Source organism: Bicyclus anynana, chromosome 4 (genome assembly GCF_947172395.1).
Source record: "Bicyclus anynana chromosome 4, ilBicAnyn1.1, whole genome shotgun sequence".
Lineage (NCBI taxonomy): Eukaryota > Metazoa > Arthropoda > Insecta > Lepidoptera > Nymphalidae > Bicyclus > Bicyclus anynana.
In genome coordinates this window covers 812,883-957,061 of record NC_069086.1, presented here as the reverse complement: position 1 = coordinate 957,061, position 144,179 = coordinate 812,883, and the positions used below count along the sequence as shown (strand labels likewise).

Sequence of the window (144,179 nt, the reverse complement as noted above, 5' to 3'; positions counted from 1 at the left end):
CTTATGTACGTTCGTGAGTATATTGGTATCTTTTAGAAGATTCTTTACCGCATCCTTTATAGTAATATGTAGTGAATAAGTAAATAATTGGAAACCTATTAAATCTAGGTACATCTGTCATCCTTGTAGTGTAAGCCATTATAGTATAAAAAAATACTTAATTAGCTACTAGCAGATTGTAGCTGAAACCAGGGGTCAGGCAGCAGACCCCTGGTTTTCAGTCGCGTTGTTACCGTCGCCGTAGGAGTACGGAGATAATAAAATACAGTTGTAAGCAATCTATTGGAAAAATTATTTTCGAATTCGCTTTAGTAGACTAATCCAAAAAAATATCCTCTACAACCTCACTTGTTCAAACTTTAGTTACCTCTGTACTAATAAGGATAGTCGAAAAAATAGTAGTATCTCAAACCTCAACTAGATGGCGCTGCAAGAAATAAGAAACAGGTTTTAAATAACTACGTTCAAAACCACGTTTCCAGTTTAAGTTTTATATATTTTCAACACCTACTATAACAAATAGCTTTGATGTATGTTTAGTACGTATTTTGGAGTTAAAGCGAATTCACCGATTTTGGCTTTACCGATAAAGCCTTTGAGCCCGATGACACAGTTAGAGCGGCGACACCAGAGTCGCGGTTTTGTTAAACTTCAGAATCTAATTCCAAAATTCGGTAAGTGCCAGTTACCAAGTTTAACCAAACTGCTCATAAAACACTATTTTATAATGTAAAGCGTTGGTTACGGAATTAACTTGAGCAGAGTTTTCCAAACAGTTCGCCTTTTAGCTCTAAGCTAATTTACTAGCTTTTCAAAATGGATTTTGTACCATCATAATTGGTTTGTAAAACTAGCTTATTAATAAATTAGATTTAGCAGTGTCTAAGTTAATATTCTAAAGAGGTACGAGTAAGATTTGATTTCTCGTTTGTTTGTTACGTTTAGGCTCCAAACAGGACCGATTCAAAAAATACTATAACTGTTTAAAGCAACATTATCAGCGAAAGTAACATTGACTATATTTTATCTTCATATTCCCACAGATATTGTAACTACGCGGGTGAAATCGCGGGGGTACTGCTAAAAAAAGAGATTAATTGACTTTTATAAGAAGACTAGCTGACGCCGCGCGGTTTTACCCGCGTGGTTTTCGTTCCCGTAGGAAAACGGGGATAATGATAAATGGGCTATCTAACACTGAAGAGAGAAGAGAATTTTTCAAATCGGAGTAGTAGTTCCTGAGATTAGCGCGTTCAATCAAACAAACAAACAAACTCTTCAGCTTTATATATAAGTATAGATATAGATATAGATTTAGAGATACGTGAGTTTTTAAGGCAAGATAAATCCACGATAGTTTCCAAGTACCATTCCTCTATTTATTTTAATCCATTACACTATTTAATTTAATCATGCAGTAGGTGACAACAATTTTTTAGAGAAAAATATCAGATTTAAGTACGGCTCTTTAACGTAGACATCCACATATACTCATCGTAAGTATCGGACGCATCGCATCAAACAGATTTTTAATTCTACGGTAGATAAAAACCCTTTGATGTGATCCGTACGATGTGGATCAGTTGTCGCATTTCTATGACTTTCTATATAAATAATACTCGATCCGATACGTACGATGCTGATCTGTGGACGTCTACCATTAATTACAACTTCTAAGGCATCATCTTTCTTCTGAGCCGTTTTCACACTTGACCATGTGATTGGCCGTGAACTTCTAAAGCATTTAAATTTAATAAATTTTGTCAGATGATTCACGTTATTTTTTTTTCATCATTCAACTGTAGCGGTTTGAGAAACACTGACCTGTAGTCTATTCCGCCTGCCCGCTAATCCTCGGTCAGGCTAAACTTGCATAATATATGAGCTCACTGTGGAGGAGCCTTAAGTAGATTTTATAATATAATGAGAGATAGGCGGAGCCGCGTCCTCGCCAGAAGTTTTATTGCGGAGGAAAATGAGCAGCTCTGGAAATGGTTAGCCTAAGAGCTGACGGAAAATTACCTATAATACTTTTCCGAATTTTAATGACCTCTCTGGTGCAGTTGTTGTGCTTTTTTTTATTTTCTACAAGTTAGCCCTTGACTACAATCTCACCTGATAATATGTGACAGTGGCTAGCTTAAGGTTTTTGACTGGGGTATGCACTATAAGTAAAAATTGGAAAATTTCTAGTCCACTTATGTATTCTGTGGTCTAGTGTGTGGTTGTGTGTTTGTATTGAGTCCTTAGGGTAGGCAAAGCATTTTTGCATCTATGAAGTGCACGCCACTGGTAAATGATGATGCAATCTAAGATGGAAGCGGGCTAACTTGTTAGAAGTAGGGTGAAATCCACATTCTTTTCAGTTTCTACATGACATCGCATCGTAAAGCTAAATCGTTTGGCGGTACGGCTTTGTCGGTAGAGTGCTAACTAGGCACGGCCGAAGCCTCCCACCAGCCAGACCTGGGCCAATTAAGAAACCTCAATCGGCCCAGCTGGGGACCAAACCCAGGACCTCCGTCTTGTAAAGCCACCACGCATAACAATGCGCCACCGAGGCCCTCAAAAACATTACACATAGTCGGGCGATATAGTTCAATGACCCGATGTATTTTGGGGTTCTAAGGTGATGGAATGGCCATCAGCAAAAATCAAATAGTTGATTATGAAACAGTTAAATAATTTATCACAATAATTATTATGTACAAACATCGATCTATGTTTTTTCGAGACACGTTATTAGTTATTATGTTGCGAACTAGATGGCGCCACACCGGAAAAATTACACGCTAGCGATGTATTCTCACGAACAGTATAGGTACGCGGCATTATTAGTTGCCAACGTGGTTAGACCGAAAAAAGGTCCCTACAAGAGGCCTATGATATTTTTGAAGTGGTATAAACTTATATAAGTTCAACCACAAATCAAACTAACATTAATAATTAATAATAATTAAATGTTATTAATTTATTGTTATTAATAAATAAAGTATTACATACATACTACATAGTATAATTATCAAAAATTTTAAATTTATAGATATAGCCAATAGATGTCAGCACTTCAGCAGTCAAGTTACTGGAACTTTAGTTTGTAAGACTTTATCTGCCACAGACCTGCAGAAGAGTAGACTGAATTGATTTCAAAAATTATTTTACCAGTAGGAAGCCACGTTATTTGTGAGTTTTATAGGCTTTTATTTTGTTTTCCTTTTAAAAAACGGTACCCTTTGGAAACTTTTTGTATTTTTACCAAGATTTATTTCACATTGAATAGTAATTGATACAGAAATTTGTAAATAATATACATGCTAAGTTTCCACATTATATTATTATTAGCAACTGTCTCTTGGAGTGCTCTATGAAAACGATAACCGACTTTTTCCTTTTCTCTAATTTTAGGCATTAATTTAGAAGTAAGAGATTACGGCTAAGTAATGATTTGGGACCTTCAGGGGATACCTTAAAAAATAAACTAATTTTCGAGGTCGATTAGCTTGATTTTTTTATTGATAAGGAAACCTACCTAATCGACTAAACCTTGGGAAACTTTTTGTGATATTGATTAAAATTCATTAACTTTCAGTATTTTTAAATTTTATAAATAGGTTTATAAATAGGTTTTATAATAAACAGCAGCAAAGGGCATTTGTTGTTTTAAAACTATTATTTATTTATTTATACTTTATTGCACAAAAAAGTCAGTTACAAACAAAATAATAGAACACATAATATTTGCACGTGCAAAGGCGGTCTTATTTCTTTTAAAAATTCTGCCATACAATTTAAAATATTGGAAGGATTAATGTATTAAAATGTGGGACAGTGCAAAAAATTATAGTTAGAAAAAAATAATATGATGAAAATGATATCAATGCTGACATTAAAAAAAAGTAAAAACACCACCAAGTAATTCTTACTTAACTAATTAATCTCTTTGTGCATGTTTCCGGGGATGTAAAAAGGAAATAGGGTAAGTAGGTAAGTAAGAAAAATAACTTCTACGAATGCATTTAGCATTCAATTATTTACAAAATCTAGGTATATTGATGCAATCAAAGCCGCGGCTAAGTATGTAGTCGTACTAAAATATACCTTTAATTCTGAAAAATAAAAACATTTTGGGCCAGTTTAAACTCTCCTCTTGCCTTCCACTTTAATTTGGGTCATTATTCCGGAAATGAGAGATTATACCGTGAGTAATCGATACGTGAATTAGACTGACGTTTAGCAATCATACAGACATACAATTGAGAAACTTTTCGGACTATACATACATAGGAATTACTAAGAATATAGGATGGGCCATACTTTTTAACCGACCAAAAGGAGGGAATATTATATGATCGGCTGAATGTATATTTTTTATTAGTAATAACAGAATAATAGTACTTACATTTAAATCCTGGGATCAATTTCACACCTATCATCATATTAGGTATAGTAGCTGATAAGAGATAGACTTAAATATTGAGTACTTAATGAGTTTGCTTTTATTTTTCAATTCGTCGATGTCGATAATGCGTTGTTTTTATTACCGTTTTTCGAGAAAAACTCTCAATTTATTATGCAATTATGGATTTCTTAGCAATTTAAATTTCGATAACAATTTATTTTATATTTAAATCACCCCTTAAAATAAACCTAAAAGTGTAATATTTTGGAATCGATTAAGCTATTCACTAGTTTTAGTGAAAAATAAAACTTTCTTAACTCTCAAGTTACACTAAACTGCACAAAGTATAAATAAAATGGCACGATGGCATACTCGTAAGTTGGGATTAAGTAAGCCCGTAATAAGTGTTAAATATTTCATTACTGTATGATTAGCAAACGCTTCCTAAACAGTGACTTGTGACACGGTGACAAATTCAGGTTTAAGTGGAGGCTTCGCAGCGGAATAGTTGAAGAAGGATTTGTGTAAGCTCGATTGATGGCGGCTTATCAGCAATCGACAAGTATTAATTCTACACGGAACAACAACTTGCTTCGCCGTAATCTGCCTGCTAGCTGTCTTCGAGAAGCATGATAGCTCAGGTCACGTCGGCCGTATCTATCTTGATGAAATGAACTGTTTCGACTGCATACCTATTACTATATAACTGCATATATTTATTGACAATAATATTTTCATTTATTTTCAAGTTAAAAATAAATGAAAAAATAAAGTAAAGCGTGATGGTAACGCATTCTCTAAAGGGACAGACAGACGGACAGTAAAGTAATCTTATAATGGTTCCGTTATTTTCTTTTGAAGTTTTTTTCTCCTTCGTTACTATATACACTTGACAAAGTGATCGTGGTTGTGATTTTAGAGGTGGTGGCAAGCTTTACGACCCGTTGCCATTCCTCCCATGGATTAAGTAACCATGGAGAGCGGTTTTGATCTGGTCAGTCCAGCGCATTGGTGACCTGCCACGCGCTCTTGTTCAATTTGTTATTGTTTATCCTTTAGAGGTACGCAACTCTAAAACTTATATAGTTTCACTGTGGTAATACATCATTATCAACCCATTTTCAGCTCACTGCTAAGCACGAATCTCCTCTCAGAATGAGAGAAGTTAGGCCAATAAGAAGTTATTCCAATGCGGATTGGCAGACTTCACATACGCAGAAAATTAAGAAATCTCTTAGTTATGCAGGTTTCCTCACAATATTTTTCCTTCATCGTTTGAGACACGCTGATAATAATTTATAGTACACACGTGAACAGGTTGAGTATGTAAAGAGTTCATGAAGCAAGGTGTGAGCATGAAACGGGGACAAACGTCGAGGTGTGTGGAGTGAGCTTATTACGAAGCTAATGTAGGCGACCATTTTGCGACGTCACGGATTCTCTATCCTAGCGTGCTCCATACTTTATCCATTTTTTTATTCCTAGACCCCACCTACCTACTGTCTATTATAATTTATTAAGTAGTGTTACCCAAGAGAAAACTGTGGCTTTTTAACCGACTTCAAAAAAATGAGGTTCTCAAGTCGACGCGTATGTTTTTTTTTATGTTTGTTACATTATAACTTTGACATTTCTTAACCGATTTTGAAAATTCTTTTTTGCTTGAAAAATTATAGTTCTGGATTGGTCCCATTTAACTTATATGAAAATGGGTTTCGTATTATTGTGTTAAAATGAAAATAACGAAATAAAAACAGAAAAAAAAATGTTTTAACAAAAACTTTCAACCAACTTTAAAACAACAATATAAACAAAAGGCGAAAAATATTATCGTATGTGCTACCTTCTGATCACTTTAAAGGCGGTGCCACGGTATTCTCCTGCAATATTTTTTACAGTATACGTCTTAACAAAAGCATATAGGTAAGTATTGCATACAAATACTGCAAAAACATACTTTAATACTGTGAAAAAATGTGGGCGTGTAAATACGCAGGTAGATGCTAGTTCTGTAGGCGTAATTTGAACGTTTGTATCAAAACAACTGGCCCTAAACAAATCAAAAGTTCGCAAAAGCTGTTCACTAACTCGCTACCACGCAGCCATTCGCTTTTATTGCTGTTGAAATTTTGTAAATTGCACTCGATACAACTTTATTTTATAATTCAGTTTTACCTTGAGTTTATTTTCATTGTGAGTTAATTTATAACTCGAAGAAGATATATATACATAATGATTATTCTTGGAATTTCTTCTCTTTTGTTTGTTAATTATTTTTGTTCTTAAATATTGTATTATGTAATAATAACCAGTGCACAGTAAAACCAATTGTGGTTTGTGTTGACTATGGATAGGCTTAATTGAAATGTGTTTTTTGTTGAATAATAAATAAATAAAGAAGGGATTTTAATTTACAATTTTATTTGTGTTAGGATTTCTTGTCGAGTCAGGGAATTAAAGTTTTCTGAAAAACCAAATTGGTTTGTACCTACTTTCAATGGTTCTTATAATTATACAGCTGTTGTAGTAATTTTTTTTTATAAATAAGGTTGCAACTTAACGATAAGGCTGACTTTTGTACAGGATTTTTATCCGTTAGTGTAATATAACAAGTATTTTTTGTACATTTCTATACTAATATTAAAATTCTATACGTGACTAGAGCCGTGATAGCCCAGTGGATATGACCTATAGGTGTATATCATATCAGCCGATGGACTTTCAAACACCACGATCCCGAGCCGCCTGCATCACGAGGCTCAGGGTGTCGTCAGTCTACCTGGGAAAGCGTCGACCAACACAGACTTTCCAGTCCCCATTTCAGCACCTCGTACTCAGCACAAAATACAATGATAAGTCAGTCATTTATCAAGTAATATTTTTAAAAAGAAAAACGATTTTATTAAAAACACGACGTGTTACAAGAATTTTGACGATTTCATACCTCCGAATTGAAATCCTCCTTATCCAAATCGCTTTAATTAAACGTTCCAAAATGCATCATCAACAATTAATCGTAATCTTTTACACAACAAAACAAAACCTCTGTGTTTACAAAGTAAATCATATCGCCACCGGCGCATGAAATTAAACCCCGTCGCACTGAAATTGGGTCGAGGGTTGCAAATAATAACCCATTTACGTCTACGTACTAACATACGAACGTTTGCGTCGCATGACGGTTGGTTTTGTGGAATTAAAGCTACACAAATCTTGATTTCATACTTTTTTCAGAACTTTTCACAGGAAATAATTCAATCATAGATACCTATTTTATCAGCGCATACATTGGGGGCTCGATTTATTCGTTTTGCTAGACACACACGGTGGTCGCGTCAAATCAAATTTTCCCAAATTATCCTTTCATAAAACCCTTTTAAAAAGGCAAAGGGATTACACCGTACAGCCATGTGTTTAGTGTATTCATATAAATACTGACGACATCAGCTATCAGTCGGTCCTAGTCAAGTCATGTCAAGCTTTTTGTGATTTTTTATCAAATAATATTGTCACTGAATGTAAAAGTAGGTATAGCCTCCTTTTTAGAAGTTGGTTAATGAAACCCTTTAGAAACTTAGATGTACTTAATTATATTGAGTCCAAGAGCTTGTGTAAGCTACTATAGAAGATATTATATTAATTAAGGTGGTAGCGTACTTAAAACTTCAATACTAATGGCGTTACAAAAAAACTTAGCTAATAACACGTCATGCTTTAATTGTGAGATGAAATATTCCCATTATTAAGGCATGTTTTGTTAATGTCTAAAAATAATCATAAATCAAAATTTAAGATAAATAATTTAAAATTAATTGATTATTTAGATACACACCTCCATTACCTTTATTCGTGTAATGGAAAACATTATCAAATTACTTGAAAGAGCTATTTCTCTCCTCTATTAGAGTAACCAATTCTGGTAAACTTTTCAACAGGATGTCCGTTAAGAGTTTTTCCATACTGCACAGAAAAAAAATACTGTCATAAGCGGTGGCGTTTTGTAGGAATGTATCTATCCTAAAACCCGAACGGGCGGATATCTATTTCATCTAATCATCGGTTCCAATTTGCCTCGAGATAGCGATGCAAGGTCAGACTATCGCTCCAGCGATCGCCTCTCCGCGCTACTTGTGGACAGGTGTGACGTGGCATAAAAGTTTCGCTGACTAAAGCCAAAGCAAAGACAGCTGCTTCATCAAATCAATCAAATCAAATCAAAATGTATTCATTGCGAATTCAGGTTACAGTCAGATCTTATTGAAATAAACACCAAATTCCGCCTTACAGCTTGCAATATCATTATAAAAAACATTGGTATTTACAATAATCAATTCACACACTTATTTGTACACTTCATAATAAAAGAACAGTTATTATTATTAAAGTGATCGAAAATATTTGGAAATAGTTTAACTACATACGTAATTATACAATTCGTCAACAGTGACAGTGACCGTGCTTGAATATAAATATATTTCTCATCAAAAAAATCGAAATAGTAGAGTTTGTTGTGGGCTCTTTTCGGACCGAGGCGCGTTTAGAAGCCTTGTAAAAATTTCAAGTTTTTAACTTTAATTACCACCATTAAATCATGACATAACTTGACGTTTCAAGTGCTTGTAAACTAAGGTTCGAGTTCACCGACATTCGTTTAAACATAATCCACCTTTTATAATAATAATAATAATAATAATTTCTTTATTTATGGCAACAAAGGCCTATTGGTTAGTTACATTAAGATAACTTATAAACTATGTTAGAAGATGCACAATTATATTTAAGAGGATAGAATAAATACATTAACAATCTCCTCACCGCACCAAAACAGAAATAAATTTCTGCAGGATTGGCGAGTCAGTCTTGCTTGCTAACATGTTCAAGATACTGTTGGGACTCGCCCGCAGTCTTGCCAGGAGGGATGACTTCCGTTTTCTAATAATAGTCTTAATCTTTTATATACGTTAAACGCCCAAGTCCAAATTTCGTGTTCACCACAGCCCATAAGTCAGTTTAGGATCAGGCGGTTATCTTAACCGAGCTTGCATACCCCGGTTAGTCTTCAGTTAAAACGTCTTTGACAGTATTTGCAGGCAATGTTTTTGTAACGCTCGCAAGTTTTGTGAAGTTTACTCTCTCAAGTACTCGAAGAGCAAGCTGTAGTTTTGCGGAGTGTGTCTAACTTCATGAGCCGAGTGCGTGGTGCGTGTCGATGCAAAATGGGTCTCCATATCATTAGCTGGCTCCATAATAGGGTAGTTGACTTATATATCAAATCTATACTAATATTATGAAGAGTCTGTTTATTTGTTTGCTTGAACGCGCTAATCTCAGGAACTATGAGTCCGATTTGAAGAATTCTTTCAGTGTTAGATAATAGCCCATTTACTAACGTCTCATAACTTGTAATTTTACTAACGTCAAAAACGCTTTCGTCCATTTTGTTACGTCACAGTGTTACTTGACATACTAAACGTCAAACTTATATTTTTGTCAAACGCTCGCTATGTAAGGGATTTGTTATAGTGACGTCATTAAGACCATTAAAAAAAGTGTCAACTAGCCTATTGACTAACGTAAGTAGGTAATTACGTTTCATCAGCCAAAATAAAATGTGGTAATATCTAGTAATCGGAGACTCGTATATACCCTTATAATCAACTCGTACGAAACAATTCGCTTCGATGTTTCCACGTTTGATCTAATCAGCATCAAAACGTACGAGTAGGTGTCGCAGGCTCCAATTCTAATATAAAGGTACTATCTCTAAAATGGCATGCTAAAAACGTGCTATTAATTATGCTCCATACGAGAATGCATAACATCAGTTTACATTTGCTAGCAATAAGCATGCTGTTTTTAAGTATGCTCCTGAATAAGCATGCTCAAAGCAAACATTTCAATTACACATGCTAATTGTAAAAACAGAATTGTATCTGTTTTGTAAAAACAAAATTGTATGTGTTAGACAGGGAGAAATGGATCGACTAGCATACTCAATAAGCAAACCTGTTCAGATGCGCTAAAAGCACCCCCCTTCCACCCGCGCATCAAGTAGTGAGCTCATAGATCGCACGACTGTTGATTCTGAAGCAAACTCGAAATAAGCATGCTCAATACTAGCATTTTTGCGATACACATGCTAATAAGTAGCAACTGCTCAATAGTAGCATACTTTCGTGCTTGAAATGAGCATGTGTAACAATAGCTTATGGACGCCCGTGATTTCGTCTGTGTGAAGCTAAGTTTTTTACAAATACCGCAGGAAACACATGACTTAAGCGAACGCTTTGCGGGAACCGTGAATTGAACCCAATGAACTATTCGACCAGGCAGACAAAACATTTGATAAGTTTGTTTGTCTTTTGTAACGTAACGTCACAGAAAACATATGTACAAGGTATCGTGTAAATGATTATTTTATCATTTTTTTTACCAAGAAGTAGGTAGGTATATTACAGGACTCAAAGGTGATTACAAAAATAAGAAAACTAATGTCGAACAAAGATTATGATTCACAACACTTGTCAGGACAACTTAATTAACAAATCAATCTGTAACTAAAATAAGACCCTAGAATGGCAGAGAATGACCTTGAGTGGAGTCACGCACTTGTGAACAATGTGTGTAGGGTTAAAGGATCCTTTGACTGTATACAAACATTCCCCTTTTCCACTCAAGTCACTCTCCCCGCCTATCCCAAGTAACACATAAAGAATTACACAACAAGAGATGAGGATGGCTCAAACGCCACGAGCACACTGAAGCCAACACGAGATCGAGCGGAGCGACGTCATATCTGTCACAGACTACTATTTTCTACACTATTTATTAAAATTTAAAAGCGGCCAACGCGACGGTAACATGTCATTCTCACTACTTAATAAACACCCCTCGTACTTTAGAAAACAGTTATTTTTAAATCACAGACCGACATGATATGATATTATATGTACATTTTATAGATCTTACTTAAAGTAGGTACATCTTAAACTTGGTAGCGATAATTCAAATTAACGAGAAAAATCACCGCCTAACCGGTAAATTAACACTCAAAACTTTTTCAGCCTTCCGTAAGCTGAATGGGGGAGAACAAAATAAAAAGCCGGCTAAAAATATGAAATAGCCCTCGAAACCGTTCGTTGTACGGATTCCAATTCGTGTTTGAATTTGCACAATTTACTTGACGTACAGTAGGTACCTACCTAACAAGTGCCTCCCTTAGACAACAAACTGTTGCGAAATTTGGAACAGTTGGCAGTATCGTGTTCCAATTTCAAAGCAGTGATAGTCTAATGGGTTCAGACTTCGACTTTCAAATTAAATTCTACGTTTATTCAGTGAGAACTATTGTTCATTTTGAAATTATATTTCACACGAACGGAGTTACGGGCGTCTGTTATAAGGTATACTAGCGGACGCCCGCGACTTCGTCCGCGTGGAATTTAGTTATTCACAAATCCCTTGGGAACCACCGGGATAAAAAGTAGCCTATGTGTTTATCCATGCTATAATATATATCAATACCAAATTTCAGCTAATTCAGTTCAGTAGTCGAGGCGTGAAAGAATAACAAACATTCATATCATCAAAATCATTTTCGCATATCTCGGGAGACCATGAATTTTTGCGGGATAAAAAGTACCCTATGTGTTAATCCAGAGTAAAATCTATTTCCATTTCAAATTTCAGCCAACTCGAATCAATCAATCGATCAAGAAAATTCGTCATATTATATTTTTAAAAATAAAAATCCCCCGTCCGATTAATCCTTTAAATAAGTCTAAAGGATAGAGATTAAACTCGCCGCTGTTAAGTCTGGATCCTTAAGCATCCACCCTTTCGGATTTATTCAGGTATTAAGGCAGCATGATGAGCTTAAGCTCCAAATGTCTCTTGCAGTTCAAACCTGTGATCTCTTGGTATTAATTCCAGCGCATAAAGTGTGAAGCCATTGAGACATACTAGCAGCATAGTCGGTAATAATCAAATCTATACTAACGTATAAAGCTGAAGAGTTTGTTTGTTTGATTGAACGCACTAATCTCAGGAACTACTAGTCCGATTTGAAAAATTCTTTCAGTGTTAGATAGCCCTTTTATCGAGGAAGGCTATATATTATCTCCGATTTCTTACGGGAACGTGAACCGGGAACCAGAACCGGGCGTCAGCTAGTATCATATAAAAGAAGAAACGCCTGTGCTCATCACAGAATCAGCGATTGAACCCAATACCCTTAGAATTAGATTTAGCGTCTTAACCGTGGAACTATTAAGGTTTTAACTTCATTTGTAGCATTCCTAACGCCAAATCCAACACGCAAAAACTTTCCATACAACATAAACACATGTGGCCAACAAAAAGCCTCCGTTTCACGGTCGGGCGTCATCCGTCATTGTCGGCCGACCAGGAAAAACTACTCAACTGGCAAGTAGTTTTTATAAGTGCTGCTTACTTGAATAAAGATTACGTATTCTCACTCAGTTTGTTATTCATTTGATTACATTTCTAGTTCCAATGGTCTATCATACATAGACTATCATACATTTTTTTCATTCATTCACTGTTAACCTAGCCTATTTTATTGACCCACTACATGACCAGGTATCTTATAATAAAACAGGTCGAATTTTATACATTTGTCCGCAATTTGAGTTTTACTAATACCATTTATAACAACAAACGTTAGCGTAGCATAAAGGACGCCAGCGCCATCTAGAATCTATACTTATAATACGAATTCTGTACATTTTGTACGTTCTGTATATTGAAGATATTTTGTAAATTTTTGTTGGTGGGCATTATATAATCGATACTGAAGCTAGAAATATTTTTTTTTTATTTTTTGTGTGTCTGTCTGTCTGTCCGTGTTTTTTGTTATTTGGATATCATGTTGAAACTACTGAATGAATTCAAATGAAACTTGGCACGATTCAAGGCTATAATACGGAAAAGGTATTATGGTCTTTTTATTGCAAAAATAAAATGAAAAGGGGGTGAAATAGGGTTTGAAAGTTTGTATGGAAAGTCCTTCACTTTTAGAGTTACAGTTTTAAAAATTTGTCCATAAATCATAAAAAGTTACGATATATAATGTGATTCAAAAATTTTTAAAATTCAACCCTTAAAGTGGTGAAATAGGGCTTGAAAGTTTACATTTATTTCCACGTGGAAGAAGTCGCGGGCGTCCACTAGTTTCATAAATAAGAGGGGAATTAAGTTGTGTCTTACTAACCTGTTCAAATGTGGGTTGGCGATGTATTTCTTCTCATGATGGCGATCAGTTTCTAATGATTACAGGGACTATCTATCTGCTAGCTACACATGCTTTGAAGTTGCTTGAATGCAACTTCCTATCTCCGGGGGTGTCACTGAGAATTTCATAGCAAAAGAAAAATCAGTATTTTATAGCTATGACTCCAATTTTAGCCCTATGATGTAAAGCCTATAGACCCCTTGGTCAAGTGGCAATTATAGCGTGTACATATTCAATTTAAAATTCGTTTATTTCAAGTAGATTTAGCTTACAAGCACTTTTGGAATGTTAATTAATTTGGTATTTGACAATTATTTAATTTAAAAAAATACTTAATTATTACTAGAAGTAGGTAACTGTGTATCTGCAGCACTGGTGTGGATCGCTTAAAAACGCCCTATACATAATTACGCCCTATACATGACGTGACGTCACGCTATTGTTAGATCATTATTGTATGGACGGTCAAACAAAGTTACAAACATCTTTGTTGTTTGTGCGTTAATGTTTATACTTCTTTTTATCTAAAAACCACATTCGACATGTTAACTCGCTACAATCTTATTAAGTGAGAATATCACAACCACTAACTTGACAAATAAAAAAAAAGTTGTTCAGGAAAACAGCCTATACATACTAATATAATATACATACAGTGCTTAATAAAAAGCTCTCACAAAGCGTTGCCGGGTCGGATGCAATCCATCATTGTCACATACGTCCAGGAAAAAACTACTATATGACTCGACGCGAAGATTTTGTAAGTAGTCCTTACGGCTAGCTGGAATTAATGTGCTGAGGTTTTGTGTTAAATGGTAGTCACGTAAACAGAACGTATAACGCACGAACTGGCTTCACTGTAATAGATTTGGGGAGTATTAACACTATACTCTCTGGTCTCAGACCAATAACATGATGACTTGTATTGCTTTCAAATTCACCAACAAACATTGTTTTGAGGGGGACGAGGTAAACTTACACTTCAAGAATATTTAACACCAATAAATATATTTCATACTACACACTAACAAACACATCGCGTGGAATCGTTACACAGAATATTCGATTAGTTGATCAATGTTTTGCTGTTCCGGCTGGAATCGATTCTTTTTATAAAAAAGTGTGTGTCAGCTCCGACGCACGAAGTACCCCGCAGCATACAGTACGTCTTAATACTAACGCCTGAAAAATGAAAGGTGCGCAGAATAGGTTGCGCACAAAAACGTTTACTGTCCATACTTTTTTCATACCGGTATATATGAAAAATCGATTCTTAAGGAGTAAACTCCAAAAATACTTGCAAATAAAACGTAACTTTGTCTTTTAGTAAATTATAAGTGGTTGACCGTCTTTAATGCCATTCAACTATACAAACTGGCATTTTAGGGAGCTCTTTATACTTCAACAACGATTACAACAATGAAACATCGATTTTATAGACAGTTTTATAAACGCGTTTGATCATTGATCTTATACTCTGACAGAGTGGTAGCTATCTAGCGAGTCTATATAATTCGTCTGAGTCTCTGGTAAAGGTTGCAGTAGTAGGTTTCGGTCGTGTTACCACCCAGCCGACGAAGTTCCTATAATAGGGGAGCACCTATCCCCGTATTTCCACGGAAACGGAAATTACGCTAAAAAAACAGCGGGACATCTGCTAGTTGTATAATTAAATAAGACTCTTAACTATAAAGATTGTAATTACCGAGATTTTAGAAAATTAGTCTTTATAAAATACAGGAAAATAATCTGTTATTAGCAAGTTGCAGATGCAAAGGATTAGTATTTAAACGTCTTGCTTCATATTCAGGCGCTTATTACAGCAAACTGGCAACTATTTGATTTCTCTGTATAGCCATGGTGTAGTCGTCCTCGGGTACCTATACAAACAAAGTGTATACTCCGAGGATTATAACGCTAACGTAAAGCTTTGTAGTCGATTAAAAAAAATATTTTTATTTTCTCTACAGTGTTTGTATGCAAACATCACAGTTCTGCAATTCAGCCATAACAAAGAGGCTGTAGCAGGGCAGTATCAGAATCGAAGACTTGCATCTTAAAAAATACTACGTTTGACGTTTTCATAGTATTTTAACAAGGTAATGTTATGTTAAAATATATTATTATTTTAAAAATATATTTAAATAAATAATTTGTAATCTATTTAATTTCTTTAGTTGACAATTATTTATCGTAGATTTCATTTCCTCTATATCATTTACTATATACATATATTCAACAAGATAATATTTTCTCAAAGATTTGCATACTAGATGGTTGTCAATTGCACTATAAGATTTTGTACTTACAATCGTATAGTGCAATTCAATACCAAGCTTTTTAGCTTTCTAAATAATCTTTAACACTATATTAAAATTTTTCTATAATGCGTTTAATAAAATCTTTGTACTTATTGAGAGACATGCCCGTGGCAGTTTGTAAAAACGTATGCTACCTATAAGAATAACTAATTTTGATTGACGACACTAAGAGATGGTGTGACAAAACCTTTTTATTCGTTAAAAGTAGGATAATGTATTCCATCATTTATTTATTTAATTTCAGTAAAAACAATAAAAACACAGTTCAAAATTCTATTTATTTTATTTTAGTAGTACTATTATGATAACATTACGGCTAGTATTACGGCAATAACATGCAATTTTATAGCCCGACTGTGTACTAAATCAGATTTACAATAATTCCACCCAACGCGTCCAGTGTTTAGCAGGCGAGCACTCTCAGGAGGTCTCAAGCAATTAATCGCCTTTTGTCTTTAGAGACCGTTTCTGAGAGGTGTTTAATTTGAACTAAGAAATTATGATTAAACGTGTATATGACTTTATTTAACTACTGGAGATTTAGTTTGCTTAAATCCAGATTTTTTCTAATAAATAGCATTGCAGCAGCGTGGTGGGTCTAAGCTCAATTTCTCCTCACGAGGTAGGTCTGGTCTTGTAATGCGCTGTTAAAATAGTCTGATAGTGAATGAATTAAAGTACTTTTTTTTACTTTAGGAAGACGTTTCGTCTTTGTTTACATCACCAACACAGACAAAGAATGTCACAGTTAAGGGTTTTCATGCGGACGAAGATACTGGCGTCCGCTAGTCAATACATATAAATAAAACTAAAGTGTCAGTCTTGATTTTTAACCGACTTAAAAAAAGGAGGAGGTACTCAATTCGACGCGTATGTTGTTTTTTTTTTTTAATGTTAGTTAGTAATCTCTTTTTTGTTTGAATGTGTATACTCCTGATTTACTCCTGATGTTTAAAGGCGGTGCTAAACTGGTGTTGTGGTTATTTAAGCCGTTTCTGAAAGAACACTGGCCGAAAAAAAATCCCAAATCTTTTCACCCGACTGCTATATATACAAAATATGATAATATATAGAACTTAGAATGATATTATTTTTTGCTTTTTAGTTTAACCACTAGTCAGTATGTTTTATGTTTTGAAGTCGGTTGAATTTTTTTTATATAATAACTCTTCTCAATTAGTCTTCAAGTTATTTACGCGATACTAAATACAAGCAGGCTTGTCCGGGCTTCTTTGGAAAAGCTGACCCGATTTTACTTGAACTTTCACTGGTGGATAGAGAAAGCTAATAAGCTATTGAGCAACATATAGGCAACATAGTGTACTTTTGTCCCGAAAAAAACAATGGCACCCGCGGGATTTATGAAAACTGAATAGAAATATAAGTAGAGTTTCTTTGTCTTGAACGACATTATCAGATCCCATACGCATAAAATAAAGTTTAGGGCAGCTAAGACTCCCCCAGGGTGGGTTCCGCGTCCCATTCCCGTGAAATATGTTCTTTTTCAATGTATGTGCACAAAAACATGTATATTTTGTGTTTAGACGGAACTGGGTCACCGGGACATAGTATTGCTTCTTGATGTAGGTTATTCTGCTAATGTTTTAAATGAATAAGTTTGTTAATACGTTCGGATGATTGTTGATTTAACAATTAACTAATAAATTTTGGCACGCGTGTATTCGCTTACATGAATCTATTATATAGTATTTTTTTTAAGTAGGTAATCGTAAAAAGTACAATCGTAAACTTAGTCATCATCAACTTTATATTATTTATTTTTATCAACCCACTACAGGGCCAGCAGATTTATTCAATAACTCTGACGTATATTAATTAGTTGACATATAAATAAAACAACAATGTAACAGCAGGCACCTGATGACTATTGTAGAAGGTAGATGACATTATTCTCAATTGATTTGATGTTTATTTTAATAGGTTGTTAATAAATACAAAATAGTGAAAGGCCAGTTGGGCCTTCATATAAAAATCCTTTGTTTATAAGATGTGGGATATGGAACAATGTTTAAAATGCGGTTTTCCAGGCTCAGGGTGATGACATTTGATTTTGTATCGCTCACTATCATTATGTCAATAATAATACCGGGCGGAATTATATTTGTCTGGCGTGTCGTGTCCTGACGTATCAGAACATTTTGTATGGCAACCTTTACACTTAATTATGTGTGTGACATGTCCTGATGTATAGCATCAGACCCGCAGCCGAAACGACGCCATCACGATTAAAGGCGGAATTATATTTATCTGACGTCCCGTGTCGTGACGCACCGATTTAGAATCGATATCATACATTTTGTATGGCAACTTTTACACTTATGTGTGGTGACATGTCGTGATGGCTTCTGATGTGTCGCATGCAAAATGTATGCTACCGATTCTTTTTAGATGCGACGAGACGTCAGACAAACATAAATGCTTGCCAGTTAAACTCACAATGATGCTTGTAAGCTTAGGTACTTACATGTACAGTAAATAAGACTAGGTATTTACCTCCATTAGGTGCAAACATTTTGAATATGTGCATTACAAGCGTTGCACCTAATTGCAAGCGAAAATGACTCGGAAACACTCTGAATGGTATGTAATGACCACTTAGACGATGCTTTGATCTTGCCCGCACAGCGCAGCCGGCTTGTTTCAGCCGAGGGCATTAAACGATACGTGAATAAGATCCATTCGGAGAGCCAAATACGAGAAACTATTTGTGACTCTAGAATTGAATAGTTATGCAATTTACGTTAAACTTGGGAGTAATAAATACTAATCCATACTTATTCATCTACACTTAAGTTATAAAGAGGAATGATTTGTATTTTTAACCGACTTCAAAAAAAGGAGGAGGTTCTCAATTCGAGTGTACGTTTTTTTTTGTATGTATTACCTGATTACTCGAAGACGCCTGAACCGATTTGAATAATTCTTTTATGTTCTGCCTCCGATTCCGGATGATTGTGGTTTAGTGGTTTCAAATCCAGTCCAGGGCATGCACCTCCAATTTTTCAGTTGTGAGCATTTTATAAAAATTTATTTAATCTCACGTGTCTCAAACGGTGAAGGAAAAATATTGTGAGGAAACCTGCATACCAGAGAATTTTCTTAATTCTCTGCGTGTGTAAAGTCTGCTAATCCGGATTGGGCCAGCGTGGTGGACTATTTGGTCTAACTCCTCTCATTCTGAGAAGAGACTTGATCTCACCAGTGAGCCGAATATGGGTTGATAATATATGTTACTAATACACTCAATAACTACTAGACCGATTTGGAAAATTCTTTCACCACTAGATAGCTACGTTATCAGGGAGTAACACAGGATTTTATCCTCATATTCTTATTCCCGTAACTACGCTGGTGAAACAGAGAGGTTCTGATGGTATATTATAAATGCGTGTATAAATATTTGTTACGCTTCCACGTCTACACAGCTAAACCAATTTTAAAATTCGTCTACCAATAGAAAGCTACTTTATTAGCAAGTAACCTGGGCTATATTTTATTCCGTATTCTCATGGAAACAGAAAACAGGTAAAATCGTTATCGAGCACGACCATACAAAAACATAGAAACTTCTCCTTTTTCGAAGTCTGTTAATAAATGTACATTCCGCGTAATGCCTGCAAAAAACGGTCAGTGACAACAAAATATCGTTATAGATTTAATTTTTTTTTTAGTTTTTGCTGCCTACACGCGCTGCAGACTTGATGGTAGACCTGAACGTGTGTGGTTGGGGTAAAGTTCGCTCGCAGTTCGCCACTGGTGCAGCGAACACGCGAACGGAGACGTAAATCGTTAATTCTTCGGCCCTCGACCCAATTTCTTCCCAGCGTTTGAGTTTCTATGCGCCGCCGACTCACTGATTTGCTTTGTGAGTTGTACTTCTATTGTTTTGTTACTTTTAAGTAAGAATACATCTTTAACTCGGTGGTCCAGTTGCTAGTCTATGCGTTTTTTTTTTATTATAATGGCCTCGGTTCGATTCCAGAGTCGAATATCAAAATTATAAGCTTTTCTTTGTTTTGAGAAATTCTCGGCAGCAGCCTTCTATATTTTATTTATAGACGTATGTATACATATTATGTTAGTCTGTTTTCTCTAATGTCCAAAACTATTGAATAGCCCTGTCATTTAATTTTACAGGTAATTACAGGTATAATAACAAATATAAGATACATTTTTGTCATTTATCTTGTGTAAAATCATTGTCTCGTTCCTGAAGTAATAATTAATTTCCTTTGTGCCGTGGACAACGAAGTTTTTCATCCTCGCAAACTTCTGTAAAGCGGTCCCCTTTGTCTAGCGTATTAAATAATTAAAAGAAAATTAATTTTCTAACAGGTTATGAGATAACTTAAAACTGAAAATTTTCTTTAGACTTTTAAAGGCACTTTCGCTTAAGCGTCTTAAGGTTGTTCTTTTCGTTATGAATCTATTCTGTATAAAGAAGTAAAGTTTGTGATGGGGTAGGAATGTTTGGATCTACTCAATCGATTTTGAAAATTCTTTCACCATTAGATAACTTTCACATCTTTACCGAGTCATACCTATGGACTATGATGTATTTTCCTGTATTCCCACGCCAAGGGAAACTACGCGGGATCAGTGAGCATGTTTACAGAAGTAGTAGATCTTTGTTCTGGAGCTCGTCTCGAGAAGTACTAGTATTAGGCTAATTTCTGCCGTCACTTGTCTTCTAGACACTCGATTTCCACAGTTATATTTTTCTAGCGGACCCAGACAGTCTCCTCTTTGACAGTTTCGCAGCCAACTAATCGTCAGAAAGCTATTGACGAAAAACAGTTTTCACTCGTTTAAATGTAACATTATGTTCTTAACTAGGTCTTACGAAAAATCTGTAGCACGATAATTAATATTATTGTTATACTCCCGTGTTGATATATCCGAGCATTTGGTTCTAGTCGCATGAGGAAGTGTGGTTATTCCCATGTTTTTGTAACATTCCAACAAAACACCGATTTGATTACGAGGAACATACATAAGGAAGAAAAATTCCATATATTTCCATGTCTAACTTCAAAAAGATACTATCCAAATAATACAAGAGTAAATGTACACACATGTTTTATTTCTTTACTCAAAGAAAGATGGCCGGAAAAAATGCCGAAAAGGCTACCACGGGCCGATTCTTTGCAAACACATGACAAAATGTTTATTGTAAATTCAACTTTAAATTTAAGGAACTTAAGGTTCAAATTTGTGTGCATATGATTTTGCAGGGGTACAAAACCTTGGCAGTAAAAATTGGGCTTCGTTTGTAGTCACACGAATATGACCGAAGTTGGCCGAATGTATCCGAAACGTTTGCGTATAATCAACGGCTTTCCACTATAGAAACTCGCAGTGGAGATCAGAGGTTGAGAACTTATTTATCGACTCGCAAAACCCCTTTTGAACAAAAATACAGCGTTCGCATGTTAACGTTCCTACATATGAATAGAGAAAGTTTTTATTTTGCCCGATTTCAATTCTTCTTTTTGGTTTACGACTGTGTACCATATAAGTTGACATGGATTTATAGAATAACTTTTAAAAAGGGAAAATCAATTTAGTTTTATTTTATTACGTATATTCACATACAATATTAGTATATGTCATGTCCTTAACATTATCAAGAATCCCTAGTACCATTTACACCACAGTTCTGCGCTAGGATCAAACCTTACTCCTTATGGATTGAGTCCTCCCCTTAATTGTGCAGCAATTCGGGGTTTCAATATACTTTTTTCATACTTGTACATAATTTCTATAATAGATGTACCCTAAAAAACTTCTTTGGTCTACATTTAGTTTCATAAACCACAACTATTATGTGTTAGAAGTTCTCCATTTCACACAGAACGCGAAATATAATTGCAACATCAGAGTTATCGTACCATCTTAAAATTTAACATATACAGCAAAAAAGTAGATATCGATTAAAAAAAATTAAAAAAATGATGCTAAACTCCCTTTTCCTCCAATCCTTCCCAAAGATTGTAAAAGATAGAGTACTTTAAGTACTTCTCTTCGAAAGCTCTATATTCATCAAACTATTAGGTACTTTTGACCAAGACTTCATAATTACATACCATCAGGTAAAATAGCAGTGAAGCGCTAAATTGTCAATAAAACACAGCATATCAATCACAGACTAAATCAACCAAAAGAAGCATGTCTCAGGAATCAAAAGACGGAACATTCTTATAATAACTGTTAACAATAACAGAATTAGCACCGATTTATTATCACGCGACGTTCGGTCGAACCGTTAACGAGCCCTGCCATTCGTCAGCGTTCGCCGCCCATCGTGAAAACTCGTGCATCTCGGGAACCGCATAGAGCAACGGATTTCGTAGAAGGAATCTTAAAGCCTTGGATTGCAAAATTATTCTTAAATTATCCCGATTAAAGTAGGCGACGGCCTCTTTGGCGCAGTGGTATGGCTGGTGGGAGGCTTCGGCAGTGACTAATTACCACTTTACTGGCAAAGTCGTAGGTACCGCCAAGCGATTTAGTGTTCCGGTACAATGTCGATTGCATCATCACTTACCATCAGGTAAGATTGTAGTCAAGGGCTAACTTGTAAAGAATAAAAAAGGGAAATGTTTGCTAATACATCAGCCGCTTAGGGCGAAAACTAATAAAAAACACTTAACATTATTACATTTTCTATAATATTTGAACAGACATAACTCAGGCTTGAGACATCCATTTTGAAGAACTAACCAAACCAACAATGTTGTCGTTACTGACCTTATTTTAATTCAGACAAAACCTTTATAATATTTTAAATATTAAAAATATATAAATAAAATTTATGATTCCAATAAAATTGTGCATGTAAAGTACTTAATCTTGAAATCTACACCGATTTACATTGATTGTCCGTGTAAACGATATATCGAAAAAAAACTAAATTCATTTATTTCAAACACTTTTGATCAAATCAAGTTTGATCATTTGTATAGACTACCACTGGTTCATAAGGCAGGGACCTCTTCTAAGAGGAGCCGACGACATTGTTCCGTCTATAACATTAATTGCTCCGAGGTCGAGGTTGCGCGGCAAGACATGCGCACAAGCGGCAATCCCTCAAACGGCATCAGTGGGGTGTACTGACGTGTTGTACCGCGACCGCGCCCGGGTTACCCCGACGAATACAAATTCGAAATTCGAATACAGTGTGTTTTTTTTGTTATGTGACACAGTGTCTGTGCTTGTGTGTGCAGTGCAATGGAGTATTCGTTTTGTGTGTGTGCAGGACTTTGGGAATCAGCGTCCGATGTCGTGATGGTGAGTTGTGTATGTCATACGTTATACGTGTGTGTTATTGTAGATATAGCATAGAAGTCGAGTTTCACCCTTGACTATTTATGTAATTAACTGTTTTTGTCTACCCTTTTTACCTACATTTATTCGAATTTAATTTTTTTAGCGACAATGCGAAGTAGGTATGTTTAATTACATCCCATTATTGCGTTGCGTTTGTAACCCATGTAATATCATTTTTAGGTTAACAAAGACAATACGTATGTATACATATACACTATACCCTACAAAAATGGAAAAAATGACTGTAAAATAAGACTCATGTAAAAATTATAGAATTTAGTGTTAAGAAGCACTTAATCATTGATATAAAAAAACTCGTTAACGTAACCATAACGTTAACTCGACCTCGTATATATTTTTTGTAACTAGTATTTAAACTAAAAATACGCGAAGCTCAATTTAAGCTAGACTGAACATCAATTTGCGATTAAAATACACTGTTATTATTTGCGCGTTTGGAACCCTCGTAACTTTAATTTTAAGTTTTCGACTATTTTTACCACCATTAGAAATTAAATTTTGACATATACCTGACCTTTCAAAAGTGCTTGTAAACTAAGCCTAATTGAAATAAATGAATATTGAATATAATATTGAATACGCACTACCCACATTTTACGATATTATTTTAAACGATTAAAATCTCGCTACGATCTAAATTTTGAACTTGATGTAACATATAAGATCGTCTTTAAATTACATATTTAGCATTGTTTATTTCCAAAGAAAAAGTGCACTAACATCTCTTCACATATTCAACTTTAAGATAAAGTAGCTACAAAAGCCTCAATAGCTCAACGGTAAGAGCGGTTAGACCTATCACCGAGGGGTGGTGGTTCAATTCTCACCCCGTTGGTCTATTGTCGTACTTACTCCTAGTACAATCTTTGGGAGCACGAGGTCCTCGGTTCGAGTCCTGGCTGTGAATTACATGCTGAGCCTTTCTTTCTTCCAAGAAATTTTCAGTATAATTTCTCAGCCTAGAGTTATGAAGTTGGCATTGTTGCACCACCATGCCTCAAAGAAAACTTTAATGTACCTGCCGTTATCACTGACATCTGATAATGATCGTCAAAGGACTTAAAGGTAAAACATCATCTATGGAGAACCACTTTTTCCTCACACTTTCAACAGTTTTCCCACTTTTTGTATATAAGCATATTACATACTTATTCCTTTCTCATAAACTATTATCTAATATGAAAAACGCATGAAAATCTGTTAAGTAGTTTCTGAATTTATCGCAAACAAAGAGACAGACTTAGCTTTATACTTAGTTTCGATAGAATTGATTCATTTATAGAGAATAAAATAGTACAACAAAACCCATGTTTTAGGTAATAAGTTACCCAAACAAAATATTATAGTTATAGTTTGATTCAGGAAATAAGTTCACTGGTATATAAATAATATTAGAGGGAGTTCACCCCTAATGATTTCATCCCCGCGGGGATGTAGAGTGGATTAACTACGTAACACGTACAAGCAGGTACTACCGTGTATTAATTACTAGTTGTTATTCGTTATTCCATCCCTAGGGTGATATAATATCTTGTTCACGGGATACTGGATAAGGTCAACACAAAAAGTTTTCTATTTCTTTCCTTTCAAGTACAAAGTGCACACGTTTGACTTTATTCATCTTTCACGTAGATGGCTAAGTGACCTTTCCATTAAAAGTAGGGGAAAGATAGTGCACATGTGAGTCTTATTACACTTGTGCACTATGTAGATAGCTAGTTAAATAAGTTAACGCGGGTGAAAATAGATTGGGAGAATTTTGACAGTCATTTTTTTATGTAATTTTTTTCAAAGATAGCTTTACCGAATGAAAGTAAAGTATATTACTAAGTTTCGTGTTATAATGTTGTTAGTTTATCTACAGCGGAATACATCAATGCTACTTGGCTGCAGAAAGCATGACGGAAGTACATCTCTAGACAAGACTTTTCTCTATCACAAAAACCACTTTGTTATCCTTATCAGGCTAAAAGCCCGATATCCGAGGGAGAAAAAGTCCGGGTTGAGATTTATACTGAAAATTTTTAAGAAGAAAGAAAAGCTCAGTGTAATTTAGTCCGACCCAAGAATCGAACCTCGGACCTCGTGATCTGAATATTCATAAACTAAGCACTGAATCATCAAGGTAAAAAGGTCTCTTCATTAATTAACAACCCATATTCGGCTCACTTTTGAGCACAAGTTTCCTCTCTGAATTAGAGGGATTAAACCAATAGTCCACCACGCTGGGCCAATGCGGATTAGCAGAGTTCACACACGCAGATAATTAAAAAAATTCTCAAATATATTCAGATTTCCTCACAATGTTTTTCCTTCACCGTTTGAGACACGAGACATTTATTTTTTTCAAATGTATGTAACTGAAAAGTTTAAGCTGCGTGCACTGGGCTATCATGGCTCAAAAAGCTCTACTTAAAAATAATAAATACTAGCTGACGCCGCGCGGTTTCACCCGCGTGGTTCCCGTTCCCGTAAGAATACAGGGATAATATAGCCTATAGCCTTCCTCGATAAATGGGCTATCTAACACTGAAAGAACTTTTCAAATCGGACCAGTAGTTCCTGAGATTAGCGCGTTCAATCAAACAAACAAACAAAAAAACTCCGTAGCTTTATTATATTAGTATAGATTATCCATCTATCCATATTATAATAATAAATGTTATATTTATAAATCTATTATTTTGTTTTAGCACAAAATGCACTCAATAACTTTTACAATACTGTTTCTAAAACATTATCGTGTTTTGAAGACAATAAAGCATTACTCAAGTAGTGGTCGCTCTTATTAGAATCCTCTTATTAGAAAAGGGTCTGAACACTTTAGCGAGAGGCTTTTCCCGCTTTTATAAAGCTCGGGAGTGCTTACCTCCAATTTTGCTTAATAAAGACCCAAGCATTTTCTTATTACAACGCCCTAAAGGCTTAGGGTTTGTACGGAGGAAAATTAACTACAATTTAACAAGTAATGATATTAAGACTCCGTTCGTGGCCGTTAACTAAATTGGAAATATGAAAGCCTTAGAGTAGCAAGACGGCTTCCGTGGCGCAGTGGTATGCGCGGTGGATTTATAAAACGGAGGTCCTGAGTTCGAACCCCGGCTGGGCAGATTGAGATTTTCTTAATCGGTCCAGGTCTGGCTGGTGGGAGGCTTCGGCCATGGCTAGTTACCACTCTACCGACAAAGACGTACCGCCAAGCGATTTAGCGTTCCGGTACGATGTCGAGTAGAAACCGAAAGGAGTGTGTATTTTCATCCTCCGCCTATGAAGTTAGCCCGCTTCTATCTTAGACTACATCATCACTTACCATCAGGTGAGATTATAGTCAAGGGCTAACCTGTGAAGAATAAAAAAAAACAAAAGATTAATTTGTAGGTATTACCAGATAACATTATAATATTTTTTCACTATAATTAATGGCATGCGACGTTTAATCTATTACTAAAGATTGATCGAAAAAAACTCAAAATTAAAAAAAAATGTAGATTTTGAGCAAAACATTTAAATTAATTTTAATATACCTATTCGTTTAATAAACATCGTTATGACTGATAACTTTAAAATTAATTTGTTTATTTAGTAATAATAAATTTTTGAATAGCCTGAGCTAGAAATTGAACCTAGATGAGAAAAAAACACATAGCATAGGCAAAGCTTAATCTTAATATATTTAAAAAAAATATTTATAACTTTTTTGTAGTGAGTTTATAATACGTCAAAATTACAATATATTGTACTGGTATCTCTCATGAAAAACTTGTGTCTGAACATAAAAGGAAGTAGATATATTCATCGCTATACCTCTTCAAAACTATTTGATATACGTACATATTATATATATAGATTTTTTTTATGGCAGAAATCTATGTTTTCTAAAAAAACGCCGATCAAAGATCGATCTCATAGATCTATAAATAACTTCCTGAAATGAAACTTGACTGGCCTCAACGATGGAAATAGATGTTATAATTGTAGACTGATCGGCCCGACCTACTGTGAACGAAGTATTTCAGATATGCTATTAATTATTCAGCAGAGGTATTTCAACCGTTCCAAAGATGAAGAAACTTGAAAGTTTTAAATGCCTAGTTTACGGGAATGGAAAATTTAAAGGAACTGCCAGTAATTCCTTAAACTGAAACACAGTGTAAGACTGGAAGGAAAAATAAAAAAATTGCATTTCTTGAGAAATAATGCAAAATATTTTTTTAATAATTTACTTGGAAACGCCCGCAGATATCCTTCCGCTCCAAGGTCACTTTCTACAAGACCTGCATCCGTCCAATAATGACCTACGCTAGTGTAGTGTTTGCCCAGCACCCAAAGACGACTCTAAAACCTCTTCAGGTTTTTCAGAACCGATTCATGCGTCAGGCCACGGGCGATCCGTGGTTTGTGCGCAATAACGATTTACATAGATACCTAGATCTCCCTACAATAGCCCAATATATGAAACAGCTCTCGAAAACTTATTTTGAGAGAGCCGCCACCCACCCCAACTAACTATTGGGTAAGGATTGCAGCTCCACCCCCCGAATCCAACGCTGATTGTAGATCTTGACGCCCAAAACACGTCCTGACGATAACATAACGAACAACCAATGCTTAATTCATGTTCTCGGGGGCGCGTGGACTAATACACTCAGACCAAAAGACCCTAGCCCGAACGGCTCTCTAACTCCGAGTCTCAGAGGAGACGCCCTTAGAGAGTCGTTCCGCCCATCTACTCTGCATCAGGCGATGGGGGACTAGCCCAAACCCCCCGGTGACGCCGCTGTTGCCCTAAACACTACGCTAATGCTATGGACTAAGGAGCCTACCGCACTTATACTATCAGAAAAAAAATAATAAGTTCACGTGAAATTGTGTTTTTTTAAGTTAGCCTTTTTTTCAATCAATGACGTATATGTCATATATAATAGACGTAGTGTCTATGATTTATCAGCAATTCGAGGAACAAGGCAAGGCCGTAACTTCTTTAATTAAAGCCATTCCGGCGATTTTCGAATCTCGGTAAGGCTGAAGGCACACGATGCGTTGCGGCACCGCATCGCAAAGATTTCACCGCACCAGCGGGCACACGAGCGGTGCGGCGCCGCAACGCTGTTATGTCGCATACTTTGACTAATGTTATGAGGTAGACCATATCAATAACAACTCGAAAAAAAATCGAAACGTGAGCGTGTGTCATTCCTTGTGACGCATAACAACGGAGCGGTGCAGCTCCAACGTCACAACGCATTCACCGCCTTGGGATTGCGAGTCCGGTGCGGCACCGAAAAGCATCGTGTGACATGCTACAGATGCTATGAAAGACGACGCAGCGACACCGCTCCGACGCCGCACCGTCGCCGCAACGCATCGTGTGCCCCCGCTCTTACTACAAAATGAATAAACCTAATTTTTAAATATCAAAATTATATTCGTCGGAGCAAAATGTAAAAAAATACGCTGTCTTCTTTGCAAAATGTAAAAAAATACGCTGACATGCTGCCCGGGTAATATAGCTTTGCTGTTACAAACAAGCTTTGTTTTTTCAACGAAGCCTTTCGAAATTAATTAAAAATATATAATTTCAAGAGCCGTGATAGCCCTGTGGATATAACCTCTGCCTCCGATTCCGGAGGGTGTGGGTTCGAATCCGGTCCGGTGCATGCACCTCCAATTTTTTAGTTGTGTGCATTTTAAGAAATTAAATATTACGTGTCTCAAACGGTGAAGGAAAACATCCTGAGGAAACATCTTAATTCTCTGCGTGTGTAAAGTCTGCCAATCCGCATTGGGCCAGCGTGGTGGACTATTTGGTCTAACCCCTCTCATTCTGAGACGAGGCTCGAACTCAGCAGTGAGCCGAATATGGGTTGATAATGATGATGATGATATAATGTCTGATTAACTTTTTCCTTTCTACATAAATTAAGCAAAATCATAGCTTAGAAGTGATTACAGCAAAAGTCTAGTAAATTTAATCTTTCGGGTTTGAGTTAGATCTCTGATCCGTGGGATAGTTGAGGCCTAAATCAATTGATCTGGTGTTAAATACATGTGATGCAGTAAATCCCGATGGAGTGGGAACCGGATGTTCCGTAGTGGTTTTCCATTATTTATGCTACTCCTAACAGACTACAGACCTCTTACACGCTGTGCATAAAACATTACTACGTTCTACTCGCTCGTGTTTATTTTGATTGGGAATTCCAATCAATACAGACCAGAGCAGCAAGTAAGTAAGCCATCTTCATTTTAGTTTGTCAATAATAATTTTATTATTCATATTATTAACTCTAAAATATTATATCTTTCTAAAAAAAATATGATAAGAGTCGTGATGAGTCCAGTAAATATTATCTTTTCCGTCAACTAGAAGGACTTTATGAAATTAAAAAAAGAAAAAATAAAAGAAGAATTTATGCGAATTCAGGTTACAGTCAGATCTTATTGACATAAACATCAAATTCCGCCTTCCAGCTTGCAATATCATTAACACCTAACATTATAATTTATAATAATCAATTCACACGTAATATTAATAGAGAAATGAGTTTGGTAGCCATTTATGCAATTTAAGGTAGCCATTTTACAGCCATCATAAAAAAATGTGTATGTCAGCTCCGATGCACGTTACAGATCGATTGTCGAAATAAGTATATGTTGCTCCGCAGCCACGCCATGTCATACCTGGGGTTATAGATGAAAAAACGATTCATAAGGAGTAAACTGCAATAAGGTAGGTCTGACTATAGCAGGCTCTTGGTCCATGTTGAAATTCGTCAACAGTAAACACGATGATTAAATTTCAATGTATTTATAGCGACCGAAGTCAAAATAGTACTCTGCATACAATATAATAGTGTCGACAAAGTTAGCATTGTTATAGAGTTAGTGCAAGTACTTGCAATGCAAACTTGTTAATATTATGTTGCAAACCTGGGAACTCGATTTAACATCACTTCAACATGTCGGCCAGAGTAAAATTAGAGCATTTTAATCGTATTACAGTGTCGCCTAGACTGAGTAAATATAGTAATATTGGTACTTTTGGACAGAACGAATTCAGGAAGTACGAGTATCTACCATGCTTAGTTAGAGCCATATCATGTTTATTTCTTCCTGTACCTACCGAAGATTCTGCAGCAAACACTAACCTCTATTATTCCACAGTGTATCGTAGGCCAGGCCTGACTCGTTTCATCGAATGTCGAATCATCTTATTAATATTTTGAACAAAGTTAAGGTATAATGATGTTTGCAAATTGGAACGCGGTATCAACGCGCGACACCGCGTGACTACTGAACTACGGTCCCGTGATTCAGTGATTATTATCGTCCAGTAACCATTAAACTAACAGAAAACCAATGACGAACAAAGGTTATGATTCACAGCATTTGTCAGGACAGCTTAATTAACAAATGAAACTGTAACCAAATACTGACCCTAGAATATCTGAGAATGACCTTGAGTGGAGTCACGCACTTGTGAACGTTGTGTGTAGGGTTAAATACGTCTTTGACAGTTAATTAACACTCCCCTTTTTCACTCAAGTTACGCTCCTCGCCTATCCCAAGTAACCCATAAAGAAATACACAACAATAAATGTGGACGACTCGAACGTCATAAGCATACTGAAGCCGTTATATTGCATACTGCAAGTCGTTCCCGCCAACCGATTGCTACCCCTCTCGAACTCCCCACTATTTACGTAAACAAGTCGCGCCACCTGACGTCATATCCGTCTCAGACTACCATTTCCTACAATATGTATATTTGGTAAACTCTTCCTCCAGGTTGGTTGTACGTTGTAGGTACTTTGTTTTCATTGGGTTTAATTGTTTCGGTTTAAACTAAAGTCTCTATGACCGCCAATCCGCATTGAAGCTGCGTGTTTGGTCTGATCTCTATATCCCGTTACCTATAATGTGATGCGTTGCCTGTATTGGCCTGGTCGTTAAATAGGCTAATTTATGACATCTCTAAACCATACGAAAATTAATATAAAACTACCTACTACGTCAAAGACGGTAACCTTTTTAATCTGGCTAATTTATTACACTAGTGGAGGGGTGGGGAAGTAGGGGGGGGGGGGATGTGGTGACATGCCCAACCGCTAATGGAAGCAGGCGAGCCCATATAGCTTTTATGCAAACATCCAGCCACATTTACTGCTACGGAAAGGGCGTGCACTTGGTAGGTGCCTTTTATAAACCTTTATATCACCATTTGCCACATAAAGGGTCTTTATAACACTACGAGTATGTGACATATAACTTATGACAAAGAGCCTCATAAGCTCAACGATAAAGGGCCCGGACTTGTTACCGATAGATGAATAGGATAGATAGATAGGATAGGTGGTTTGATGCCCACCCGCTTGACTATTTGTCGTACATACTTCTAACACACTTTCTTTGAAATTCCCTTTCTGGGCTGAAAATTTAAAGTAAAAATTTCTGGAAGAAAGAAATGCTCAAATATATTTTAATTTCAAAGCTTGACCCAGGATCTCGTGGTCTTAAGCCACAAAGGCTTAATTTCAGACCAACGACGCAGTTGTTTTTAATATTTTTAATTTTATAAAGCTACATCCTACTATCCTACTAATATTATAAACGCGAAAGTTTGTATGGATGTTTGGATGTTTGTTACTCTTTTACGCCGCTACTACTGAAGCGATTTGGCTGAAACTTGGAATAGAAATAGATTTTACTCTGCAATAACATATAGGCTACTTTTTATCCCCAAAAAATCCATGGTTTCCCAAGATTTGCGAAAACTGGTGATTTTAATGATATGAATGTTTGTTACTCTTTCACGCCTTGACTACTAAACGGAATTAGCTGAAATTTGGTATTGAGATATATTATAGCCCGGATTAACACAAAGGCTTCTTTTTATCCTGGAAAAATCCGTGATTCCCGAGGGATTTGTGAAAACTAAATACCACGCGGACGAAGTCGCGGGCGTCCGCTAGTTATCAAAAAGTATCAATCATTATAAGCTATACTTTTTCACTGTACCACTACGGAAATGAGAAATAAGTGGGTAAAACGTGGCGTCGGCTAGTATGATATAAAGATATTAGATACCGCATTGTTCTAACTATGGATTAAAATTTTTATCGTCCAGTTTGCCTTAATAAACTGCTTTATAGTTCAGACAACGTTGACGCAAGAGTAGATTTACGAGGGAATATAATATTTAAAAGCAACTTTATAACACTAGGGTATAAAGTAATACCATTTCACTGCACAGCTTATGGACCGTTACGCCAGTCGTAACTATAATGCGGTCCATACACGTTACAGCGAATGCATTTCTACTATAGGCTATCTATTTTGATGTCTATATTGAACTAATGTACTTTGTGGGTATTTGTATTTTTGTATTCAATGTTAGAACAGTAATTTATTGTATCGTGTTTCCATGATATTACAACACTTGTAATAAAAATGTAAGAATTTATGACTGTGTTTTAGGCTAGGTAAATTTTTTTTTTTAAAGAAAGCACCTTCTATGCATTAATTATTATAATGTATGCTTTTAAATTCTGAAAACTCTATTATACTTTACTAGCGGACGCCCGCGACTTCGTCTACGTGGAATTCAGTTTTTCACAAATCCCCCGGGAACCGTGGATTTTTCCCGGATGAAAAGTATGTGCCTATGTGTTAATTCAGAGTAAAATCTATTTCCATTACAAATTTCAGCCAAATCGCTTCAGTAGTAGCTCCGTTAAAGAGTAACAAACATCCATACAAACTTTCGCGTTTACAATATTAGTAGGATGAAACACACAAACTTACAGAAAAACCTTTTTTCTAACACGGATAAGAAATTTTAAATTTCGATGTGTGAGTTTTATCAAGCCATTATCAAAAAATATAATAGTACGTTGCTAAATTTAGAACTGTATTTTCGTACAAAATAATAAAAGTCAAGTAGCACATAAAATAAACGGCAAGGCATTTTGGCCTATCCGGCTAGAAAGTTCCATTCCGGATAGAGTAGCATTGTCGAAATGTGAGCACACGATCCATATAGGCTGCATAGAAAGACATCTTTTATGCTGAAAGAAACTGGAGCGGCCCCCTGAGCTACATAGTCTTCCTAAAAATGCAAAAAGTACCTGATTTTCCATCTAAGAGGCCTATTTCTTACGTAAATATGAATTAATTTGAATTTAAAACATTTTTTTTGTACTTCGAAGCACCGACCGTCGTTAGAGGAAAACGGAAAATCATTTTTGCAATAAAGTATTTTTGTTTCCGGGATAAAAAACATCGTTCAGAAAGGTTTCTTCTAGTTAGAATTGCGTTTTCAATTTGAAGTAAATGATTTATTTTGTAATAAAATATATTGCGTCCAGTACCTATCATTAAAAGGTTCAAATATAAAAAAGAAGAACACTTCATTTCATTCAAGATAATCTTTTTAACATAAAATGGAACCCACTTCAAAGACGTATTTCAGTTGATTTAACACAAAATTACAAAACTGATTTTCATGAAAATGACATTTGACCAATCTGGAAGAACGTACTTATTCCAACAAAAAAAGAATTTTCAAAGTTGGTTAATAAAGGACGAAGTTATGAGGTGACAAACATAAAAAAGAATTATACGCGTCGAATAGAGAACCTCCTCCTCCTTAAGTCGGTTATAAATATTAAATGGAAGATTGAAAATGAATAGTAGAAAAATTATCACGCAGAGGCTAACTTCTCTTACATTCAACCCTTGACAACACGCAGAGGAGCGGATCAAAACGGGAGAGAAATGCCATAAATGTAAGTTCATCTCTAAGTTAAGTAAACTCGAGCGTATGACACATTACGTTTACATAGGTATCAAATCTGTGACCCCTTTGTGCAGTTCATTCCCCATTAGATCCTCGTAGCAGCGGCAACACCGTCCCCGGGACAAAATACTATTAACCCGGTTTGGAAGATCCGGGGAAAGGGGGACACTTTGAGTCGCTAATGGAAGCGCGGATGTACCGCTTTTAACACAAACACAGCCTTCAATTTATTGCTAGAACACCGTGTGAAGTGACGGGTTGAGATTTTAAAAATATTTCACAGCCATTTATTTTTTAATAGGATAAACATGAAAATTATCAAGAGCGCTGCATATGGAAATTCATGACGTTCATAATTTTATTTCGCAATTTTCCGCGAGTACCTTCTTGATAAATTCGTGCGGGACCGCTATAAAAATATGACAAAACTCTACTACGTTTCACCTCTTTATACGAGCATCATCAAATTTACTCGATTATATTAATTTACAAATTGAAAAAAAAAAAAAATTTAACCTAAAATTAAAACAGAATAAGCCCTTGTGGTCTAGTAAAAATAAAATATTACTTTTATACTTTTTCGTTTGAATTTTGTAATCAAAAAAAGATCAACTTCATGCCAAGCGGTCGTCTGAAAATTGTTATTGCACCCCTCTAGAATAATACGTTTTGTCCTTTTCTACCCGGTTAGTATATACATTTTCTGATCATAAAGTAAACATATACATAATTTTTGATCTGTTTTTTACCTTGGTAATTACCTTAGGTTTATAATTATGTAAGGGTTGACATTATTATCAAACTAAGTTTTTTGTTATTTTTCTGTGAAAATGACACTTTAATTTGACTCGTAACTACTTCATGGTAAGTGGTTAATTAAGCTTATTTAACTCAGACCTCTTACAGCTCATCTAAACACACAGGAGAGAGTTAATTACTTCAGTAGGACAATTTTATGACAATTCCGTGTAGTGTTTGCCCGCGATGGACTCAGTGCCATAATGAACTTATTTTATAAAAGTGTGCTCTTAATTTGACACTTAAATTTATGGTAGGTATGGAATATTTTTAGATAAAATTCCGCAATATCTAGATAGGTATACAAAAATTCAAGATCCAAAGCGATTACGTCGTACAAAATTCTTCGACACCTGACCCAACATTGTTAGTGACAAAGGAAGGAAAATTGGAAACAAACATTCTCCTAACAACCTGTTACATGATAATACAACCTTTTTTCCGGTCACTGCGCGTATAAACACCGGTCGTTATCGGCTTCCTTAACCAACTTAGCAAAAAAGATTATTTATATAATATCACTTATCTATACTTATAATAAAAATGGTCGAATTCTAAACATTTATTAGCAATTTGAGATTTTACTTATACCATTTGTAACAACAAACATTACCGTGGCGTGGCATAGAGTACTACTGGCGCCATCTAGAATCTATACTAATTATAATACGAATTCTGTACATTTTGTACATTCTGTATATTGAAGATATTTTGAAAATTTTTGTTGGGGGGCATTATATAATCGATACTGAAGCAAGAATTTTTTTTTTTGAAATTTTGTCTATCTGTCTGTCTGTCCGTGCTTATTTGTTATTCGGGCATCACGCTGTAACTACTGAATGAATTCAAATGAAACTTGACAAGGTTAAGACCATAAGACGGAAAAGGTTATGGTATACTTTTTATTGCAAAAATAAAATAAGAAGGGGGTGAAATAGGGGTTGAAAGTATGGAAAGTCCTTCATTTTTTGAGTTACAGTTTTAAAAATTTAGTCAATAATCATAAAAAAAATACGAAATCTAAAGAAATTCAAAAATTTTTAATATTTAAACTCCAAAGTGGTGAAATAGAGCTTGAAAGTTTACATTGATTTCCAGGCGGATGAAGTCGCGGGCGTCCGCTAGTCACTAATATTATAAAGGCGAAAGTTTGTGTGGAAGTGTGTGTGTAAGTTTGTATGTTTGTTCCGCCTTTGCGCGGCGGCTACTGAAGTGATCTGGCTCAATTTTGAAATGGTAAAAGATTTTACCCTGGACAAACATCTAGGCAAATTTTCATCCGAAAAAATCCATACTTTCCGCGGGATTTGTGAAAAACTGAATTTAATTAAACATTATCACATTGTTCATCAATCAATAGCACATAAAATATGCTAATCATTAGGTCTAGAAATTGTGAATCGTCAAGCGATTTACCAGTCTACTACAACACAGTTGTCATCGAATAAAGAAACCACCATCTAACTTAATATATCACCCACGGCTTACCCAGACGTTTATTAAGTGGAAATATTCGTGGAAAAACTCGCGCACCTCTCGCTGGGTAGTGATTTGGAGTGATCCCGACGTAGATAGAGATATAAACGGTCTACGTTACGTTCACCTGAATAAGAGCCGAGTCTGTGTTTTTATATAACAATGGAGAATGGTTCCTTATTTCGTGACTCCATCTTGAATCGTGATTCGAATTCATGATGTGAATTTTGAAGGGTTTTATTTTGGAGATGAAATTTAACTTTATCTTTGACACGCTCGCTGTGGAGGCTTGCGACAACTTGTAATACTGGTCATATTTTGTGGATGTGTGTTTGTATGTGTTAATTTTGGCATCATCTATGTATATAAATAGTATAAGCAAAAAATATCAATGTTAATAAGCGATCTCTCTTAAGAAAACTATCAGAAATTGAACACACTAAAGTTATCGATTCTATGTCAGATCTCCGTCCTATCGTCAGAAAGAGAGATAAATGGTAATTTTATAAAATAGCATGGTAAATATTATTTTTTTCCTTAGTCCAAACATTTTAACCGACCTTTTAAAAGTCGACTAAAAAGATACTTACAGAGATTGAAGTTGAAGTTACTTAAAACAATCTTCAGTTCAGAGGCAAAAAGTGCTGGCTACTTATAACAATAAAAACAGCCAAGCAAAAAGCGCAAACTGAGGAAAACTCAAGGAGGAAACAAATGCTGGCACACTCAGCAAAAACTAATAATAAAGAAGGAGTAGACAAAGACAAAGGAAAGCGCCAGTGCCGTGCAATGTGTAAGAAGGGTATTTGACTTTAAAACTTTTCTGTAGAGTCGAAATGCGCTAGAAAAGTTTCCACAGCCTTCATTTCCATATAATTGTACGGAGCAGTGAGACTACGGTGGGTTGAATTAAAAAATTCTAGGCTAGGTAAGTGAGCTAACAGTTGCTTTGTGGAATTAAAAAGAAAAAGTTTATAAAGACGCTTAGAACAAGTTGGCTTAATTACTCTTATCTGGTGCAACTTGGGAGGGAAATCAGAGCTTAAAGTGCAACTAAAATAGCTGTTTGGTAACTTGATAACCGCCGGGGGCTGATACTATCACCGCTTTGGAGAGTACTGCTCGCTACAGCTGTCATCTCTACTGCTAACACGAGGTCACGAACTTCCGATGACGGTTTTTATTGCAGTTGCCTCACTTTATTCTCGATTTGATTCCCATCTCGTGTTAACATTTTCCCCTATATTATTCAATTAATCAAAAAGTTTAGATTGTGTATGACAGTAGTCCAACGGGTGTATAATCAAAAACTTTTGACTATGAGCTCCATGAATTAACAATGAGCACTTTTATGACTTGAATTTAACATTTTAATTTTTTTTTAATTTGATCAACTCAGGCCTAGTAACATGAGTAGGTTGCGATATCTTTACTAGCAAAGACGTATCGCGATGCTTATCTAAGGTAACGCCACACAGTGCCGGTAACATACTCTTTTAGTACTTTGGTCAGTCAGTTGGTCAGGATTAACACATTTATGTGGTACTTATTCTTTCAAACAAAACATATGAAATTATCGAAATTTTCTAAGTTGGTCCACACTCTACATTATTGACGGAGATCTCGGAGAACATAGTAAAAAATTAAACACAGGTACAGCCGTACATGGACACTAATCTTTTTTAAAGTCTTCCTCCTCCTCCGTGAAAATTAATTTCACAAAAGATAATAACTGTGCTTGTATACCTATTTACTGGAGATAACAAATTCAGTTAGGTGGTGCAAACTGGAGTAATTACTCAGTTTCAGGCAACCTAATGGAATGATTGCTATCATGCATAACATCTTCGTGCCTAGCCTTAGCTGTATCGTGTGTAATATCTTAGCCATTAGAAGTAATAACTGCGTTTAGATAGATAACGTTTAGCTATATGAGCTTTACGACCCGGTGCTTAATTAATTTCGCAGACATGCAAGCAACGTTAGCGTAGCAAAATGGCCTCGTTCGACTAATGATAGACTTTAGTTTATGGAACCACAATTTGAATAACGGGTCAGCTCAAATATTAATAAAATTGAACAGAAAAAAATGTTTTTGGTAATAGGAGGTACATCGCTGTTTGAAAGCTACTATGGGGAAGTGCTGTACCGCCTCGTTCATGTCGGTTCATCATTCATCATCACTATCAGCTGATGGACATCCACTGCTGGACATAGTACTTCCAAATATAATGGTCTCAAGCCGCTAGCATCCAGCGGCTCCCTGCGACCAAGCAACATAGACTAACTCCAAATCCTTTTTCATATAACGAAAGAGGCCTAACTGTACAGTAATATTAAAATAGGCTGACAATAATGATAGAAAATAAAAAACAAAAATGTAAATTTATATTAACCCTTCAAAGTCACAACGGTGTTTTTACACCCAAGTGACTTACTTTTTGTGTCTATATCTTTTTCGTTTTTAACGCAGCGCCTTGAGATTTCGTGTAAGTCGACAGCACAGAAAAGATATTACAACCAGTAGTTGGACTTCATACTAGAGGTCGAAACGCGAGCTATACCTACGCTCCTTGAACATGGGGTGATCGTAGGGTGAAGACAGTCGCGACTGTGCCGCGGTGACGAACGAACGCACGGTGTATTAACAGAGTAAAGTGTATTAATAGTATTAGATTTTTTTAATTATGACCAGTAGGAAATACTGTGCCGTTTTTGGATGCATGAATTCAAAATTATCCCATCCAGAGATAACTTTTTTTAAGTTACCTGGAAACTCTGAAAGGTTAACTTTAAAATAAATTTACTTATTAGTAGGTAGGTACATAATCTTGTATTTTTTAATGGATAAGGTATTTCCTTTTATCTCCAGAATAAAGGTAGGTATCTGGATTAGTAAATAAAGTGAATAGAGTAAAGGAAAGTGATTGACACGATTGAAATATGTAGCTATACGCGGTTCATGAATCACGATACAGTAGGTACGATAAGCTTGTATTAAAACCTCGACTGCTTGTACAATGTATTGTGTGACTGTGCTCGGATCATTTGTGTTTTGTTACCCGACTGCGGCGAAGCCCAAAGGAGGAGTATGTGTTTGAATGTTATGACTTGTTGTTGTATGCGGGCGACGGGAGGAAAGGACTGCGCGGGTGTGAAGTCGTACGCGCTGGGCATCGTTACCCCCCTCCCGGACCGCGCCGACCTTCGGGAGTGTTACGAACAAATTTGCCAAGCACACATACTGATAAATGATATGTCATTAGACTCGTCTAGATAGGCCGAGTGTCACTGGGTAACTTAGTTTTTAAAAAATCAAAATGGCGGATTTTATGCACTTTAATGTGCAAGCTCATAAAACTTTTGCTCAGCTTGGCATTGGTGACAAGAATTTTAACCGACTTCCAAAAAGAATCGTATCGTATTTACAGCGATATTTCCGTCATTTGTAAACCGTTTCTTTTTTGTTTGGATGAATATTCTTTCAGGTTAGTCCCATTTTTTTCATGTCAGGATCTGATAATGGCATCCTAGAGAAATCTAGGGGAACTATCGTATCGTAGGGACAATTAGTGCGTTTGTTCATTGTTTCATTATCTATTTTAAATCACTACAATTTCATGAAGGTATTTATCTTTTTTTTTATTTGTTCACGTAGTGTGGAGGTAATACCTAGATGGCATCACCGAAATAAATATGTTTAAGAATACGACCAATCCTTCAAGATCATTGACGTAGTATCAGCCTTAATTAAATCAACCAATCAAAAAACACGCATTTTTATTTATCACTTCCCATTTTACTACAATTTACAAAGTATTTTATTTGTTTATATTAAAAAAGTTTATTTACAATCACAAAACTAAGTGGAAACACAAAGTTAGCAAATGTAATTAAATTGCTGCATGCGGGCAGCCCTATGACATGTTTACGTACCGCGCGGCTGTAGGTATTTATTTCAAAAATACGGCCGAGTTATTATACTGCTTGTAATATCTTTACTGTGTCGACAGTGAACACGCAGGGAAAGAAGGTTTGCGCGAGCCCTGGTTTCGAGATATACTTGTAACCCGGTTTATTTAACCCATTGTAGTAATACTAGGATAGTACTTAGAGTAGGTAGGTATGTAAAATAATTGTAGCCTCCAATCGAACCCAGCACTTATATTATAGCCGATCTAGTTTACCACTGTCATTATCAATTATTATTCATTACTGATGAGTAGTTTATTAGAATTGAATTAGCAAGCTCTTGAAATACAACCAACCTCCAAAACCACAAATCCATTGAAATTAACACATAATAATAATATAATCAAAGATAAATAATAAATCAATTCATCTCATCAAACGCCATTGTTGTGAGCTCAATCATACTGAGCAATAATGTGAAAGCAAACCGTTTTAACACCAACGACAATACAACAAAAGGGCTTTGTTGTCGACAATAGGGAGGGAATAAATGAATACTTTTTACAGACAACAAATATAATATGACTGCACCTAAAATTTCCTCAATAAAAGAAACGTAATTGAATTAAAGTATATTGATATATGTACTAATAATATGTTGAACGGTGAAGGAAAACATCGTGAGGAAACCTGCATACCAGAGAATTTTCTTCATTCTCTGCGTGTGTGAAGTCTGCCAATCCGTATTGGCCCAGTGTGGTGGACTATTGGCCTAACCTCTCTCATTCTGAGAGGAGACTCGAGCTCAGCAGTGAGCCGAATATTGGTTGATAACGAACTAATATGTTATTCAATTGACTTTATTTATTTACTTTATTACTTGCAAACAATATTTTTTTTATAAAAAGTCGGACAAGTGAGAGCTGGACTAGTTTACCAAGGGTTATGTACGTACAGTTATTATAAATAATTAAGGAATCGAAGGACTTGCGCAGTTTTTGTCGAGCTATTCCTGCTTAAAAACACTTAACCCTTTAACTACTTACATTTTAAGATTTAAAATTGGCTAATATACTATAGTTTTTAGAGTTATTCTTGTACGTAGTTGTGGCGAATAACGATGTTACTTGCATAATTGCATACTTTGTAGTTCATGAGGCAGTAGACGTGAGTAAATGGCTTAAATTTGAACTTCATACATCCACTAATTCCCAAAATAAAGGGCAGACATCCAAATAGACAGACAAGTGGACAACAAGGTGATGTTATATGGATTCCATTTTTTCTTTTTGAGGGACAGAACTCTAAAAATCATCAGGCCCGATTATTATATTTATAATAATAATAGACTTAAAATGCTCCCCGAGGAATAATGCAGTTTTATTAACTTTCTAACTCCAAGGTGTTACTAAAAAGTTTCATGGAGGAAAGACAAACCCAATATTATTAGCTGGGACTCAAATCCAGGTACTCGAGATACGAAGCTGCAAAAGCTTACCAGAGGACCATCGACGGACAGTCTATTCTAATACATAACGACATTATTTTGTTTTTTTGTTACTAAGCTTCTTAAACTAAACCGCCTTAAAGAAAAAAAGAAACGAAAACACTTTACGGAATCCACTAACGTTTTTATGAAAAGTATAAGAACATTTTGTTCACTTGAGTTAAGTCACGACCGATATCTTTCCTCATGAAATATTTAGGGACTCAAAAGACTTTCAAAGTGTATTATACGGGGCCTAATAAGTTTGGGGTACGATGTAGTAAAAGAAAAACGGTTTCGTACGAGTGTGTATACCTACTAAACACGCGATAAAGTTATGAAAAATGATATGGTAGCAAACTTGAACAACTCTATTTCGACACCTATGCAATAGGTTATAGGCGTATCAAGCAATTATGACTTTATAGGCTAAGTTATACAACGGAATCAAGAAGAACGGAATCACTAAGGGAAAAAGAAGGAAACCAACGTTTACGGCATTTGAATGAATGAAATGAAAATGAAAACAAGTCAGAAATTATCTTAAAAATTAACGTACAAGGCGGCCTAATTGCTAATGTTACACTTTCGTTGTTGTGTGGCAGAAAGGAAACACTACTAAACTGTGCAGTGTGCGCCAATCTTTATACAATACAGCGTTATATAACCACATAGTGGATACACTATACGGCTTAAAATAACCATTTATTTCTCCGAAATAAAGAAGACAGCGGACAATTAGATTGTATTTATTCTCGTGGCTCGGTGTTTGTTCGCGAGCACGCCGGGGAGTGTTCATCTCGAGATAAAATAAAACTGGAGACAACGGCCGAGTGCAAGCAAATTACGGCTTTATCAAACAACAAACGGATACTGCTTTTGTTATTTTGAGGCAATTTCAGAAGTGCTAATAAAACGCTGTATTGCTACTCAGTCGCAGCAAATGACGACTTTTTACGCAGTTAAAACGCAATAGTTGCGTTTAAAACGAGCATTATCCGCATTATTACACCTTTGCGTTTTCTTTAAAACGCGACAGTCGCATCTGAATATTTTATGTTAAAATTAAAGTAACTTTGAAATTACTACTATTTTTTGGTGTTTTGAGACAAAAAGTTCTATTATAATTCAGTATTGCATATCAAACACTTTTATTTATTTTGCTATCATCCGCGAAAATCCGACGAACTTGCACGTTGTAGAGTCAACATCTCCTAAGGATGCTCCGGTTTCGGGGTGAACCGTACGTAGAGAGTGTTTTGTCGGACCTGGGTGACGTTGTCGCATGGATTCGTCGGATTTTCGCGTATGATTGCAAAATAAATAAATTATTATCTATTCATGATGAACATCTGCAAAGTAACGCCTGCTTCTATCCATTACATATGGTAAGTTTTTAAGCAGCTAAATACGACAGTTGCGTCTGAAATTTCTATAGTGCGTTTCCAGTAAATTGCGTTATTAACATAATTGCACACTATTTTGCTCTTTTAATCTTATCCTAAATGAATTCCTTTATTTCAAATAAAAACTATTACAAAGATCAATTTAATTAGGACTTATGTAAATTATTTTCTGTAAACTTTCGACGAAATTTACAAATAAAATTACAGTTTTATGTAACAACTGGTTTAGCAAGTAACAAGTGACCTTTGTTGTTTTGAAACAGTTTCAAAAGTGCTAATGAAACGTTGTAATGCTTGTCAGAACATTTACAAATAACGTGAAGCTTAGTCTTTGGTTAAGTTTAAAGCAGGTCTTAACATTATCATACCTAATATTATTTGCTTTAATTTTCAAGTTACTATTTCTTAGAACACCTACCTACAATTACTATACTTATTTTATCTACTCTCTTATCGTATAACTTCAAAAAATCATGACAGAATTTCTTGTTATTTAATATGAGTAGCCAATTCTTTGCAGAAGCTCATCATTATAAACCCATATTCGGCTCCCTGCTGAGCTTGAGTCTCCTCTCAGAATGAGAGGAGTTATTCCAATAGTCCACTACTAAAGGTAGAGGTCAAATCCACTGATTGGGTTATCACGGCTGATAAACGGTGACTAATTTATTTATTTTGTTATCTGTTATCTGCGAAAAACCGACGAATCCAAGCAACAACGTTACCCCGATCCGTCAGAAAATCCTTACGTACGTTTTACCCCGAAACTGAAGCATCCTCAGATGCTCTGTAATATTCTGATGCAATGACTACGTTTGACGTTGTCGCATGGATTCGTCGGATTTTTCGAATAATAGCAAAAAATAAATAAATGAGTCACTATTTATAATTTTTCACCAGCAGTGGGAAAATGTTTATTATTTGAAAAACTAAACATAATTATAATTAAAAATTATTGTAATTATTATTGTAATCGTACACTTAATACGCTTAGCTAGTTCCAGTTCAAAGTTGAAATCTTTAAATCATTCATTATTTGTACCATTTCACAAACTGCCTTATTCAATAACCCAGACCTTAGCCACCTCACACCGTCCGATCTTAATCCACAATTTATACCAAATTACAAGGTTTCCATTCTACGTACAAAACCTTTTTTGGTCGGGCACTCTCGTTTTATTACTCTGTGGCCACGTGAACAGAATATTTCTGACACCAATTCAGTGGGTTAAGCTCGGTACGCACTATATTCATACATTGTACATTTCAGACAACTTTTGAAGTACAACCAATGAAATGCCAGCTTAGCTTATAGGATATGACTTCTGTCTTCGATTCGGAGGGTGTAGGTCGGGGGCATGCACCTCCAACTTTTCATTTTAAGAAATTAAATATCACTTGTCTCAAACAGTGTAGGAATTACATCGTGAGTAAACCTGCTTAGCTGAAAATTTTCTTAATACTCTTCGTGTGTGAAATCTGCCAATCCGCATTAGGGCCAGTTGTGTACTATACCTAACCTAGAGATTTTGCAGACACGTTATCAAGAGTAGGTACATAAAATAATAATCAGTAACTTTAATCCAGATAAAAGTAGTGTTATTTGAGATAAGAACAAATCTTTCACACTAATTCGGAACTGTAGGCAATAGCTAGTTAATGTAATTGGAGAATAAAAAATATCTTAGGCTATTATTAGGTAATTTATTCATTTACTAAATTAAGCACTCAAAAGTATTCTTATAACAAAGCCCGTTGTTTGTCTAATCTAAAATGTGTACATAATTGTAGCGGCTTCGAAAGCAATTTAGTTTAAAAACCCCCTGTTCGAGGTAAATCCCCGGGAATCGGCGCAGATGGTCTCCCTACTGCGGGGCATAAAATATTACTCAAGGTGAAAAGGATAGAGGCCAAGTATTGCGTGATGGGAATCAAATCTGAGACTTTGTTCACATCGGGCGGGCACTTGAGGACATGTGACATGTTTTATGTTCCTCTTGTTTTACCTATTGAAACTACAACCGCATTTTCGGATTCCTTTTTAGGGTTCCGTAACTTGAAAATGAGAAACTAAAACATTAGATGATCACTTTTGTCTGTCTGTCAATATTATACTTGACCTTAAATTCGATCTCTAATCACGAGGTCTTGAATTCGAATCCTTGGCTGGGTTAACAAATAAGCCATTTTCGGTAAAAAATCTTTACTGTTTTATTACGAGATGGGAACTTAGTGGTGTTACACCCCATTGTAGAACACTTTTAGCCGTCGGTCCTGGTCTTTATTATTCATAGCATCGGATTTTTTAAATAATTTATAGTTAATCGAGAGAAAAATATATTTTGAGGTTTTTTATAAAAAAAAACTACAAAGTTATTGTGTAACAATAAATAGGACATCGTTTGTCGTGTCTACTGGTACTCTGTAATTAATACAACCGAATTTATAATGGTTACGTAATTAGCTTCAAACCTAATTTCGCTTGACAGCCCTCGCTTAAAAGTAAATCCGAGGGAACTCGTCCAGACGGTGGCAGCTTACGATGTGCCATAAAATATTCTTAAAGGTAAAAAAGACCTAAGAATTTCGGAGAGAAAATTTTATTTTAAATACAAATTATATTAGGTAATCTTACGCAAGTGATTAAATTATTTACTAAAGTAAATCTACTCTGTTAGTTCTCAGAACAAAGTTTAGAAATTTATTCATAACCATACTCAATAAGTCATACTGATGAAGCTTTGTGTATAGGTACTCGTACTTATGACAATGATGAAATTAGGGAACCATGGTAGTGGTATTCTAGTTTTCGGAATATCCGAGAACAAACATGCCCCTGAAAATTTTCTGACAAAATTATCACTTGATTTTTAAATATTTATGTGTTCTGTAAAAAAATCTCTTAGGTTGTAATTTTTTTAGTAAGCAACCATATTATAGAATAATTACAAACTTTGGTTTTAAGTTATAGAGATTATGTAAAATCTATGCTAATATAATAAAGCTGAAGAGTTTGTTTGTTTGTTTGTTTGATTCAACGCGCTAATCTCAGGAACTACTGGTCCGATTTGAAAAATTCTTTCAGTGTTAGATAGCCCATTTATCGAGGAAGGCTATTCCCACGGGAACGGGAACCACGCGGGTGAAACCGCGCGGCATCAGCTAGTAAATAATTTGTGTTAAAAAATCCCAACGCCTTTTTTTGACGATTTTTTTTCTATTTGTTATTTAAACTTATAATAACAAGTGATTTACTTTTTATACTATTAACAGGTAAACAATAAATTAAATAACATAATACATTAAAAATTTTATTGAATGCGATATACTTAAAAGGGTGTAAGTACAAATTTTCCGTTCACGCGTACTATTGATTCTATATTGGCATTAATACAAGATGGTAACCCTGAAATTGCGAATAAAATATTCTCTAAGGTGAAAGGGACGAAGGCTATAGAATTGCGTGCGATGTGAATCAAATAGGGTGAGGGGTAACGTGAGGTAGAAGGCGGCCGGGGACGGGACAATGGCTATTGAGCCCTTTATCTATTTGCTGTTTCACGCTGAATATTGCCTATCAATAAAACGATAATATTTTCCCATAAGCTTTAAGAGTTGTGTGCTTTAATAATAGCTTTATTTAAGTCACGGTGCGTTGCGATATTTTATTTAATCATCATTATTATCAGCATATTTAACGGCCACATACACACAGCACGTGCTAACCGAGGCACGGATGTAAGATCACGTATATGATTATGAGGATCAAGAACAAAATAAAGGCATCATAATTATATTAGCCTTAGTATTTCTTAGCCCCTGGTAGGACTTAAATTCAGGGCCTCGCGAGTCAATGCTTCATCTCAGCTAAGTGTGAGTGTCAATGCACTAGTGGACTCGCGCGTGGAAGGCGAAGGACGCCTTATCTGGAAAGGCATTAATGCTAAAATAAAATATAGTTTTATTTTTTGTAATTTTATGTGATTTCGTGTCAAACTTGGCTGACAATCTGCCGGGTAACTAGAACTATAACATCATTCATGTGTGAGATGCATACGAGTACCTAGGTACTTATTAAAACGAGACATCATTAAGTCAACAAAAATGGATTAATTCCGATTCAATACGGAATTAATGCTTCATAGTGACGTGGCATCGAGTTATGACGTCACAATGCTGCACTGACCCAGTTACGACTGACTGCTTCAATTTCGATTATGATGATTGTTTTTAATCAAGCTGTGATTGTTTGTCAACCATTGCGGGCTTGCGTAATGGTGTACTGAGAGCAAACGTTATGCGTCGTGCACAGTATTCCAGTCGTGATTCAATAGAGCTTTCATCTGTTTAAGTACGATAGCTGCACGGTTTGTTGCTGGAGTGTGTCAGAAACGAGGCAGACTTTATTACAGCAGTGGGCGGCTGTAATAGTGCCTTGGCCCATCCTCAATCAGAGGAGGCCTAGGGTTGGTACAGATTTACAAAAAATGTATGAAGAAAATTACTTCAATAAATCAAATTTAATTAAGTGAAGTCACAAATGCAAAGGAAGGCTGCCTTACGGAACGACATAGGCCAAAATGGATACAGCTCCTAAAAATAAGGATTAAAAAAAAGACTGCACGGTTGATGACAAAGAAGAAATAAGTGAAAGGCATGGAAGAAATTGGCTCTGCAATCTTCTACGCTGTATATCATATAATTTAATATATTACATAATAGCACTTATATTAGCATCGCATTATAAAGGCGAAAGTTTGTATGTAAGAGTGTTTGTAAGTGTGTATGTTTGTTCCTCCTTTAAGATGCGACTATTGAAATTTGGGATGCATAATTATGTTTTTATTACTTTGGATCACTCTGTCACAGGCTACTTTTTAACCCGGAAAAATTCATGGTTCCCGCGGGATTTGTGAAAAGCTGACTTCCACGCGGATGAAGTCACGAGCGTCCGCTATTAATGTTATAAAGAGGAAAAATCTTTATTTTATATGTAAGGAATGGACGCAAAAACTACTAGACTGATTCGAAAAATACTTTCATCAAATGAAATCCATTTTATTATACACAATATGCTATATTTTTCTCACGGGAACGGAAGCTACGCGTATGAAACCGCGAGGTTTTGCTATTCTACAATAAGATAGGATTCCTCTGGACAATTATTAATCACATAAATTGAAACGCTATCTTAAAAGAGGCACATATTTATTTTACACAAAGCTCTGACTGACTTTAACTTTCTATGCAAATTTTAAACAAGGCTTTTCAATAAGAAGTCTACCAGATTAGAATTGAAGTTGGACATACGAAAAGTTTTGGTTCCTACATCCTGGTTTCGCTACAAAGGTTATAATAATTAAGGAATGCCGTTCCAACTTTGATTTTACATGCTTCTTTGCTTATCATCCATCAGGCGTGATTGCAGCCAAGTGCTTAACTAAAAAAAACATGAATGCAATCACTCTCCGAGGTACGGATTTAATTATTTAAAACAAGGCATTCATGTATGTATAAAAATTTATCTCTACAAGTATTTATCAATTTGTACAAACATCAACCAAGCCCAAAACCTCGAGAGCTTTGATTGTAAACATTGAACGAAGGGGTCGAGGAATAGCCACCTTAACAAAATCTTTTACTTGACCTAATCTCAAAACGTGCTTGACTTCCCTCGACTCCCATCAATAAGGGTTAATTCCCTTTTTAATATCGGGCGGTAGTCAGCGCATAACTACGTAATGGCCCTCGTCACTCTCCCAACGGTAATCAGGATGGAAAACGAGAGATGATATTTCACGAGAGCTCGTTATTAACAATCTTGGTTACTGATCGGGGATGCTGCGCGGATGTTTTTATCATTTTCAGGCCACATTGCGGTTTTGCGACCGCGTAATGAAATTGTTTTAAAATAATTTAATTTTGGAAATTTCAATGTTAATTTACGAATATTGATTGTTTTAATAATTTGGACTTTAGAATTACTTAGTGAATAAGTTCCGAAGAATCTGAGTAATAACTTTTGAAATGACCTATAAAAAAAATTTCGAAAATTCAAATTTCAAAATTCATTTGTTTCAATTTGGCTTAGTTTACAAGCACTTTTGAAAGGTTAGGATTATGTCATAATTTAATCTAATGGTGGTAATGATAGTTGAAAACTTAAAATTAAAGTTACGAGGGTTCCAAATGCGTCTTGGGCCGAGAAGAGCCCACAACAAACTCAGCCAAGGTTTATTTTTTTTGTTTACCACCATATATAATAACTTTGATACGGTTGCCTTATTTAAGGCGAGTGAAGCCGTGTACAAAAGATAGTTAAATAAAATATAGCAAAATGTGATTGCATTATCTAGCAATTGCAATCGCTTGTCTAACTTAGCGAAGAAATCCAATTTGTTTCTTCTATTACTGTACGGAATAAGCCAGTTACGTGCAGTAAGCTTCCTCGTTATTGCAACATTTTGCAAATCAAAATGTAAGTACGTATTTGAACTAATTTAGTTAGGCATAGAATAATCTATACTTATAATAACCTTTTGGTCAATAAAAATAAATCTTTTAAAATGATATTTATGAATGATAATAATTTTTGACTTTGACGGCCTCCGTGGCGCAGTGGTATGCGCGATGGATTTACAAGACCGAGGTCCTGGGTTCGATCCCCGGCTGAGCAGATTGAGATTTTCTTAATTTGTCCAGGTCTGGCTGGTGGGAGGCTTCGGCCGTGGCTAGTTACCACCCTACCGGCAAAGACGTACCGCCAAGCGATTTAGCGTTCCGGTACGATGCCGTGTAGAAACCGAAAGGGGTGTGGATTTTCATCCTCCTCCTAACAAGTTAGCCCGCTTCCATCTTAGACTGCATCATCACACTTACCATCAGGTGAGATTGTAGTCAAGGGCTAACTTGTAAAGAATAAAAAAAAAAAATTATGTTACTTCCAACCTACTACTTATTACTACCTATATTATAAATGTAACTCGTCTCTGATTTCAACTCAGCCTAAAGCCTCTTAGCTCTAATCTAAGTAGCTTTGTTTTTATTATTGTCTTTGTTAATTAGGGCATGATGACAAAAAAAAATGCTGAGAGTCAACGATGATTTAGTATTTTTTTTTTTAATCATTAGAATCGATTCCATAGTCGAATGCCTATCCAAGAGATTAAGCCTAAAATATGCAATTATATGACATAAACACACTCCACACACTCCACATACAACATCAGTCTGGATAAACGGTAAAAGCTCTTCAATCTTGTCAACGCATCGGCTATAAATAGCCATCTAACGACAGCAATACAGATGCTAAAACTGCAACTAGAATTTCCTAATCACACAGTTCCGCGCAACACGCTACTAAACTCCGTTTAATTAAACCGCTAGTTTCTGAACTGGCGGAACAGTTGCGAACATTCCGCAACGGATACATTGGATTCAATCGTTACTGCGCAGATGGTGACAGCTGGTCACACTGGATGGATAGTTGAACAACTATCTGTTGGAATTAGAACTCATTTCTACACTTTCAGTCATTGAAATACGTTGCCCACGTAACTACGTCACTCACACTTATCTAGCTGCTCCTAGTAGGCCGATGAGCATCACGGCATACCAGAATCTCGTGACGAGAAAAAGACAAATGTAGACCAGTGCACGATATAGTCTTTCTCTGTTCACAAGATACGAGTATATCGTTGAAGATAATGAACAATTGTCACTTGCCAAATATGACAGACTTGATGCTTTTACTACTTGAGTTTTAATATTTAATTCTCCAGGTGGTCAAGGCATCAGACACTACAATAGTGCTTACTGCTCAGGATTTGTGATGTGTGGGTCAATTTTAAAATAAACGCTTTTCTCTTTCTTTTTTCACATTTACACTTATAACAGGCCTTTTTAAACCTATACCTACCTAACTAACCTTCGTGGTTTATCGACGACATAAGCACAGATGACAGAATGAAATAGCCACAGATGACGAACTTACATGAGATTAAATCACATGGATACCAGTATCTAGAGAGATATCTTTCAGTCCACAAACCCCATCAGCCGTTGTTTTATTGCAAAGTTAAGTCTCCCAAGATACTCTTTTAAGCCTCAATTCACCGGCTTTTTTCTTGCCTTCAGGTTTGATTCTGGCAGAACTGTTGTGCTTCCCCAAGCCCTCGGTAATAATATGATAGAAGCCTACAGCAAATATACAATAGTAAAAAATATAAGAGTAATAGCAGGTGTTTATATTCAATTCAAGGGGAAGAATGGCTAACAATGGCATTATGTGCACAGATAATGAAATCCAGTCAACGTTACCCTCGCATATGGCCCGTGTATGCGCAATATAGCACTCGTCTCACAGTCAGAGACGTCATTTGTCAGTTGCACTCAATGGGTGCGTGATTTGAATACTGTCGACTACGACGCGATATTGCGAGATGTCACTGGTATAAAGAATCGATACCTATTATATTCCAACGAGCAATTCAGGCATTATTTTGCCTTTTCTTATACGAATGACTACTCGTTTGATCTGAAATTTCCTTCCGAATGGATCTTTTAGTTTACCGACACAATCGGTAGCATTTTTTAACGGATTTCAGCGACTCGGTGAAATCTGTCGGTTTCTGTGTGAAATTCCGTTTGTCCCAAATATCACAGCAACCGTGTATTTTTTCGGAATAAAGAGTAGCTTGTTTCTTATGTTAAAACTCTATTGCCATTTTTAATTTCAACCAAATCAGTTCAACAGTTGCGGTTGATAAAATAACAATCATAAGTACATAATTACACACTTTCAGTCTTACATTATTAGAGTGATATATAAACAAAATCTGCACTTCAAACACCTTTTGGTAGACTTGGGCTGGAATATAGTTACTTTAACATTTTCTTATTTTGTTTTTGTACAACCATCGTACAGAATATAATAGAAGGATTGGTTTCTATTGTGTTTATTTCTTTCAAGCTTGCTGTAAACTTCGTCTCATTTTGCGATTGTAGTTAAATAAAAAATCGGTTGTCTGTAAAGTCGGTTTACTGACGATAGTTGAACGTGACAACATCATAAGAAAATACTGATGGAATGGTTGTATTTTTAAAAAGTAAAAGGTTCGTTTTTCTAAAATACTGTTTAATAATCTTCATAAACCAGAAAATACTTCTTGTAAAAAAAGTTGGTAACCCTAGAGTGAAGGAATGACGCATGACGTCATCATTTTTAGACCGTGCAGCCGGCTCCATCGAATCCTTAAGACGTTGTCACGTCAAAAACCAAATTAAATGCAGACAAAATAGCAGTCATCTACCAATATTGTTTGATTGAAAAATAAGTTTTCCGGATGTTAGTTAAATATCGTACGATATGTCGTAAAGTGTAAATTATCATATCTGCAACAGTGAATAACGTCTGGCAGGAAATTGCAGGCTCATGCTTTACTCAGCGAGTTACCAACAATATACACGTTATACACAACAATTGTTAATTCTATTTACTATTCACATTAGAAAGGGTAAATTGTTAAAAGGTAATTAATGGTTTTGCGATAGTTAAAGCGGGCAAATAGAAAAGTTCCTTAGATCAATATATTCAATGGTGTTAATATTAGAGTCTAGACAGCGTAATGGCCTTTTTTATAATAATAATAATTTATTTACTAAAACATAAGTAACAACAGATACAATTTTGATAGTTACGCTTAGTATCTTTATGGTTCAGGAACTAGAAGTAATACCAAGAGGTAATGGTTTTGATTTTTGCTTTTTTCATTACGTATTACAGAGGCTTCTTACTTTAATTAATCAAATAAAAAACTTTTGTTGTGCGCATTCGAAACGTCGGGTAAAAATATTATTAGATAATGGTGTCATTAATTAATCGTAAACTTTAAATTTAAGTGACGAGGGCTGAGTACATCAAAATTGTAATGTTGTCATCAATTGTAATTATAATATTACTGTATGATTTTTTTTTTAAAGAGCAACTGTTGAGTTTCTTGATTCTTCTCTGCAGAATCTGCCTTCCAAACCGGTGGTAGAATCTTTACAAATAGTCGACTAACGTATCAAAGGTGCTTGTATACTGAGCCTACTTGAAATAAATGAATTTTTGATTTTGATTTTGATACAGTTATTCAATGTGACTCGAAGCTTAACCCGCCATCACTCGCGCGGGGTGGTGCATGCACCCTGCGGAATTTCGAAGTGAAAAGTTAATATCAATATGTTAATCATGAACTTGTCTTCCACACTTGATATTCATCATCATCATTAACCCATACCCATACCACACCACAACCATAAACCCATATTCTTTCTTTCAGGCTCACTGTTTCCTCGCTATGTTTTCCCTTCACCGCTTGAGGCACGTGATATTTTATTTCTTAAAATGCACACAACTGAAAGTTGGTGGTGCATGCCCCGGACCGGATTCCAACCTACGACCTCCAAATCAAAAGCAGAAGTCATATCCACTGGGCTACTTAATATTATAAATGCGAAAAAGAGTTTGTTTGTTATGTTTTTACGCCTAAATGACTAAATCGATTTTAAAATATCTAGTAATAGTAACAGGAGCTAGATTTTATCGCCGCATTATCGTTGGAACAGAAACTACATTGATGAAACCCAGGGCCTCCGCTAGTAATAAATAAAAGTTCGTTTTTACAACCACTACGTATGAATCGCACTGCTAGTTCTTCACCTATATATTTACTGAACAAGTAAGTAAACTTTGATTTTACGAGCGACTGCTGTGCTTTATTCGAGTTTCAAGGAACTACAGTATTTATTGCAGTTAGTGTTTCCAACAACCTACTTCGTTGGTTTTCAGCTACCGAGGTGTTAAACGGTAATTCGCACTTTAAGTTTCACTGTCTTCAAAAAAGAAGGTTCTGGTATCAATGTTCCTATGTATGTTTTTGTCGACCTCCGTGGCGCAGTGGTATGCGCGGTGGAAATGACGGAGGTCCTGGTTTCGATCCCCGGCTGGGCTGATTGAGGTTTTCTTAATTGGTCCAGGTCTAGCTGGAGGCTTCGGCCGTGGCTAGTTACCTTTGTCGGTAGGGTTACCGACAAAGACGTACCGCCAAGCGATTTAGCGTTTCGGTATGATGTCGTGTAGAAACCGAAAGGAGTGTGGATTTTTATCCTCCTCCTAACAAGTTAGCCCGCTACCATCTTAGATTACATCATCACTTACCATCAGGTGAGGTTGTAGTCAAGGGCTGACTTGTAAAGAATAAAAAAAAAAGTTTGTATGTGTTTGATATTCTCAAAATAGTGTTATCTGCAGCAGCGCTATTCTGTGACGACTTTTAGTCACTGGATAGTGTAAGTTTTAAATTTGTCTATATATACCTACTCGGCCTAATACTATCTCTATTACTACAAAAATAACAATAGTAATAAATTCAAAAACTCACACGTAGGAGTTAATAAAACATCGTCACTAATATTTCTATTCTAGATTTTGGGTAATATTTTTACTGGACATGGCATAGAAATTAAAAAATGAGTACGTAAAATTTTCTGTGTTTTCTAATGGACTCAAAAAGGGGTTTATGTTTTTAACCCTTTTATAAGTATGTAAACATTAACACCTATTTGAATTCTGATTTTTTAGGCTGTATACAGTACTTTGAAGAGCATTTATTTTTCCTAAATAAAATTATAATATTTCTGATGTAGATAATCAACCGTTTAGGAGCTACGTAGCCATAGAGAGATTAAAAAATACATATACGTTAAACTAATAACACTCCTCTTTTTAATACTAGTGATAAAAATAAGTAAATAAAAAATACCAGCTAATATAAAAACGTATTTGATTCATTCCATATTTATTACGCAGTCACAAAATATGATAATCAAATGCCCATACGAAATCGTAAGCAAACAAAACTGTATGAACGAGAACGAAGCCGATACAATCTCAATAACGTTTCATATAAAATATTCAGTAATAAAAACAGCGCGCGATGGACGCAAGGCGCAAAAGCCGTAAAAGAGTTGCCGCTATAAAACCCGCTTCAGACGTAGCATGAATAATAACGACTAATGTGTCAGCGCCTTATGTGTTACGCATGGACTTATGTATAGCTAGATGCCGCTCTTTCATAATAAAGCATAGAACTAGAGCATCAAAGACACCTTATTTTATGAAGTCAGAAATGTTTTCAGTATTTAAGTTCATTGTACTTCATGGGTAAGTCACGGTAGCCAAATATGGAGATTGGTCCAGATCCTCAATTGCCCGACTGGCGAAATGCGACATTTTTCCAATTAAAATGTTAAAAATATCTTCCTTGAGTCTTCTAAAGCCACCACAATCCGAAATCTATTATTGCCTCTGTATTACGTAACGCTAGGCAAGCTGACAAAATTTCAGTCTTCCTATAATGAGATTCTTACAATTTTATGGAAATATCACATACTTTGATTTTATTAGACCTGTGAAAGTTGTTCATGTTTCTTTTTAGTGAGAAGTGGGAGTGAGTGAACCTTCAAGATAATTTCGAAATAATAAAAAAATCTTTATTTATCATAGCTAAAACATTTTCGTACAAAACTTTTCGATACAAAAATATAGATATCCTACTAATAAATTATAAGCGCGAAAGTTTGTATGGATGTTTGGATGTAAGTTTGGATGTTTGTTTTGATGTTTCTTACTCTATAACGCCACAACTACTAAATCAATTTGGCTGTAATTTAGAATAGTAATAGATTTTACTCTGGATTAACACATAGGCTGCTTTTCATCCCGGAAAAATCCATGGTTCCCGAGAAATTTGTGAAAAACTAAATTTCACGCGGACGAAGTCGCTGGCGTCCGCTGGTCTGGTATAAAGTCAGAACTTTACAATTTAATGTTGTTGAGTTCTCTCTGATCTCTTGAGGATGCTGGTATCGAAGTGAAACGTGTATTTGTTTTCTATGAGTAGTTTTTTCTCGTGATATTTCAAATATTCTGAAAACTAGCAAAGTAAAAATACACTGTACATTATAAATTCCCACAAAACAACTGGTAGTAAATATTTCTATTTACACAATATACGTAATATTATAATAAACAGTGAAGTTTTATGAGCTGAGGTTGAAATATTTTTTATCATCTATACGTATAATAAAACTGGTCGAATTCTTGGCAATTTGAGATTTTACTTATACCATTTGTAACACCAAACGTTACCGTGACATAATTGACGCCAGCGCCATCTAGAACCTATACTTACACTACGAATTCTGCAAACTTTGTACATTCTGTACATTGAAGATTTTTTGAAAATTTTTGTTGGCAGGCATTATATAATCGATACTGAAGCTAAATGTATTTTTTTTTTAAATTTTTTGTCTGTCGGTCTGACGAAGTCGCGGGTATCCGCTAGTTTTTTATAAAGTAATATAACGTGAAAGAAAGTAAAGAATTTGGTGACAGATCGTCAAGACAGGTAGGTACTATCACCATATTTATTCTTGATGCCAATTAGCATTGCTGTGTTCATCTGATGCATCTCCTTCTGATTGGACACATAATGCTGCTGGTGGCATAAATGAGCACGAAAATAGCACATTTCCAAACGAGTTATTTTACAAAAACTTTACCACTACTTTAACATTTTACCTACTTACTAGAGGACGCCCGCGACTTTGTCCACCCTGTCGCAAAATCTATACTTAGCGGACGTTTACTATAAACTATAAGCCCCAGGTGATTTTCGATATTCGGTGATACCTTTCGCTTTAAAACCTTTTGCAGTGGCATATAAAACGAAATAGTTATATTCAGTGTATGAAGACAATTTTGTGAATTTGAGGTCAGTGAGTCAAAATCCACAAATGGATAATAACTATTTTATAGCCACAGTTTCCATAGTTGGCCCCAACCCAGTTGTTTTTAAATTAAAACGGCGACTTATTGTCCATTCCAACAGGAACCGCCTCGGGCTCCCCAGGAAATTGCAACCACAGTTCATACGGTCGGCGACAAAGCTACGAAATTCCGTTAACAAGGTGAACCTTATTCATGTATTCATAAGAAATGTTTCGGGGTCCAAACATTTTGGGTGGACTGTATTTCACTTGCGACGAGATGAACTAATTTAAAGCGTGCAGAAATTTCGTTATTTACTCTTTGATAAGCTTTGCACTGTTGGTTTTTACGGACGGGTGAGTTTTAACGATGCTCCAAAATTTTAAGATGGAAGAACTCTTTTTTAATTTCAGGAGTTTCAGCTGTTTTTTGATACCAAAACTCTTTTGTTTCATTGTTTAGATTTTTGGAGAATATTATTATTTATAATTAATTTCTAACAGATAGTTTATAAGATATAAAATTCTATATAAAAAAAACCTCCATACTCAAGATTTGTGTAGTACGAAACCTTAATAACTAGAAAATTCTATTAATAATAATTGTAGATCAGCAACTTATACAAACTATACGTTTTCCTTTTATTTATTTTTTTTTCTTTACAAGTTAGCCCTTGACTACACTCTCACCCGATGGTAAGTGACGATGCAGTCCAAGATGGAAGCGGGCCAACTTGTTAGGAGGAGGATGAAAATCGGTTTCTACACGGCATCATACCGGAACTACTAGGGTGGTAACTAGCCACGAAAACTCCAGAAACCTCCCACCAGCCAGACCTGGACCAATTAAGAAAATATCAATCGGCCCAGCCGGGGATCGAACCCAGGACCTTTTTGTAAATCCACCGCGCATACCACTGCGCCACGGAGGCCGTCAAAATCCACCGCGCATACAACTTCTCGCTTAGTAATACGTAAAATAAAATAGATAGGTACAACTAAAGCGATGCAAAAAAACCACGCTATCAAAATGCAACAATATTTTACTATTCCTATTGCTGCGGAGTCATTACATTGTATCTAAAGCCGCAATGACCCAGATCCATAACTCATGCGATGCAGAAATAAACTTTACATTCCCATTTCATTTCTATTTTTTTTTCTCTTCTTTTTCTAAATTACACGAAATGTTTGCATGGAAACATTTTTAGAGCCATAAGCCATGCGGCTTTTATTATTTTTGATCGAGATTCAAAATGGAGGAAGCTCGCAGTCCAATGTGTAATTTTAACTAGTGAAAGTTTAATTTGTTTGTTTACTTCGAGTTAATTCTTTCTTATAAAACTAAAATTTAGAAGAGTATTCGTATACTAATTAATAATAATCGTTTTGAAAAACTGACACTTAAAAATTGTTTCAGAATGAAACATAACTTATCAATTATATATCGGTAAAACCAATACAAAATAACCTAATTCCTGTCCATATTTTTAGGCACAACGATAAACATTGAACATACATACAAACATGAAAAAATGACTCAAATACTTAACCTACTGGAGAAATGCTGATAAGTTTATTCTAAATTACATATATATTCATGTTTTTTTATACCTGTGCAGGAAAAAATTTCTTATACTAATGTTTACTTTTTAAGTAGAATTAAATCGTTGTCAGGAAATTTAATAATTGTGGTGATTTAACTAACTTTTGGGGACTTTAAAAAAATATATTTCAACTTGTTTTTATTTAATGATTAATCAGAAAAATATTTGTATATCTTTACAGAGTACGACAGTTTGAATACTACAATGACTAAAGACAAGATATACTATTACATAGTTATAACGGTAAACCACTTTTTTGTGATGGGGGGTTAAAATAAACTACGAACAAACAACCTGCGTAAATCATAAACTTTCGTAAATACTAAAAACAAAGACTGGACTTGTATGAAAGTTTAACCGTCCACCCGAAGGGCAGCCTACATCCATTATTAATGGAGCAAGACAAAAAAATAGTAAAAACATTTCCAAGTTCCACTGATTTAATAATATATCTTGTGGAATCCTTTTGTAGCGATCGCTAGTTTATTTAAAGGTTTACCTTACCTTACCTTACCTTACCTTATCAGCCGATAGACGTCCACTGCTGGACATAGGCCTCTTGCATGGACCTCCAAGCACAACGATCTCGAGCCGCCAGCATCCAGCGGCTCCCTGCAACCCGCTTAATATCCTCGGTCCACCTAGTGGGGGGTCGCCCAACACTGCGCTTTCCGGTGCGGGGTCGCCATTCCAGCACCTTGGGGCCCCAACGTCCATCGGCTCTTCGAACTATGTGGCCCGCCCATTGCCACTTCAGCTTCGCGACTCGCTGAGCTATGTCAGTGACTTTGGTTCGTCTGCGGATCTCCTCATTCCTGATTCGATCACGCAGAGAAACTCCAAGCATAGCTCGCTCCATCGCCCGCTGAGTGACTTTGAGCCTTCTAATAAGGCCCATAGTCAGCGACCAAGTCTCGGATCCGTATGTCATCACTGGCAACACGCACTGATCGAAGACTTTAAAGGTTTACAAAAACAAAAAAGGTTCTATTACTTTTGTTCTATTTTTATTTTACAATTATTTTTATTAGCGTGGTTTATAACTCAAACAATTATTCGCTTTTTTTCGAGTAGATTATTTGATATATCCCAATTACGGTTGACTTTCTCCAATCTGCTTATTAGATAAACATTATATTTTATCAAAATATCGATGTAAATAAATAAATAAACATACCTACACATACAGCCGAACGTAGAACCTCCTCCTTTTTTGGAAGTGGGTTAAAATTATAAAATGACTTGTATTTTGACTTATTATTATATTATTGACCTTAGACTTGCCAATAATCTTCAATAAGTATGGTCAGAGCTATAAAAAGCCGGGAAATATTTATGAGCAGAGTTCCACGGGCAACTGTTACTGTTTTCGCAATAAAAATTGCCTAAATTTTCATATTTAATTTCAAGGGATAACCACATCGAAATCATTACAGCCCGAAAATAAATGGGGTTGTATTCTTAGTTAAACTGTAGCGTAAGAAAGACTTAGCTAGTGAAGTCTTTCGGTTCTAATCTTGGTCACATACAGGATCCACACATACGAGTACATAGTACAGAATACACGGACGTCCACAACAGAAATTTTTAAAATATTTTTTTAATTAGTCCTACTAATATTATAAACGCGAAAGTTTATATGGATGTATGTTTGTTTGGATGTTTGTTACTCTTTAACGCTGCTACTACTGAAGCGATTTGGCTGAAATTTGGAATGGAAATAGATTTTACTCTGGATTAACACATAGGTTTTATAACCCGAAAACATCTATGGATCCTCGAGATTTGTGAAAACCTGATGATTTTGATGGTATGAATGTTTGTTACTCTTTCACGCCTCGGCTACTGAACCGAATCACCTGAAATTTTAAGTTAAAGTAGAGATATATTATAGTATGGATTACTACATAGACTACTTTTTATCCCTAAAAAATCCATGGTTCTCGAGGAATTTGTGATAAACTAAATTCCAGGCAGATGAAGTCGAACGTTATTAAAAATATCATGAGTATTAAAAAAGGATTTTTCCCAATATGAGTGTGTATAAATAGAGATTATTACTAGTTTTGCATGCAGCGAAAGCTTAACCCACCTCGATGTTTCACTTATAAGGTAATTTTCTTGATACTATGACAAACTAACTCATGAGACAAGTGACAGTATACCTGGATAGATAATAAAATTATGGCGTTCAAACAAAAATGTAAAACTCCTGATTCTGATACCGGATATTAAAACGGTATACCGTGAATATTATATTTAATATCTCTATACTTTAAATTATACTTCAAATTCCACTGCCAAGTTTTTAATTTAATCTTTGCCAGTTTGCCACGGTTCGCACATTTCATGTACTATGGAACTTTTTTGTAGTAGATACATTAGTAGGGTTATTTCAAATTCAAGTTCTATTATTTATACAGGATAAGCCAGTTATCGTTGGCTCGATGGTTAGCCTATATACTCGTAGATTGCGTTCCGGTTCGATGTCGTGTAGAAACCGAAAGGATTGTGGATTTTCATCCTCCCCCTAAAAAGTTAGATTGCGATATCACTTACCATCAGGTGAGATTGTAATCAAGGGCTAACTTGTATAGAATAAAAAAAAATCAAATCAAGAGGTTCTAGGTTCGGGACCACTTTGAGCAATCGGTTCCGATCATTATCATTAATATTTGACGGGCTTAGGTGACTAATAACCCCGAGCCCGTAGTCCCTCATTGGAGCATCGTGGTAGGTTTAAAAAAACGAAACGTCATGTTAGGTTATGGTGATAAATAAAGTGGAAAACTAGAAGACCGTTATAACAAACAGAGATGCAGTGCAAATATTGAGTAAATCAACAGAAATACGAGTAGCTACGTTAGATTTGCTTTTAGATTCGTTTCAGAAACATCCCGCAACCGTTATCAGTGGCCATTCGCACGCGATTTGATCCCGACTCCATTACTCAGTATCGAGTCATTAACGGAGTCTCGATTAACGAATACATCGTTAATCAAAGCGTATTCGATTCAGAATCGATACCGTCATTACTAAGCGAATACGAATGAATGGATATTGGCTTACGGTTGGTAGCTTTTTACGTTTTGGTGATCACTTTTTGTTTGTTTATTTTTTCTGCGCGATACAAATGGCGTTGTATAAGCCAAGTTCGGAAAAGGACTGTTTATTTACCATTGATTGACACAAACGTTTGATGGCCGATACAGTAAAATCTTTGAGATTCGGCGCCGCAACGCATCGTGTGCCTTCAAACCTGTATCGTCACTTATTATGATAATAATCAGTTGTATTACAGTTAAGTACCTCTATCGTTGAAAAAGAAGGCAATGGAAAACACAATATTTCCTACACTTTTATATGGGTGTTAAACGTGGACTTTGACCAAACGTATTATTGATAGAATACAAAAATTCCAAAGAGCGACGGAGCGCAGCATGTTAGGCCTTAAACTCAGCGACCGTCAAAGGAACGTTGACATAAGGAAAAAGACAAAGCTGATCGATGCTGCAGAACTGGCGTGCAAACTAAAATGGCGATGGGCAGGTCACGTGGCGCGCACTAGAGATGGTCGGTGGAGCGAGAGAGTGTTACATTGGTGGCCGCGTGATCACATCCGGCCGCGAGGCAGACCGCACGCTCGTTGGAGAGACGATATCGAAGAGATCGCAGGTCATACATGGACGAGGATTGCTGCAGATAGAGCACATTGGAGTATGATGGAGGAGGCCTTTACCCGAAAATGGGTACCCAAATAAACAACAACAATTAATTAATAATATTAACCTACAATAATTATTCATTATCTTAAAATTAAGTTCAGTTAATTTAAGTTAGTTTTAAGTTTTTTTTTATCCTTTTAATTGTTTGTATTGTATAATTTTATGTGATCTGTGTGATTTGGGAATAAACGGCTTATTATTATTATTATTATTATTATTACAGTTAAGTGGTAAATTGTCTTTGAATAAGAAACACTATAAACTCTTAAGTGGTAATATTATAAAACATTTGCTACTAATTACATTTATATTCTCGCAAACACTCTAAAACAAGAGAATAATGGAATAATTAATTTGCAGTTGTTCATAAAGAAAATAATTAATAAGGCTATTTGATTATTCTTTCTCACTCGGACTAAACAAGACAGCGGTGTTGTGTAAGTTGATTAAGATTAATAATCTAGTCTTCGTTTCTTTTGGCAAAGCTCAAATGGAGGCTTCTCTGTGATATAAAGAATTTACAATTAATGTATTAAATATACACACGACTGAAAATTTGTTGCCTCGGAGCTCTATGAGAAGAAAATAGCAACCAAACCTGGAGCGAGTCCAATAAAACTGCAAGCTTTACTTTTGTGATAAGAGTTTTATGAGGGAATATTATTTTTTTTTTCATTTTCAATTGACGTCCCTATGTCACTGGTAAAGACGAACTCGAGACTCATCGAAAAGCATTCACAAGCAGCTTTTTGGCTGAGGACTTTTTGTTATCCTTTGTTTAAAATGATTTCGTCAACAACGATCGAATAATTTAAACAAATGCAATACTTACTTTACGAGGAATACTTTTGGAAATCATAATTATTAGGTATGCATGTAAATAAAATATGTTGTGCAGCATCGGTAACCGGACCATAAATACGAACAAAAAATAGTCATTTCACTCCCAATTTCCTGTAGAAAAAGCCTTAATATAGCATCCGCAAAAACGGATTCCACAAAATTTATTATTAAACCCAGGGCGGCCGTCGAAACGTTTTTACGATTTCTGCCCGTATATCTCATTAATAATGTATGTATTTCTGCCCTACCGCTGGACGATGAAAATTTAATAGGCTTTCAGGATGGATTTGAAATTAATAACGCGGTATTAATATCGGAAAACGCGGCGTTTTTCCCCATTTTAATGACGTTTTCTCAATGATGTATGTTAATGATGTAACCCTCCCATCAGTACCTTTGGGTATCAATCGCGTAACGCGGTCGTAGTCCCAATTAGTCACAATCCGGATTGGAATTTGATTGTGAAATGATATCGCTTTTACAATTTCAAATTGATGACCGTATACCATAATATTGATATGTCTTCTGTGTAGGTAACTTTGTATTTTCACATTATGTTTAAAAATAAAATAAAATTACTTTACGTATACAAGGATTAGATAAATTAAATTTTATTAAACAAAAATAACCAGTTTTGATAAAGAATAACCTATAATTTAATAACTGTAGGTTAAAATAATAATCATCAAATATAATATTTTATTTGACGCCACCCCGTCAAGTGCAGTGGGTACTGAAACTGTCAACTACATCCAAGGCAGTAAGTTCGATTCCCATAACTGAAAATACTGCCTGGAGGTCAAAATAAGCAAGTTAGTAGTACCTCTCCGCACAAGCTTTATCACAAAGAGATTAACTACTATTAAAATTCTTTTGAGGTTTAATACACTATTCAAATCTCGTATCTCGTTGAAAAGCAAATAAACAAATTGCTTCGCTAAATAGGTCGTCCAAATTCCATTCAACTTGGCAACGTTAATTAAAAATATTTCAAATTCAATCCAGCAATGAACGGGGTCAATAGCTACGCATTATTGCCAGCTATCGCTATCATGCATGCGGCTGTTTCAACTGTACGAACGTCTATCGCATAACTTAATTAATGACGCATTTTAGCGTTATATCACAAGATAAGGCTTAGTTATGATAAGAGAAATCAAACTTTTACGTTTAATGTTCAGAGTATTTTAGCATTGGCGGATTTATAAATGAGATGCCCGAAAATGGACTCACTTTTCATAACGATACAGAAATGAAAGATGTACTAAAAATCTTGTATATTTTTCCTAAATTACTACAAATCTTAGCCGAAATATTATTAGCCAACAGGGAACATAAGCTGATTTCATTATTTTCACAGATAGCCCATATGACCCCTGCCTCCGATTCCAGAGGGTGTGGGTTGGGTGGGAATCTGGGAAAGCTGGGTGGGAATCCGGTCCGAGGCATGCACCTCTAACTTTTCAATTGTGTGCATTTTAAGAAATTAAATGTCACGTGTCTCAAACGGTGAAGGAAAACATCGTGAGGAAACCTGCATATTAGAGAATTTTCTTAATTCTCTGCGTGTCTGCCAGTCCGCATGGGCCAGCGTGGTGGAGTATTGGCCTAACCTCTCTCATTCTGAGAGGAGACTTAAGCTCAGTAGTGAGCCAAATAAGGGTTGATAACGACGACAGTGTTCACTGATAGACAGTTGTCTTTGCAAACGCGGCTGTCAAAGTCAAGCAATGAGTGAGATGTCACTGTCAAATATCATTATTGTCATAATTTGATTAGATGTGTCAAGTAAGTGTCAATTCTTTATTCAAACTGTCGGTTGCTAGTTAGACACAGGTAATGCATTGAATTTTATATCAAAGGTCTACGAATTCTTGTCCACATGTAACTTAACTGATAGTAATTTAACTGACTAGGCAAATATAGATTTCTTTGAAAACAGGCCTCCTTAATTGTCCTAATATATAGTTAATTTAGAGATCTGTATAATTTGGGCCCGAGCTTGTTTGGAGACGGGGTTTCTCCTTTGCGGCCAATAAACTGTTAAATTATTGCCGCCCCTAGTGACATCCATCATAATAATTAGATGTAATCTGTCAATAAAATTGCAACATAATGATTTACCAGTCCTGTCTACTTACTACTTACTAGTCCTGCTCCTTATTCCGCCACTGTACAATGTACAGAGATGTCAAATTAAAACTAGATTCCAATTGGCCTATTTACTTAATTAACAACATATTAAAATGATATCCACGAAGGGTTGTCTGTAGGCACCGGATGACATTCGTTACATAGAATCTCAATTTCTTTTATGTCAAATAACATACATCAAATAACGAATAATAAATAATAATAAGTGAATTAGCCTTCAACTCAGTAAAATAGGACACCAATACTAAAGTATCTATAACTACGCTCTGGTTTTTTGAAGTCTGTTATTGAGCGTATCTAGCCTTATTAGAACGACCGAATTAATCAATTACGTTGGTAGAGCAACACTGACCCAGACTACGAATATGTGAAATTCAATCCAGCACTAAACGGGGTCAGTGGCTATGTAGGATTGCGAGCTATCGCTTTAATGCAAGCAAGTGTTTTAAGTCTACAGTAAATCTATAATTCTGTTGTAATCAAAATACACTTCTTTTCTTCTCTGTAATTATAGTGTCATCAATAACAACCCATACTCGACTCACTGTTGAGCACAAGTCACCTCTCAGAATGAGAGGTATTAGGCTAATAGTCCACCACGATGGCCCAATGCCCAATCAAAGTCAAAATTCATACAAAATTGAAACGTCAGGTAATGTGATACTTAGTCGAAAACTTGAAATTAAAGTTACAAGGGTTCCAAATGGGTAAATGATTATTTTTAACCTATAATAAATTGACAGTACAAGCAAATGGCTCACCCGACGGTAAGTGGAATACCATTGGCCTTACACAGAGTAAGACTTGGCCATGTAAGTTTGCAGCAGCCCAACAAAATACTGCCCTGGGCCCGTCAACTTGATGCATAGTTGTAGTAGTTGCCTCATGTACCGTAATCATACCGGAGACCACGTCCTTTAGGCTGGAACACAGTAATGCTGCTTTAGGGCAGAAATAAGCATGGGATTGGTGATAGTACTTCACCAGATGAGCTCTATTACAAAAAGCTCTGGCTACTAGTAATCGATTTTGAACATTATTTGTTTTACCATTAATCTACTTCTACTAATATTACAAAGAGGAAAGATTTGATTGTTTGTTTGCATTGAATACACTCTGAAACTACTGAACCGATTTTGTTGGGAAGTTATACCATCCCCGAGTGCTAAGAGATATTTTTTATCCCCGTTATTCTACGGAAACGGGAACCAAACGGGTAAAACAGCGTGGTGTCTGCTAGTCTTTCTAATAAACAAACACGGCACGGTTACAAAAACACATTCGCACAATATCGTCTCACAAGGCCACGTTAAATCGCTCGATAATATCCTAACAAAGATACTAACCGAGAATACTAGCCCGTAGCGCCCCGTGTTATTGGCGCAATAAATTTAGCTCAGATAAACATACAATGTCGTAAAACGTCGCGACAAAGGACTCTTGTATCCCAATGTGGGGTATAAACTCGGAGATAGCATATTGATCGGGCTTGCGTTGGGAGAAACAAATGAAATGCTTGAGGTAATTATTGTGCTGAGCTTGCTTATCACGATTTCTTTTTCTGGCTGCGTATTTGTTGTATAATCGTTAGGAACATGTGTCACTAGGCTTAGGCGAACGCAGAAGCAAAGTTTCAAAGGAATATGCCACTATTTAAGTGCGTCTCATTTCAGACTTTCGTTTTGAGCCAAAATACCCATGGCACCTAACGCCCCTGTGACTAACAATTACAGGAGATGTAGGAAATTGCAGACCGATTATTATCTTTACGAGTTTTAAAGAAAGTTACACTACTACTACTACTTACTCTGTAAACTATTAAATATTGAGTAGTCTTTTAGAAAACTCTGTTGTGATTTTTGGAAAGAAGGTAACTATAACTTTGTGCGTTGAAAATGAATCTGTTGCTAAGCGAAGAAATTATTACAATTATTTGCCATTCTTAAAAAAGTGATTTCTGTCATAAAGTTTTTTTTTCTTTTAAATTATTGACCGTTGGGGGGAAATGGGGGTATTTTATAACAATATTTGTAATTTAACTTAACTAGTATTTATAGTATTGCAGTTTATTTTTAAACTGTACCTACAGTAACAACAGTATGACGATATCAGTTTTGCGACCGGCAGCGATGTCGCGAGATACAACCGTTGGACTGAAAATTTATGTTACTACCCTCAAATATTCGTTTATTTTTACTTTGAATTTACATTTAGTTTTAACTAATATCAACTTGTAACTAATGGCACTTGGGCCTTGATCATGATCATAGTGTTGGAGTCGGAGAAAAGATGGGGAATGCGAATCATGTTAGTAGGGAATTTTCCTTCCAAGCCATCTTCCAGACTTGGGTAGGTAATTTTAATAACAAATATCCCATAAAATTGTTCTATGAAGTTACCACACGATTTAAATATTTTTTTTACTCCATAAAAATCGGAAAAGATAAACCAATTACAGATTTTATAGTATAACATATGGAAATCGAACCCGTGACCTTTGGGTTTTGATGCCAGCCCCGTTACCATGGCTAATGTACGTATATACTTATTTGTTTAGCGTTGTACGGTAACTTTGAATAAATCGATCCATCTACATCAATGTCAATGTCAAGTATGAACCCTTAATTTTTGGAATTCGGTAAAAACTAAATTCTACTTTTACTTTATAATGTATATCATCATCGTTAACAACCCACATTCAGCTCACTGTTGAATACGAGTCTCCTCTCAGAATGAGAAGGGTTAGGCCTTATTCCACCCCGCTGGTCTAACGTTGATTGGCAGACTTTACACACGTAGATAATTAAAAAAAATCTCAGGTTTCCGTTTGAGTCACGTGATGTTTTTTTTAATACACTTAACCCGGCTCGGATCGGATTCGAACCTGCGCCCTCCGAATCGAGCAGAGGTCATATCCACTGGGCTATCACGTAACTATTATCTTATTATATGAAACAAAATTGACTCTCATTCCTTTATTAGTTCTTTTTTTTTTTTTAATTTTTAACAGTATAAAATAAAAAACACTATTAAAAATTTATGAAAAAAAATCAACCCTTAAACATCGTCATCAACCCATATTCGGCTCACTACTGAGCTTAAGTCTCCTCTCCTCTGGGCTATCACGTCATATTTTCCCCTTCGCCCTTAAACATAATATTATTAAAACATGTAATATTTTCAAAAGAAACTTAACTGGCTCGTATTTTGAATTTGTTTTACTTGGTTGATCAGCAAGCAACAGTTGAGTTGACTTAGCTCTCTCTAGTGTAACTTGGCTGCTAACTTTAGTATGACGTAGATGCACGTTATATTGGACGGTGGCCGGTGTGACGTCACGGCTGACCGACTTTGCCTGAATTCGATTAAATTCTCGCTATAAATAACTTGCATCAGGAAGGACGAGTTAAATGGCGTAATGGTATTTAGCATACTCTAACTACTCAGATTTCCGTTGCAAATATCATCTAAACTAGTTAGATATTGAAAAGTTTTGTTTGTAGGTCGGTAGGTAGGTAGGTAAATACTGGACTGACTTTGAAAATTATATTACCAATGGAAAGCTAATTTGTCAGCGAGTATTACAGACTGTACATATATTTTGTCTCCGTATTTCTATGGGAGTGGGAAATATACGGGTAAAAAGCAAGTCTCGAAGTTCGTTATCACACTAATATTATAAAGGCGAAAGTTTGTGTGTAAGTCTGTTTGTTCCTCTTTTACGCTGCAGCTACTGAAGCAATGAAGGATGAAGTTGCGGGCGTTCGCTAGTAAAGTAATAAAACCCTAAAATAGCCTGCATCTTTGAATACTTATTCGTCGAGTACCTTCTCATTTCAGTAATTATTTTTAGCAGCTACTTTCGCACATACGTACACAAAGCGGTACAAAAAATACATATAGGTACCTTATACCTATCGTTAAAAGAAAAAGTAGGGCAAGATCTTGCGTACGTGCCTTATAAGATGAAACTGTATTTCAGAATAATGGTTACATAACACCTTATCACCCAAGTCGAAGAACATAGCACGTACCTTGAGCAATTACAATATTAGAACATTGTATCTACACTTAACATTTAGAATCTATAACAATTGATTATTATTTATTTAAATGCAAAAGATTGGACGTAATGAATGTTTATTATCTCAATCATAGCATAACGGCTTTACTGATCTGGATGAAAATTATCACAAAGATTAAAGTTTGGAGTATCTCTTAAACTACTTTTATTTAGACAATAGCTTAGTGTATATCTGTACATAAACATTATCCGTTTTTGTCTATTTTTGTATTAATGATCCGCTTCCATTGAGCATTATGTTATGTTTACGTTACGGTATGTTATATAACACGTTACCTCTCTCGTTTAAACAAAATTTTCAATTTAAACAACTAGTTCCCTAGGTTCAAACAAACAAAAAATCCCGAAAATCTTTTTAATTTTACAATACTCTTATCAGTGTAGAGTCTTACTGAAACAGGACGTATGCGTTTGATATCACCAGTTTATACAAAAACTCATTCTGAAATCAATACAGATAAAATTGACTGAATATTTCTCACCCCAAAAATCGCAGGTTTTCCAAAAAAGGCATCGGGCGATAAGCCGTTCAGCACCGCAGATGCTTTTAAAATTCCCGCGCGAGTATTTTGGAGCCAAAAACGCTTAGCCATCTTTCACGGTGTTACGTTACCGATGATAAACAGTGCATATATTTAGCGTAACGGGAGACAGCGCCGACCGAGTGTGAATAATACATGGCCCCAGTATGACCCGGATAATGCATAATCTCCTACGCTGGAAAATTGTTTGAGCTTCCGAACTTGTTTTGGTCGCAAAATAAAATCCAGCTCGAAATATATACACGAATATTTTCAAACCGACGTTGTACCAACAGTGACATCTCTCTCATGTTATTAAAACTATATTTTTTTGAGTATATTTTATAAAATTATATTGCTGAAGAGTTTGTTTGGTTGAACGCATCTACTGGTTCGATTTGAAAAGTTATTTCAGTGTCAGAGAGGCCATTTATCGTATTCCTACGGGAATGGGAACCACGCGGGTGAAACCAGCTGACGCCGTCAGCTGGTTTTTCATAAAACTATAGTCCAATTTTGCTACTTAGCTGGTCCAGTGTTTAGCGAAGCTTCGGATCATGCTGTGCCCTTCAAGCCTAAGAAATTATTAGTAGAAGCCTAGTATTTTTTTGGTATAACGCCTCCGAAACTTGAGTAAGTCCAAGTTTGTTTTCTTTTTTTGAGAGAACGAATGTCGCTAATGCGTCTCTTACTTGCTCTGTCTACGGGCCTGACCCTGTCAAAGGCCTATTTTTTTTTAAATCTTTTTTTTAAGGAGCTGAGTCCATTTTGGACTATGTCGCTCTGTAAGGTCGCCTTTACAATAGCCTAAGTTATTAGGCTACAAACAATATTAGGATACAGCTACGCGTTTGCTACGAATGTTGCTACGAATTACTACGACTAGCTACAGTTTATATAGATGAGACAAAGTGGTAAAGGTTAGGCTTCATCACGACAACTACGTCCGTCTGTCACCAGCAGGCTAATTCACTATTTTTGATGTATGCCAGTTGACATATACGAAATTGAGATTCTTTGTAAAAATGTCTACCGGTTCTTACTGGTGCATATCACACAGTAGGTAAATGATATTTTGTCAATTGATTTGATGTTTATTATAATAGGTTGCTAAAGACCAAAATAATAAATAGGCCAGCTGGCTGTATTTCAATAACCTTGATAGTTAGTCAGCTGATATTTTTCTCAACTGACGTATTTATATTGCCGCTATAATGACAAATAGATACTAAAAAAGAGAATAAAATAAATATTTAATAAGAAGGCTCCCATATAATAAACGTGTTTATTGCTCTTTTTATTGATAATGGTACGGAACCCTTACGCGAGTCCGACTCGCACTTGGCTGGTTTTGTTTTGAATATGCGCAACATAAATTGCATGTTAAAATCTCAACCCTTTCTAATTTGGGTAAAAATTAAGGCCGAAAACGTTTCCGTCAACACAAACAGCGGTACAGCGAAGTTAAATAAAACATCACCCAAACATCACCCAAACACGCCGCACCCCAGCAGCGCTGCGATCTCTTGACAGTTTTATGTAATTCCAAATTCCACGTTTACGTTACGGGGTCGCAACCCGGAAACAAACCCTACATACGTCACGCCAAGAGCTGGTGGGATATATTTAAGTAATGCAATGTTAGTTTTTATTTAATAAAAAAATATTTTATTTAATAAAAAATAACATTACAAAAATTATTATCCAAAATCGCAGTATTTTGTAACTATTTGGGACCAGTAATAATACTAATTACACTTTACAAAACTTCACAGTGCGTGCTTGAACAGATGCATGATACAGAGAGACAGAGATTAAATCGTAAAAACATACATACAGCCGAACGTAGAACCTCCTCCTTTTTGGAATGACAAGCATTCACAAAAATGTGACAAGCATTCAATACACACAAACACAACAGGACTTTAAGCAATTGAGTAAAAAAATAAGAGAAATATATATATATAAAGAAATGCATGTTGTTGAATGAATAAGCGTCTAATTAAATATAAGTCCGTGGTAATTTCCACTAGGGAATCATAAAAAGATGGTAACTTGAAATCTTCCATCAGCTCTTTAGCTACATGAGAGCGAGTTTCGAAAGCAGTTTGTCACAAAAATGGGTCAAAACGTAATGGTTGAAACGTTTTAGAAATGCAAAAGAGATGAATACCCTAAAGTATTTTTAATACGTTTTTTGGGGGTTGACCTTTCTATTCTAGCATTACGGTTGTAGGTCAGACTAAGAGTTGAAGATTTAAGCCTAAAATTGCCATATTTAACTGCAAAATTATACTTTTGACTTCGTCAAAGTTTCAGGTTGATACTGAAAACAAAAATAATAAATGTAAAATGAATTTTCAGCTTAACCGCTGAACCGATCTTTGTGAAACTATCACACACATATCTCAATGTGCCGGATGAAAAAAATAAATCGGTTTTAGTATAATTGTTTTTATGTCTCGATAAACAAAAGTTTGAGGGCATTTTGTAATAGTTGTAATAACTCAGCTGGTCCAAAATGCGGTCTAAAAAATATTGTATTAAAAATAAACCTATATTTTACGCTAAGCTCTAAACAACATACGATGAATTTCAACAGCGATTTGTTATAAAAGTGGGTCAAAACACGATGGTTTGAAATATTACAGAAAATGTAAAAGAGGAATATTCTTTTCATGGCTAAAACATTTTAAAACCTACTCAATATACTGTGCGACGTTTCTTTTTCATCTTACATTGCAGCGACCCAGTTAATGTGTGCGTTGACCAGTATAGCTGGTGTAAAAATTAACTTGAGATTACTTCAATCATCAAATTCATAATTTTTATAATGTTCTGTCTCGTGGAAAAAAATTACCCTTTAAATCAAACTTTTTTAATGGATTGACGACTTAGGTATATAAAGATAAACCCTTTTATAAAAGTTGACAATCCATTATTTCTTGCAATCAAATCGCATTGTTATATCCACAAAATAGTCTCATTTTTAAATAAAAATACCCATATAATTCATTATTACGACACAAACTGTTAAGTTACGTAAAATCAGTTTATTTGTACGGAATAAATTTGAAGAGACTCAAAAACGGCAATAACCCCCTCAATAAGCAATACCATTAATTCAACGGCATTAAGATTTCCATTTTGTTACAGATAACCCGGTGAACGGTCCGACGGCGAGTTTATATAAACAAAATGGCCGAATTATAGCATCGAGACCAGCGAAACACCCCGACCGTTGGTTCTGGAAAGATGTTAATGCTGATCATACTCCACTTCGTAACGCTGCCTGCACTCACTTCGAGGACTGTAAAAGGAGATACCATGGAAGACAAAAATATACCTTTAATAAGCTCTCGTGTAGTTCGGACTAAGTACGGTGATATTAGAGGTTTTATTGTGACACCAGAATCGAGATTTTTAGAGCCAGTAGAAGTTTTCCGTGGTATACCTTACGCTTCACCACCGGTCGGGACCTTGAGGTTCATGCCCCCGGTGTCAGGGGCGCAGTGGTCAGGAGTCAAAATCGCGGAGGAGTTCAGTCCGGTGTGTCCGCAAGTACTACCTGACATTAGGAATGAGACAGCAGTGCTGAAAAGGATATCAAAAGGGAGATTAGAATACCTGAAGAGAATATTGCCTTTCCTGACGAACCAGTCGGAGGATTGTCTGTATTTGAACATTTACGCACCTGCCCAAGGTAACTAATACTTCTTAATTGTATAGATTGATATTATATAATATGCAGACGCCTGACTTTGTCCGCATCTAATTCGTTTTAATCGATAGAAAAAGAAATAAGCGAGTAAAATAAAAAAAGTACTAATTTGAATCTTTCGTTAATATATAAGTTTTTTTTTTCACAGCTTCAAGTGGCTCTAACTGTTTCAAAACCTCTTTTAGAGTTAAGGTTAAAGTCTTGACAGCCAGACAAACAGATAGATGTACAACAAAGTAATCTTTTAGGACCACTTAGTTCCGTTCCGTTTTTTTGAGGTACAAAAAATGTTTAGAGGACACACATTCGTCCTCTAAATATTAATATGAATGGTATCCTCAAATAAGTTACAAATGTTTGTAGTCGTTACACAAGGATTATCTTTTGATCCGGATTCCACTAGACCTTTAGCAACGATAACGAATACCAAAGACATATCGAACTTTGCTAAGGTTCACGTCCACAGTTTACCAATCAAACAGTTTGAAAGTCGCCCAACCGATAACACATGCGTGATACAGCCATTCGTGATGCTGCCGATAATAATTTAATAACTGAAATGATTTTAAACACATTTTTTTTTTAAATTTTTACTAAAATACTTTTAATAAAAATTGTATTTTATTAAATTTTTATTAAAATACAAAGCCCTATTATTAAAATTTTGCCGCACCAAAACGGAGATTGAATAAAATAAAAAAAATATATTTTATTAGCAGTTTTTTTTATAATAATTATTGCAGTTATATTAATCCTTTGAAGCCTTGCCATACAAATAATTAATGGCGCCAGCATGTTGGGTGGTTACAAATGAATATTAGATGGCGTATTAATATATTTTTTTATTTTTCTTTAACTATTGTCTTGTAAAAATGTATAGCCAAATATACGTATTTAAGCTGGTAAATAATAATATTGCAAATTTGATTTGGACCCTTTCAAAGAAAAAATATCATTGAATGTTTTGAATTTTGTGTGATTTCTAATCTGTGACATGAACAACCGTAAAGGTAACAAAGAGGACCAAAAAAATTCGCTCTCCCGTCGATATTACGAAATGCTTCGAAAAAGGTATTTTTTGTATTTTGCCCGCTTTTTTGTTAGGCTTTTGTTACTGCGTGTTACGATCCACGTTTGCTGTGCTTGTTTTTTGGGAATGGTACAAGTAATATAATGATGGCGAGAACCAAGTATATAAAAACCCCCATCTGATTTGATTTTTAAATAGCCTGACCCATTCCAGCCGCTTCTTATATTACGTTTGAAATAACAATTTTTAGGAACAAAAAAAGGCATTTTCTGTCTACAATAACTATTATGTCTAGACTTTTATTTTTGCTATTACCAACGAAATAACTCTTGATTATTAAAGAGGAATAATCCTCTTTAATAATCAAGAGTTATTTCGTTGGTTTGATAAATTTTGGAATGTTATTTTTAATATTCAATGTTCATGTAGGTAAATGAACAAGATAAAAAAATCTAAATGCATTATATTTGTACAGCGTACTGGTATTTTCAACATAATCCTCATTTTATTTTTGGAAAACGTTTGTATGGTAATTAAGAATTTAAAGAGTCATAAAAATCTAAACTTTCAAATCAAAAGTGTTACCGTAGCTTCATTTGCTTCAATATATTGAAAAGTTAATTTTTTCAATTTAAATCAGAAACAAAAAAAAAAATTAAATATCGTTTTAATGAGTATTAGCGGACGCCCGCGACATCAAAAGTGATTTCGGCATAAAAAACGATATAAAGATATAATAGTTCCCCAAATTACCAATAATTACCACTGCTCTAAACAGCCCGGCAAAAAGAAATGTTATCATGAAAGTGATACGTCTCCGTCGTTTGTCACAACATCTAATTACGTGTCCGCGGGTCGAGAGCAAATACATCCATTCCTATTTAATTCCCCCAAAGTCCAGAACGCTGTTCTATAAGCTACAAAATGGTTTTACTAAAGTACTGGACCGCATGGTCTATTATTTAGTACACAATCACACGGATTTTTGATTATTGTGATATCTGAAACATCAATTATTATTAGTTCAACTATAATCGAATGAATAAATGACGAGATCTATAAAACCCTGCAGTTTCCAAATACGACCTCATAGGGTCTCAGTGATGGTATGTACCTATTATAAAATTATAATAGATCGTCCATCGGCTGATAATTAAATATGTAGAACTATTCAGATAGTAAACAATAGACTTGGTTTACATTTTGACCTTTATAGAATTACATATTAATGAATAAATTATAAAATATACATTATTATAAAAATAAAAAACCTAACTGCTTAAGCATAAAGAACTAAAAAAGAAAAATAAGTATCACAATATTTAACTATATAACTTTCTAACTAAATACTTTATGTTGCCACGTCATGCGGTGACAAAGATTTGATAGATTTTGCCCGTAAGTAAGAATTAAGAATAAATAAGAATTGTTTGTCCCCACATGCAAGCATCATAAAGTATTTATTTAGAATGTTATATATTACGAGTATTTACGACGCTTAAGAAATTGAGCATATTCAGCAGCTGTGTCAGGCGTTTAGGTATACGTATATACGCAGGTTACGGTCATACTAAATCATACCCCAAAGACCACGGTAGGTACTATTGATAAACAATTTTATTGAAGTAAAATTTTGAACGTAGTGAGAACCGAATATGTCTTCTCTTACTCGCATCACTCATCGCTGTTCACACTTCGTATAAATGTAATTTCCTCCCAAGGACAGAATTCCTTCCAAAAATTTGCGCTTGCCGAATGATTTCGCCCTTTCCAATTACAGACCACTCGCAAAATGTTGGCTTCATAAAATATTGTCTGTTTGATTGTTAATTGCGTGTTACGTATTTTAATGCTTTATAACTAAAAAGTATTCTAAATTAGGTCCTATTCCGGGAATGAATAACGTGGTTCGTACAAATAGTAAACCACTTACTACGATAGTGTTCCAAAATTTTTCATTTGAGTTCTTTAAAAGCCGTCTCCCCAAATAAAAATAACATTGATTTCATTTAATTTTGAAAGGCTAGGAAAAATGTAACTAAAACAAAGTGTAATATGGTATATTTTCGGCACATTTCAAAACAATGCTCTATTTCAAAACTTAATTATAACAAACAATTTATAAACCGTGAATAAATTAGTCAAAAATTCAATATTTTTTATTCATTAATTTCTGAAATACCTCGGGGTTTTGAAGACCGTCATAAATTTAAGAAAAATGAATCGGTCCGTATTATATTTTGAAAGGTTTTTGGACATAAATTCATTCACCCCTTCCTTTAGACCCCACGACTGAGATAAGGACTGCTCGGGTCTTTCCAATTCTAAGCCTTTTCAAATACAAAAGGCTTTTTCTTTTCCGTTATCATACGAATTTGAATAAAGTCAAGATTTCAAATAGTCGACAGTATTTTTCGCTTGAAATAGAGAACACGTTGATATTGAAATGTAATCGTATTTGATTCAACACATTAGAAAGGAATTTGAATAAAAATGGGCTTTACTTTGCGTAACATTTTTATTCACATTGATTTACCTAATTATAAAAAAAATATTACAATGGAACTACGAGAAGTTACTCTGTAGTGCAGTAGAGTGTAAAAGTATTTGACATGAATGGAACGTAATTTTATAAGTACATTTTATTTTTTACAGTTTCGAGGGATTTTAATAGACAAAGTTTTGACAAACAGACTGATAGACAGACGACAAACTTCTCTAAAACTAAGAAGGTATTATACCCCGTCATATAATCATTTCATTCATAAGCTTCTTATCGTACGTGCTTAGTTCTCACGAAGTATGGAAATCTTAGACTTAAGTCTTAATCTAACTAACACCACGCATCGCAATTTACATATCAGTACAGTAGAGTTTTATCTTTCCTTCAATATGTTCCAGTATTCCGAACAATCTAATACCATTATACGCGAAACTAGAAATGAAAACGTTAATGTTAGAACACAAAGCCCAAACGTTCCGCACTGCATTCACGCGTTAATTGAAAAGCTTTGATTGATGACAGCCGATGGATTCGGAATAAAAACGATATTGGAACGGGTTTTAGACAAACTGCCACACCAGAGAGTAAGTTATTGTGAAACTGTTTTCTATATTTTTTGTTATGATTTTAAAAGATAAGCTAGATGAGAGAATCAAAATCAAAATCAAATCAATATTCTAACCATGACAACAACATATTCTAACCTAGTTTCTCTTCTCCTTTAGACCAATACTTGTCATCCTGTATGCCTAAAATGTTTGCCTAGACATATCTCCTGAAGACAAAATGATATTGACCAATAGATTGAAAATTTTGTCCCATCGCAACGAAAGGGATAGCGATATTACCGGTTGGGCCCATATTTGTCGACTATATCTTTTTATTTTCACGAGATAATTATGTCATGATGCGTTTCTTGGGCCTACACAGATAACCTTTACTTTAACAGTTTTTTCTTAACCAAACAGTTCTACTATTTGCGTGGGTTTTTAAGCGACCAATGAGAATAAATCGCGAATAATAATAAAAATTCAGTATCAGTGAAGTAAAAGCGTGTTCATGGAAACGGATAAAAATAACCTATAGACTGTGACGTCACATCAGCAAATCAATCCACACGATTAACGGAAAGCGTAGCTTGTATGCACTGTAAAAGAATTAATCCGTTGTACAAAAGCATCGCAGTTTAGCAATGAGAGCGTTGGTTAAAAAATCGAATAGTAATCTAAAACGCGAAAATATTCTTTCAAATAGATTGTAGTAAGTATTTTGAAAACTATATATTTTTATAATATGAAGTATCATATAATGTATGGAGAGTTAGATCGACTGTTAACCTGGCGTCACCCTAAGCTTTATATTTGTATATGTAAGTGCGGACATAGATGTTTTTCATTTCATCTATTAGGTGTCCCGTGGAAGATGAGGTTAAATGTTATTAAGATGTTTTTTTTAATTTTTAAACATTTCCCACAAGAAATAAATATTGTTTTATCTTCTTCAACTAGGTAGGTTAACACAGGCTGTGTTACGACAAACCAGTGTGTATGATCTGTCTAGCGGTCGCAAGAAATGAATTTTGAGATCGGCTCGTAACCCTGTAGCTAATGTGGTTAAACGATGAATTGTGTTTATTGAGTTGTCTATCTTTAAATAAAGATATTTAGCTTACACATATACATACAGAGATACATAAGTTAGTTACTTTTTCAGCCACACTTTCGTGCAACGTCGGATTTTGCTTTATAAGTGTCAGGTAAACCTAATTTACGATATCGATTTCGTTTTCCAACTGTATAGTTAGTAAACTGAGACACTGGTTATGTACCATCGTTGTTTACATTTTGTCCCCAATGGATTTCAACGAATCGTTATTTTTGTTTCTATACGCTTTCAGTAATTTATAGTTGTAATATACTGGACCGATATTTTACCTCTGGATTTGTAGTTTTGTTTATGCGCTGTTAGTTTTTGTTTGTTTTAGGTTAACCTATTTTTTTAGCTTAGTTTATACAACATTTTTAGATAAATACTGTCTATTTGTCCATACATATTTTTTTGTCTGTCATATTGGTTCATGCTGAACGAATTTATTATCCTGTCACAAGTTGCTACGTCTGGTGTACTACTTATATATACTTGTACTTTATATTTTAAATGTCTGGCGTAAAGACGAAAATAATGAAAGATACGGCCAATTTTCTAGGAAAACGGCAAAAATATCACGTTTGTTGCATGGGAATCCCCTTACTAATATTATATGCTGAAGAGTTTGTTTGTTTGCTTGTTTGATTGAACGTGCTAATCTCAGGAACTACTGGTCCGATTTAAAAATTTCTTTCAGTGTTAGATAGCTCATTTATCGAGGAATGCTATAGGCTATGTATTATTCCCGTATTCATATGGGAATGGGAACCACGCGGCGTCAGCTAGCTATTTATATTCTGTTTTATTGCGGCAACAGAAATACATAATATATAAAAATTTCAACTATCTACCTATCACAGGTCATGATACCTTATAACAGGCGGACGGACGGACAGCGTAATCTCAGTAATGATCTAGATTTACCCTTTGGGTACGGATCCCTTAAAACTGGATCCAGAAGAAGACTTTTATTTTTACATAACTTATCTACCTACAATATTAAAACCACTATAGTCCATATTATGGTCTAAGTCTGTCTACCGTATTTACCTAAGGGTGGAAGGTATGAGAAGATAAACTTTCAACTTTTATAAATAATCGAAAATTTGACTTACACTGACTAGAGCCTTCGCTTAATGCTTTAAACTTACGTTGAGTAGTTATGTTTAATTCGGATATCTTTGCCTATTGGAAAAATTTCAGTTAGTTTTCGTAGAGAATAGCAAAATAAATCATTTATGCATTGTTAATTATATTTGATTGCCCAACCGTTACACCGGCGTTAATTAAGTGAAACATTCATTCCTATAACCGCAGTTGTTTGCGTGTTATTTTAGCCAGTGTTTTGTGGTTTTTATTGATTTTGTTTGAGCTATTTTGATGTACTTTGACCAGCTATGCACTAGTTATTTAACGTTGACTTAATGCGGCAGCTAAAAATCTACTCAACAATATTCTTTCGCTTCACCCTCGCTCTCCTTGTCAACAGTAAAACAACCCTCTTCAGTCCTAGCCAAGTGGCTTTAAGTTTTAAACCTTAATGGTTAATAGAGAAGCTTTATATTTATGTCAGTTTATTTGAGAAAGTCAACACCAGCGCCATGCTTATATCTTTCACTGTTTAAATCTGGTATTGTCGGTAAATATCAAACACTCATGATTTCAATTTAATATTGAACCAAATTACGAGCAGCAAATTTGCAACAGCTTGCCAAAGATATCTAAGAAAAAGTTATAGATTAGTTACATCTATATTAATACATATATTTCAAAGACAAAAATTAAATTACTATCCATACTATTATTAAAAAATAGTAAAATATTTACTTTAAGATACAGGAGTTAGGATACCTATTTAATTTCCCAAATCATACACCGTCATTAATTAGGTACAATCCATTTAAAAAAGTCCATTAATTACTTCCATTAATTACCCTACGTTATAAAAGTATCATCTATTAAAATATAAAATTTAATGGACTAATTCCGGACAATATTTCTTAAAGTTTCCAAGAAGTGTACTTAAAAAGTTCTTAAGTTTAGTGAAATGGATGGCCGCAATCCATTTCTTTTAAAACCCGCTTACTCCGTACTACGCGCTTGATCCGTCCCTTCCCTCGATTCATCATGGTCGCGATAACACGGCCTTGCTTGCTTATTAAGGACTCCTTTACACTACAAGATTGATTCAAAAAAAATCTTATTACTCCCAACACAGCATAAGCATAGACAGTAAAATAAATAGACTTATTTATTCTTTACAAGTTAGCCCTTGACTAAAATCTCACCTAATGGTAAGTGATGATGCAGTCTAAGATGTAAGCGGGCTAACTTATTAGGGAGAGGATGAAAATCCACCCCTTTTCGGTTTCTACACGACATCGTACCGGAACGCTAAATCGCTTGGCGGTACGTCTTTGTCGGTAGGGTGGTAACTAGCCACGGCCGAAGCCTCCCACCAGCCAGACCTGGACCAATTAAGAAAATCTCAATCAGCCTAGCCGGGGATCGAACCCAGGACCTCCGTTTTGTAAATCCACCGTGCATACCACTTCTCCAAACTATTACAATACCTCTACTAACCCCGACAGCTATGCTGAAGCTGTAAAACGGGATCACGAATTCACAAGAAAACCAAATGCAAGACCAACCAATACTGTTTCATATGAAACAGACAGCCTAGGAAAAATGTTAGACACTATGTTTAACAAATTTCAGCAAGTCATGACTAAAATGATGGACAACATGATGGATCGAATGGTCCAACTTTTCAAGGCTCTTGTAACCAACCAAGTAAAATAGGTAATCTGCGAATAGTTACATGGAACGCCAATGGGATGAGAGAACGTCAGCTTGAACTTGAGGTATTTTTAAATACTGAAGGCATTGATATAGCACTAATAAGTGAAACTAGAACAACAGCTAAAACTTACATAGCAATAAAAAATTATGTAACATACATGACAAACCACCCATCAGGAAACACTCATGGAGGAACAGCAATAATTATAAGAAAAAACATAAAGCATTTTGAAATGGAAGCTTTCTGTAAAGAAAAAATTCAAGCCACCTCAGTTAAAATACAAAACAATAAGACAGACATCATTATCTCAGCTGTATATTGCCCTCCCAGGCATACTGTAACTTCTGACGATTTTAACACATATTTCTCTACTCTTGGCCCTAGATTCATATGTGGAGGGGATTGGAATTCCAAACATACGTACTGGGGATCGAGACTAACAACAACTAGAGGACGTCAGTTGTATAAAACATTGAAAAGCTCTTGTTTAGAATATGCATCAACGCGCACTCCAACATACTGGCCGAGTGACCCTAATAAAATTCCAGACCTTCTAGATTTTTATGTTTTGAAGGGGATTAGCTGCAATTACCTAAAAGTAGAATCCTGCATAGATTTATCTTCAGACCATACTCCTGTAATTCTAAATTATAGCAGCAAAATATTATATAGTAGACCTGTCCCAAGATTGTACAATCGAAAAACAAATTGGAAACTATACCAACAAGTAATCTCCTCTAAGATAAATCTAAAAGTACCATTGAAAACAGAACAAGACATTGAACAAAATATTGAAGAATTAAACATCCTTTTACACACAGCAGCTCAAGAGTCTACCCCATTTCTCAAAGAATCTGAAATCATGGCTCAAATTTACCCAAAAGCCATAAAAGATCAAGTTAGGGTACGACGAAACCTTAGAAAATCTTGGCACCATAGAAGACACCCAAGTAACAAAAAGGCGTTTAATGAAGCCTCGGCGGAACTAAAAAATCTTATTAAAACATACAACAATGATAACCTACAAAATTACTTGATGAGACTAACACCTACACCAAGTACAGACTACTCTCTATGGAAAGCCACCAGGAAGATGAAGCGACCTAACACTCATGTACCACCAATTAAAAAGCGAAATGGAACTTGGGCTAGATCTAATATAGAAAAAGCTACAGAATATGCAGAATATTTAAATGGTGTATTTACACCCCATCAGAGCTTAGATCAAATTCATGAAAGCGAAGTACATACATATCTTCAAACTCCATTCCAAATGTGCCTGCCGCTGAATAGCTGTTCTCCAAAAGAAGTTACTCGAGCCATTACATATCTCAAAGGCAAAAAAGCTCCAGGATATGACCAAATAGATGATATGTTGTTAAAAAAACTGCCACACAAAGGAATCATGCTCCTAGTTATTATTTTTAATGCCTGTATTCGACTAGGTCATTTCCCTAGCCAGTGGAAAATCGCACAAGTGGTCATGGTCCCAAAGCCTAGTAAACCACCCCAGGAGACGTCATCATACAGACCAATAAGTCTTCTTCCAATACTAGGAAAATTATTTGAGAGAGTCCTACTCAACCGACTTCTACCTTACTTACAGGACATAATTCCAACCCATCAATTTAGTTTTCGTTCTCACCACGGCACTGTAGAACAGATTCACCGTCTAGTAGACATCATTAGCAGAACCCTAGAAAACAAACAGTATTGTTCTGCTGTCTTTATAGATATAGGTCAGGCTTTTGATAAAGTTTGGCATAAAGGGCTCCTATATAAAACAAAAAAGCTCCTACCACACTCATTCCACTGCCTTCTAGATTCTTATTTGCATAATAGATGCTACCAAGTTAAATGCCAAGATGAAGTATCGCCGCTATACAATATTGAATCTGGTGTCCCACAGGGAAGCATTTTGGGCCCCGTACTATATCTTCTGTTTACTGCTGACTTGCCTATAAAAGAAAACACTACAACTGCAACATACGCCGATGATACCGCTGTTCTGTCAGTACACGAAAATCCGGAAGCAGCTTCACTGAACCTGCAAATCCATCTAAATGAGATTGAAGATTGGCTAACAAAATGGCGTATAAAAGCAAACCAAAGTAAATCCACACATGTTACATTTACACTTCGCAGAAAAACATGTCCACCCGTAAAACTCTTTAATGAAGAGCTTCCTCAGGCAGATGACGCTAAGTATCTTGGCATGCATCTTGACAGACGGCTTACATGGCGTAAGCATATTTGGACTAAGCGCAAACAGCTTGACACAAAATTAAGAAACCTGTACTGGCTGACCGGCAAAAAGTCTCAGCTGAATAGTACCAGCAAGTTAGCAGTATACAAAGCTATATTGAAGCCGATCTGGACTTATGGTATACAACTTTGGGGAACAGCCAGTACAAGTAACATTGAGATACTGGAAAGATTTCAAAACAAGGCTTTAAGATGTCTTTTTAACATCCCGCCATACATAAGTAACAAGAATATCCAAAGTGATCTTAATGTTAAGACAGTCAGACAGGAAATACAGTGCTACAGTATCAAATATCAGGAGCGACTAGCAATGCATGTCAATGACTTGGCAAACAATCTAGAAGGAGACGGCAGCCTGCTTTTTTGCAGACTGAAACGCAACAGTGTTCAAAATCTAGCCAAGAAAAATAGCTAGAATACAGCATAATAGGAGATTTGTTAATGGACTTACTCCTTCTGATGACCCATAACCTCTAACCAACAGACGAACGGCTCAATGTCGAATGACAGATTGCCGAGTAACAGTATAAGAGAAAGGAGAAAACTTGTTAGGAGGAGGATGAAAATCCACACCCCTTTCGGTTTCTACACGGCATCGTACCGGAACGCTAAATCGCTTTGCGGTACGTCTTTGCCGGTAGGGTGGTAACTAGCCACGGCCGAAGCCTCCCACCAGCCAGACCTGGACCAATTAAGAAAATCTCAATCAGCCTAGCCGGGGATCGAACCCAGGACCTCCGTTTTGTAAATCCACCGTGCATACCACTGCGCCACGGAGGCCGTCAAAGATAGAGACAACTTATGCGTGAACCTGTAAAATAAAGTGACTAATATTTGGTGTCACGACGCTAAAAACAAGAATAAAAAATGTGATGTAGTCTATGATCATCAGAAATATGAAGGGTTGAAGTATGAAATGTTGATCTTCTCTATTTAAAGAAAAAATCAGTATCGGTCAAGAGTTAGACAGTGGATGGTGTTAGACCACTGTGCCTCGGAGAGCACGCGAAGCCGTCGATTCTTGTCGTTATAATTACCAACTGATATTGATAATTACAAGGTCAAAACTATCGCTCACCAACCCACATTGAGACACCATGGTAGGTATAAGCTCTAAATCCCTTTTCATATAGGGAGAGAAGCTTGGCTTTGTAGTGGACCATTAAAATAGGCTGATAACTTCTTTTTCTTTTTTTAGTTAGGCTGATAACCACTTTTTCTTTTTTATGAAGCATCACTACATAGTATAAAATAAAGACGCTTTCTCTGTCCCTATGAATGCTTAAATCTTTAAAACTACGCAACGGATTTCGATGCGGATTTTTTAATAGATATAGTGATTTAAGAGGTAGGTTTATATGTATAATAACATCCATGGTTCACGCGGGATTTGTGAGAAAGCTGAAATCCACGCGGACGAAGTCGCGGTCGTCCGCTAATAAAAATAAATTATACAAAGTGATTTTAATTAAATTATTTATAGGTCGTGTAGGGGCCCTAAAATCCCGCCTCTGTAAGATACACAGCTTTTCTTTCTTTTTCGCTTCGCATTTCAATGGAGTGATACGGAATTGAGAACGGAAAAACTAAAACTCTCTTAGTACGTGAGGGGAAAATAAACATGAGGGATTGATTTATTTCATTAATATAATATTATTTTTCCGGTGAGTTCAAGGCGAACTTGTTATTTGACTTGAACCTTTATTGAATGGGCATCTGTTTGATATTAAACCGCATTGATATTTTTTCATGTGTTTTGTTTTACTTTGCTATAAAAGCGTTAGCTTTTAGCGATGTTTGTTCTTAGTTTTACCATATCATAGCGTTTGGTTTCAGTGGCTTTGGAAAATAGAAGACTTTAACGACGTTTCTCGACCATTCTTAATTTTATTATAATTTCCTCGACTTATTTTGATGACTTATATCCTTAGTCGCTAGTCACTTAAATTCGTGGCTACCCAGCGATTGAAGATCAAACTTATGGGTCAGTAGTGGAGAGTTCAGTGGCAGGTCCATGAAGTTATGAGGCTTGTGTTTACGATTTGGGTACGAATTCACATGATATCTTGAGAAAAAAATGACGTTACATTTAACCAGAGAGTCGTGATAGCCCAGTGGATATGACCTCTACCTCCGATTCCAGAGAGTGTGGGTTCGAATCCGGTCCGGGGCATGCACCTCCAACTTTTCAGTTGTGTGCATTTTAAGAAATTAAATATCACGTGTCTCAAACGGTGAAGGATAACATCGTGAGGAAACCTGCATACCAGAGAATTTTCTTATTTCTCTGCGTGTGTGAAGTCTGCCAATCCGCATTGGGCCAGTGTGGTGGACTATTGGCCTAACCAAATTTATTCTGAGAGGAGACTTGAGCTCAGCAGTGAGCCGAATATGGGTTGATGACATTTAACCAACACCTGGATAGCTGAGAGTCCCATGAAACTTGCTCTTCCGAATCCACTGCGGTTCAAACTTCATAGAAAGAAAGAAAAAACGATTATTTTAAAATTGTTTCTTTATTTCTAACCTAAGCATGAGGTAAGAAACTTACTGCTTTTGTATAGAAGCTCACAGACTCATAGAACATGAACATTTGGTTGGTTGGAACAAGCCACGTATGAAATGAATTTGAATTTGGTAATTATTTCGATGAAAATGTGAGACCGCAATCATTTATTACCGCAGAGAGTCCCGCGGTGTAGTCTGTATTGACTCTAGTTATTACCGCCTGACCCGTTTGGCTCGCGCCATTATACCTAGTTTGATTAACGTCCACCAAATACCCAGCTTTCGGTTTGTTTTACCCAGTTTCTAGGATTGGCGTACTCTGGCTTATTTGAATTTCAAAATAGTCTACGGCCTTGCTTTTATATTCTAGAATGTTGGTTTCATATTAACACAGTTGTACAAAATCTTAGAAATTAATTCCATTCATTGTTATAATTCGTGGGATACAAGCCGAAATGCTCGAAAAAGTAAAGTAAAATTGGACCTTCCGAATGAACCATTCGAGACGGAGCCGCGGACAACATTAACATGAAGTTATCTTTAAAATGTAAATGGTAACGGCCAATAAAAATTTTGAATATATGGTGCAAATTGAGTGTTTTATTCGATTTTTAAAAAACTACGCTTAAAAAGTCACGCATTATTTGCATTCATAGCTAACAACAGCACAACTTAGAACTTATCCTAAGTTACAGTACATTTGTTTGCGACTACTAGTAGTTTGATTTGGAAGGAAATGGAAACTCGTTCAACCCTGGCAAGAAGCCTAACATTAGGTAATTTACTAAATTTAAACACATCACTTGTAATAGTTTTTTATTTATGATATAAATTGCATATTCGTTTTTAGTTTGGTTACATTTTATTTCGCAGTAAGACCATTCATTTATCGTGAGGTTGTACAAAAATACTAACCTTATATATTTGACTAAGAATGGTGTCGTTTATTTACTTTATCATCTGAACTTTAGGTTTATCCGTATAAGCTTGATGATAAAATTTTTCAAAAACAAATTCTTCAGGCTTCTAACTACTTATTCATCATTATCATCATCTCCTTTCCTTTTTCCTACTTAAGTAGGGTCGGAAAAATATGTCAATATTTTCCAATTCGTCAACTCTTCTTAATTAATAACTCAAAAAGTCGTTACATACATTTGTGGTTATGCGGTAAACACTTAACATCATATGACCCGCGTTATTGTTTGCGTGAATGCGACAGATATTATTTACAGTGTTTGAAGTGTTATGCAGAGAAAATATAAGATAAAGTGGCCTCTTGCATAGTTCCAGCTGACTTCGCTAAAACAACAAAAAGAGACTAGTGGAAAATCGATCCGTTGAAGAAAAACAGCCTTGACCCGGAAGTAGACGCAAAACACAGCCTCTAACTTAGAAAACCTTGTACGTGTAACTTGATCGGTCTAAAATAATATTTTATAGAGTAAGACTTGATTTTTTGTTTGTTTGTTTGTTACTATTTAACTCAAAAACTACTAGACTGGTTTTAAAAATCTTTCACCATTAAAAATCTACATCATCACCGAGTAAATCCCTTCAGACACGATAACTAGGTACGCGAGTAAAGCCGCAGGACCTCTGCTAGTAAATCATAATTCCCAGGATTTTGCAAGCGACAAGAATAATATTTGTATGGAGAGCATAGACAATATTGTGTTCCCTAAGCTCATGAGAGCTGACCTTGCCGCCTAATTTCATATATCAGGTCAGCCTCTCAAATACACATCAAGTGACCGTTCGCTTCTATTATTAGTTGCGAAAGGCTCGTAAAAATAATATATCGATATTACTTGGCACAGCGTAGCTAGTGTTTATATTAGCAGAGGCTTAGAATAGTTTGAGAAATTCGTTGTCGATTTTAAAGATATATTTTTATTTTATTTTATTTTCTACAAGTTATCCCTTGACTACAATCTCACCTGATGCTAAGTGATGATGTAAACTAAGATGGAAGCAGGCTAAGTTGTTAGAAATAGGATGAAATCCACCTTTCGGTTTCTACACGACATCGTACCGGAACGCTAAATCGCTTGGCGGTACGTCTTTGTCGGTAGGGTGGTAACTAGCCACGGCCAAAGTCTCCCTCCAGCCGGACCTGGACCAATTAAGAAAACCTTAATCAGCCCAGCCGGGGATCGAACCCAGAACCTCCATCTTGTAAATCACATACCACTACGCCACGGAGGCTGTCAATATAATATGGCATACGTATGAATCTAATTAAAAGTCCATATTGTCCCATCATCATTCAGCTTGTTTGTATTGCCTATTTGATGAATCGTTTCTATAGTAATATTTGACGAACGAAGCAGATGACCCATCTGATAGTAAGTGGGCCATCGACTATAAACTTTTATTAAACCTGTTATTTCTAATTCGTTTAGAGACGTGATAGCCCAGTGATCTGACCTCTGCCTTCGATTCGGAGGACGTAGGTTCGTATCCGGTCCGGGGCATGCACCTCCAACTTTTTAGTTATGTGCATTTTAAGAAATTAAATATCACTTGTCTCAAACATTGAAGGAAAAACATCGTTAGGAAACCTGCATACCTGAGAATTTTCTTAATTCTCTATGTGTGTGACGTTTGCCAATCTGCATTGGGCCAGCGTGGTGGACTGAAGCCTACTAACCTCTTTCATTCTGAGAGGAGACTCTTGCTCAATAGTTAGCTGAAAATGGGTTAATAATGATAATGTGCCAAACTCTGTAGTTGTTTATAGTGCTTAGCTATGCTAGAAGCATAAGCTGTCAGAATTTCTGCTTCAATGATATGATAACATCTCACGTGTCATCATCATCAGGTCTGGTCATGTACTTACTCTCGCTAAACACAAATAGTATAGATTAGTTATAAGTTTTCCAATTATGTGTCTAGATATTAGTTGAAATGTTGTCGCAAGTTTGTTGGTAGTGAGTTTTACTGGTTTGATATAGTTTGTTTATTAGTTTGGATACATACTGATTACTTGTATATATTTGTGCTTATATCTAGCAGACAGCGCGTGGTTTCACCCGCGTGGTTCCCTTTCCCGAAGGAATACGGGAATAAAATACAGCCTATAACAGTTGGCGATGGTGTAGCTTCCCAACAGCGAAAGAATTTTTCAAATCGGTTTAGTAGTTTTAGAGCCTTTTCAATACCAATAAATAATGAATTCTTTCCTCTTTATAACATTAGTCTAGATGACGCACTCGTTTTAGCGTTCTTTCACATAAGTATGTGGCGGTGGCTGAAATGTAGGTAATTAATTACTAATTACTTAATTTTATACTTGATTCTATGAACCTCCTTTGCATGCGATACTTGAGCTGGTAATTTTTCAAGATTTTAGTAATAACTCAATATTCATTTTTTTCATAAAGGCTTACAAGCACTTTTGAAACGACAGTTTTGTCTGTTTGTAGTGACTAATGACTCTATCAATTGTTCAGAAGGCAGAATTTACTGAAAAGAGCCGGTAATATACTCAACAGTTGCTCTTTTTTGAGAACTACTCGCAGTGTCTAAATTTAAATAATTTTTCTTTCAAAAATCATACATTAGATTATAGTATAAAATGATTAGATTCAATACTATTTAATTTACTTACTGTGTGAAGGTGGAAGATGATCCAGTGACATCACAGCATCTCAATGTGCAAGCATGGTTATGCAATCCATGAAAATAGTGACATTGATGCTTTTACTTAGGGCATTGGTCTTGAAATGCCTACTTCGTGGTCGAGGAGATACCACTACAGTGCTATTGTAATGTGTAAATGAATGATTTTTTTTCTAATTTTTCGAAAAGCAGACAATATATTTAAACCGCTAAGCCAATGTCCGTCACTATAAAAAGGAAATGGCGAGCGTATGACGCCATTTCGTTGAATGGAGGCTTTAATAAAACGGGGTCGCACCATCAGTCGCGGACACACTTTTTATACTTTATCTACGTTTACGTCTTTCTGCGGCTTAATACTTAATCTAGCCAAACGACCCGCGGGCCTTCTGGGGATGTTCCTTGTTATATTGTTTTATAGAACAACTGGCGGACGCCCGCGACTTCGTCCGCGTGGAATTCAGTTTTTCACAAATCCCGCGGGAACCATGGATTTTCCGGGATGAAAGTAGCCTGTGTTATTCCAGAGTAAAATTTATTTCCATTCCAAATTTCAGTCAAATCGCTTCAGTAGCCGCAGAGTAAAAGAGGAACAAACATACTTACACACTTTTTCACTTACACACTTACACACAAACTTTTGCATTTATAATATTACTGTGATTCTCGCAATGACCTCTCGCAATGACAACCAAAGTCATAGGTTAGGTTAATAGAGATAGGAAATATATGAGTTATGAACGTGAAAGTTTTTTGGCAAACTGGGTGGAAAGCTTATATACCCTACATTTCAATAAATTTTGTATGGATATAGATGATTCCCTGGATTCCCACGCAGACGAAGTCGCGAGCATCCGCTATCTCAAAAAATAGCGGAAAAATAGCCAATTTATAATTTTTTATATTACCTAGTCTATTTTCTATTTTATTTATAATTCATTATTTTGATATGTTTTGTTATGTCGCTTAGGATCGCGTTTAGGTAGCCTACCTTCTCTGTAAATGAAGATTATTATACGAATTAAAAACATAATTTATTAGGTACATATTATCCCAGATAGACTTGCAAAGTCTCTGTCTGCTATAGAAGAGTTTACATCAATGGTTCGTAACATAAAAACGCTATATACAGTTAGCATTGAATAAGAAAAACATACCGGTAGGTAGGTGAAGTCCACGAAAATGTCGTCCTGTGAAAAGGTTCTTAATCTAGCCAAACGGGCGACCATTTCGCACAATGTGGCGACATTAACTTTTATAATATTCTTACAAAACTGTGAGTGCAAGTAAGAAAAATATTATTTTCTTATCATGGCCTCGTAACACGGCTTTATAGGCAGTAAGGCGCGACCCGCAATACTAATGCCGTTATAAAAACTTTGTTTCCCGCTAGACAATATTATAGTTTGCGGCTATATTCTCTTTTTTGTTAATAATCTCTTATCTTTTATTGCTAGCTTCATACACCAGAGTGGCGTTAAAGGTTTTGTTGGTGTGCTAAAACAACTAGCAACAAGGATTTACCCATTAGTTTTGCAGAAAAAGATTAAAAAGCAGATATAATGGAATGGAAGGCTATGACTACGTCCGCATGAAATATTTGAAACGATTTTTTTCCTTACGAGTTCAATAAATGATTTCGAAAAAATCTGTTACTCTAAAATACGTTTTGTGCTGATTTACTTTTGTCGTCCTATCTTATACTACAGATATTCAGATTCATATACTTTTTTGTCTATAGTACTTCCTTATTAACATATTTATAATGACTAAAAAGGATTTTTTTTATATAACCAGATATGTTATAATGAAAATTTCAGTTTTACTCTTTGTAAGTGGAAAAAATGAAGGAATAAAAGTATCCTACTAATATTATAAACGCGAAAGTTTGTATGGATGTATGTTTGTATGCATGGTTGAATGTTTTGTTTGGATGATTGTTTAGATGTTTGTTACTCTTTAACGCCGCTACTACTAAAGCAATGAATGGAATTAGATTTTACTCTGGATTAACACACAGGCTACATTTTATCCCGAAAAAATCCATGGATTCCCGAGAATTGCGAAAACCTGATGATTTTAATGGTACGAAAACTGTTACACCTCGACTACTGAACCGAATCACGTGAAATTTGAAGTTGACATAGATTATAGTCTGAATTAAAACATAGGCTACTTTTTATCTCGTAAAATCCCGTTCCCGAGATATTTGTATAAAACTAAATTCCACACAGAAGAAGACGTTTAGCAGAAATCAGTAGAAATATTAAAGAAAGTATAAGAGCGGATAGGAAAAGAAATAGAATGGAAACTATTGAAAAGTACATAATGAAAACAGGTGGTGTCAAAAAAGCCTATAAAGAATTAATCAACTCAAAGGACTGGATCGTTAAAATGAAAAGAGGATGTGGAAAATGGAATCATCACAGATCAGATATTTTAGGGATTGCTACATCTTACTACAAAAAAATATATGAATGCAACATCTCACAGGACGAAAGTGATCTAACAGAGACCTCAGACATCCCTAACATTCTTTACGATGAAGTAGAAAAAGCCATCATTAGTCAAAGGAGGGACAAAGCACCAGGGCCTGATGGTATTACTAACGAAATTCTAATAGAAAACAAGGACTGCATGACACCTATCCTTACAGAAATGTTTAATGAGATCATGATCACCGAAACTATTCCACAGCAATGGACAGTGTCTAACATCATCCTTTTGTACAAGAAAGGGGACAAACATGAAATCGCAAATTACCGCCCTATTAGCCTTATGTCCAACATATATAAGATATTCGCTAAGATTTTATTAAAGCGAATTGAAAAAACATTAGACGAACAACAACCCATTGAACAGGCGGGTTTTCGTAAAGACTATTCGGTGATCGACCATATACACGTAGTACGCCAAGTCTTAGAAAAGTATGATGAATATCAGCGTACATACTACATTGCATTCGTCGATTACAGCAAAGCATTCGATTCCTTGTTTCAAGCAAACATATGGGAGACCCTAAAGCAACAAGGAATTGAACATAAATATATTCGTTTAATAAAAAATGTATATAATCAAAGTACTGCGAAAATACAACTGGAAAAAAAAGGCGAACAGATAAGAGTAGAAAAAGGTGTCAGACAAGGTGACCCTCTTTCTCCAAAACTATTCTCCGCTGTACTAGAATCGATATTTAGACGTCTCCATTGGGAAAATTTAGGAATTAATATCAACGGTACCTCACTAACGCATCTGAGATTTGCAGACGATGTAGTGTTATTTGCTAATACATCAGAAGACATAACAAGAATGATTACCGAACTGGCAAATGAAAGTGAGAAAGTAGGGTTGAATTTGAATCCAGAGAAAACAAGAGTAGTAACTAATGGAGAGAAAACCACTATAATCTCAGGGAAAACGGAAATCGATTACACAGATGAATACATATACCTAGGACAGCTAATGACCCAAAAAGATTCTGTAGGCAAAGAAGTAGAAAGAAGAATAACCAACGGCTGGAAGAGATACTGGAGTTTTAAGGAAATCATGAAAGATAGAACGCTTCATATAAACATGAAAAGTAAACTTTTTGATACATGTGTACTACCTGTCCTTATGTATGGCAGCCAAACTTGGGCGTTAACAAAACATACACTAAGCAATCTCGCGACCTGCCAACATGCAATGGAAAGGAGCATGTTAAATATAAAAAAGTCAGACAGAGTGAAAAAATCTGTCATAAGAAACAAAACCAAAACCATAGATATAACAAACAAAATCAAAAGGCTCAAATGCACACATGGTGGGCAGGGCACACAATAAGAGGAAAAGACAAATGGAGCAAATTTGTGACACAATGGTACCCCAGAGAAGGAAAAAGAAGAAGAGGTAGACCACAAAAAAGATGGGACGACGACATCAGACAAGTAGCAGGCGTGACGTGGAATAGAGTGGCTGAAGATAGATAGGAATGGAAGAGGTTGGAGGAGGCCTTTGCCGATTGGCAAACAGATTTCCAAAAAATAACCAAGAAACAGCTACTACACTCATAAATCTTTCGTTTATGTTTTTAGTTTGTAAAAATTAATAATCTGAATAAAAGGCTATTATTATTATTATTATTATTATTATTATTATTATTAAATTCCACGCGGACAAAGCCGCGGGCGCTAGTTCAATATATTTGTCAAACAAATATATGAAAAGTGGTACACAGGGTATCGGTTAAATAGGAATATGTAATGTATTCTGAAAAATAATAAAGTTGTACCCCAAGGGAAAATAAAAGTGGAGTGAAATGATATGAGAAATCCAATCACGCGGACAAAGTCTAGCTACCGTATTTGTGTAATGCAGACACTCCCAACATAGGCAAAGAGCCCCAATAACCGATGCTCACTCTCCAGCAGGAGTGCGCGACGCGGTGGCGCGCTACCCGGTGCTGGTGTTCGTGCACGGCGAGAGCTACGAGTGGAGCTCCGGCAACCCCTACGACGGGGCCGTGCTGGCGTCGCACGCGGGCCTGGTCGTCGTCACCATCAACTACCGCCTGGGGATACTAGGTGAGTTTCTTTTCCTCCTTGAATTTCTACAATTTCAAAAGATTTGGCCTCAATAGATCTGGGAATATGATCAATGATCCTGACTCAACACTGGGACGTCATGGTTTGAGTTTAGTCCTTGGAACCATTGTATTTGCCCATACATCCATGTGTAATAGTGAGTGAGGGTCAATTAGCTTTATTTTTTTATTGTGTAAGTGCCGTAGGCGTTGGCGGTGTTATCGGGAGTTTTGGAAGGTCTATCAGCTGTTCTTAGAGATTTTTACAGTTCCAGATACTGCGGGACTTCATTGCTGCACGTAAGCCATAGGGCAGCATAAAAACTACTTATTATGGTACAATATTATACAAACAGTACTTTTATGGTAGGAATGATTACTTAGTACAACGATTGTATCGAACGATCTCATTTGAACTAGAAAAGTTAAGAGCACGTTTTGTAAGTTCTACATAAAACAAATTTCACGTGAACTTTAGTCGTGTGAATACATCATTAAGATAAATTTTAGCTTATTTAGAGAGCAGAAAGGGAAACTATTATTATAATACTTTTTATAAAAATTCCTAACATAGATTTTATAAACAAGAATCCCATATTTAATTACTATTCCTAAGGCTTTTTAAAATGGAAGAAATAGAAGTTATAGCTGTATATCATGACAGTATTAACCCCATAACATGCTTATGTTTTTAATATACCCATGAGAATGTTAGGGGGGTAAACATTATTAACCATTATCCGAAGATTGAGCACTACCGTTACAAGACCAATAAATTTTATGCGATGTATGCCCATAAACATTGCGTATAAGATTCATCTCATCGCGATTGCTGTCATAAACTATGTTGAATTCAGGGTCAGACATATTGAGATTTCCTAACTGTATATCTATAGCTATCTATGTCGATGTTTCTATAATATCTGTAGCTATCTATATTGCTATAACTTATAGTATATCTTCAGTTTGATATAAATCGCCTTTTCCCAGTGAAGGTGGTTTCCTTTAGAATGTATGTTTTTTATGTGTCATAAACAAAACGGAGGTCCTGGGTTCGATCAACGGCTGGGTCGATTGAGATTTTCTTAATTGGTCCAGGTCTGGCTGGTGGGAGGCTTCGGCCGTGGCTAGTTACCACCTTACCGACAAAGACCGAAGAAGAAACCGAAAAGTGGTGTGGATTTTCATCCTCCTCCTAACAAGTTTGCCCGCTTCCATCTTAGATTGTATCATCGCTTACCATCAGGTGAGATTGTAGTCAAGGGCTAACTTGTAAAGATAAAAAAAAACTTTTATGTAAATACATCTTTCATTGTTCCTCGTTGACAAATTTCACGTGCACTTTAGTCGTGCGAATACATCATTAAGATAAACACTTTCCACAACGTGGAAAAAAGGAAAACTCCTTTCACATAAAGAAACAACCCAAGCGAGCCCTCAAAGACATAAACAAGGTAATTTATATCAATTACAAACCGCCGTTACAGGAAAAAAATTGTTTGTAAAAGGAAAACAGCGTTGGCCGTAATCAGTACAGACAAACAAACAGACTTATCGATGCGAAGCATGCGATGTAGTGATTAAGATTTGAGGGCGTTTTGATGATTTAGTTTGTGTTAGTTGTTTGCACTGACGAATGTAGGAATAATTATATTTACGAGTACGAGAGTTTAAGTACTACTATCCGCTGTCCTGCTGTTTCGACCGCATAGTTCCAGTACAAGCGGTCGCCGCGACTTCATCCGCGTGGAATTCACAAATCCCGCGGGAACCAAGGATTTTACCGGAATGGAAAGTAGCCTACGTGTTAATCCAGAGTAAAATCTATTTCATTCCAAATTTCAGACAAATCTGTTAAGTAGTTGCAGCTTTAAAAAGTTACAAACATCCAAAGAAATATCCATACAAACTTTCGCGTTTATAATATTTGTAGAATGACAATAATAATGGGTTTTATGACGTATCACAAAAACTTTACCTCCTTATAATCTATACTTCTATACTAATATTATAAAGAGGAAAAGTTTGTGGTGTTGTAGGGGGTAATCTCTGGATCTCGATTTTAAAAATTCTATTACCACTAGAAAGCCACGCTATTTGGGAGTGTCTTAGGCTATATTTTATCCCGTTATTCTCACAGGAATAGGAACTACGCGGTTGAAACGAGCGTCGACTAGTAGGTATTAGTATAGATTCGTTACGTTAATTCGATTCGTTTATAATTTTTGTTTAAAATAGAATGAATTATGCCAGTACCCGGCAGTTAACCGGTAAAATAAACTAGTATGTTCATGATCTTTATTTACGGAAACTCAACTAAAAATAACGTCGTATTAAATCCGAGAATAGCATGATAGTCAATTGGATATGACCTCTACCTTCGATTCGGAGGGAGTAGGTTCGAATCCGGTCCGGGCATGCACCTCCAACTATTCAGTTGTGTGCATTTTAAGAAATCAAATATCACGTGTCTCACATGGTGAAGGAAAAACATCATGAGGAAACCTGCATACCAGAGAATTTTCTTAATTATTTACATATATGAAATCTGCCAATCAGCATCCTGAGCATGGTGGAATATTGCCTTGCCCCTCTTATTTTGATAGCAGGTCAACTGATTTTTTTACTTGGACTTTAATTTTTCAAATAGAACTCTGCCCTGTAACCACCGCAAGCATCTTACAATGAGTCGGCAACTTGTTGTAAAGTTTTAGAGTAACTTGGCAACTTTCATTCGAGTTCTAGAGTAACTTGCTAACTTTTTGTGTTACGAATGCTACTAAAATTATTGTCTTCAATTATTTTTTGTTCAAAAAAGTTGTTCATTCATTTTTATTGACAGCACTTTATTTATTTTCGATAATTAAAAGGCTCACATTCACTTCATGAAAATATTACAAAATTAATCTTTTAATATTAATGATTTGCTTTAAAGCATCTCGTTAATAAAAATAGGTACTTATTATTTATTTTTATGAATAAAACTATTTAAACAGGCGTTCTTGAAATGAAATGAAATGAAAATATACTTTATTGTACACCACACAGAAACATACGATACAGAAAAATAACGGAAAGAAAGAAAAATGCACAATAGGCGGCCTTATCGCTAAAAAGCGATCTCTTCCAGGCAACCTAACGAAGAAACTAATAATAAAAATTATAAAGATATAACACTCGATTTAATAGAAGTAAAGTCACGATACCTCGTTTGTAATGTGTATGTAATAAGCAAAATAATGCTTCAAGGCATTATGAGGTCTCATAATAAACTATATTAAAGGCGTAAATAAATATTCAGGAAAGATATTATAAAAGTTGAAACTTCAGATGATGAAGCAATATCAAGCTAATATCAAGTTACGAAATCGATTACAATAACATTCCAAGCAATAATAATTTTAATTGATTACGTTTGAAACTTAGAAACTGTTTATGTTGTACGCGTCAAGTTACAGATTATAAATTGGCTTCCTATTTTCATATAATCTGAGAGCTAGTGAACAGTTTGTCCATGAAATTAACAGAGGGTCAAGTGCTTATAATGAGTAAAAATCTGTGAACGTTCAGCGTTCACTTTTAAAGGACAACTGATATAGATAGTAAGTTATGTAAGCATTGCTTGATACCCTCTAAGCTGTTATCTATCTGGCTTGGTTCTTAATACGACTCATACCTCGGATTGACATGAGAGTTAAAATTTTATAAATTTTATAAGCTGAAGTGGCAATGGGCAGGCCACATAGTTCGAAGAGCCGATGGACATTGGGGTCCCAAGATGTTGGAATGGCGACCCCGCACCAGAAAGCGCAGTGTTGGTCGACCCCCCACTAGGTGGACCGAGGACATCAAGCGGATTGCAGGAAACCGCTGGATGCTGGCGGCTCGAGATCGTTATGCTTGGAGGTCCATGCAAGAGGCCTATGTCCAGCAGTGGACGTCCATCGGCTGATATGATGATGATGATGATGTATGCTGCGTGGAATTTAATCCAGATCAATCAAAGTAGTGGTGTAATGAATAACGCCCATTTACGTAAACATGGTACAACGTTCATTTACAACAATCAAATACAATGAACATTAACTTATCGTCACTCCGGAACACAGACAAGTTGTATATTTTGATTTGATATTTCATTAAAAACAAATCGATCACCAGCTCCTAGACTATAGCGAAAATGCTTTCTGTAAAACGATGAATATTTACTACGTCTCCCTTTATAACTCGCGGAAAGTTGTTGGAACAATTTCCGGACGAATTTTGTATTTATTCCTGGCTATTAATTGAATATTTCCAGTTTGCAATTCTTGCCAACTTTATTAATAATTTTAAACCCCGATATCGATTATCGAGGGATTTTCGGCACCATAGTTGTTAAATTATTTATTTTATTAAATTTATGTTACACATGAGCTTAGGACACCGTAATCTACCGAAACCCGTATAATATTTTCGTCCGTCCGTACTCGGCATTGAACTTTGTTATAAGGTCGATGTTCCATGGCTTGCCTCAGAGACTTAGTACTAGAAAGATTCAATTTTGCATACATTTGATGAACACCAGTGTGTTTATTGTTTTAAATTTTTATTTTAACGCTTTGTCAGTACAAAATAACATCTAGCTTAGTGCGAATCTCCTCATTTCTAATTAGATTAGAAAGAAGCTCCGAGCATAGGTTACTGGTCCTGTAGTGGGCCGGTAAAATAGTATAGTCTAGTAAACATATTGTATATATATATACAAAAATAGTTCAGGCGTCATTAACCGACTTCCAAAAAGGAGGAGGTTCTACGTTCGGCTATATGTATGTTTTTTTTCGATTTGGAATTGAATATATCTACTTTCAATTCTTAATCAAATGACACCTCAACAAATTTTATATGAGAAGGAGAAAAAGTTTTGTACTAAAGAGCACATGTCTACTAGACTACCTACTAAATATGATTAATTATATACTAGTATATTACAAGGCTAATTCAATATAACAAGCTAGGGTATATATTACAAAGTCATATTATTAAAATAATATCCCGCGGCTTTAAAACAATCCGCCTCTCCTCCCGGCATCCTTTTGACGACACGAACATTGAAGTTATATCAAAATTTCACATAACTATGTTGATATTACGGGACGCGTGGCTCAGAACAATGCGAAATATTTCACTTTAGCTGACTGTACATAAGCGCAAAATGTAGTCGTATGTACCGGTACACTCGACCCGCGCTCGTGTCACGCTACCTTTCGCGGTTTTATATACTCCTAAGATACAATTAATGAGCTCGTAAAATGACGGTAAAAGTTTAGAGGAAAATTTCCGTAATAAATATTTCTTTGAAGTCCTTGTAGTGTTGACAAACATTGTGCAAAATGATAATTATAAAAATCATATGCGATATGATAGCTTACAGGAAATCTTAAACATACAAAAAATAACAAGCTTATGAGTGAAATAGCTGACACCGCGCGATTCCACCAGCGTGGTTTCCGTTTCCGTAGGAATACGGGGATAACATATAGCCTTTCTCGATAAATGGGATATCTAACACTGAAATAATTTTTCAAATCGGACCAGTATTTCCTGAGATTAGCGCGTTCAAGCAAACAAACAAACTCTTCAGCTTTCTCTACTCACCTAGGTACAAAAAAATGCCTGACTGCGTTTATTGCAAGCTCATTCTGAAATAACACTTTGAACTTTCTGACTTGGAATATCAAACACAACAAAAATTAAGTGAAACTGGCCAATTCATTAAAAGTTTTCTACAAAAACATTTTTCATATTCATTCCAAAAATCCTTGAAAATTTCTAATTAGTCCTACTGATGTCAATATACTTTAGCCTTTTATGAAACAGGTCATGGAAAGTAATATAAAATAATTCGTACCGAAAGCAAGACCATGTAATATAAACTTTTACCTTGAATTAAACCAGTAGATGGATTGTAATATCACAATATGATTGATGGATATACTAAGGAAAGAATTCCATTTTCGTATTTTGGTGGTGGTATTTTGGTTTTTGCCTGATATATTTGTATGTAAGAATAAATATTTATTTGTATGATCGATCGGTTGATGTCATTAAATTGTTTCGAGACGCTCGACAAAGGTTATAACTTAAATTAATTGCTTTAATTATTGATTTTAATTGAGAATTCTCAATTATAGGAGAGGTGTGAACAACATTTTGACAGCTGCAACATTGAAACTTTTAAAATAGTCTGTGGTCGTTAGATCAGTCCGAAGTTCGCTCTGTCAAGTGCAAGTGTCAAACGTGGCAACTTCAGCTTTAACGCGTTGCGTTACCAAACGGTTTACCTTCTCTTATGAATTACCACTTTAAAAATGATCGGTCATCGTCATCAGACGATATGATTACATACCAGTAATTCTCAAAACACCTGATGGGGGGTCGACCAACACTGCGCTTACTAGTGCGGAGCCGCCATTCCAGGACCCCAACGTCCATCGGCTCTTCGAATTATGTGCCCCGCCCATTGCCACTTCAGCTTGGTGGACTGACGACATCAAGCGAGTCGCAGGGATTCGCTGGATGCAGGTGGCTCAGTATCGTGATGTTTGGAAGTCTCTACAAAAGACCTATGTCCTGCAGTGGACGTCCATCGGCTGAGATGATGATGATGATGTCTTAAAAACACAGACATTCATTTTCCTAAATTAAGGGAGGTGAATTTGGAACTTCAATACACAGAAAAAATATAAACACCATTCAAGGAATAAGCTGTCATGTTAAAATATACTCATATTCATGACTGAAACCTTAAGCTGACGTCAGCTAGAGCTCCATTATACCCTGCGAAATCTGAGCTAAACTGTGGCTTAAAATAAATCCACCCATATCACATCGGATCGGAACGGTCGGTCTTTATTCTCCAGGGTGACATCCCGGCCTAAAATATATCGGCCTTGTCAAACTTAGCCGGCGCATAAATGTATTATTCTTCACAGGCACTTACTCGCGACTTCAACCGTTTGAATTTAGGTGTTTAAACTGCACGTAGAAACTGTAAAATTTTGGAAGCTTTGAAACCTGCCTCGTTTCTCCATTATGGTCAAAATTTCATAGTTGCCTACTGTATTGAACTATGTCAGGAGCATGGACTTACAATCTCTTGGCTTTTAAAAAAATACTTATATCTTGCCAGCAAATAAGGCTAAACCTAATCCTAAAGTAAAGGCCGTTGTCGGAATATAAAACCTTAAAGTAAAATTACAGTATTTAGTTAATTAGTTCTGCTTTACAATCTTCTACAAAAAAACGCTCTAGTACTAAAACGTATTTAAATAAAAACTCGTTAAATTTGTTCTAAAATACTAAACAAAACTAAAAATAGGTTCACTAAGATAAAAACAGTGATTTTTAAGTAATATTTTTTATATTACTATTTTTCTGACTTATATCAAGCAGTACATCACTACTCCTCTAGCTCAAGTAGTACATCACTAGAGAAATATCAGAAAAATATAAAATGCAGCTTAAGTTGCTCCATACAACATCAGATAAGCGCCAGTGAAATTCCTATCAAAAACAGTCCAGGTTTCAGTTATTATCCGAAAGAAACCAATAGAAAGACAAAAAATATAAATGAAATAAGCAGATTGTATATTAAATAGGAGCCGTGAGAGCCCAGTGGATATATCCTCTGCCTTTAATACGGAAGGCATATGTTCGAATCCACGTATTTCAGTTTTAAGAAATTAAAAGTCAAAAATTCAAATGGTGAAGGAAAAACATCCCGAGGAAACCTGCCAACCCGTCTTGGGCCAGCGTGGTGGACTATTAAAATAACCCTGAGAGGAGGCTCACGCTTAATAGTGAGTTCATTTTGGGCTGTTAATGTTGATGAAAATATGATGATATTAATTAATCTCTTTCACGCATTCAAAAAAAAATACAAACAGACACTTCAACTTATTTGTATAGCTTAGATAATGACGTAGATAGAGCAGCATAAACGAGTAGGTAGTAAGTCCGCTGAAAAGTACCGACCGTTATTCTAGAAAACTACATTAATTTATTATTCATTCCACTCTCCTTGAAAGAGTGTAATTTTCTTAAACGCGATAATTTTCTTTTAGATTTTTTTCCGTTTTGTTGGGTACTTTTCTGAGAAGGTTTATTAACTTCGTTTCATTTAATATAGTTCAGGATCTAGTGAATTATGTACTCATCAATTACTGCTTTATTACTGCGCAGAAATTGATTGATAGTCTTGTTTAGTTCTTGTTTAATAATGTAACCATATGCAGTCTGAGACAGTGGTATTTAAAATAATAATAAAAAAAGAATTAGGTCCCAATCATTGTTATCATCTTCATTGTCACCTTATTGTTACGGTCCGCTAAAGACCATGAGTTGCAGTAAGAAAAGGGATTTGAAGCTTATACCCACAAGGCTACTCTAATACGAATTGGCGGAGTAATGTTTGTAATGTTTACCTCGGTAGCGCTCGTTATCAGACGGAATTTAGGGCATAACGTGCTCTGGCCCTGGTGTATAAAGCCACCAACAACATTTCTTGAAAGTAACAGAATTTCAATATTTAAAACGGACTATAAAATATTGAATTTAGTCCTTGGTCGGAACCAAGGACTCTAGTCCTTGCTTCGTAATTCAAAGCTGCATATTAAGCTAGTCCACTATTAAAGTTGATTCTGATGATATGCTTAAGTAACGTAGTTGATAAGTACGTTTAGAACAAACTGTTTCCTTAATTAGTTATCTAATTAAATTGCCCTCATTTCAAACTCGCATCTACTTAGATACATAGGCCCTTACCCATATCGGTAATAGCCCAGACATAAAATGAATTAGGGATGTAACGAATACAATTTAATTATTCTACTTACCTTCACAGTAATGCGCGCAGTAGGCAGAGAGCCGTTTTGTTAATGAGAGGGTTTTGAACCTCTAATTTACTCGGTAACTCAACTGCGGGCTGGAGCCCAGAAGAGGTATATTACGGCCTTAACTCCTTTCTAATTTATAAACGGTAGTATTATACTATAAGGCAAGTTCTTGATGCAAATTACAAATTTTCTCCAGTAAATTCAATACAAGTAAGACTTTTTTGTAAGACAGTCGTAAATTTCATCCGACCATTTCAGATCCTACTAATATTATAAACGCGAAAGTTTGTATGGATGTTTGTTACTCTTTAACGGCGCTACTACTAAACCGATTTAGCTGAAATTTGGAATGGAAATAGATTTTACTCTGTATTAACACATAGGCTACTTTTCATCCCGGAAAAATCTACGGTTCCCGAGGAATTTGTGAAAAACTAAATTTCACGCGGACGAAGTCGCGGGCGTTCACTAGTCTTACTATATATTCTTGTACGTATTCAAGTACTTTAGGCCGGCAATGCATCATTGTCGTTGCAGTTGTTCCAGGGCGGCGGTAAACACTTAACATCAAGTGAGCGGCTTGCCGAAAAAAAATATGTAATAAAACAATATTTTTCCAAATGTGTGTCTGTATCTAGTAGTGTGAACACAATTTATATTTTAATTTTTTAATTTTTTTTTATTTTTTACAAGTTAGCTCTTGACTGCAATCTCACCTGATGGTAAGTGACGATGCAATCTAAGATGGAAATGGGTTAACTTGTTAAGAGGAGAATGAAAATCCACACCCTTTTCGGTTTCTACACGACATCGTACCGGAACGCTAAATCGCTTGGCGGTACGATGTCGTGTAGAAACCGAAAAGGTTCTTTGTCGGTAGGGTGGTAACTTCCCACAGCCGAAGCCTCCCACCAGCCAGACCTGGACCAATTAAGAAAACCTCAATCGGCCCAGCCGGGGATCGAACCCAGGGACCTCCGTCTTGTAAATCCACCGCGCTTACCACTGCGCCACGAAGGCCGTCGAAAATTAATAGATTTAAATTATTTGACCCTATAAAAAGTGTCTTGAAAGAGAGAAAGGTTTTCCATTTACGATGTTTTTTACAAACTATTTAGTAAGGTAATCGTTTTGTTTAGAATTTAACAAAGCAACATTGTTGGCAGGTTTCCTCAACCCTCGGTCGGACGACTTCCCGCGATCCCCAGCAAACTACGGGCTGATGGATCAGATAGCCGCGTTGCACTGGATCAAGGAGAACGTGGCGGTGTTTGGGGGCGACCCCACCAACGTCACGCTGATGGGGCACGGCACGGGGGCCGCTTGCGTACACTTCCTGCTCACTTCACTTGCAGTACCAGAAGGTAAGATCTTCGACTATAAAAATAGAAAAAAAAGTTTATTCTTCGGAGAAAGGAAAGCTCAGTATTTCCTTCCTTCGGACTCTAAACCAGGAACTCGTGCTCTACTAATGAAGCAGTTAGATTGTCTGCTATTATGCATAGGAAGACTGTATTCCAACGGAGTGGGGCGACAAGACGAAAATAGTCCAACGGAGTGGGGCTCGAACCACCACCCCTCGGTGATGAGTCCGACCGCTTCGCCGTTGAGCTATTGAGACTATTGAGGTGCGGGTGTCCGCTAGCTGCACACATAGTGCAGCTAGCGGACACCCGCGACTCTGATTGCATGATTTCTTTACAAATCCCATGAGAACGATGCATTTTTCTGGGGTAAAATCGGTTCAGTGGTTAAAGCGTGAAATATAACAGACAGACAAACTTACTTTCGCATTTAGAATAGTAGAAAGTAGGTAGGTAGTACATTTTTATACATTATAGTGTTTTTCAGATAGCATGGGTGCGGTGACAGTTCGTTTCACTCTTGAAAGTTTGCCGCGATTCACGATAATAGTACGTATTATGAACGTCATAAGGCAACTGTCATCCATACCCATGCTATCTGAAAAACACCTTAAGTATTTTTTTATTACAAGTTAACCCTTAAATAAAATATCACCTAGTGAATGATGATGTAATCTAAGATAGAAGCGGGCTAACATGTTATATGGATAATGAAAATCCACACCTCTTTCGGTTTCCACATGATATCGTACCGGAACGCTTAATCGCTTGGTGCGTGCCGTGCCGTGACGAGCTACCACCCTAACAGTGGTAACTCGTCACGGCTAAAGCCTCCCACCAGCCAGACCTGGACCAACCACGGGGGCCGTCAAAACTACGTTGGTATCCAGAACATCTTCAGAACATGACTACAATCGACTAGTAACAACTGTAGCAACACGACCACTATTCATACCAACACTCACTTGACTACATATACCTAAACAAACAAACTATAACATATCGATTCATTTCATTCTACCCTAAGCAAATTATAACTTCTAAAACATAATATTATTTTATTTTCCCCATTCGGGAAAGGTTAAATAAATCCATAAGAATAACAGGAAAGGGATCAGCGGTTTAGTTTACTTAAGCGTAATTTCAAACTGCCTTGTTTTTTTAATACAATTTTAGGAGAGTTCAATTGCCAAGGAAACGTGTGTTTAACGACCCAAAAAAGGCCTACTGTTTTGAAAGAAGAAATAAAATAGTTTGTTAATTTTTAGTGGCACAAAAAGTACATCCTATCTTAGATATTATATGACTGTCTGTGACACCAAATAAAGGGATTACAGCTCAGCATTAGCCGGTCATTGCAAAAAAGCGATGCCCATCGATGATTTTCAACTGTGACCTTGGTGACGTCACAGTCAGCTATAGTTACTAAACAAAATACTTTAAATACAAGTTTCTACATACGTCGGTTTGTTTATTGTACCAAACTGATTCAGATGTATTTTGATATCGTTGGAACTTTTACATCCCCAAAAGTACCTACCAAAAGGCCTCAAAAACAGGCTTTCTTGTGGTCCGTAGCTAACTACTGGTTAAATGAGGAATAAAGATAGATAAATGCCTTAACCGAATAATATAGCAAACGAAAGATTATCTACGACGTTTAGAATAAAGCCCGCCAACCTGCATTAGAATAGCATGATGGGTTTAGCTCCAAATCCACGTTCTTGTAAGGAGGGAGGCCTGGCCCTGTTGTGTACCGTTAAAATTGGCTGATAATGATGATGATTTTTAAGGTAAATTATGCTGTACAAACATCAAATATCTCGTCAAGGATGCGAATCTAGAACCTTCCGTAGCCAAAAAGTCAGTAAGGACAGATTAAATAATATCCAAATAAGATATTAAACAAAGAATTAGTTTCGAGCGTTTAGGATAAACTGTGCTAAGCAAACTTTAAAGCCTCTGACCAAGGGTTCGAATCCAGAACCTTCCGCAGGTAACTACTGGGACAATGAGGTAGTAAGGACAGATTATACCATATCCGAATAAAATGCCAAACAAAGGATTAGAGCTACGAGCATTTAGAATAAACTGTGCTAAGCAAACATCAAAGCCTTGACCAAGGGTTCGAATCTAGTACCTTCCGTAGGTAACTACTGGGACAATGAGGCATTAAGGACAGATTATACCATATCCGAATAAGATGCCAAACAAAGGATTAGCTACGAGCGTTTAGGATAAACTGTGCTATATACAAACATCTCGAGTAAGCTAATATCGTGGACTCAGTTTACATAGGCCTGTTTGTTTGTACACACTAGTCGTATATATGCATAGACGGGGAAACTTGATAACGATGTACTTCGACGCGACAACCTTAACATTTAAGTATCGAAATAACTTAATAATACTATTATCATGTTTGATTCATCATTAATACTTCTATACTTATAATAAATCTGTAGAGAGGTAAATTCTGTACATGAAATATATTTCTAAAATAACTAATAAGGGATGATTAGTGATAGATACTGATGGCAAAAATGTAATCAGTAAATTTTTTGTCTGTCTGTCTGTATGTTCGTTATAGAAACAAAAACTACTTGACGAATTTTAACGAAACTTGGTACAATTGTTCTTTATACTCCTTGGCAGCTTAAAGTATACTTTTCATCACGCTACAATTAATAGTCAGAGAGCAGAGAAGGAAAATGTGAGAAAAACGGGAGAAGTTACTCCATTTTTTAAGCTTCCGTCGCGTGTGCAGCCTTAATAGGTAGGGGTAGAGTTGGGGTAGGGTAAGGGTTGGGGTAGGGTAGGGGTAGGGTAGGGTAAAGTTTACATCGACTTTCACGCGGACGAAGTCGCTTAATCGTAAATTGAATCGGGATCGAACCCAGGATCTCTCTGTTGAAAACCACTACTGCATTATTACTGTGTGATGATATGAGATCTTAATCTGATGTGTAGCATAATTTTGAAATAAACACATTTTTCTTTCTTATTAATTTCTTTCTTTACTAAATGCACTATAGTGGTTTTGAAAAGAAGGTTTTTTTTCAACAATGGAAGGTCTTCCATTAGGGTAAAACTCCATACAATGAAACACACTCATAAAATATTTTCATTTCATCCGTACAACTAGTTTTGTTTGGTAAGAAGCTCGTCTGTACGCGAGATCCGCTCTTTAGACCGAGATTAACAGTTATGAATACTTAAGAATCTCAGATATAAAAGAAATACTCCGCCTGAGGAAGGGTATTCCAGTTTTTTTGCGCTTAAACATTTTTCTTATGCGTACTTACTGCTGTAACGAAGATATTTTTCTCTAGCAATGCGAGCGGTGTTTCCTAAAAGCCTTTACGTAAAAGTTCAAAGTATTATGTTACTAGCGGATGCCCGCGACTTCGTCCGCGTGGAATTCAGTTTTCCACAAATCTCGCGGAAACCATGGATTTTTCCGAGATAAATCTCCCAATCGCTACAGTAGCCGCAAAGGAGGAACAAATATACACACTTACACACAAACTACGCCTACTAATATTAGTGTGATTCATATACGTTTTATATCAGTGTCAGTTAATTTTTATACCAACGAAAATGTTGACGAAAAGGAACATTTTAAAAAGGAAAATTTGTGGAGAACTATTGCCTTTAACAGAATAAGTAAAGTTAGAAATCTTTTTTTTTTTTTTAAATAAATAAATAAAGTTTAAACTTTTTATTTTCTTTTTCTTTTTGCAAGCATCTCTGCGGCATACACAGCAATGTACGACAATCTTTGAACATTAAAATACGTCAGCACAGCTGCTTATTCCCATCCAATTAGTTACCGAACCGAGTTCAACTTAATTAATAGGGCGAACCCTTACCGTGAAAATGGCTACATTTTATGAAATAATTAGAATTTAATAAAACACGATAATAATTACACTAACTATGGTCATGGAATTCATAAAGAAGAATTTTGTAGTTAATGAAAGTTTGTCGCAGATTACCACTGAATCCGCGAATGATGCTTGGCAAAATCGTTTATGACACTCCCGTAATATTTGGGCGACGGAAGGGCAAGCAAGGGCAGAGGGATGGACTACGCGGGTATGAAGTCGTGCGCGCGGGACATCGCTTCTTCCCCTCCCGGCCCCCGCGGACCATCGAATGTTACGGCCAAACTTTCCAAGCTATACATATACAATTTTATATCTACAATATTCCTAAACTTGTGTCACCGTCCAAGTTTATTTTGGAAAAACCAATGTATTATAAGGAGGATTTTATGAATTGTTAAATAATTATATTTACTATGGGCATGGAGTAAACAAAAACGGCTAAAGTTTATAAAAAAAAAATCATGACAGTTACTGTTTGCAAAATAAATATTTTTAAATAATATTTATGTTTCGTGGCAAATTTGTTTTCTTTTCTATGATAGTAGCATGTTGCTCTAACCCACCAACTGTTTTCCAACGAACTAAGTTTTAATTAAAATGTTTCATGCTTAATTAGACTTTCAAAGCCCATGTCGACCGAAAGTCCTATTAATGTAGGTCCTGGAGGTAATGTTGAAAAGCTGAATGCCAACAAATAGCGACTGCAGCGAGCAGGCAAACAAATTGAGTTCCCACAGTAAGAATAGCGAAAGCTGAACGCTCTGAATATATTTTGTTTATAGTGAATTTAAATTGGCTAGGATTATTTTAACTTATTTACTAGCAGACACCAGTGGCTTCGCCTAGAAACTCTTACTATTTCCTTACATCTACTTTACGCCGAAATAATTTCTATAAAAGTATAGTTTATAGAAAAAATAATTAGTCTTCTCTTATCAATCTGCGTGCAACTCATTCGTTAATCGTAAGTCGGTTATTTCAAAGTAAAAGTACATAATAGTACAAGTAATCATTCGACCTCAACATTTTAACTTCGCAGTATAATGACACCAAATGGATTTCCATCCCCATGGCATTAATGTCACTAAAACTTTTAAAATTCAAAATTCGTTTATTTCAAGTAGGTTCAGTTTACAAGCTTTTGACACGTCAGTTGACTATTTGTAAACATTCTGCCACTGGTTCGGAAGGCAGGTTCTGCAGAGAAGAAACCGGCAAGAAACTCAACAGTTGCTCTTTTAAAAGAATTGATGACAAAATTACATTTTCTTATAGTTTTACTTCCTGTGTGAAGGTGGAAGCTGATCCATCGGCCTCCAAGCATCTTTATCATTAAGGAACTCATCAATGGTATATTAACCACGACCTTTTATAAAGCTATTTCCATCATCTTAACTCATACCCATGTGCTATGTTTTTTACATATATTTAACTACTGTGTTTCATCTTTAGTCTCAATGTTCGATTCTCGATTCTTCGATCTTACTTAAAGGTATGTAAAGCATACCTTTAAGTGAGATCGAAGTTAACCTCAAGTATATCTTGCAACAAAATAAGCAAAGTACCCTCAAAGTCAGTTTCACGAATTTGATATAAATCTTAACTGGAATTTCAAGCAATATTCAGGACTAAATCTTGTTTACTGTTTGAATTATTACCAAACCTTTAACTTACAAACAACAAACAAGTCTGTAGAAAACTAATATTCGAACATTTGCAATAAAGCTTTCTAAGATTTGAAAATTATTGATACGTATACAATTTCACTATACGAGTAGGTATTAAGGATTCTTAATGAAATATAGCAAAATTTGATGACCATAGAAAGGAACTAGCAGACGCCCGCGACTTCTTCCGCGTGGAAATCAATATAAACTTTCAAGCCCTATTCCACCACTTTAGTACTTTATATGATCTTAAACCGTGAAACGTTATATTTGAATTCATTCAGTAGTTTCAGTGTGATGCCCGAATAACAAAAAAACACGGGCAGACAGACAAAAAATCGAAAAAAAAATATATTTTCACTACTCTTGCTCAAAAACACTGTCATATTACCACTCCACAGCGGGGCTAAACAAGCATATTAGCGTCTAGGGGCTAAAGTAATTTTGTTTTTTTAATTCTTGTCTGTTACGAGTACTAGCCAAGTACTAGCCTACTATAAAACGGAGGAGGTTTTATTCGAAAATAGAATCATTATAGGTAAGGCCCTGATTGTTTTGAAAAATAAATAAAAAACTTTAAATTGGAATGAAATGCAGCGTTCTTGTCTGTGGAATGCGTTTATTTTTTTATTTAATTTTTATTGAGTTGCGAATAGAGCGAGATTTGAAGACATGGGACATCCTTTACGGTGTAATACCTACCTTTGCCTTTTTCTCATGTGAAAAAAATAAAATTAAAAAGCGAGAATTTAAAAAACAATTGGCGTGAATAATACACACTTGATTTTTTTCCGAAATTCATTGTAAATTTGTGACCGTAACTTACATATTTTTCAACAATAATTGTTATTGTTGTCTTCGTCTAGTGAGAATGGTGATCCTGATTTGGAGATGGATGAAATTTTTAATCTGTTACCGTCAAAGTCGAGACGCATTTACTTAAATACTTACCTACGATACCTACGAAAAATTTAATAAGTGAAGAAAACAACAACGAATGGATTCACTTACGAAAGGAGTTTTTTAAACTATTATCTCCCACGTTTACCTTATATATTCATTATTCATCTTCAAAGTAGTCGGAAATTATGTAACCGGGTAAAAGCATCTCCCTTAATATCCAAAACTGTAGACTTTGTACATTTAATTTTCAATTAAAATAAATCATTGAATATTGTACTAAACTATTTTATTTTCTCGCAATCGTAGTGAAAAGCAGAGTGTAACACGTGGGGCTAAACCCATTATAAACTCGGTTTCTATTTAGGCGGCCCTCGCCTTCGTCTCGGGCCCTAAAAATACCTCGTATATAATGGGTCTTTTTAGCCCCTTGTATAACAATCTACTATTAGCTTCAGTACCGATTATATAATGTCCAACAAGAAAAATTTTCAAAATATCTTTAATGTACAGAATGTACAAAATGTACAGAATTCGTATTATAAGTATAGATTCTAGATGGCGTTGGCGTCCGTTATGCCACGGCAACGTTTGTTGTTACAAATGGTATAAGTAAAATCTCAAATTGCGAATAAAAATGTATAGAATTCGACCAGTTTTATTATAAGTATAGATATAGATATATAGATAACAGTATTTATTCAACAAACTTACAAATCTGATGAACTTCTTTAATTGATAACGTCCACTTTTATCCTCGTAATATTATACTTTTTGGCCCATTACCCTAATAATATTTATAGCTCCATAAAATTTAATTTAATAATAAAATAGAATACATTAATTTAAAGTTGATTTATGTAACCACTGCATCTGGCTAAAATATGATGTGCGGCTTTTATTAAAATTATTTATAATTACGGCGAAAAATCGTTTATTTTAATAAAACCTCAAATTGCTCTGTCATTTGTAATTCATACGAGCGTGGCATTTTTGTTATTGTGTTTAATATCATTAATATTATATCATTTTAATCAAAATAATCGTTGTTTCACAAAATAGGTGTATGATATTTTATGGAAATTAAGTCATAATCTCATGTTTGTTAATTTTGGGATAGAATTTGAGAGATAATTGTATTGCCTAGAAGATTAGATTGTTTGGAATCAGATGATGATTTGGTAATTATTATATGCTATTTGTAGCAAGATGTACTATTAGTTACGAATATTATTTGCTAGCGAAAGTTTTCACGGTTTCACCCGTGGGTTTTCCGTGGGTTATAATATAGTCTACATTATTTGCTGTTAATGTTTCATTGTTGAAAGAATTAAAAAAAACAAACAAATAGACTAATTTTTATTATTTTATTTTGCATTTATTATCATGAAAGTATGTAGCATTTATTAAGATGGTAATCGACCATCCTATTAAATGCTACCTAAGCATATACTTTTTACGATTTCCATACACAATACATTATCCCTTCGTCACGCCATCACGCGCGAACGGCTGGACCGATTTCACAATTTTTTTTCATGTGTTTGTTGTTGTCAGATGGCTCTTATGACAGAAAAAAATAAAGGGGTAGGGTAGGGTAGGGTTGGGTTGGTTTGGATAGGGGTAGGGTAGGGTAGGGTTGGGTTGGTTTGGATAGGGGTAGGGTAGCGGTAGGGTAGGGTAGGGGTAGGGTAAGGGTAGGGTAGTTGAAAGTTTACATCGAGTTTCACTAGGACGAAGTCGCGAGCGTCCGCTAGTATATTCATAATTATAATAACTAATGTATGACTTTATTATGTTTGTTCATCAGAAAATAAATGAAGTCTGGCATTCCTGGTATCTTGTTCCAATGCGAGTAGATGTTAAAATGAAATGCTTAGTTGAAATAATTATGAAAGATATTTTCGTATAACGTTCATACTGTAGATAGAATTGAATGAAATTCAGTTGCAAATTTTGACCATTCAAAGCGGTTCCATTAATCACTTCGATATTATTTATTGCTCGAAATTACATTTTGAAGCTTATGCCCCGGTTATTACTGATGTGCATACTTTGATGACATTGCCAATCTCTATTAGTGACTATTCCTCGCTGTTTCACATACATAAATTCTGTTTCTGTTGAGATATCGAGATAAAAAGTATGCTCTATACTATTTAGGACTATAATATTATATTATTTAATAAGTTGCTTATATATTATACTCTACTAACGAAATGCCCAAAGCGTCTTTCGTGTCACATTCTGTTTTTCATATACGTCTCCATGATCCATATATCCCTTAACTTTATCACTTTTCCTGAATAAATAGTAGCATAAGTTTTCATCAAGGTCCCTTTTATCATTGTCGGTAAGGTAAGAACAATGCCCAAATGCTTGCCGCAGTTTGAAAATAGTTATTATTTATTGTCAAGTAATAGGCTAAACAAAAATAACATTATGTTACTTACGTTGGTAAACAGTATAATTATTTTGATCAACAGGTCTCCTGTTCCACCGCGCCGTATTGATGTCAGGATCAGGCTTGAGCCCCTGGTCGTTGGTGGCAGATCCGAACAAATACGCGGAGATGGTCGCCACTCACGCCAACTGTTCCCCTGGTGAGACATTACATCATATTTTTATATTAATAATAATATGCGGACCATCAAGAAAATAAACCAATTTTATTGTATGTAGAAAACATTTCCTATAAACAGAGCAACAAATCGCAGGGCATTTTAGGAATACACGCTAAAACATCTCGCCCTGTACCCATCCACCCGAGCAGTAGTTGTTGAGGTTCATGTACTTATAATTACACCGGTAAATACGTCCTTTTAATTAGAACCACAGAATACATATTTATGTACAAGCTGGAACACAGTAGGTATAGCTGCTTGGGGTCAAAATAAACATGATTGAAGTACTTCGCAGTAACTTTACTGCTAAAATTAAAATTGAATACGTCTATGATTCGCTATTCAATTCAGAAAACTAAGATCGAAGAATTCGTACCTGATTTATGTTGGCTTGTCCCAAGTCTATCGAGCCTGCCGTGTTGTTTGATGGCAGAAACGAGCATTCTGGTTATACTTCCATGGATGAACGTCTGTAACAAAAAACTCCACTATTTTTTTTTTACTTTATCCTCCGATAGACACCAAGTTAGCTATTACGCCATTAATGAATGAAGCTTAAGAGCCATTTGGATTGACAGTTAATTACTAATATTGTTATTTTTTTCTTAGACCTCACACCTCCAGCGCTGCTGCGGTGTTTGAGAGAGCGCCCGCTAGAAGCACTTCTCTCCGCACCGGTCCAAGCACCTGACTTTTCTTACGCTTTCGGTCCAAGTGTCGATGGAGTTGTTATTGGTAAGCTAACTAATGGGCGTCCGCGGTTTTGTCCGCCCTTAAACCTTCTGACCCTCTGGCAAAATCTGTACTTAGATGACATCTACCTTCCTGACAGATTTAATCTTTGTACGTCAAGCGGTTTTCAATATTTCCTTATGTATGTAGATTAGAATAGGTCATCATTAAATTAATTATAATGACAAGAATAGTTTTATATAACTTTTTGTAACACATAAGATAGAGCAACAACTCACATATAATTTCCAAATATTTTTGAAAGATTTTCCAGCTAAATAAATTTGATTTTGATTTTTAAGCATCCTTTCAGGTGCATACATATTGAATGTTTATCTGTTTGATAGAGACAGTAAGAATCTAAAAAACCAATTGTCAAAAATAAGATAAATAGATCAATGGACGTCAAATTAAAGTTGAAATTATTCCAAATTTAAGCAACGTTCTAAAAATATGTCACAAAATAAAATTATTTAGGGATAGGTACATAAATAACTGCGCTATCTTGAAAGATGACAAATACTATTGTTACTAACCACATTAACTATTTCCAAATTGGTGCAACAACTGTGCCAAATAGGTAATTTTATTTTTTAAACCCGTTGCCGTCGTCTAAAAGAGCAAACGCTACAGTCAAAGTACCCGCACCATTCATGTTAAATTCAAAGCGGTAAATGTTTGACAATATAAGGGAGGTACAGTACGGGTGTGAATGTCCAGTAGGCAAACTGTGGATGAAGGACAAACAGTGGAACAAGTTGGGGTAAATTCGCAACTTGCACGAACACCGCCGTGACTGGAATACTGCGATACACAAGATAATTCTGTTGAGTCTCCGCCGTGCAAGTTTGTTGTAAATGCCGCGGAATTATCTGGTATTGAATAGGCTAATGGAATTTATCAGATTGTTCCAGTACGGATTCAAAATGGAAATAAAACCGGATAATTTACTTTATTAGCTTAAACATTACCTGTATCTTTAAATAGTATAAAACAATGTGGCTCCGTTTCTTTTTCCACTTACTGTTTTTAAACTTAATGATAAATTGTGATACAGTCTTCATTAAAACGTGGAAGTATCTTAAACAAACTTTTCTTCAAAGGTATTGACAAGACAAATAAATACAAAATCTTATAATTTATATCTATGCTATACAATATGTATTTATTTTCTTACGGTTGAATTGTTTTATCAAAAAATTCTTTTCGTACATTCCCATTTATGACGGAGATATTGCCTGCAATAAGCTAGTGGCTAAATGTACATTAAGAGAAACTAATTAAAGCAATATACGAGAAAATCAAACGCTCTTTCTAATCAATTTTCCTAAAATTATAAACTATATGAGTCGAAACTCAAAATGTAATGGGTATTTTGTTTTTAAGTAAAATTGTATTTTTCATTCGCTGTAAACGTTACTTTAGCTTTGTGGTATCAGTATGCTAACAAATGCAAATACCTCAAAGATGTATAATGAATAGACAATTTTACCCAACTCGTCAGACGTCTCTAGTGGGTGCTGAATATAACCCTTCCCTCAAACCCTTCAACTGAACTTTTCTTTATAATATCATAAAGAAATTGCTATTTGTTCATTTCCTTTTAAACGCGTGGTTCATACTTGTAATACTTTCGTTTATAAACTTTAGACTTTCGTCAACTCTTCAATTGTGATCCCGGAATTTCCCGTTTGACAAACCTTCCGTCCGAGATCCGTTATTAAATTATCCCGCAAAGTTTTCTCATCTCATTCCCCCGTGTCCTCAATATTGTACAGTATCTGAGGAACCGAGGAATCCTTTTGATTTTATACTGAGGCCTCCTGTCTTCGTCAAATACAATTAGGACCCTGAAAGTTTATATGAGTTCCAAATAGGTCTTGTTACGTGGAAAAGATTAGAAGTATTTCACCGTGTTTTGTTTAAGGATTAACTATTAATAGACGTCAAAGGACATGTCCCAATTTTGTATGGAGGCTTGGCCTTTATTCCGAGTGTCCACTAAGCAGAACAATTTATTTTTATCATTAAATAACATAAAATATATGGCTTAAAACCTGAATTTAAAAAAAAATTGTAACCCGCATTTTTTTCAGTAGCTGACAACATTAATTAAAATTTTTCATCATGGCAACATGCTTGTAGTTCACACCCTGACAGATTGTCAGTGATTTTTGCGTAGTAGCGTTCGTTTATGACGTTTTTAAAGCAATTTGAGGATATTTTTTTCTTTAATGCTTCTCTGTCTACGATTTAATGATTCTTTTTACCTTGTGTCTTATTGACATTTGACAATATTACATGACATTGACAGCTTACACCGGATATGAATTCAATTCCTGGTGTTTTTATTGGCTGTTTTGTACACTTTTACTGCATTGTCTATGTTTAATTTGTAGACAATGGAGCGACACGTAAAAAAAAATTATCTAATTAATACGGATTCCAACAATTCTGGAAAATCCGTAAAAAATACAGTCGACCTGCTTATAAATTGTAAATAATAAAGGCCCATTTACCTGTGCTGTCCTTTGCTTTAAATTTTATAATTATTTAGCTAGCGACTCTATATTTTTCACTCTTATTTTACTTTACAGACAATAAAAGAAAATTTAATTTGATATTCTATACTTAGTTAATTTAAATTATCAGTTTGCACGCAAAGATGCTTGGCTTGCAAGAAAATAGACAAGTGATTCTATGACTGGCAGATTCCTTTCATTGATGTTTAAGTTTAATTTAAGTTTAAATCCCTTGCTGATTGGTGACTATCTGTGTAATGTTGATGGGTGGATTATCTGTGGGACTGGATTAATGTTGGCAAATATTATGAACTATGATAATATTATGTAAATCAATCAAATCCAATAAAAAAAAACTGCCAGAGCTCTTCTTTTTTTTATCTACGAAATGTTCAGTAAAAATTCTCAGCCCGTAGTAGGGAAGTTGGTTTTGCTGCACCCACGTGCTTCGGAAAACACGTTAAGCTGTCGGTCCCGGATATTATCATTAACATCTGATAGTGGACGTTGAGGAATTTAACATTATCACTCCTGCCCACTAAACCGCATTGGAGTAGCGTGATGGGTCTAAACTCCAAATTCTCTCTCCTATATGAAACACACCCGATAGACCCATGATAGCCCAGTGGATATGACCTCTGCCTCCGATTCCGGAGGGTGTGAGTCTGAAACCGGTCCGGGGCATGCACCTCCAACTTTTCAGTTGTGTGCATTTTAAGAAATTAAATATCACGTGTCTCAAACGGTAAAGGAAAACATCGTGAGAAAACCTGCATAGCAGAGAATTTTCTTAATTCACTGCGTGTGTGAAGTCTGCCAATCCATCATTGGGCCAGCGTGGTGGACTAATGGCCTAACCCCTCTCATTCTGAGAGGAGACTCGTGTTCAGCAGTAAGCCGAATATGGGTTGAGAATGATGAATGATGAAACACATGCGTTAACATAGGATGATAATGATGATCTTTTCTCACAGAATGACTCGTCCTTTTATTCATCCTCGACCCTCCTTACCTACAATATATTAAACATACTACCAAGTGTTTTCATCTCATTCCCTTTGTCATCGTTGTTTTACCTGATGTCGATGGCACGAGGAATCCGTTTGATTTTCTACTCGCAATGGCTTTTTGCCTCCCAAAGCAATTACTTTCATGGAATGCTCCTGTCTTTTACTCATTTTATTTTTATATTCTCTACTACCTGTTATATGACATCTCCGAACACTAAATTAATATAATAATAATAAATATTGTACCGTTACTTTTATATGTGTAACTATTTTAGTCTATTCAGATTTCTTTAAATTTGACGATTAAAGATATCTGTGTACTATTTTAATTTATCATAAGGTTTAATTATTTAATATACCTTTAAATATTTGTTAACCTAAAAGCGAAATAAGAAAACATTTTAAACTATGAGAAAAAGCTTATAACGTAACAACCAGATAATTATTAATAACTTTCGTAAGAATTATCTGTTTTAAGTTTTGTATATTCTTAATTCTCTGCGTGTGTGAAGTCTGCCAATCCGCATTAAGTGGGTTCCAGCGTGGTGGACAAAAGGCCTAACCCCTCTCATTATGAGAGGAGACTCAAGCTCAGCAGTGATTCAGATTCAATACGGATCTTATACGTATATGGGTTAATGATGACGATGAGTTTTGCTGCAAAAACTAGCCCAAATTTTTCTTCTAGGTCCAATTTATCAACATAACAAAATTAATCAAACTCGGCTCAGCAGTTTAGTCGTGAAAACGTAACAAATAGACAAAATTTACATTAATTTTCATGATATTGTACTTAACACTAGTGTAGGAACAGTGTTACGACTTATCTTTTTTTTTGTTCTTGACAAGTTAGCCCTTGACTACAATCTCACCTGATGGTAAGTGATGACGCAGTCTAAGATGGAAGCGGGCTAACTTGTTAGGAGGAGGATGAAAATCCACACTCCTTTCGGTTTCTACATGACATCGGAACGCTAAATCGCTTGGCGGTACGTCTTTGCCGGTAAGACCAGCCAGGCCTGGACCATTTAAGAAAATCTCAATCTGTCCAGCTGGGGATCGAGCCCAGGATCTCCGTTTCGTATATCCACCGCGCATACCACTGCGCTACGGAGGCCGTCGAATCTTATACATCTTTTTGATCATATTTCCTCCCTGATGCAGACACTGGAGACATGCTCATGAACCCGGAGCCGGGCTACGAGTGGCAGGTGGCGCGTGCTCCACTGGGCAAGGGCGCCACTGCCGTCAACATCATCAATGCTGTTCTCATGAGGAAGAGCGCCATTGCACAGCTTACTAAGTAAGAAGTCTTGTATAAATAGCATAGTAGAGACCAAAGAATATATACCAAGGAGAAGTGAATCTACATGCAGGGACACGTTGGACATAGCAGCGACACTATTTCCGCATCACACTAATATTATAAAGGCGAAGTTTGTGTGTAAGTGTGGAAGTGTGTAAGTATGTTTGTTCCTCTTTTACGCTGCGGCTACTGAAGTGATTTGGCTGAAATTTTAAATGGAGATAGATTTTACTCTGGATTAACACATAGGCTACTTTTCATCCCGGAAAAATCCATGGTTCCCGCGGCATTTGTAAAAAACTTGGGTGTCGATTTTCATCCTCCTCCTAACAAGTTAGCCCGCTTCCATCTTAGACTGCATCATCACTTACCATCAGGTGAGATTGTAGTCAAGGGCTAACTTGTAAAGAATAAAAAAAAAAAAAAAACTGAATTCCACGCAGACGAAATCGCGGGCGTCCGCTAGTACGAAATATTTTTGTATTAAAGTCGGCATTTTTTATTTAAATAATTTTTTATCGAGGTTTAACAAAACACTTACTTTTAAAATATTTGAGAGAAAAACAAAAAATACAAAAATGTTTTTCTAATGTTACCCGGGATCCAAGCTTGAATCATACCTTGGTAATACACCACTAGTCCAAATGGCTATGTAGACATTAGTTAAAATTAATGTACGCTTACTGTCTATATTTACCTATTGTCTGTATGTACCTATTTCAGCAATCTCATGTCCAAAAGTCTTTGTACTGAAGATTCGGCCCCTTGGTAGAGACCCATCTGTGAGCGTGGACTGTTAATGATATTGTGCGAGTTGTATTAGAAGATAGATACAAGTTGATAATGTTTAGTGATAGTTTGGCCATGTGTTTTTAAGAGATCCCACTCACAATATATTTTTGAGTGATTTATAACCCTTTCATTGAATAAATAGGTGAAGGTCATTTCTAATTCGGATCTTAAACTATTCAAAATTCATTTATTTCAATTAGGCTTAGTTTACAAGCACTTTTGAAAATTCAGGATTAATAATAATAAATAATAGTTGAAAACTAAAAATTAAAGTTACGAGGGCTCCAAATGCGCCTTGGCTCGAGAAGAGCCCACAACAAACTCAGCCAAGGTTTATTTATTTTTTTGTTTACCACCATTTTATAAACTTATTTAAAACTAAGCATACAGTCGTATAATACAGTTCAACACCAAGCTTTTTTGTCATTCATATAATCATTAACACTATACTAAGACTTTCCTAAAAACTTTCGTTTAATAAACACTTTGAACTTATATTGTCTTAAGTGGGTCGTAAAAATTTGCATTCTATTAATCTTTTTTATAAGTCAAAAGTCAAAATTCATTTATTTCAATTAGGTTTAATTTACAAGCACTTTGAAAGGTCAAGATTATGTCATAATTTAATTTAATTTAATGGTGGTAATAATAGTCGAAAACTTAAAACTAAAGTTACGAGGGTTCCATACGCGCCTATAGGTAATGTCATAAATCACAATCAGTAATTAACGCAAGTCTTCCACACCAGGTACGATATAATGCTGGGCGTTACAAAAGCAGAAGCCTACTTTGCCTTCAGCGGCGACGACGTGCAGTACGGCATCGAAGCGGACAGGAGATCCAAGATACTCAAGTCGTTCGTACGAAACACGTATACCTACCATTTGTCGGAGATACTGGCTACTATTATAAATGAATACACAGACTGGGAAAGGCCTGTCCAACATCCTATTAATATTAGGTAAGTAAACTGCCTCAATAGTACTGGCTTAGTAACTTCCGATCATTAGGTTTTAAGTACGAGTTCTCCCAAGATATTCTCAGCTAGTTGTAAAGTATTTTACAGTATTATTCCGGAAGCATGTTGAGCCGTCAATCGGTCATTAACATAGTAGAGTTTGATGATCTTAAGCTTCGTCCACCTGCCGCAATTCCATACAATTACTGTGATGGTGTGCTAACTTGTGCCCTATGTAGTCGTACTTTTAAGGCCAAAATAGGGTACATTATTTGGTCAATGAAAAGCACACCAGAGAACTATTCATCCGAGTTCCTTACCCAGACTTGAGGAGTCAGAAGCGTCGCTATAGCCGAAATCGGCTTTGAGGCATTATCATCAGAGTTAGATAGTGATTGTTACAGAGTCAAGTATTAAGTTTTAATGTACGAATAGGCTCGCAAACCCGCTTTGCCGTTTCGGGGGTATGCCATCACAAACAACGTTACACGAAATTTCATTACATTAGTCATAATTTTTCGAATAATATTTCATACGGAAAGCAAAAATTAAATGATATTATCATAATATTTCCAACAGAGACAAGATGTTTTTTTTTATTCTGTACAAATTAGCCCTTGTCTACAATAGTACCTGATGGTAAGACGTAAATCCTAGACGCATTTAGCAAATGTTAATGTAAGTATGTTACTTACGCTTTCACGCCTAAACCCTTAAGTCAATTTTAAAAAGTCTTTCACCAATGTAAAGCTGTATTTTATCCCCGTTCTTCCACGAAAACGAGAACTAAGCTGGTATCTAGTCCATACCTAAGTACATTTACCATGAATAGAAAAGTGTTTGTTACTTTTTCGGGGCTAAACCGCTAAATGTTAACTACGTTAGCAAGTAAAATAGACTGATTTTATCCCCGTATTCTTTAATAAATTAAGATAACCTAATAATAACATTTAATAAGAAAAGCGAAAATTAAACGACATAATCATAATACTTCCAACAGAGACGAGACGCTAGAAGCCCTCAGCGACGCTCAGGTGGTGGCGCCGACGGTCCTGACAGCTGACACTCACTCCGCGCTGAGAAGAAACTCCTACCTCTACGTGTTCGACTATCAAACTAAATACGGGGACTACCCACAGGTAAATTACTGAGTTAATAATCCCTAAGATGAAACTTTCATTAGGTAATGAAGAATAATACACCATTAAACCAGAACATACACCAATAAAACCCGAAACTATCACTGTGAACCGCATCAAAATCAGTAATTTTGGTTTTGCACAAACCAATGCTTTCTGCAGCTCCTCTGTTGAGTTTTCAATGTAACACCTGTCAAATTACAAACTGGAACCTATCACTGAAAACAGCATGAAAATCAGACTAGTAGTTTTAGAGATTTGTTTGTACAAACATTCACTCACACCAAACTCATAACTATACCCTCTCCGTACTACTCTACGTACGTAACGTCGTGAGTATAAATAAATTAAAAATAGTTCTTTACCGGGACAAGCGAATAATTTATAAAAGCAAGAAGTTTTATAAATCGTAGAGTGCTTTGGCAACTTTTAACGAAAGTTTTATCACTTGACTTGTATTATGAATAGACAACAAAAGAAATTTAGCAGATTATGCTTCTTGGCAAGCCAGACAAGAGAATTATGTTAACGGGCCAAGTTCTGTCGCAAATTTCGCGAGAGGCATCTTAGATACGGTACGTTGGCCGTCCATCAAGGGATGGTATTGAATTTGGCAAGTCCTCATTTTTCTATAGAAACCTTGTCGAATTTAACGAGAGTTTTAAAAACTTGTACGCAACAATAACAGTCTGTTGAAATTTGTTTTACTTTAGGGTGTTATTTTTAATGAACGCTGCTGTTCATTATTTTGAATGGGTTATTATGACGCTCACGGAATAACAGAATTTGCGCCGTCGCATTGTCTTCACTTTAACTTTGGGATATGTTCAAAAGTTCACCTCTTGTTTCTTCTTCTGCTGCATGTATGCATAAGGTAGCAAACCTATGTGGTTAATAAAAGGACTTGCACTAAATAAGTGCAAGAAAGACACGTAAAACCGGTACGTTTTCCCATATAGTATAATCAAACTAGGTTATTTGTGATAGGTAAAACTACTTAATGTAAGTTACCTAGGTACGTAAAATAATGCAAATGTTTGTTTAGTTATTGCCTTTTCACACCTTAACTACTTGACCGTCAATCATATGCAAGTATTAGCGGTTATTAACAACTGATAGCGTGATGAATGATGTTTTTGACCATGGATTTTTCCGGGATGAAAAGTAACCTAAGTGTTAATCCAGAGTAAAATCTATTTCCATTCCAAATTTCAGCCAAATCGGTTCAGTAGTTAAAGAGTAACAAACATCTATATAAACTTTCGCGTTTATTGTAATATATTAGTACCATAGTTTTTTTTTTTTAAGAATATTTGCCATATGTTTTAAATATGACCAATACTCCCATTCCCCTCCAACTAGTCGGGTAAGACTGTATTAGGAGTGGGTACGACAATAGACCAACGGAGCGGGGATCGAACCACCACCCCTCAGTGATGAGTCCGACCGCTCTTAAGTTAAGCTTTGAGCTATAGAGATTCTAGTTTGATATAAAATGTCGTGATTAAGAGTTCCCACTTAAAATATGTTCGTTTGTATGAAAAAAAAATAACAAAACCTACAATAATACGAACGCAAAAGTTCACACGAGATAAACCATTTTTAATCAAGTTGTATTAAAGTTGACACTAAGCCGTTAAACCCAGCGATAGTTAACAATTTATTAACAAACCAGCACTTAACGGCACCACCATCAAGTAACCGCTGAAAGCGCTTAAAACTTTCCAAGTTGCCACCAAAGTTACCCGATCAACCACATCGTTTAAAGCTAATAACTCCCATAGTTTGAAAAGCTGATTCACGCTGCCATAATGCCTTGACCGAATTTCGGCCTAACTTATCTTGAGACTAGGCATCTCGGGGGATATTTTAGAACAAACAACTAATACGAACTGGTTTGACATTCTATAGATACCTATGGTCACTGCTAGACTAAACTATACTTCGATACTAATATTACAATGAGGAAACAATCTTGTTTGTTAGTAGTTTGTTTGTATGCATTGAATAGGCTCTGTAACTACTGAACCGATTAGAAAAATTTCACTGTTGGGATGTTACACTGTCCTCGAGTGCTATATGTTAAATTATATTTATAAAAAAATAGACATCCTTCATAAAGATCCAATAATGTAACCCAAGGTGTAAAAAATTACCTGAAATATTGTTTACTTTGCGTGCGCTGCAAAAACTATTGATGTTATAGTAAAATAATGTTGTACGACTTTACAGAACACATCATTTTACCAAAAAGTGTCGTGACGGCATATGCATGTATGTATATGTATGTATGTAACTATTATATTCATATTAATTGATTATGAAACACGGCTAAAACTCACGTGATATTACGTCGGAGTATGCCCGACTAGTTTCGAACCCATACGGGGCCCTTAGTCATGAGCTGGTTCTTGCATCGCGGCACGATCCAAACTGCGAAGCGGCGGCGCGACGCGCTGCTGCACGCATTGCGCGCGCGGAGAGGGGTTGAGTGGTGGGGAGTGAAGGTTCCGTTACACTCTCCGACGGTTCATTAATGTCATCTTCATTAGACTCGTCTTCTTGTAAGCAAACCGAACTAATGCTATCTTGTTCCAAGTTTGTTGTATGTGACAATGAAAGAAATAGCGGTTTCCACGCTGTGGGCAGCAACCATCCATGATCCCGATTAAAATTCGGGTGACGACTAATTTCTATCGCTTCACGTATCTTACGAGGTACTAGAAACTTTTCCCTTGACAATACAGAAGCCTTATCAAAACGGATATAATGAGTCGTACCCGAAGCTAGAACATGCTCGGCTATTGCTGAACCGTCCGTGTCCACATTCTTCATGCTCCGTATGTGTTCTTTTACTCTTGTGGTGATGTTACGGCGAGTCTCACCGATGTATGACCTACCACAGTCACACGGAATCTTGTACACCCCGGGCACGTTCAGCGGATCCCTATCCTTAGGCGATCGCAGTATACTCTTCACCAATGCAGGTGGACGAAACCGCGTCACTATGTCAAATCTCCGTTGGAGATAGTGGCTGATTTTGTCCGTCACGCCCTTCACATATGTTAAGTACACTGGTGACCGGTTCACACAGGACGGTTTCCGCCTAGTTGTTGTTTGTGCCCATCTGGAACTCTGACGCCAACTATAGCCATTGTTCTCCAGCGCCTGTCTCACTACTCTTAGTTCGCACTCAATATAGGGTTCATACGGAGCATGAAGAATGTGGACACGGACGGTTCAGCAATAGCCGAGCATGTTCTAGCTTCGGGTACGACTCATTATATCCGTTTTGATAAGGCTTCTGTATTGTCAAGGGAAAAGTTTCTAGTACCTCGTAAGATACGTGAAGCGATAGAAATTAGTCGTCACCCGAATTTTAATCGGGATCATGGATGGTTGCTGCCCACAGCGTGGAAACCGCTATTTCTTTCATTGTCACATACAACAAACTTGGAACAAGATAGCATTAGTTCGGTTTGCTTACAAGAAGACGAGTCTAATGAAGATGACATTAATGAACCGTCGGAGAGTGTAACGGAACCTTCACTCCCCACCACTCAACCCCTCTCCGCGCGCGCAATGCGTGCAGCAGCGCGTCGCGCCGCCGCTTCGCAGTTTGGATCGTGCCGCGATGCAAGAACCAGCTCATGACTAAGGGCCCCGTATGGGTTCGAAACTAGTCGGGCATACTCCGACGTAATATCACGTGAGTTTTAGCCGTGTTTCATAATCAATTAATATGAATAACACTCACGATAGTTTAAATTCTAAAATATTATATTCATGACACAATAAGTGTTCTTTTATATAAAAAAAAATAATGGAAATGCCGCCGTTAGCACAGGCTCTTTGTATAATGGTATTATTTCTTGTAAAAACAGATTAATGGTATGGTAGGGAAGAAGTGTACATAAGTCATAAAAATAAAAGGTTTCTTTGAGATAGAACTAGTTCAGAGGAAAACTTCTACCATGCATACAACTATGCTATGTAGTGGACAGGCATAATTATTTTCGTTTAGACAAACTTCTGTATTCGACCTCACCAAAGTTCCATTAGGCATGACTGTAGTCATACGCAAGCTCCGAATATTAATGAAAATCTTTATAATGGTGATTATTCGTATATCTAAAGGTCATAATTATTACGGTCTTATTACATAAACTCTTGACATTAACAAGTAACACAATATTACGAGTTTAATATTGAAAAGGTCAGCTTGTTATATTAAAATATAAAAATAGATCCATCTCTGCGTAATATTATAACGAGTATGATAATATTAATTACGTAGCTATTTATATGTATGGAATCAGCGCCGGACCGAGGTAAATTTTAGAATGGAGCGAGATCCAATTATGGCGCCTTTCCTGTTTGCTCCTAACATTATATACTAGGGACGTTTGAAAAGTTCGTAGCCTAATTTATATCGGAATGTCATACATTTTTAACCGACTTCAAAAAAAGGAGGATGTTTCTCAATTCGACCTTTCGATTTCGATTCGATTCAAGCCGTTTAAATCATAAAGATTTTAACTGGATTTTCAGATACTTCTTTCAGATACGGCTTTAAGTAACACAGCACTAACTTGACCGCCTTCAAACTGATCAGAAGGTAGCACATACGATGTTATGTTTTGCTTTTAATTTAATGGAAACTTTTTTATGATTTTAAGGTCGGTTGTTCTTTTTTATTATTTTTTTTTAAATTACTCTCATGTTAAAGCTACATTATTCAATGTATAGCTATATTAATAGAATAAAATTTTATGCATTCGTTACGTTCCCCACGCGATCCCTTCAAACAAATCGTGACTAGATACTCGTATTTTATAACATGAAAAAAAAAATCGAGTATCTTAATCTTAATAATAAACATAATCACTGCAATGAAGAACTTGAAGAAGAAAGGTTTAGCAAAAAGGCCGGTGTAGAATAAAGTTCGCGTTTTTTGCGCTTGGGTAAAATGCCCAGCCATAGTCACAGTCAGAAGCCCTATCACAAACCCCCGGCCGAAGGCCGCGCGTTTTTCACGCTTGGGTAAAATGCCCAGCCATAGCCACAGTCGAAAGCCCTATTACAAACCCCCGGCCGAAGGCCGGTGTACAACAGAGTTAGCGGCCGAAGGCCGCGCGTTTTTTGCGCTTGGGTAAAATGCCCAGCCATAGTCACTGTCAGAAGCCCTATCACAAACTCCCGGCCGAAGGCCGGTGCAGAACAAAGTTCGCGGCCAAATGGCAGTGTTTTTTGCGCTTGGGTAAAATGTTCCAAAAAGGTAGAAGCAGTTTTGCGTGTTGGAAAAGTAATGGTCTTTGCTTTTTTAGGTTCGCGGGATGTAATTACGGTGGATTACTAAAAAAAGGCGTAAATATAAACTCTGCTTAATAGTGAAATCTGCTGCGATGTTTCAGAGGACAAATTAAAGAAAAATGGCCATGATCATTGAGAAGAAAAATTTTGTTTCATCAGTATAATTTAGAATTCTTACCTTATTCATATTATCTAGTCTCGTCTTCATCAGACTTTTATCTATTTCCGAAGCTAGAAAAAGCACTTATCGAGTTCAAAATTTTTATGAAAGTGGTCTATGCATTTTCTAAGAGTTTAAAGAAAAAAATAGCTGGTATAGAAATGTTTAAAGGCCAACAAAATAAGTGTATTGAGCTCTAAATAAAGTTGAAAAATAAATTAACTAAAAAATTATAGCTTTGTAGTTTCCTGGTTTACTTAGGCTACAAACTTATGGAACGCGAAGATTTTGACCATATTCAGACCAATTGAAAATCAGGCACAATACCGTCTCTCGATTACGTAGTGCCCGGGTGCAATCATCACCCTAGCGCCGCCTAGTACCTATAGAACCCGCGCGACGAGTGGCGCTTGGGCGCCCCTGAGATCGCGGCACGCGGGTGTAACGCACCCCATGCACTACAGGTAAAGACTCTAGCTCAAAGCGCCCCGGTGCAATCATCACCGTAGCGCCCTCTATTACATGTATATACCCGGGTTAAAATCAACGCACTCCCTGCACCATAGGTAAAGAAAGACGCCTCTATTAGAAGTAAATACGCGCACGTCGCGTTCATCTCTTCGCTTTAAATATAGACGATCGATTTAATTTATTTCTTTTCGATCGTCTATATTTAAAGCCTTGTCTTTACCATTTCGGCGCCCCCTAGGATTTGGCGCCTGGAGCGACCGCTCCGTTCGCCGTATGGACGGTCCGGCCCTGTATGGAATATTGTCGTTATTTCGATTTTATGAAGGTTAAAAGCTTGTCAACCAAATGTCTTTTATCGTTTATGATTAATTTAAATAACTGTGAATGGGTTGGTTTGAATAACTGCAAATTAGTCAGTTCATTTAAGTAGCTAGGTAGGTAGTATTACAGCTACTTAAAAAACTGACTATTCTATAGTTGATATTGTGTTCATTTAATAGCTAGTAGGTACCTGGATGACCAAGCATTGCTCGATATTTTTTGGTACATTTTCTAAAAATAAAAACTAGTTCATTCGAGTCGTTACCGAGATTCAGATTACATTTTATACAAAAATTGCTCGTTTATATAAATAAAATAGCTCTGAAATATTGTGTTCATTTGAATAGCTGTGAAAGATTCCGTGTGGGATCTGGTAACTTGAACAACTCGTTAGATAGCGCACAGTTTAAATTTCAACATTTCCGTTTCATTAAAGTTTGCCAAGTTATCATCATCAAAGGAAAGTTCTGTTAGTACATTCGTAGATACCACATTGTTTGCAACTCGGAACCTTTAGACGGCATTCGTGCTACTTAAACTTATGCTAATTATAGTGGATACTTAACCATTGGCTCAACATGCAAAGTATGAAACTTTTCAAGTTAAACCATCATAGTTATCACCTAGTCCTACTACTTTAAATAAGAAGAGATTTAGAGCTTGAACTCACCTAAATTCGAGTTGGCAGGTTTTGACTTCTACAACTCTCCAACACACAAATACACTTACTTACCCACTAAACTAAAAAGGTAAAAATAACATCGTATGCGCTACCTTCTGATCAGTTTAAAGGCGGTAGCAAGCCAGTGATGTATTAATTCAAGCCATTAAAATTACAAAATTGCTATGGTTCCTTCAGAAACGGCTTTAACTGTTCTTCACCATACCCTTAATACAGTCACAACCCATCTTGGTGGAAAGTTCTCATCAGTCAATACTGAACAAGCTTTTGTAAGTTATTCGTAGGAACAAGCTGTTATCGTCAAGTATCAAGTTAACGAGTTTGTTAGATGGGGGTTACTCGATACTAAATACTACGGAGAATCCGTTGGAAGTCGCTCCAATTTCATAATATAACAAACTACCTACATTATCGAGTTGACTTGTTGGTTCTGCGGTTTATCTATGTTGCTGCGGATTATGAGGTCTTGGTTCAAGCTATCAAATGTTGAGCTTTCTTTTGTTCAAGATTTTTTAGCTCTCAAAGCCGTTGGTGTTACATCCCCAAACCTTAGTGAGCTTAAGCCATCATTATGATATCTGGCGATAGATTTCTACTTAAGATCAGGTAGACTTCCCTCAACTATCAGTATAAAATACTGTTCTGTTCCCAGCTGAACAAAGGCCTTCTGTAAAGACCTTTATATGCTTCGGTCTCGACCCGCTAACATTCAGTGACTAGTCTGTAAAACGTTATAAAAAAAATGTCCTCTACCCTATCAGAGGACCCCGAACTAAGCTTTCTCTGTTGCGGGGCTGCCACTGAAGCACCTTAGACCTGTTTGGATAAAAAAAGTTATTTCATTCTTCAAATAAAAAGTCAATTAGATAGATATAATAAAAAGTCAAGGAGATAGATACGAATGATTTTATTTTATGTTTGTACCTCATAACTTTGTCATTTCTTAACCGATTTTGAAAATTCTTTTTTGTTTGGAAAAGCATAGTTCCAGATTCGTTATTCGTCCGATTTAGTGGCACTATCGTTCACTATGCTAGGTCACACTAAAAACAGAAAAATAAAACTTTTTTATCCTAAAAAGCGTAATATAACATCGCTAAATTCTGATCACTTCGAAGGTGGTGCCAACACAGTGATGCATTACCTAAAGCCGATTAAATCATAAAAGATTTATTTAAAGAGTTCTTTCCCGTGGTTCTTTCAGAAACGGCTTAAATTAATACGTCACTGGCTTGGCACCGCCTTCAAGGTGATCAGGTGTGATGTAATTCATACAATGGTTAATTCATAAGTTAAATAAATACTAAGTCTCAAATGTTTTGTCTGAAAATTCAGTCTCAATTAAGTTACGTATTAAAGGAGTAAATTAGACTATACCACAATTTTTCGATATTTTCTTTAGCAATTATTTCCAACAATTTTAACTCTCGCATGAAGTTTATCTAAGTAACTTAATTATTTCTCTTCCAAGTTTTATTTCAATTCAATATCAACGAGTTTACCTCACGGTGTTTTTCTTTCTTAAGTTAATTTAATACTTCATTTAGATTAAAAAGATGTTCTGAGTACGAAACACTTTTACTGAATCTGTGTAAAGCAGTGATTTATATTCAAGGAGCGTTTCTGAACCGGGTTTAGAGTTCAAACCGTTACTTGGAATCAAGATTTCCCGGCAAACACGAACGACCACTTGACAAATGGCCTAGTAGCAATATTTTGCTACCAAAATGTTGTTTTCCAAGCGAATCGATCGCGCTATTAGTCACGGAACGTAAATCTCTGACGTCATGTAGTTTAGATAAAGCAATATGTTTTTAAAAAATATCTATTAATAACTGCTAACAATGTCACTGTTATTTATTAGTTTTGTGCATGTTGTTTTAGTTGTTTTTTTAACAAGATCATATTCCTATGACTCCATGCATGTTGCAGTAATAAGCTTTCATCAATGACCCATAAATTTTATTTCCTCTTTAAAATATTATTGTAGATTTACTGTAGTGTACTGATACACATTTGTATGTGAATGATCCCAACTTGCGTGCTCGACTTATATTTAAACGCACCACAGATGTGGGTAATCCACATACGCTACATTTACCAACATAAATGAACGCTGTATTGCGATCTCACCTGTGTAATTGTACAGGACATCGTACTGGAAAAATCTATCGTCTTACGTATGTACTGCTGGTAGGTTGGCCACTAGCGACGGCCTATGCTAGCACTGGACAACATTGTTATAGAATAGCACTACTGCGCTATTTTGAACAATGTTTTTATCACGACATGATTGGGAATTTCGGTCGTGTCTAACTTTCTCCATCTATAGTAGCGTGTTAAACGAAGAGAGATACATGCAAATTTGAAACTCACAATATAGATTTTTGAAACATCGTTAGTGAATAGCGCTATAGATCAGCTTGCCTATTCACACAGTCTTTATTATCAACCTATTAGAATAAACATCAAAACAATTGAGAAATGCCATCTACCTACTGTATGATATCCACCAGTAGTCCCTGGATTATGTTTATTAGATAGACTTTCAATTTCGTGTCAACTAGCATAGTCAAAGATAGTGCTAGTAGAATGCTGGGCAAGTTAAAAAATAATAAAATCTTAAATTGACCAGACTTGCGATAACGACATTCTGCAATACCGTATCGCAAATAAAGTTAACCGTTTGCAAATCAATGACGCTATTAATCACAGCGCATGAATCACTAAGCCATGTTTATTTCCATTTTTTTATCCTTTAGATAGAAAATGCTGATAGACGCGAAACGGCGTCTTCATCCGTACATTTTCCTATTTCGTACTAGGTATTTACTGGCGTCTGATTATTTTTCTGACCTAGATTTTACCTTTGCTGTTGTATTGTCCTTCTTGCTGCGTCAAAACGAAAACGGGGTTTGTTTTTGTAAGTTATATTTTTAACGAAAACAGCAAAATGTTTATTGTATGAATTAATTAAACTAAATTAAAAAAAACACAAATTGAACAAAGCTGTTGAGTTACTGACAGTGTCGTCTTGGCATAAACCACACTTTTACACTTTCCCAAGCGTTGGTACTTCCTAATATTTTTGTTTTTGTTTTTATACATTATTTTTTATAACAATATCAGCAAAATTTTCAACTTCAGCAATTTGTAAAATATAAATATAATAACATCGAAAATTCACGAGTTACTCGCTTACCCAAGATTTGGTACCTACTTCCAAATTTATTTTCTCTTATCCACTGGGATTGAAATAAAAAGCACCAAATAATATCTGTCTATAAATAAACTCAAATCTGTTATCTCCGAAATTAATAATCTCGCTAATTTCAAAAGATCAAAAACAATTTCGTATCGGGAATTCAAAAGATTCAAAAGAAATGATTTCTCTGAAATCGTCCTGCCTTTTATTTGAATAGTGTATGAAATGAAAATGTTACCTCATATTTTAATACCGCCTTTGAAAATCGGAGCGTTTGCCCAAAAGTTCAATATTGAGCCGTGCAGTATTCGAGCTCGTTCCATATTTATCATTCACTCGTAATTTTGGAACCTTTCGTGATGTAATGTGAACGTATTTTGTATAAAAGTTTATTTATATTTGAACGTCAGCGTCGGAGTTTTAATCTAATGTAATAAATTCCACAGTTTCAGTCTTTGTCAATATGAATATGTACCTACGTAGGAGTATTATGAATTTTTAGTAGGTACAGAATATAAAATTTAAATTCAGGATTTAACTACTAGAACTACCAATATCATGAGTCTCTGCTTTTTTTAAATAAATATTTGTCATACCTTTTTTAATATAACTAATAATCCATTACCCTATTATTATTATTATAACGGAATATTTAAAGAAGAGAAACTACTTAAAGGAATATCTACAACTTTACTGAGGTTTCTATAGCTTACATAATTGCAAATAAAGAACGCACATATGAAATTAAACAATTTTTTTACAAATTTTTTTTAATTTAAAAAGAGTTGCTAGATAGCACGAGAGTTTTGTACGAGTGTACGAGGTTTCTCAAATATTAATCTACGTGCGATCGATGTGGATGTTCTGAGATTCTCTGTCTACGCTCCTCAACTTCAGTGACTTGTGTGGTAGAAGTAGCAGTGTTCAGCGCCGACATATATTCGGCATTTTATAATATATTCTTCTTTTGTAGTCTGCCTCTATTGCACAGAGGTTAGCTTATGCCATTATTGCCATGCGGATGTATGTATGAATAAGCTTCTGAAACCGAGTCTTGGGTTGGACTATGGGTTATTGAGTTTCTTAGTAGCAATTTAAAAAAAAAAAGTTGCGAAGATTGTGGTGCTACACTTCCGCTACTCGGAGTCCATGGTTCCCATTTTGTCCCGGTGACTACCGTTAACATCTGACAGTGATTGTTACAGAATAAACTTTTTTCTACTCTAACCGTATAACATACTGCGACTTACAAATCACCATAAATCGCAGCGTATAACTGTAACTATAAGTGAGCTCTAAAAAATGGTCAAACTAAAAAAATACGCTACATTAAAAGAGTTATTATTATTATTATTACAAAATTATAAAGGATTCTGTCTAGACAGGCCGAAATCCGTTTGCCTATTTATCTAGCCCTTTACCTAGACACAACAAATAGAAGACAATTATACAGTTATTCTTATAAATAACATAGGTAAACATCGAAAGCAAATTTAAGCGTCACGAAAGAAGAAATCTTCGAAGACATTATGCCCTATTGTGTATTTATTATTTGCCTGTTATTAAAAGGCTTTCGTAATATCGTTCCAAATGTTTTCGATATAAAACCTTATTAAGTACGTTTGAGTTAAATATAAATACACTTTTAGTCTACCTTATAGACTTCAATTATTGGAATTTTGTCTCCTCTTATAAGCTGTAGTCATATTTATTTACGTTGATCATTAACTTACGTACATCGACTGTAAAATGGAAGTGATTACCGTAAACTTATTATTGCATACAGGTTCTAGGTTATCATACAGGTCTCATATTTATTTATCTAATTAAATTATTATGGAGACATTTTTTCTGATGAATATGATAATATGTAGATTATAAACGTGATTAGATTTAAGGCAAGTGTCCCAAGGAGTAAGAGCTGTGATAGCCCAGTGGATATGACCTCTGCCTCCGATTTCGGAGGGACCGGATTCGAACCCACAATCCGGTCCCGGTTATGAACTTGATGATTATGAATCACGTTCGTTACTTATCTTAATCCAAAAATTACGCCTTTACGCGACTACATAGGTCCAATGTAAGCATAAAAAGAGTATAATATGTCTAGTAAATTTTATTATATATATTTGTATACAGGAAATAAAAATATAATAAACACGCAGATATAAATATGGGTGTTTAAATAGAAAACACCCAGAAAACCCAGGCTTATCAACAAATACTTTCTAGTAGTGGGAGTCGAACCCACGGCCGTGGATGTAGAAAGCAGTTGCTACTCGGCCGTCATAATTATCAGCATATTTGCACAACCCACTACTGGGCCAGTTCTCCCTACTAATAGGAGAGGGGGTATGGAGCTTAGACTCAAAACTTTTCGAATGCGGTTTTGTAGGCTTTTGTTAAATTCTTCAACGACCACTATTTAATGCTATTGATTATCATCTAAACTGACATCTTATAACCGAGACACGTTAGCTAAATATTTCTTAGAAGAAAGAAAAGCTCAGCACGTCTTACCTAGGACTCGAACTCAGGACTCGACTCATTAACCTAACCATTGGACTAACGAGGCAATTCCTACGCGGTGTCTGAAAGTGATCCTACGGCTGACTTTACATCAAGTGTGCACTCACCCTAATTTTATCTTTAGTGTGCTTTTACCGCAGCTTTATCGTAGCCAAGTGACTCACAAAACATAAATCTGCCATGTCATACACAACCTACAAAGTTACTGCAACTTTCAATGTGACACTGAATTTCAAAAGATACTCGTACGAAAGCAATATTTGTGATCGCAAAATGTTCAAAGTTTAAAAAGAAATCATTTCTGAAGTCAAAGGAGTCGAACTTACTCCTATATTTGGATGTTGTTAGTTTTCGTGAATTTTGATGCTGTTTTCTTTATAATTTTTTTTTAGAACCACTAAATCAGGTATTTTCTGGTTTAATTAATCACAATCGCTTTATTAACAAAATAGCTTCCTCCAGGCACATGCAAGTTGTGGAACTCCGAACTGTTATCTTCACTAACAGATTTCTAAGTTTCTGTTAGGCTGGAAAGACACATCATCCATACATATAACTAAAATTGAAGGGTTTGTCTGTGATTTCAAAATAACTGTGTTTTTCTAGTGCTTATAGCTATTTACACGACACTAGAGCACAATAAAGCTTTTTTTAAATTTATTGTATATCTGACTGTCTTTGAGTTTGTCCAGGAAAATCTCTGGAATGGCAGAACTGATTTTGATGGGAGTTTCACTGGAAGATAGTAGAGGTTTTTCCCGCAAAATACATAGATTTGTAAAAAACTAAATTCTACAGTCTGCGTCCGCTAGTTAGGAATATAATATAGTTTGGTAATTCAAGTGTTAATAGACGGGAATTTATTACTAAAATCACTTTACAATTCCCTATACAAAATCACTACACACTACACGGATCACTTGCTGCGTACTTGTTTGTTAGATTTGGTTATTACAGCGATAAAAAACAATAATTTTTGACTGACTCTTTAAATGACTATATAGGACGAATCTTGAATTAGAATTTAATAAAGTAATAGTAACTAATTCAAAAAATTAAAAACGTTTATTTCAGTTTCTAAAATGACATAACTAAATATGTTTAATTTCTCCATCAGAGACAAGGCTGCATCCATGGCGAGGAGCTGCCCTACATATTCGGCGCGCCGCTGGTCGGCGGGTTGGCACACTTCCCGCGCAACTACACCAAATCCGAAGTAGCGCTGTCGGAATCAGTTATGCTGTATTGGGGGAACTTTGCCAAAACGGGGTAAGCGATTTTTAGCAAAAAAAACACCCGTTGTTTCAATATCAGAAATATTTGTCTGGTTGTATTGCATTTCTAGTTGGAATTCTATTTTTACTCCATGACAATTTGTGTTGTTGTACAATGTACTATTGACAGTTATTAAGTTACTGACCTAATGTTGGCAAGATTGTAAAGTTATTGTTTGAACACGAACTTCATGCGTAATATCTGACGACAGAATTATAACAGTTTCATTGTTTTCTGTATCAGAAACCCGAACGAGGCTCAGGAAAGTGATCCTATCAGAGCTGGAAGACAAGAAAGAGTAAGAATGAAGAATATAGAATGGACAGCGTACGAAGCTGTGCACAAAAAATACTTGAATATTGACATCAAATCAAAATTAAAGAACCATTATCGAGCTCACAGGTTAGTGAACCAAAAATTTATAATTCTGAAAATTAATTTTTTAGAAACTTATTTAAATTTTCCTCGTTCACAGGCTCTCGTTCTGGTTGAACCTAGTACCAGATCTCCATAGACCTGGTGGAGAAGACGTTCCTCAGTCTCACCATCAGCTAGAAAATGAGGATACCTCACTGCAGCCGACGTTAAAAAGTTTTACACCACCATTCAAAAAGACTACTGAAATGGTACTCACAGACACTGGTTTAGCTACCAAAGTTCCTTTGTTAACTGTTCTAAATGTTACATCACCGTTAAATTTTAATATAGTGGGACTTAATTCTATGACTCCGAGTACAGTCGGGGCTTCTGAAGTACACAAATCTGAAGGTTCAACCACCGCTCCTCCGGAAGATGGATTCGCAGCGTACTCGACTGCTCTTAGTGTAACAATAGCTATAGGTTGCTCTTTGCTCATATTAAATGTACTTATATTCGCCGGTGTTTACTATCAAAGAGACAAGACAAGAATGAACGGCCAAGATAGTCACGTAAATGGATCACATTTAAAAAAACGTGTAGAAAACGGTCAAATGCCGAACAATATTTGTGGTGATTTAGAAGGAGCATTATCGTTTCAAACAAGTCTCAAAAATGACCCAGCGACCATTTTGAGTCATCACCACACACATTCACATCATCAATTACCACCACCTGAATTCGCTGATTTACCTAGTAATAATGTAGCAGGTATGGCGACTTTGCCAAGAGCGCCGCCGCCGCCTAAAATAGGTAAAAGCAATATAAATACGCTAGCCAGCGGCCAGTTGCAAGAAAATCAGCCGTTACTGTCAGCACATCAAATGCAAATGATAAACACGAATACGCTGACAAAGAAGAACACGCAGTTGAACGCAAAGTCGAATGTGACAATGGAGGAACTGCGTGTGTGACGCCAGCGTGCCTGACTGCAGCGAGCCGGCAGTTGCAGTGACGTGGTGCACCACGACGAGATCGTGTGACTCCCGCCGGACCTTCTCAAGTGCGTTACAGATTATATTTGACTTTCAACGCGCTAATAAGAAGGCGTTAATAGTGAACAAATGACTAAACGAATTCATTAGTGAATGTGATGTTAAAAACAATTGTTTCCAATAATATTATTACCATATCCGTAAAAAAACTTGAAGAAATAGATTTTAAATAAGTTGGAGTGTTTAACGGTGTACCGGACGTTATTAATGTATTCGATGTAAATCTTTGTATATATATGTAATGTTTAGAAAGTAATATAAATTTATGTACATACTATACGATAGTTTATGAGGCGGAGCCGCATATCCATCCTAATAATTATGAACATGATGCTAAAGATTGTCACGTAATTAAAATTTTGTGATAACTCTGTCGGTAGATCTATAACATAAACCTCTTGAAAAATATGTTTACAAAATATTACTTTCAAGGAACAAGGTTTATTAGAAATATCCTTCCTTAATTATTTGTCATATAATAGAAAAGAATTTTTTATTTCAACAATATTTGAATTCTCAGACAAGAAAATTACTTTCAATCTTCCATTGTTAGGTAGAAAGATAGTTGCTTAAATCTTATTCTATTAATGTAATATGAATAAAAAATAAGCAATTGTCTTATCTGAAAGAAATGTCTGAAGACTTAATTAAAGATGTCTCGAAAAAACTTGATAATTTAAGAAAACATCCAGTTTTTTGTATCGTGTATATTAATTATAATTATCTACATTGAAATGTGTGTGTATATTATTTTAGTTTAATTTTAGTTCTTAACATAGATGGACCAATAGTTTTGTAAATATGTAAATAATTTTAGCTAACGGTATAACAGGTTGTAATGATACATTAATCCTTGTTCAACTTCATCTGACTTATCATTATTTAATCTTTCAATGTTATTATTCTGGTGCTAACTTTGTTGTACATACATCTTTAAGCTTTATGAGTTTAAAACAGCGTTTCTCCTATTTACTAAGTACTTTAAATTATACGATTCACACTTTTGTTTATTAAAGATTTATGTACAGCAGAACTATCACTATTTTCAAATTTGGTTTAATTTTCTATATAAATCAGTCTGTTTGCTGTAACTTTAATGACATTTTAAATTTAGTTTCCAGTTTTATCTTCATCAATCTGTTATTATACAAGTCTTAAAGTCTGTGTGTTTCTAAAACTAATTTGATTGTTTTAGGTAATTAGATGATGTATCGTCCATTTGAGTTTAATTTATTTTAAGACGCACTGTGTATTTGTGTTTTTTGTTATCTGTAATGGGTGATTCGCATTCATCTAGATATTGAATCCAATAAGTTGTTTTCTGGATTGTAATAGAATAATCTGAATTCATCTATTTTGTCTTCTATTTGTATGTTAATATTATGTTTTTAAGTATGCATGAAACTCTGAACTAGTACAGAATGTACGCTAGATTGTAAAGAAGACTGCCAATACTGGAGTAAGCTTCAAATTACATATTATTAAAATGATAGTATTATGTGGCATTACTTAGCAGACTTATTAGTAATTGTATGGTTCTATCTCAAGTAAGACCGTTCCGTTCAGACTGATTTGTGTATATAGCAAACATTAGTTAAAATGTTTGCTATATATACAAATATTGTTATTGTTATATGTATAAAACAACTCAAACTTTAAGAAATCAATTATAAGAAAACACAGTCAAAGCTCAATGGTCTTAGTGAGATCGAAAGGACGCTAATCTAATTGAAATTATTCCAAATTTCTGTTTATGAATTAGTCCAGCATCGAGATAATACATGAATTTCGTGATGAGTATACTTCTAATTCTAAAACTCGATTGCATAGATTGTGGATTCAGAGCCTGCGATAGCTAGACATACCTTATTTTATGAAGGCTAAAAATTTATCAACATTTTCTCCTACCATGTGTACTTGTAAGCACAGTCGTCATTTAGATTTCAAGTGTCCAGATCTTCTATAGGGTAGTTGACTCATATCAAATTCTACTAACCATACTTTAAACGCGAAAGTTTGTATGTATGTTTGGATGTTTGTTACTCTTTACCGCCGCTACTACTGAAGCGATTTGGCTGAAATTAGGAATGGGAATTTACTGCTACTTTTTATCCCGAAGAAATCCATTGTTTCCCGAGATTTGCGAAAAGTGATGATTCTGATGACATGAATATTTGTTACTCTTTTACGCCTCGACACTGAACCGAATTAGCTAAAATTTGGTATTGAGATATTTTATAGCCTGAATTAACACAAAGGCTACTATTAATCCCGGAAAAATCCATGGTTCCCGAGGGATTTGTGAAAAACGAAATTCCACGTAGCATTCCAAGTTACGAGCATCCGCGTTTCGTGTAGTACATGGAATAGGTTGCCGAAACATATTGATATTAATTAACAAAAGTTAAGGATTTCTTATAAAACTTAATTTAAAAATCATGTATTTTTAAAACTTTCCAAACGTCAAAAACATTACAACGTCACAAAATGGACGACAGCGTCCATTTTGTGACGTTGTAATGTTACTTGATGTACTAAACGTCGAACTAGTTGTTAAGTAATATTTTTGTCAATCACTCCGTTTGTAAATGATTTGTTAATGTGACGTCATGAAAAAGTTGAAATTTAGACCATCATGGATGACAAGTGTTTTAGCTTGTAATTTTTTTTCAATCTAGTAGAATGGTAATGAACAATTTACCGTTTTAAAATGTCAACTAGCCTATTGTCCCACTTTTAAACTTACTTTATAAAATGAAGTATGTCTGGTTATCACAGACGCTTACACGGATTACATGGATTTCGTGAGAATGTACTTCTAATTTTAAAACTCGCTTATTATATAGATTGATTTTCCAAACAAATTATAGTAGCAAATAGATCATGTTTTACTGGTTTTAAGTGTTGGTGTTTTATACACAATCATGCGATACCATTGTTTTGTTTTAGCAAGTATTTTTTTTTCATTTATATTATTTCAGTACCATTGGAAACTTGAACAGTCTGTACAGAGACAGATAAATAAGTTAATGCAGACTAAAAACTTTAATAAAATAAATTAAAAAGTATATTTTGTTTTATTTTTTAATTCATTGTAATTGTAAGTTTGAATAAAACTTTGGGGAAATTTTGTCTCTTATGACTGAGGATTGTGATCAGTACTGGTTCTGGGTCCGAGTCCTGGGTCAAACTGTGACAAATACTGAAATCATCAGTAGCGCAGAGATTGGAAGCTAGTACAAGCTAGCGATATTACAAATCTCGGAGAGGCGTTGGTCCCTTTCGTTATCATTAATATTTGATTTCATGATAACCCAAAACCTGCATCAAGTAATAAACTACTTGGAAGATAAATCTATATAACCTCTCCTCTAAAAAGAGCCCTTATTGTCCCTGTAACGGGTCACTAAAATGAACTCCGATGATGATGATAATGATGATGATTGTTTTACACCTGCAGAAAGAATAAATTAATTTTTCTTCGCAATAAAAAAGTGAATCACATTCAATATGTAGGTACCTACTTGTGTATATAACCAGTAGGTACCTACATAATATATTAAAATAAAAAAATAAAATTGGATCTTATAGATATAGAAACGTTGCAGAAAATGCAAACGTGGTAAGTAGGTATATTTTAGAATTAATTTTGTGAGTGTTATTCATATTAATTGACTATGAAACACGGCTTAAACTCACGTGATATGGGTCGGAATATGCCCGACTAGTATCGAACCCATACGGAGCCCTTAGTCATGAGCTGGTTCTTGCAACGCGGCACGATCCAAATGTATTTTGATGTGTTTCATAATTAATTAATGTGGTACGTATACAGCAGTTTTCCATGACAGCCCAAGCTATCAACGAGTATGTATACACGCACCTGCCTTCCGAACCGTTGGTAGACTCTCCACTTATGGTAAATCTGGACGTTTCAAAATTATTTGTAAATTAGTTGTAGTTGAACCAAAGTCGAGAGTTGAGTTTTTTCAAATTTTCTGGACTTTAGGCATTTCACAAAAAAATAATAATCGTTTTTACACTAGTTCCACCTTCCGTCTGTCTCTATCTGTCAAGACCCATTTCCTCAGAAACGCGTAAAGGCATCACAAATTTAAATTAATATCAAAAGCTCGGGCCTTCTATCGCTGGAAATCGTAGAAAATTTAAACCACTAAATCAAAACAACAATAGAAACGGTTGTTCTATTATTTATCTACAAATTGGCACTCAATTACATCTAATGTTAAGTAACAATAATTGTACAAAATATGTTAAGCATTTTTTTGGATCTACGATTGTATTAAAAATTCCCGTTCATAGAGAAGTCAGCAATCTATATTAATATTATAAAGCTGAATCTCAGGAATTACTGGAACGTTTTAAAAAATCTTTCAGTTTTAGATAGCCCATTTATCGACGAAGGCTATAGACTATATATATTATCCCCGTATTCCTACGGGAACGGAACCACGCGGGTCAAACCGCGCGGCGCCAGCTAGTAAGTTATATTTTGTAATTTTGATTTTAATATTGTCCTCCAACCACAAATAAAACTTGCAGAATCCAATTTGCAAATGAAAACAGCGAAATGGTCGCTGCTGTGTTTGCCTCTCTTTCTCTCTGTCGCACTCGTTAGAGACGGAATTTAAATACTCGAAGGTTAACAATATCCGCACTCATCCAAATGGTCTTCGTATTACTTTCATTGTATGGTCCGATGTTCAAGCGGCAGCGATTCTGGAAAAAAATATGTGGAAACCTTAATATGTGGTAACATGAATAGTATTTGTAATCTTTCATGCATGTAAGCATATATTTATTATTTTTGACTATTAATATAATATACTGACGAGCAAAGCAGATAAGAGACAAACTCTTCATCAACACAGTAAAAATATATAATTGATCTTAACAAGCACACTATTTTTATTCTTTATAAGTTAGACCTTGACTACAATCTCATTTGTTGGTAAGTGACGATGGAATCTAAGATATAAACGGGCTTACTTGTTAGATGGAGGATGAAAATCCACACCCCTTTCGGTTTCTACACGACATCGTGCCGGAACGATAAATCGCTTAACGGTACGTCTTTCTCTCCGAAAGCCTGCCACCAGGCAGACCTGGACCAATTAAGAAAACAGTCGGGGATCGAACTTAGAACCTCCATCTTATAAATCTTCAGAACAGTTATGTTTTTTGTTACCTTACCATATCTTACTTTACCTTATCAGCCGAAAGACGCCACTGCTGGACATAGGCCTCTTTCATGGACCTCCAAGCACGGTCTCGAGCCGCGGAATCTGCCCCGGAGATTCTTGACACCCCTTGCCCCGCCGTTACCACAACCGCTGCCAGAGCCGGGAATAGCGGGGCCACCGGGGACAAGGGGCTGTTGTGTATTGGCTCTATGCATAGGTTATTGCCCATAAATGACCACGCTGGGCATTGTCATTCGCAGGGTTAGATTTTCCGCACCAGTGTCGCTGCTGCCCGACACCAGCCTGTGCCATTTATAAAATCCAGCCAGTTGAGAATTGTTATACCGCCATTAGTCGGTCACCAGAGCCCTGTCGGTCAATCTACAGGGTGCAACAGTTGGGAAAGCTGACTGGTACTAGCCTCCCCCTTACACCCAGTTTTTTTTTATAATTGTAAAGTAATTAATAAAAAAAATGTTTAGCTCTATCCCTCACCTCGCCTGATTACACTTTTCATAACGCATTCACCACCTTACTTCCAATGTCAAGCGTGCGTAAAGAAGTAAGTATCACTTCAAAAAGTTGTGCTTTAATTTTATCTTTTGAAATAGGACATTACAGTTAGCGTCTCGTAACTTGAACCACACAACAAAGCGGATCGCTAACAGAAAATTACATCGTTACAGCTAATGGCTCAACATTTGTTTACAGCGCGCGAAACTCGTAAACTCTCATCAATTTAGATAATAACTGCAGATAGTTGCCGAGTATGACAGACGGCTTCTTATTTACAAGCGGACGTTCGATTAGCTAACACCGGAGTACGCACGTCGTGATCTAAGTTATTTCCATGCCTAAAGGCAAGTACTAGATGTCTCGTTACCTATGGCGTGCAGTATGTACGTTACCTGTACGGTTCCTGTACGGTAGGTATAAGTAGTGTACCTGAGGCTCAGACCAATTATAGAAGGACCTGTATCACACTCATAGTCACGAGCAAAATTGTCTGTCATTTTCTAAGTAAAACGAGCTTAGATTTGGTGTATATCTTATACTAAACTAGAAGTTTTTGCCCGTTTTTTACAACATTCAATTACACAAAAACATTTTTACGGAGCTCTTTAATCGACGAATACGATTACAACTATTTAACATTGATTCTATAGAGAAAGTTTTTATAATCGCATTAGATCGTT

The 144,179-nt window shown here is 35.7% G+C and overlaps 1 protein-coding gene across 2 annotated transcripts; it reads left to right on the top strand.

The window, feature by feature from the left end:
- The first annotated feature begins 22,814 nt into the window (after positions 1 to 22,814).
- On the top strand, positions 22,815 to 140,849 carry LOC112044580 (neuroligin-4, Y-linked). 2 transcript variants are annotated; one of them, XM_024080452.2, is made up of 12 exons: positions 22,815 to 23,284; positions 73,126 to 73,672; positions 94,480 to 94,632; positions 104,674 to 104,871; positions 113,815 to 113,931; positions 114,562 to 114,687; positions 119,381 to 119,519; positions 121,063 to 121,275; positions 122,273 to 122,411; positions 136,210 to 136,361; positions 136,611 to 136,769; positions 136,843 to 140,849. In XM_024080452.2, exons 2-12 carry the CDS (start codon positions 73,225 to 73,227, stop codon positions 137,696 to 137,698), a joined length of 2,700 nt encoding a protein of 899 aa, XP_023936220.2. In that variant the 5' UTR covers positions 22,815 to 23,284; positions 73,126 to 73,224; the 3' UTR covers positions 137,699 to 140,849. The 2 variants fall into 2 exon arrangements, with proteins under 2 accessions (XP_023936220.2, XP_023936219.2); XM_024080451.2 differs by having other exon boundaries at positions 22,816 to 23,284; positions 94,477 to 94,632.
- The last annotated feature ends 3,330 nt before the right edge of the window (positions 140,850 to 144,179 follow it).

Coding starts and splice junctions, on each gene's coding strand:
- LOC112044580 (XM_024080451.2), top strand. CDS start 73,225: ATGTTAATGCTGATCATACTCCACTTCGTAACGCTGCCTGCACTCACT. Junction 121,276..122,272: donor CAACATCCTATTAATATTAG/GTAAGTAAACTG, acceptor TACTTCCAACAG/AGACGAGACGCTAGAAGCCC. Junction 136,362..136,610: donor GGGAACTTTGCCAAAACGGG/GTAAGCGATTTT, acceptor TTTCTGTATCAG/AAACCCGAACGAGGCTCAGG.